The sequence below is a fragment of the Protopterus annectens genome, chromosome 2.part1 (genome assembly GCF_019279795.1).
Source record: "Protopterus annectens isolate FY-2018-M chromosome 2.part1, PAN1.0, whole genome shotgun sequence".
Lineage (NCBI taxonomy): Eukaryota > Metazoa > Chordata > Ceratodontiformes > Protopteridae > Protopterus > Protopterus annectens.
This window is the reverse complement of record NC_056729.1, coordinates 607,731,775-607,875,809: the sequence shown is the minus strand read 5'-3', so window position 1 is coordinate 607,875,809 and position 144,035 is coordinate 607,731,775. Positions and strand designations below refer to the sequence as shown.

Here is a 144,035-nt window from a genome sequence, read left to right as displayed (position 1 = left end):
CCTTAAGTTAAATGAAAAAGATGTATTATCATACAATTTGACAAAAACATGGTCCCTACTGATTACCACATCAAAAGCAATCCCATAAGCACACAACCTGTGGTGAGAGACCTGGGTACTTAAGTTGACAACAATCTCACAATCGACCATCATGTAGCAGCAGTGGTCAGCCTTTTACTTGGTTCATCTCATAAGTAAAAGGATTGCATCCATAAAAAAAGGAGATCATTACCTGTCTGTACTCCTCCCTCACTAGGCCAAGGTGATCTGTGTCTTGCCTACAAGGAAATATCGGTCCCTACCCTACTAGAGATGCTCCATATCTGTAAGTCTAACTCCTTATGCAGTACCCACTTGAAAGGCCTAAATCTAAATGCAACATCAACAAAACCTGCTGGAAAGACAGGTTTGTCTCCCAGAGGTTTTCCATCTCTGGAATAGACTTCCCATACATGTCAAACAAAGTACCTTAATGACCCACTTCAAGCGCAACCTCAAGTGTATGGGAAACCATAACAAATTTGTTCAAGGGGTTCCACATGTGTCCCTGATTGACAGGGACGACAAGTGCTGACTGAGGTTTCACTTTTGTGGATAAACTCTTGGCTAGGCTTGTAAAGGGCCCCAGGGCCATTATCCTAGTAACCTCCTATTATCCTATAATCCTAGAAGTTTTATTAAAGTTGTGTAAGCCTTTCCACACATATGTTCATTACACTGAAATGAATGCATTCCTGAAATCCCCCAAAAATGCATGTATAGGCTCCAGACTGTTTTCTCAAAATTTCGGAAAATTTGGACAGAGTCTTACTATGTGCCCACCCCCCCCCCCCCATTCTGTCTCTTATAAACCTTTGCTAATATTTATTAAGTATCATATCATATCTTCTATCCACAGCAGGGCTAGCCACCTAGCGGTATAAACCTTGGCCTGAGATGACTGTCATTTTTGAAGTAACATGCTGACCCCATGTGCAAAATGGGAAAAAGGGGTTGAGGATGAATGGATGTATGGATATCATATCTTCTATAAAAGAGAGGTGGTTGGTTAGAAACTAGAGGGTTCTGATGGGCCCTTACCTGGTTTTGGTATAATACAATGCTAAGTAGGTACACAGACATCAAGAATTGATTGCTTCACTAAGCATAATTGAGTGATTTTAACTGCATTAGGGTAAGTTCCATTTTAAGCAAATTAAAAAAAAAATCCATCATCAAACCATCTTGGTCTGAGGCTTTTCCAGATATAAGTGAAACAATTGCATTAAGAATTCCAAATAATGCAATAGGTGTATCTAGTTTTGCTCTGTCACTATTGTTAACCTGAGGCAGTATACCTGTTTGACAAATATGCTTCTGCTTTCATTCTATGGCATTCTTCTTAGTTGCTCCAAGTTCAGCTGCTCATAATTTATTTGATCATAGGTGAATTCTTGTCTGTACATTCATGTGCAAGATACTTGAATGCAAAGATTGTGACTGTACATTTAATTTCTCTGAGTCTGTGTGAAATCTGAGGCAATATATTTATAGTCTGAGGATATGGGGAGTAGTATCCTAACATCTGGGGATGGGGGGAGACTTGCCTCTGCAAAGAACATAATTTTTAAAGCTTGCTGCTGATCTTGATCTTACTTTCACTTGCATGATCAGCAGTGTGTTTTTAAACTTGAGCAGTCTGTGTTTGAGTTAACATAGTAGATCTGTGGTATGACATGTCAGTGGCTGCATTAAGCTTATGTGTAAATACATGTTTGTGTGTTATTGTATTCACATTAGCCTGTTTTACTGCCTTGAATTATTGAAAAGTTAGTTGTTGGAAATTGACAATTTGTTTTGCAATACTGTAAGTAAACTTTTTGCTGGCTTAAAAATAAAATAAAATTATAGAATAATTCCTTTGGATATTTGTACCTTTACGACTACCCACTGACCCTATCATTAGGACATCTTGCAAAATGCAGACATACTGATGTATCACTATGATGATACCTCTCCTAAATAATGATGAGCTACTTGCCTGATCCTATGCCTTCTAATATGTTGATATATCTACAATTGTATTATTTTTTACATTGGATCCTGGATAAATTATAATTTAAGAAGTACTGGAATGACAAATGATTAAGATATATGGACCAAATGGAAGAAGACGGGAAGAGAAAACAATATTTATTTTTGTTATAAAGTTATTCCAAGAAGAATAAAAATCATTCAGTTAGCAGTTTCATTTCAAAGACTTCTTCAGACTGAATGTAATACAACAATCCAGCAAATTTTATAACATAAATATCACATGATCTAAACAGAATAATTGATTGATTAATTAACTAACTGATTAATGCCTAACCTTTTTTTTTCTTTTTAAAAAGACTTTGAAATTGTCTTTGTCATTTAAATGTGGAGGGTTACATGCATCGAGTCTTATCTGCCAACAGCATTCCCTTCAGTCTAATTCATCCTCTGTATCAAACCTAATTAAAAAGTTATGAACTTGGCAATAACTATAACATTAAAATCTACTTTACATTTAACTATGAGATAATGTTTACTTAAGGCATTATTTTCATCATCTATTTCTGTGGCATGTTCATGCTCACATATTCTTAGATGTAGCTCCCTAATTATCTTTCCTATATAGTATGCCACACAGGACAAAGAAAATGCTAAATAAACTATAGATTTTGAGTTACAAGAGAAATATCCCAACTCTTCTTTCTTTAATAATCACCACAGTCTTACCTAGGTTGAAATACTATCATTAATCACAGTTCTTCTTTGAATGAACCCAACTTAGCTTGAAACTTATCTTTCAAACTCTGCCCCCTTTTGCTAACAAATACTAGCACATCTCCCACTATTTTTCTGATTTCTGGAAAGCTGCTCAAAATCTTTTCATCTAGGGAAAATTGTACCAGCATCCCTTATCTACGATTTCTTTTAATGGCAGGCTTCTTCTTACAAAAATTACCTTTCCTTCTCTTGATTACTTCATTCATATTTTTATTAATAATCTTTTCTGGCTATCCTCTTGCTACTAATTTCTCAGATACATTTTATGCCTCTTTACAAAATTCATCTTCATTATCAGTTAAATTACCTATTTTCATCAATTGTATTTTTCGTTTATTATTTTAATATTTATAGAATTCATACTATCAAAACTCAAATATGTATTATTCTGCACATTCTTTTTATATATCTTAGTCTCTAACGTGTTCATGTTTTTATTTACTTCAACATCTAGGAAAAACAACTCAATTAAGATCATAAGAAAATGTAAATTTTAAATAATTGCACACATTATTTATAAAATCAGCAAACACTTTTTGACTTTCTAATTTACCTCTCCAAATTATAAAAAATGTCATCAAATAGGTGCTGATTGTGGAAATAAGGGTATAATGTGGCTAGGCTTGTAAGAGTCCTAGGGCCATTAGCCTAGTATCTTCCTATAATCCCTTGATCCTGTGATCCTATAAAATGTTTATAAAAGACAATACTTTCAAAAAATTCAATATTAAAATATATACTTTCTCCTACCCAGTCATGAAAACATTTGCATAACTAGCAGACAAGGTTGTTCCCATGGCTATTCCATTGACTTGTTGCAAAAAAGAAGTATTAGATTAAAAAATATATATAACTCGGAACTACATCAAGCATGTCCATTAATAAACTAATCAAATTCTCTGAAAACAACTTCAAACTCATTAGCTCCATTCTAACACAATCCATTCCAACTTTGTTGGGTATCATAGTATATAATGACCTAATGTCCAGAGTAACTAAATAATCAGAATCAGTCAGAATCAAACTTTGAAGTCCTTGTCTAAAATTAAAATGATCTCTTGTACAGGAGTGTCCCAGCTTTACTATTTTTTGCAGATGATCATCCAAAAAAAAATAGTGTTTCAGTCTTACTTCCACTACTTGTAACAGTTGGTCTTAATGGCTGATTGTCCAAACTCTTATGAACTTTGGGCAAGCCAAAAATTTGACTAATTTTTGCATTCGTAACCCGTAAAAAGCTAGCTGTCTCAGAATCTACCATTCCATCACACAACCAACCTTCTATAGGAGAATCAATTCCACTGTATATTTTCTTGATATCTGAGAAAAATACTTTCTTGTAAAAACTTTCATCTGACAGCATTGTTTCAATTTTATTGTTATAAGCATTTCTCTCTAGAACAACTAAAACATTGCCCTTATCTGCCTTCATAATCAAAATATTCAGATTCTCTAGCAATTCCTTTAGAGCTTCTCTCTCCACAGCCATTAGATTATAATACTTATGTCCATTTTTTTTCTTTAAACAAGTCTCTCAACTGTTTTTCATTAGTCACCAAAAATAGCTCTACCTCAGGTTTCACTGAAGGACTATTAAGACTAGGTTTGAAAAACTTGTTCTGAGCTCTAAATTCATCATTAAATAGACATTTGAAATTTAATTTTCTCACATAGTCTCCCAGATTATTGATCACATTGCATACATCTGCCCTTGCAGCCAGCATGAAAGTCCAACCTTTCTTTAAAATCTGAATAGAAACAGAATCTAACAGTATATTGGATAAATTCATAATTTTAAAACAACAATCAGAAGGCATACCTTTCATCTCTTCCAGTGGTTTATTTTCCCTTTCTACCTGGTATTTTGGTTTCACTGTGGATTTGTTTGTCATTCTCCCCTCCCTGGAGAAGTTACTACTTGTGCCCAGGTTCTGGTACCAGTGCTTGTATCTTGGTAAACATTCACTGATTGAAAAACCCATTCATTATACTCATTACTTGCTTCTTGCAAAAAGCTAATATTGTCATTATTGCAATGGATATTAGTGTTCTTATTCACCAACCTCTCAGACCTGCAAATGCCTCCTTCACTATGGAAGTTAAACAATTTGGAATTCTTATTTCCTCTATCCACTTCTGCTTGCTTGAGAGCTTCCACATCACTGGACTGTTGAATACGCCACTCCCTCTTCATATTCTCACCAATCTCTCTCAAATTTTTTCAGCATTCTTTTTCTCAGGGTGTCATTCTCTTTCACTAATTTCTGTTGTATAAGGCTGAATTTGGTATTGAAATCATCAATCATAATTTCTTTTAGTTTGGTTTAACTTTCAATTATACTCAAATTCAGCCCTTGTATACACACTTTGTAATGACCAATCAAGAGCTCCATATACTGTAAGACCAATTTTTCATTGAGCTCAACCCACCTGTCAATCAAGGATTTTAGCAAATCCTTTTCTATGGGCATCTTTGTCACTCAGACCCTTCAGAACTCTTATGACCAATATTTTTTTTTTAAAAAAAATAGAGAATGTCCCACTGCAACCTCTTAAATGTAACTAAATTTTTTGCAAGTTGGAAAAACATTTCATATCTGTTCATGCCAGTTTCATCATTGAACAAAGCCCCCATAATGTCAAAAGGGTTGCTTGGAACAGCTAAACATTCTGCTAAAACATCATCTCACTGCAAATGTGAGTTAAGCCCAGTAGTGGATAGAAAACTATTATGTCCAATATTTGATCTGCCTTCAGTTCTATTGATGGCCCCTTCCTGATTCAAATTAACAGATCCACTCAAGGTATCATGCAACATAAAGCCAGATGGTAAAACCATAAAACTTCACTCAGGCTGTATTCCCATTATATATGTAAAAAAAAACAAATGCTCCGAACACTCAAGGAATATCTATAAAATGGAATCTTAGTCATATAAAAAGAAAATTAACACAAACAAATGACTAAATACAAAATAAAACTAACACATTTAATCCAACTAAAGTAAAAATCATTTAGCTAGTGCTTTCATCTCAAAAGATTTCTTCAGACTAAATGTAATACAACAATCCACCCCATTTTATAATATAAACATCACATGATCTAAACAGAATTATTGATTGATTCATTAATTAATTAATTAATGCATAACCTTGTTTCTTTTTAAAAAGGTTTTGAAATTTTCTTTGTCATTTAAACCTGGAGGAAAAATCTGGAGGGTTGCAGGCATCTAGCCTTATCTGCCAGCAGTATTCCCTCCAGTCCAATTCATCCTCTGCATCAAACCTAGTTAAAAATAATATGAACTTGGTCAATAACTATAAAATTAAAATCTATTTACTGGTTAAAATAGGCTGCATTGAAATGTTTTCATTAAATCCTGGGTACTGTGAGGCATGCAACTTTAGTTGCCATTTAACTTCCCTTTCTTTAAGCTTCCCTTTAATATCACCTCCTTTTGGATTACTTTTTATCTGTTCCAAAATATCAAACCCAAACATGCAAGCTAGTAATTGGTAATTTTATAAAATTTTATATTGAGTCATGTGTTATATTTACATTTATTTGTTCTATTACTTCCATATTTATACTTTTGGAAGTGAAGACTACATATTTGAATTAGTATTAAGTGGTACTTCCCCTTTAAGCCTGGATTCTTTTATTCTAATTGATGGCTTTTATTGAGTATATAAATAAGAGGAATGGATAACTGGGAGTGATTCTGATGAAGTCCTGTATTAATGGATGAAAGCACTTAATCTTTTAACTAAATTTACATTTACAACTTAAACGTTCTTATTTTTAATAAAATGTTTTAGGAACCATTGGTTTTGACTGGAAGAGTTACTTTTAGATTTTAATTATGATTTTATAACTCTTTACTTGGAATGTTCTTTTTTTTTGTCTTTTGAATTAGTTGTATACTCAAGTTCAGAGCTGGCTTTGCATTTTTTAAATGTAAGTTTGAGGGACTTACCACTTTTAACATAATTTTATTATTATGAAATGAATGCAGACTATAAATGGCCAGGATTTTTATTTCTATTTCTTATAAAATTTGTTGCTATGGGAGATCCACCATGTTGGTTTAGATTTAAACATGACATTACTTTATGCTGAATGGTTACAGATTCCTCAATATATTAATCCAAGAATTAATATAATTCAGTAGAGGAAATAGTTGAAAAAAGCACAAAGAGCTATACCAGTTGTAATTATTAATGAGATTTATAAACAGTAAGTTATTTGTTTTGGAGTAATTACTAAATGTGAAGGAGTTGTTAAGAAACATGAAGCACATTTTCAGCGAGAAAAGGTCATTGTTGGATAGTCTGACTTGACAAGGAGGAGGATAACAAGCAGGGTGGTCTAATTGAAGAATTTGTTTGTTTGTTTCTTTTGGCTTTTCCCGGTTAGGGGTTGCCACAGCGGAACTCCGGTCCGCTAATGATTGGCAGTAGATTTTTACGTGCTGGCTTGCCGGGCCTAATGCACAACCTTCAATGAAAGAATGCCCATTCACGCATGTCGCCACACATAAGATGCTCTATCGAATGGGCAATGTCTAACTGTGAGGCGACAACGCTACCGCAGCACCACCACCGCAGTTGTCTAATTGAAGAATGATTTATTAAAAAAGCTCTAGAAGATTAACACCTCTGGTGCATAGAGGGACAATTTGCTAAAGTACTTTGTTATTTACAAAACCCAAAAATTCTCTGGGCATATTTGTCATTAGTAGTATACATTCATCAGTTTATATGTCAGTATTAGAAGTCCCCCATTAAAAAGGCATTTGGTTTGATAGTTAACTATTTTAACTGGTTAAATTTCTTTGCATGCTCTGGAGTCCTAGATGAGATTCTATAATTGAATAAAATGTAATAACCAATGTTAATACATTAAGAGTTCTTAAAAATGATCAAACGTACATCGTGTTGTCAAATTATTATGCCTGTTTATTTAATTTGATTTATGTATCTGACCCACAGCTTACCAATTCACATACCTTTTAATCTTCTTCTTTTTCTTTCAGCTGTTCCCGTTAGGGGTCGCCACAGTGGATCATCTTTTTCCATTTCTTCCTGTCCTCTGCATCTTGCCCTATCACACCAACCACCTGCATGTACTCTCACCACATCCATAAACCTTAGCTTAGGCCTTCCTCTTTTCCTCTTACCTGGCAGCTTCATCCTTAGCATCCTTTTCCCAATATACCCAGCATCCTTCCTCAGCACATGTCTAAACCAATGCAAATCTCGCCTCTCTGTCTTTGTCTCCAAACCGTCCAACCTGGGCTGACCCTCTAATATACTTATTCCTAATCCTGTCTACCCTCGTCACACCCAGTGCAAATCTTAACATCTTTAACTCTGCCACATCCAGCTCTGACTCCTGCCTTTTTGTCAGTGCCACTGTCTCCAACCCATAAAACATAGCTGGTCTCATTAGCCTCTTGTAGACCTTCCCTTTCACTCTTACTGTTACTCGTCTGTCACAAATCACTCCTGATACTCTTCTCCACCCACTCCATCCTGCCTGTACTCTCTTCTTCACCTCTCTTCCACACTCGCCATTACTCTGAACTGTTGATCCCAAGTATTTAAACTCATCCACCTTGAAATAAGCAAATAAAACAATAAATTAAATTTGATCATGAAAATATTTTAAAGAATAATATGTAATAAAGGAAAGGTTTGTTAACTATATGGCGATGTAAAGTTACATTAACATTTCTTTCTATAAGAAATTTAACAACACAAAATAAAAAGAACACCCAAGGTTTTAATGGGTCTTTATCACGTTGTTGAACTCTTAAAAGTTCAAACGTCATATGGTCGACACCATATGATCGAACTTTTAAAAGTTCGAACCTTTCAACGGGGATTTCCGTACAGTGTGGAATGTGAAGATTTCCCTTTTCTGCATAATAGTGCGAGCTTGGATTTGGTATATTTAAAGAGCAGGGTTGTGGGGGTGCAGGGGGGATTGCCCCCCTGCTTAAACCATTCAGGTAGGTTATTTATTTGGTTTACTTTTTTTATTACATTTTCAAACTTTTAAAAGTTCGATTATATGGTGTCGACCATATGACGTTCGGACTTTTAAAAGTTTGATTATGTAATATAGATACAGGTTTTAATGGCCTAAAAAATCAAGACTGCCTAAACCAATATAAAATATGAGTCAGAAAGTCTTTCCAGCAAAACAAACATATTCCCACAATCCATAAGACAATGACCTTACTGCTTTGGCTTCGAGTTCAGTGTTGTATCTTTCGGCTTTTCCCGGTTAGGGGTCGCCACAGCGGTACTCCAGTCCGCTAATGATTGGCAGTAGATTTTTATATACTGAGTTGCCAGCCCTGACGCACAACCTTCAATGAAGGTACGCCCATTCATGCAAGTCTCTACATGAGACACTTTAGCTGAGAATTGAACAGGACAACATCTTACTGTGAGGCAACAACGCTACCGCAGCACTACCACCGCAGATTTGGCTTTGAGTTCAGTAATATGGCAAATCAAGCAATTGCTTCTGGATCTGACTTTATGTCACTGCCAGCTGGATGTGTTTTAAATGACACTCTGAATGGTTCCTTCATTTTAAATCAAGAAGGGACAGCAACTACATCTACTGTAAGACAAAGTACTATGAGTGCTGGGAGCAACAGGAGCACTGAAGTACTTTTAATTTGTCTGGCACCACCCTTGAATTAATTTTAGAATAAAGAAAACAGCAGAAATTAAATTCATAACTTTAACTTGACTGATGCTTTTTTGCAATTAGAAAGAGACAAGTAAACACAAATGGCTCCAATGGGACAATATTTATTTTGAAAACAGTCTTGGAGAACTCAAATGGTACCAGAGAGTTTGAAGGTGACAAAATTACCTGCTGGAAATGATTATACCAAAGAATTTATAGACAAATGGCTAGAAATTAATGAGAAAGCTGGTTTGCAATATATGGAGCTTCTTGTCTCGTTAAACAGAAACAATATGGTTATTTTAAATGAAAAAATCTGCTCTGATTTTAATAAACTTAAGCAGACTTCTTCATTTGACAATTTTGAAACAAAGATGTGTGCCTTACAGGATCATTTAATTAAACTTAATGAAGCTTTGTGCAAAAGGAAAACTAAAAAGTATAAGAGAGACTGTGCTGACTATGAAGGAGGCATGGCTTCTGCATAGAGCCTTTTCCTTCAGAATAAGGTTGAAGGTAGGCAGGAGCAACTAGATATGTAAAATGGCAGCAGTGAAGCAAATGAAGTTAGGAGATCAGAGCATTTGTTGTATAAACAACGGAACCAAGAGGAGACGCTATCATGTGCCTATGATGCTCATAAACATCAAAATAAAAAGAAAAATACTGCTATGACAAATATAAGTGGAGAAAGTAGCAGTAATTCACAAGAAACAGTAGTTAGACCGGTTTCCCCCAGCCTGTGTATGTTTATCAGCAAAATAAAGGTGGAAACAAGACATGGGCTCAAGTAACTGATTCTTCATCAAATAAGGGATATATAAACAATGGAAGACAGACAAAAAACTGGAAGAAGAACAACAAAGGATGGAAAACATAGGTACTGTTTCTTTTAAAATAGTGAATTTATCTAGTTATGATCTTTCTCAAGAAGAATGCTGTATTTTAAGTAAAGGGTGGAAATTTGTGCCCGCCAGAAGGGCAGACAGAATGGAAGTGCTTAACAGTATTAGAGATTATGTTAAACAGTTCTTTTTTAAAGCTACTGAAACACAGAGAGACATTTTCTGTAAACCTAGCACATTTAATCCACCCTTAAGAAAAGAGTTGAAAATGTTCCTGAATAGTTGTGAATTGCAAATTATTGAAGCTCTTGAAATAGCATCTAGTTATAATTATAACATATCCAGTAGAGAAAAAATTTTTTTTTTTGATTTTATTAAAAATGAGTTATTAGTGTTTAAAGCTGATAAAGGGGGAGCAATAGTTGTTCTAGATAGAACAATGTATGAAAACAAAATGTATGACCTATTGTCTGATGCAATTTTTTTTATAAGAAAGTGTCATTTAAAGAAATTAAGAAAGCTTATTCATTTATTGATTCCTTAGTAGAAGAATGGTTTTATACAGCCAGAATTACTTAGGGTTCTAAAAAATACTTTACTATTGAGAATCCAAAAATAAGTAGGATCTTTGGAATTCCAAAGATCCATAAAGAGGTAAATGATCCCCCCCCAAGACCTATTGTGTCTAGTCTACATAGTAAAATGGAAAGTATAGCCATCTATGTAGACAAACACTTAACACAACAGTAAATATATCAGAGACGCTTTTGATTTCTTTAAAAAAAATCAAAGAAATATATGTGGAAGCACATGACACTGGTAACTATGGATATAAAATCATTGTATACAGTAATACCTAATGATGAAGGCATGGAGACAGTGAGGCTTGAATTAATTAAATCTAAGTTATATTCTGGCAGTACTGTAGGAATATTTATGGAATTGCTTGATGTTATTCTTAATTATAATTTCTTCTAATTTAATAGTGATTTTTTTCATCAAACAAATGGAGTGGCAATGGCCTCCAGTTATGCCAATCTGTATATGTATGGGTGTGAAAACACTCGTATATTACATAGTAATATTGTGGCATTGTATCATTTTATTGATGATCTTTTCTTAATTTGGAGAGGAATGGAAGAGGTCTTATGTGAATTTAAGTCATACATCAACAGTGTGTGCACTTTTTTGGAATTTACCTGCCAATTTAATTTAACAACAATAAATTTATTGGATGTAACTGTCGTTAAGGATAAGAGCAAATTAGGAACAACATTTTTTAAAAAACAGATTCAAAATAATACGTACTTACATTATAGTAGCATGTACCCCAAAAAGACCAAAGAAAATATTGTAGAAGGACAGTTGTTAAGGATCAGCAACCTGACAGGAAGGGAAGAAGATTTTGGTATAGAAAGTGGCAATTTTTGTGAAAAACTTTATCAAAGAGGTTATCTAAAAACATTAGTCACAGATATTAGAACTAAAGTTACAAGTCAGAGAGGTACAAGAAACATAAAAGAAGGCAGAGTAAATAAAAATAAAAAACAAAGTAAGAATGCCTACTGTGAATAGTTTGGACTTGGAGAATAAAAGAAATAATAACAAATAATTGGAAATTGTTTGGGGGACAAACTGAGTTACTGGAAACTATAGGGCATAAGCCTCTCTTTACCCAAAAAGAGGGAAAATATTCAAAAACTTCTTTAAAATTAAGTTGACTATGCCAAAAGTCAGGTCAGACAGAAATGGAATGGTTAAGTTTTACAACTGCAATATGTGTAACTATTTGTTCACAGAAAAAACAGAATGCACTTTGAATAATTTTATTTTATTTATTTATTTTATATTTGTTGACCAGGCTGGTCCAACTGGATATATGTCCATTTTCAGTGTAGGCCCGGGGAGAAAAGCTCCGCACATAAGAAAAAATATTTAAGAACACAGGTACATTCCCAAGTTTTAGCAAAATTATAACAGTTCATTACATTTTAGCTTATGAGTAAGAAAAGGCATTCTTAGTTACATAACAGGTGTGGATATACATAGAAAAATATAAAACATAAGTAAAAATAGTGCACTGTTAAACTAAAAGTTAAACACACATTATTGTTAGTGAAAAGATGAATTTAGTTAGTGCAAGTAAGAAGATTAATGACCGAAAACAAGGGAGGTAGTTAGTCTGGGTTTGCACAGGGGCATAGCCAGTGTGATTTAAGGTATGGTTTGAGTTTAGCTTTAAATAGTGTAATTGAGGCTAAGGAGGTTAAGTCATTAGGGAGGGTGTTCCAGGTTTTACCCACCATGTTAGCGAACAGAGAGTCTTCGGCCAGATTATTGGTTTTACCTATATGTACCAGTAGTTTATTTGATGAGCGTAGGGTCTTGAGGTTATTGTAGGGGGTGATAAGGCAAGTCAGTATTGGAGTATTTGTAGGTTGGTATAGAATATTATGGGCAATAGTTATTTGGTTCAATAGAATAAGATTTGGCAACTCTAACCATCCTAGTTGATTAAGATTGTTGCAATGATGGGTTCTATAGGTAGACCCGGTTGCAAATCTAGCAATATTATTGTACGAGATAGCCAGTTTGTTCAGATTACTTTTACATAATTTAGTATAGATAAGGGATGTATATAGTAGGGTTGAGGTTTAGTGGGTACGGGCAATAGTGGTCCGGGCTAGTGGAGTCAGAAAGGGTTTGATCCTGTCGAGGGAATCTAGTTTCTTGTTTACTGTTTTTATGGTGTTGTTAATATGGGGCTCAAAGGTAAGGTTATTATCGATTAGTACTCCAAGTAGTTTTGTGGTAGAATCAGGAGCTATGATAGTACCATTGCAAGATGTAACAGTGAAGTTCAGTGGGGAGGCTCTGTGGGTGGGAGTGAATAGTAGCATTTTTGTTTTGTTTGGGTTCAGGATGAGACATCGTTGAAGGAGCCACTTATCTACTGTGCTGAACACTTCTTGGGTTAGGGACTGAAGTTGTGATGGTGAAGAGGCTGAACATATTAAAGTAGAAGCATCTGCATATTGGATACAAGTGGCTTGAGGTAATTGAGAGTGTAGGTCATTTGTAAAAATAGAAAATAGGAGAGGACCCAATATAGAGCCTTGAGGGACACCAAGGGCAATTGGGAGGTGGGCAGACAGGTTATTCTCCCATAATACAGCCTGCTGCTTGTTATTTAAACAGGATTGGAACCACTGTATAGCAAGTGGATCCAGTGAGAAATTTTTAAGTGTGTTTATGAGTAGCTGGTGATTGACCATGTCAAAGGCTTTTGACAGATCAATGAAGAAGGCTGAGGCTAGAGTATCATTATTATGATTTTTATTAATGCAGTCGGTGAAGGATAAGAGAGCAGAGGTTGTGCTATGAAATAGTCTGAAGCCATGTTGGCAGGTGGCTAGTAGATTGTTTTCTAGTAGGTGGTTTAATAGTTGCTTATGAATGCACTTCTCCATGATTTGTGCCAATGGCGATAATATGGCCATAGGCCTATAGTTAGAAAAATCTTTGGAATTACCACCTTTATGCATGGGGATGATATGTGAGATTTTCCAGATTGACGGAATGGTTTCTTCAGTAATAGTTCTGTTAATGAGGATGGATATGGGGTAGGGTATAGCTTTATCAGTTTTTTGGAGGTATTCTGCAGGTAGTAAGTCTGCAGAGAGGGTGGTGGGTTTAAGTTTCTGAATAAGGGTGCAGACAAGGGATGTAGGAACAGGTTGGAGTTGAAATAGAGGGGGGCTGTTGGGGATATCAGTAGAAGAAGATGTAGTGTCGGGGGATAGCTGATTGACCTGAGATTGAATGGTGTCTGTGAAGAAAGAGTTAAAAGCATTGGCAATTTGGTTAGGGCTGTTCAGATTATAGCCTGAGGGGGTGGGTGTAGTTGAGTGACCTGGGTGTAAAAGTTTAGTGATACCAGATAGAATTTTTGAGGTTTATTTTTGTGGGTTTGTTGGAGGTGATAGTAATAATTTCTTTTATCTGACAATATGGCTTGTTTAGTTTCATTTCTTAATTGCCTAAACTTTAGGTGATCTGTTGGGCATTTGGTTGTCCGCCAGCTAGCCCAGAGTTTGTTTCTTTGGAGGATTTTTTTGTTTGGTAGTTTTGGAGAGCCATGGGGCTGGTTTAGACCTGCTTCTAATTATCTGTGTTTGGGCATGATAGTCAAGAATAGTTAAAAATTTAGAATTAAAGTATTTAACGGCATCTTCTAAAGGTAGGTGTTTCAGGGGTGACCAGTCACAAGCTTTGAGTTCTTTTTGAAGGTATCGAGGTTAAAATTTTTGTTAGACCTTATTTTCCTATAAATGGTTGAGTTTGGGATGTCACTCTTATACCTAATTAAGAAGATGAGTGAGTGATCACTTATATCTTCAGAGAGGGTGCCTACTTTGTAGGATTGGTGATGACTATTTGTGTGAATCCAATCTAGGGAAATGTCATTGTTGTTATATTTATTGGTTCTAGTGAGGGATGTAATGGTTTGGGTAAAACTATGTAGGTTGATGTAGGTAGAAGGCTGTTCAGGTTCATAGGTTCATAGGTTTATACTAGGCTATCTGCCCTAAGGCATTTATAAGCCTAGCCCAAATTTTTGTGGCTTACGCCACCCCTTATATGAAAAAATACTGTGCCCATTAGTTTGTTGTGCCTCTGTCCAGCAGTGACACAGAGATGATTCCCGGGGTAAACCTACGATCTCCCATCCACAGGTCTAGATTTCTCTTGAACAGAGTCAGCGAGGTGCTCTGCCTCACATGGACCGGGATTTTATTCCACAGCATAGGGAGTCTCTGAGTGATAAATCTATCCCTCCAGCATGTCCTATTTATATCCGTGCTAAGGTTTAAGTCACTTGCTCTAGTGGTTTTGGTGGATTTGGATTTTTTGACTGGAGCATGTCCATTAATTCCGGGTTGGACATGGCCTTGTATGTCAGGCACATGTCACCTCTGAGCAGACGGTATGCGACTGAATAGAGCTGGAGTTTCTTCAATCTGGCAGCATATGACAGATTTTGGAGTCCCTTTATTCTTTTGGTGAGGAACTTTTGGGGTCTCTCCAATTGCTGCAGATGTCGGGTGAGATACATCCCGAATGGGGCATTGTACTCGATCATTGGTCTGATAAGTGAAGAGTACAGGGGAACAATGACCTCACTAGATCTGGATGTGAATCCCTTCATGATCAGGTGGGCAATATAGAAGGTCTTTCTAACCACTTTAGCAACGTGAGTGTCAAAAGAAAGGCCACTGTCAATCTGGGTCCCCAGGTCCCTGATAACCTCTTCTGTGCTTAGTGGATTGCCACCTATATGGTAGCTTGGGGTTATCTTGTTTTTCCCAAAGGGTATGACTATACATTTTTTGGCGTTTAACTTCAGGCCATGGTTCTGGCACCAGCTATCTGTTTCTGTGAGTCCCTTCTGAAGGATATCCGTGTCCGATGCACTTTCCACTATGGCGCCCAGTTTGCAGTCGTCTGCAAACTTTGTCAGCCAAAGTCCTCCCATGTTGGCCTGTACTTCCGAGAAGTAGATGCCAAACAATAGGGGGCCAAGGACCGAGCCCTGTGGGACACCACTTGTGACCGGCTTGGAGTCTGACACAGCGCCAGCAACTCTAACCCTGTGGGTTCTGTCCTTAAGCCAGTTTGCAACCCATCTTGTGACATATGGGTTTACATTTAAGCTGGTAAGTTTTTCTACAATACCCAAGTGGGGTATTGTGTCGAAAGCCTTTGCAAGGTCAAGGTAGGCTGTATGGACTGCCTTTCCCTCATCAATGGCCTTGGTGACTGTTTCGAAGAAGTCGACCAAGTTCAAAAGGCATGATCTTCCCTTGACAAAGCCAAACTGGGTCGGGTCCAATGTCTGCAAGTCCCCTATATCTTTGTTTATGAGCTCCATTATGATCCTCTCCATAGCTTTGCAGACTAGACTTGTTAAGCTTATGGGGCGGTAATTACCAGGGTCCGTAGAGGCGCTGCCTTTGTGGAGTGGGACCACAGTTGCCGTCGCCACTCCTTGGGCACGTATCCTGTGGTAAGGCTGAGATTAAACAGCTGCCTTATGTGCGGGTTTAATTCCTCATTTAGCTCGTGTAGCACACAGCCTGGGACACCATCCAGTCCCATTGATGCTGTGTTTTTAGCTTTAGAGAGAGCAGCTTTCACCTGCGCATTTGAGATGTCCGGGAGGCTACACTCGGCTGGGATAGTTATCTCTCCTTTAGGGGAGTGGGGGGTGAAGTTTGCACTGAACCTGTCTGCCAGTATGTTGGCAATGTCTGTGGGTTCAGTGATTTTTGTATCATTTTGGACTAATTCTGAGCATATCTGGGAGTTTCCACCTAGGTTCCTAACATAGCTGAAAAAGGGGTTATGATTGTCCTTTGAATCCATGGCAATTTTTCTCTCAAAATTGGCCTTAGTTGATTTTATGAGTGCTCGTATTTTTTTACTAATAATGATCAGGGGTGACTTCCCTTTTATGGATTTTGTTCTATCATGTAATAGCTTTCTCCTCTTATTGTAAAGTTTGTTAATGGCTGGGGTCCACCAGACTGGACGTTTGCCCTTTGTGGAAAGAGTCTTGGTTTTATTTGGGATTGCCTGATCCATGCAGTCCTGGAGGTGTTCATAGAAGGCATTTGTAAGGGCTTCCGCAGCTTGGGTTGTGGTTTCCAGTGGCTCAGGGGCCTTGAAGGATACCACACCAGTCTTGAGTAGTGTGAAGTTTGCTTTAGAGAAGTTCTTCACTATGGTCTTTTTTGTTTGGGGTGGGGGCGGGATGTGGATTTCCAGTGAGATTAGTTTATGATCAGATCTCACCAATGAGGGATATACTTCCATGTGGAGCATTTTGTCCCCATGTTTGTGACAATGAGATCTAGTATATTTTCTCCTCTCATGGGAACAGTGACTAGCTGTTCCATGGCATTTGAATTTATGAACTCCAGGAACCGTTGGGCTAGAAAGTTAGGGCTTGAGTAATGTTCCCAGTCTATATTCGGGTAGTTGAAGTCACCCAATATGATGGTGTTTGGAGATACATTTATACCCTCCAGTGTCTTCAGGAAGGCTGTGTGGGGTTCCTGAGTTTGAGAGGGTGGCCTGTAGCATGCTACAATTTGTAGAGCAGTTTTGCCTATGGTTAGTTGCACCTGGATGGTTTCCGAAGCTTCGTGCGTTGCCACCAACCTGGAGGTGTGGGTATCCTTTATGAATATGGATACACCCCCTCCTTTTGTGGTGTGGTCCGGGTTTTGGGGCCGGAACGTACGATATGAGGTAAAACCTAATAGTGCCGGGGTGCTCTCAGGTGCCTTGAACCAGGTTTCAGTTACAGCACAGACATCGATGTTCTCCATACTGAGAAGGGCCTTGAGTGCGTGCATTTTGAGATTTAGACTTCTGGCATTGAGCAGCATTACCCTCAGTTTCTTCCCATTTTTGTTTTCTAGGGTGGTAGGTTTAGAATTTGAGCCTTGCCTAAAAAGGCACTATGGGGTGGCAAGAGCCTTAGCCAATATCCGGAATCCCAGGGGTGACAGGTGCAAGCCGTCCCTTGCGAAGCAGCGTGGCTTGTCAAGCATGTCATCCCAGGCAGACAGACACTGGATCCCCTTTGAATGACACCAGACATTAAGCCAATTGTTAAAGCTGATCATCTTGTCTCTATATTGTGGCATCATTCTTGGTGAAGGAAGGATACTGCTCAGGGTTAGGGTCATACCTGCCTGGGCTACATAATCAGAGAGCTCCTCTATGTCTCTTTTCATGTAGTCCAGGGAGGTGCGTCTCAGGTCGTTCACACCAGCATGGACAATGACTGTGTCATATTTGTACTTGCCGTGGAGTGACCCGAGTGCTTGTGTTATGTGGCGGATTCTAGCGCCCGATAGGCAGCTTACTGTGACCCTCTCCTTGTTCAGCCTGGTGAGTGGGACGTCAGTGTGTCTGACTATGGAGTCACCTATGACAAGTATGTTTGGTGTTGTATTTGGCCTTAAGGGCTGTGACTGCTTTGCACACTGCTTTTGTGGTTTATGTGTTGCTTGTGGGGTGTCTTGAGGTAGCAGTTGTTTGGGTGTCTGCTTTGGAGGCCTCTGCTGTTTAGGTAAATTTTTACTCAGAGCCTCCGAGTATGTCTTTGTGTGTTTATGTGTTTGATTCAGTGGAGTGGTAGCATTATGTGAGGCTGGTTTTGTGGTGTGTGTAGTTGCCTTCTCCTCCTGTCTGGTCTTGCCAGTCCTGAGTTGAGAGAGCTCAGCCTCCAGTTTGGCTAAATAGCTGCATCTCGCAAGTATTTGTGTTATGTGGGAGGAGGAGAGGGTTGTCTGTGTACATGAGGCAGTTATAACATTGCCTCAAGATTCCCAGATTCACCAGCTGGACCGGAGAGGAGATTGACAACTGACCTTTGGACATGCTAGAATAATATTGGGAAATCCTTAATTGAAAACAAGGGCCAGTGGGGAGTGAGGGTGTAGTGCTTTTAATTTTTAGTGCTGACTTATACAATTGCTTTAGTGAGCAAGTGCCAGGTAACTTGAGTGCAATGTGTTACAAGTAACTAAATGCAAAATGACAAACAGTAACTTTCTTTCAAGTGAAACAAGGAAATAAGTACAGTAAGCAATGCAGATATCACTAGTGATCCACAGAAGCGCTGAGAAGTTGCGTATTAGGTGGAATTAGCTTCCAGGAAATAACAAGCAAACAAACAACAAGCATATAAACAAAGCTAGATTCAGCAGGCCTGGATCTAGTCTATGCTAGAGCAAACAAGGTGTACCAATTTCAGTAAGATGCAGTTCAAATATTCAGGCACTATAAACCTTTAACCAGAAATTCCCAGCTCAGAAGGGCAGAGTCCAGCCTCTTCTCCCACAAGAGTGCAGACCACGAACCTTCTTAATGTAAAATAACTGGCCTGAAGCCCAAGTGCCTAAACCAGAACTAATACACTTGGACACTGGGCTCTCAATCAGCAGTTCCCAGCTTAGAAGGATGAAAGCTACCTGTCCTGCCACCACAGTGCTTGCCACAAACCTTCCTAATGTAAAACAACTGGTCTGAAGCCAAGTGCTTAATCCAAAAGACTTGAATGATAGCTACACTTTAATCAAGTTACAACCAAGCAGTAATAAATACCATTGAATACTTTAGAGAATGTCTGGATTAGTGCTCAAGTTACACAAACAAAGCTAGATCCAGCAGGCCCGAATCCAGTCTATGCCACAGCAAACAAGGCGCACCAACTTCAGTAAGAAACAGTTCAGATATGCATGCACTATAAGCCTTTAACCAGAAATTCCCAGCTCAGAAGGGCAGAGTCCAGCCTCTCCTCCCACAAGAGTGCAGACCACGAACCCTCTTAATGTAAAATAACTGGCTTGAAAGCCCAAGTGCTTAAACCAGAATTAATACACATTTGGAATAACAGACACTGAGCCCTCAATCAGCAGTTCTCAACCTAGAAGGATGTAAGCTACCTGTTCTGCCACAACAGTGCAGACCACAAACCCTCTCAGTGCAAAACAACTAACTGGTCAGAAGCCCAAGTGTTTAAACCAAAAGGCTTAGAATGAGTTACACCAAGCAGTAATAAATACAATTGAGTATTTTTAAGATGATGCAAAAGTAAAAAGAAGTAGGTAGAAACACAAGTACAGTAAAAGCAGATGAAATTTTTTTTTTTCTCTGAACAAGTGCTGAGATCAAAGAAACAGATTTGAGTGCTGAAACTAGAAAACTGGCAAGTTATAAGAAAAAAAAAACAAGCTAGAAGGCTTCCCTCAAACACAGAAGGGCTTGGGGGCTCAAAAGCCTACAAATAGTCTGTACCACTTAACAAGAAAGGCAGGAAATAAGCTTATTTTTTTTTTTTTTTCTATTTCCCAGATGCTCTCTTTGTACACAGTAGGAGTGCCTGAAATCAGAATATGATCTCACTGCACTCAGTTGAGTGAGCAAATGAGATGGGCCCAGAGGCAGGCTGAGGGGCGGGCAGTTTCTCCTTCATACACAGTTTAAATCAAATTAAATACTGTATTTTTTTTAAAAAAAGTGCAGATAAAGGTACTTAAATTCTCTTATACGTCCAGTTGAATATAACCAAGTTCTTAGCTGGCCAAGCTGAGGTTTTAAAGCAGGAATTATTTATTTTTTAGATGTACAACACTTCCAGTTTATATTAAAGTCGCCAAGAATTATGGTTTATTGTGGGTAGGTGGTGGACAGCCAATTTAGGATAGCCTCTAAGGTGTTGATATTGTTGCCTGGGGGAAGGTAGATACAGATTATATAAATGGATTTACATTTGTTGAGTTGAATTTTGGAGATAAGAATTTCTGCATTGCTAGTTAGAGTAGGTTTAGATTCTATGGAGGTCACTTGTAATTCAGATTTATATAAAATAGCTACTCCTCCACCTTTTTTAGTGTTACAGTCAAGTCTCAGGAGATTGTAACCTGGGGGAATAACAGCAGTATCATGTGTAGTTGGCTTGAGCCAAGTTTCAGTGAGACAGAGGATGACAAATAAATGTATATCTATGAGGGCGTGATGGTGGGCAACTTTGTTATTTATACTTTGAATATTGAGATGGGCTATCAGGAGAGAGTTAGAGGGTGTGTTAAGCAGGTGTGTATTAATAGTAATTGGGGTATTAGGCTCTGTGGTAGTGGTGGAATTTGGGCAAGGGTTTGGGTGTATGTCACCATCAATTAGGGAGTGGACTTGTACTGCCAGAGTGAGAGTTAAACCTTTACTTATTAGGTTCTGGGGCTTTCTAGCTCTACAGCTGTAGTATGTGATATGGGTGAGTCTATGAAATTTGGCTGATAGATACTTAGGTGGATAGGATGTGAGATTATGGCTATGAGAGATAATAAGTGTTGATGTGGAGGTTTGCTTCATAGGGTTATAAAAGTTTAGGCAGTTAAGGTGTTCATAGAAAGTAAGTAGGTAAGGTATGGCTAAAAAGGGTAGGAGTACAAGTAGAAGTAAGGGTTTCAAGTTTGTAAGGGTAGTATTGGGTGGCATTATAAAAGTATTATCTGTAGGTTAGTATACAGGGATGAGTAAAGTTAGTCTAGTTAGGTGATGACTAGTGGGAGGTGGGTGTAGTACTTTAAGGGGTTGGAGGATGTGACTGGTTGAATGGATAGGGTGTGTGGTTTAGTGTGTATAAATGTAGATGCACTGGGGGTGGGTAGAATTTGGGGGCAGGGTAGGGGAGCGGAGTGAGCCCGCAGGACGAATGGAGTGGGTAGAGCCAAAGGAAGGTGTTTTGCAGGAGAGGTTATGTTGGAAACAATCAGCTATGTAGATAGCAGGGCAAGTGGCCAGAGTGCACAGAGGGAGAGAATAGGCTGAAAGGGCAAGAGGTGGGTAGGCAGATATGGTAGTGGGGAGAGGGGTAGAAAGTAGAAGTAAAGTGTAAATAACACTAGATGGTTGATCAGGAGCGACTCAGAAAGCAGGGGAATATAGAGAGGAGTCACACCGCCATCTACTGGCCAAGTCTTGTAGGTACAGCAGATGTCCTAGTGGAGCCCGAGCAGGGAAGCCTATGAAAAGCGGCTTTGTTGTGGCTTAGAGAAAGGACAAAGAAGGCTGGATAAGTGGCTACAAAGAAAGGGAAGGGTGGCTGCTTCAGTGTCACAGTTAGAGCAAGTTCTAACCACCTAGCAGGGTTATGGGTCTAGCATCTAAGGTTAACAAAACTCAATAGTATATAGACATACTTTAGTGTAAAACCCCTTAGACAGCAGTGGTAATTCTTTCGGGGGGGGTTGGTGTATCAGGACCTTGGCAGCGTACACCTGGCTTCTTTACCACATCCAGTAGGTTGTAAGTTTACCTTCTGTGTAGGGCAGGGAGGCTAGAGAGAGTGGGAAGAGGAGAGGAAATGTGAAGGGGACAGTCATAGATACCAGTTTCTTATCATAGACACATAAAAAATGCTATACAATATTGCACTGTTAAACAGGAATGTGTAACAAACAAACAGCTTAGAACATGCTTCACAATTATGAGCCCAGTATATTTACTTTGTTTTAGTCTTAAACCCTTTTTTGTAGGCTAACATTAATTAAACTTTAATTTCATTAATTAAGAATCTGTAACCACCATATTCTAGGACAATAGCAATAATAAAGGGGTAACAATGCAGTAACTCTGGTAGCAGCTAAACAGTTAAAATAAATTGTATTAACTCAGGTAGCAAAAGAACAGTTGTAAAACAACTTGGTATTCTCAATCGCCAGGGTGGTTCAACAGTTAAAAAATATAATGGACGCTAGGTCAGCGACTGGTAACACTGCCTGTGTGTTTAAAAGCTTTTTCTGTTTTCAACTCAATGGTAGCTAGTGCTCCATACAACCAATAAATAGGTATATAAGTAATCCTTTCATCGGGACCATACACTGTTCTGAAAGATGGTGGACTCACATTTAGCGGTTATTCACTTCATACTACAGGAATCACTTTCAAATACACTGTATCTGGTGATATTAGGCAGCGCTAGTTTAGCAGTTAATTGCTATACGGTTTTAGGGTGCTATTGATTAAAACCGTGGGTGTTGGGTCTAAATTGTACTGCTGAGCCCTCATGGGTATGAGCAGATACTGCAGGGGCAATATTGAGTGTGCGCAGCCTGTTAGAAGGCAGGGATACCACCTATATAGGCAATATCTTGGAACATGCTCTTAAGCATTTGTTCCTTTAGCTTCCAAAGACAACAGTTGCGGCTAGCAGACTCCAAAGTCACAGCAAACACATACCGCTGTTAAAAACACAGAAATACATTCAATTCAGTCAAGATACAACAAATATAGGGTGCAACCTAGCAGTGCATAACTGTAATTGGGCTAATAACAGTCTCTTTGTGTTAGGCTACCTCATCCAGGATGTAACTCTGTTACACAGTGGTGTAGGGGTCTACGAGTGGCGCCAAAGTCGCACATGTCTGTGCGAGTACTACAGAGTTGGCGTTTTCTGTAAGGAGCCTTTACAAGGCAAGGGATAAGATTTAAACAGGTAAGTGCCTGAAATTAGCCCTCAGTCCCCTGGTATAACTTCGTTAAGGACAAGGACCTAGTTCAACAACCTTATCAAGTGTTAGCAGCAGGTAACTCCATAGGCGAACACAACAAACACCTCTAATTCAGTAGCACACATAGGAGGGAAAAATCCCACTGTACAGCACTGTGTTAAATATACAAGGTCGTAATATTGTGCTATGTTTCAATGTCCTACCTAGGCAGGTAGGTAGGCAGTGCACAATTATAAATCACCAGGTAAACGTACATGCAGAAATACCGCAGGCAACCAACAACAATGTATAATAGCAGTAGCAAAAATATACACTATGTTATGTGAGTGTAACAGTATAAGATATCCAATTCCTTATAATGGTATTACTCTACAAATGTAATTGCAACCAATCAGTAGATGCACATGCTTTAGATCTCACTAGTCTTTGGCAAAAATAGTATTATCCGTACAACATTCATTCATGAGTACTCACTAAGTGGAAGAGACTCTGAGAGCAGGGACACACAGCTGCCGAGAGGGAAAGCAGGGATTTAAAGATGGTGCTCTAATGCTCAAGGTATATTTATTACCTCAGGGGCAGATGTAGGACTGGGGGGAGGAGCTTTCTACAGGTAGAGTGGGGAGATAGTCCGGATGTTTAGTTTGAGTCCACAGAAAAAGAGGGGGCAGGTCAGTGTTTACTAGGCACAAGCAGGGCAACAGCTAAGCCGTCGGGTCCAGAAGGGGGCAGTAAAGGAGTAATGAGAGTGGAGATAGGGAGGTACAGTAGTGTGTAGTTACATAGTGGTGAGTGTGATGGTGGTAGAAAGGAAGTGGTGAGGGAGGAATAGGGAGCAGTTAGAGCCAAAGGAAGGTGTTTTGCATGAGAGGTTATGTTGGAAACAATCAGCTATGTAGATAGCAGGGCAAGTGGCCAAGAGTGCACAGAGGGAGAGAATAGGCTGAAAGGGCAAGAGGTGGGGAGGCAGATATGGTAGTGGGGAGAGGGGTAGAAAGTAGAAGTAAAGTGTAAATAACACTAGATGGTTGATCAGAAGCAACTCAGAAAGAAGGGGAATATAGAGAGAAGTCACACCGCTATCTAGTGGCTGAGTCTTGTAAGTACAGCAGGGGTCCTAGTAGAGTCCGGGGCAGGGAAGCCTATGAAAAGCTGCTTTGTTGTGGCTTAGAGAAAGGACAAAGAAGGCTGGATAAGTGGCTACAAAGAAAGGGAAGGGTGGCTGCTGCAGTGTCACAGTTAGAGCAAGTTCTAACCACCTAGCAGGGTTATGGTTCTAGCATCTAAGGTTAACAAAACTCAATAGTATACAGACATACCTTAGTGTAAAACCCCTTAGACAGCAGTGGTAATTCTTTCGGGGGGTTGGTGTATCAGGACCTTGGCAGCGTACACCTGGCTTCTTTACCACATCCAGTAGGTTGTCAGTTTACCTTCTGTGTAGGGCAGGGAGGTTTAGTGTAAATCCCCTTAGACAGCAGTGGTAATTCATTTGGGGGGGTTGGTGTATCAGGACCTTGCCAGCGTATACCTGGCTTCTTTACCACATCCAGTAGGTTGTAAGTTTACCTTCTGTGTAAAGCAGGGAGGTAGGTGGAAGAGACTGTGAGAGCAGGGACACACGGCAGCCGAGTGGGAGAGCAGGGATTTAAAGATAATGTTAAAATAACTTGCAATGGGTTTTTTTCATTTAAATCTAAGTATGTAATTTGTGTCAATTTTTGCTTAGAATGTAAATCTTCTTATGTAGAGTGAACTATAAGAGAATAGTACAAACGTGTATACGAACATAAATATGCAGCTTCTATTGGGGATGAAAGGAATGCCCTGGGGAAGCATTACAAACATGGTTCATGCAAAGTTAACATTAAATTCCTTGTAGTGGACAGTTTAAAAAATGTAGAAAATTCATTTAATCCAGAAGATTAGTTGGGGTGGCTGGAATATATTTGGCAGGTTAGACTCAATGCTTGCTACACCACTGGTCTGAACAATAGAGAAATTTCATTATGCATCTTAAACATAAAGGGTTAAAACACTAAGTATGTGGTCATGTGATTTTTAAAGTATTTAAATGTGTGTTTTTGAATGTTAACTTCCAGTCTGAAGAAGTCTTATTACAGATGAAAGCACTTACTGGAATTATTTACTGTGGAATTGTCTTTGAATTTTATCAAAGCAGCTTGATTTATTTTGGTTTTGTTTTTTAGTTTTGGAATTTAGTCTTAACCAGCTTTTAGCTTACTGTTTAATTACTGATATTCCCACAATTCATAAGACAATGACCTAACTTGCTGAGAGCACATAACTAGTAGTACATATGGTAGCCAGACCAGATGAGGAGGAGCTGATGCTTTTAACAGGTCCCAGAAATAGAAAATAGAAATCAGTAAGATCTAGCCCACCAATGTTCATAGATGCATTTAATTTCTTTTATCTTTTCTTTTTTTTTGAAAATCCAAGTGCGTAAGTCTCAAAAAAAGTTAAATATTAATATCTGTAACTTGTTTGAACACTTTAAATCATAAAGATATTGTACATGTTTGATAGTTAACTATTTTAACTGTTAAATTCCTTTGCATGCTCTGAAGAGTCCTTGATGAGGTTCTATAATTGAATAAAATGTAATAATTGATGTTAGTACATTAAGAATTCTTTAAAATAATCAAATGTACATTGTGTTGTCAAACTGATATGCCTTTTCATTTCATTTTATTTATATATCTGATTCACAGCTGCCAACATTACTTACCAATTCACTTACCTTTTTAAGAAATAAGCAAATAAAACAATAAATTAAATTTGATCATGAAAATATTTTTTAAGAATACTATATAATAAAGTAAAATTTTGTTAACTATATAGCAATGTAAAGTTACATTAACATTTCTTTCTATAAGAAATCTAACAACACAAAATAAAATGAATTTCCAAGGTTTTAATTGCCCAAAACAAATCAAGACTGCCTAAACCAATATAAAATATGTCAGAAAGTCTTTCCAGCAAAACAAAAATATTCCCACAATCCGTGAAATAATGACCTAAATTGCTGAGAGTACATAACTAGTAGTACATGTAGTAGCCAGATCAGATAGGGAAGAGTTAATGCTTATAACAGGCCCCAGATCAGGTAGTTATTGCATACAAGTGGAAATCTGAATGGTCTAGCCTTCCAATGTTAATAGATGCACTTAATTTCTTTCTTTCTTTTTTTTTTTGGAAAACCTAAGGGTGAAAGTCTCAAAAAAAAGCTAAAAATTAATATCTGTAACTTGTCTGAACACTCTAAATCATAAATACATGGTACATGTTGGAACAGGCAGATAAATTTGGGGCAGACGTATCATTTTCACAACATTCATTTTGGTGAAAAACAAGAGATACAGATCATTGTATGTCTTCAAACTAGAACGATATTCGTTTACTAGAACTTCCATGCTTTTGTCTAAAAGTTTGCTTGCAATTAACTGTATTGTCATGTATGTGTGCTTCACAGTACAGGCTATGCCCTCTTCTTTTAAATTAGGTGTTTGCAATAAGCATGCATAATTTATAATGGGAATAAAACAGATTTCTTACTATTCAAGGTCAACCAAGAGAGTTTACTGAAGTCATTCAGCATTTGTAGGACTTCAGCAATGGATTAATACGTCAAGGTACTCTATCATCACTGAAACACAAAGATGTCAAAAATCGGTGTGAAGTTAACTTTACAACCCAATAAGTTTCTCATGGTTTCATTTCTGCAGATCCTTAGGTTTTTACATACTCTAATGGGAATGGACCCCATTCCTACATAATGGCATAATTAAAGCTCACAAAATCAGTATTGCTGATGCAATGTGCCAAGAAATGCTTCCTTCTGTAGGTCACAGAGGTTTAGATGTATTGCTGCCATATTAAAGTACAGTTTAAGTTCCTTCTTATTAGTCCTGTTACTCTGCCAGCAAGTACTACAATTGTCAGTGTATCTTTTTTCCACATTGCTGTCATTTCTACTTGCAAATCCTAGTAATTTAAGACTTTGTGTCACTCAATACATAAGACACTATAATTATTGGGTATAACAATTTGATTTATTATTGCTAGTTTTGTCTTTTTTGCTGGCATCTGGTTTTTAAATTGTTGATTATTGTTGATCCCGTATAATATAAATTTGTCATTGCTGATAATGCTTTGTGGTTGTATCACCAATGCTCCTAAGCTACTCCTATACTATAGTGTTTACAAAATCTGTAATGTATCAGTCTTGCCACAGTATAGTGCCTTTTCATATGCAAACAATTAGGTATAAGTGTATCACACCCAACAAAGATGTGTAACTGCTTCCAGTTCTGTTTTACCAAACTGCCTTAATCTGTTTCTCTTACCTTTTCAATGGACTTTGTAAACCAAAGTGTATGTAGCCCACTGTCTTGGGCCACCATTACATTTCATCTTTTGGTTTCAGTTCTACTCTCCTTAACTGCTCAAACTTCAAATTGTGCTCATCATGAGGCTGTTCCAGTAGATGTCTATACTTGCCAATATATTTCTGGACTTTCTACTTTTCGTTACTTCTCTTCTGCTCATCTTTCTTATATTGTTTTGTTTTTTGGCACCTTCAGTGCTGTCTCATTTTTGACAGCTAATGGTTTGATTTACATTCCATTTAATTTTGAAATCCTTCTACTAAACTAAGCAAAGATGTCACCTTAGACTTCTTCTCAACATGCTTCAAAAATTTCACTTTGATTGGATCTTATGAGGTCAGCAGATATGCATGCAGTCCAAGCAGTGCAACTCTGTACATTTAGTCATTTTCAAAAAGGCCCATTACCTCCTTCAAATTGATGCATATGTAATCATGGTATATACTGGTATGTACCATTTTTATTTATCTCTCTCTCTATAAATATATATATATATATATATATATATATATATATATATATATATATATATATATATAGCTATAGATATACATAAGCTATAGATATACATAAACACACATATATAATAAAAAAATATATATATATATATATATATATATATATATATATATATATATATATATAGATATATAGATATAGATATATACATATATGTATCATTTTATAATCCTGAAGTATTTTTCTTGCTTTTGTATTCAATCGAATCAATACTTTTTGGGCCAGTCATTCACACCAAAACTGTAGGTTAGAATAGCAAAAAGAACAATCGGCGAAGGAGGTAACCATAGTAGATCAACAAGGACATTTAACAATTCTTAGGTGTATTTGCGGTGACTAATGTTTATAATTTTACTTCCATGGTTATTTCACAAGATATGGTTGAATTTTTAACTAAAGGCTTCAATTTTGTACCAAATACGAAGCCTAACCTTGCTCATTTGTTGTGTGATCTTAAAATATTTGTTCGTAAAATGAATTTAAACGTTATGTTTGGTAACTCAAATTTTCTTTTAACAAACGAACATGTGGCAAGCATTTTTAATCCTCCGTTAGATAACAGTCTGGCACTGTTTGAAAGAATGTCAGAAATTCACTTTAGGGCCTTAATAGCTGATTATTATCGCAACTTGGGTATACAAAATAGTAGCATTTCACTAGAAGAAAGGGATTTAATTGAATATGACAAGGTTCATAATATTCGTGTCATGCAACCAGACAAAGGGGGTGGGGCTATTTTCATGGACGAAGTAGACTATGAAAATAGAATGTATAACATGCTTTTGACTACAAATTATGTTAAGGTATCATTGAATGAATTTAACCAAGCGTATCAACGCATTAAAACATTTCTAAGTGATTTGTTTATTGATGCAGTTATTTCTATTGATACTTATCATTATTTAACAATGCAAGCACCTTTAACACCTGTTATTTTTGGGGTTCCTAAACTTCATAAGAATATTTATGACCCTCCCTTGTGGCCTATCATTGATGGTCATAAATCTATTACATATGCTTGCGCTAAATGGGTAGATCTAAGGTTGAAAGAAGCGTTGAAATCAGAAGTTCAAATTTGTCGTGATTCATGGCATGTTTTACAGCACCTCAATAAAATACCCTTTGATGCATCTTATGGGTTTCTTACGGTGGACATAAGGGATCTGTACACTGTGATTCCACAGGATGAGGGTATGGAATGGGTAAGAGATTTTTTGCTTTTAAAACAGTTCCCATCTAAAGATATTGACCTGATTGTTTCACTCTTGGACATAGTTTTAAGTAATAATTTTTTATGTTTAAAGGTGAATTATTTTTACAAAAATCAGGTGTGGCCATGGGCTCCCCATGTGGGGAGAGTTTTGCTAATGCAGTCATGGCCTTCTGGGAATGCACCTACATATTCCCCCACCCTTCTTTTAAGGACATGATCGTCTGGTACACACGTTACCAAGACGACATGTTTTTTATTATGAAGGGTAACCATGAGGATGCTCAAAATCTAGTGGAAACCATGGCTACTTTTACACCTTTTCTGGAATTTACATATCAATTTCATGAGAATAGTATTAATTTTCTTGATATTCTTTTGAGCAAGGATGTGTCTAATAATAGATTTAGGACATCCATTTATCGGAAACCTTTTTATAGGAATTCTTTTTTACACTTTACAAGTAATCATCCATATTTCCAGAAAAGAGGCGTTGTTAAGGGCCAGTTGGTCAGAGCTTCGAGGATGTGTTCTAATGATGAAGATTTTGGTATAGAATGTAATTGTTTATGAAATATGTTCGTTAATCATGGCTATCCTTTAATGTTAGTCAATTCTTTGATTAAAGAAATTATGTCTAAGAGACAACAGCGATCTTTAGGTCCCATTTTGATAACAGGTTATCCGATTGGTAATGAAACTGACTCTGGGGTAATGGCAACAACGGATGAAACAGAGGTAGTCCAAATATATAAATGTAAATATACAACTAGTTTTTTGACACAATTTAATGACATCTCACATGAACTCAGGGAAATTTTATGTTATAATTGGGATCTTATTCTGCAAGACCAGGGCCTTAATAAAATCGTTGGCCCTAAACCTCTAATAACATTTAGAAAAGGGCCTAATTTAAAAAGGTTATTCGAAGTACCGCACAATAAATATAAGCATACGAAGGGTATGTTTAAGTGCGGTAGATGTAAATATTGTAAATACATTCAAACAGGGGCTTTTTTTAACATTAAAGGTATTCAATATTCAATTAATGATAAATACAACTGTGAAAGTCAGGGCATTGTTTATTTGGCTACTTGTAAATTGTGCCCAGTTTTTATCTGGGCAAAACAGAACGCCAATTAAAACAACGCATATACGAACATATATATGCCATCTCTAGAGGCATTCAAACTAATGCTTTGGCAAGGCACATAAGCAAATTTAGCACACATAGTTTTCAGTTTACAGTGGTGAAGAGTGTTTTAAGGAATCCAAGAGGTAGACCTTGGCATCTTAAATTAGACGAGCAGGAATTATTGTGGCAATTACGAACGAATGCACATGTTTATCCTGGAATCAATGATGTTTGTTCTATAAAATGTTTACTCAGGTTAAGGGCATTAGAACGCTAAACAGTGTCTATTAAATTTATACTATTTGTATTTTATTATATTTTTAATATTAAGACAGAAAGTATATTGTTCGTAAGCTGGTTTACTTATTATTTTTTATTTTTTTGTTTGGTTCGTATGAGTATTTTAAGTTGTTCAGGTCTTTTTCAAAAAAAGTAGAGGTAGGTTTAACAGTTTAATTGATTGATTGATTAATTGCAATTTGATGTGTTTATGCATTATATATAAAGTTTGCTATTATGTGTTTATTTGTCTGAAGAAGTGCACCTAATGGTAGTGCACGAAAGCGCTTATAATAAAAATTTGGTGGACTTGTGGAATTGTGAATTTGTGGATTTTACTTCTTCTTTCTTTCTTTGTTTACTTAGAATAGGAAGAGGAAACTGATTTAAAGCTTGTCCTTTAGTACTAGATGACAAAACAGTTTCAATAATAGCATTAGTTTGCTGAAGTATTCCTTACTGAGCTTTATTCTCATTTGTTCATGTTTTATTGTCAGCTCTTCATCTATTCCCATATATTTATACACTCCGTCCTGCTCATGTTCGTTATATTGCATTCCTGTCCTAGGTTGATATTTTATTGGAGCTGCAGCTTTCTTTTTTTAAAATATTGCTTTTGCACATTTATTAAGATCAAATGTCATTCTTATATAATCTGAGAAAGATTTAAATATACATACTTGTGATTTTAGCTGCTCATCCCAACATTACATGTATTAGATTTGCCAGTATTTCCTGCTGCTTCCTATACTGTACAACTTCAACTGGACTTTCATGTGAGTCTTCTGCTGGAGACTCCAAAACACTGCCCTGAGACAAATCCTCTCAAATGCATCCTGCTCCACCCACTGCTACTCTATCTGGGGACTCACTGGTCCACCATGGTGTAATTTTGCTTGGGTTGGAGTTTCCACATAAACTCTTCCTTTCACAGATGGTCCATCACTTCAATTTTTAATTGTTTAACTATTACCAAATTAGTCCTTTTTTCCACATTCCCCCTTTTAAATCTTATTTTGTATTGTGAAATTTTCCATATCTATGTGTTTTTACCTATATGTTGCTTCCACGTATTTTTACAGCTGTTTTTTTGTATTGCTTAGCTTGACTTTTTCCTTTGCATTGCTGTTCTATGTTGCTCAAATTATAAACAAAGATATGGCATCTAGATCCAAAGAGGTCATTGTTCCACTCAGTTCAGAGCTCATCCAGACTTATCATAGAGTGAAATGCCCCCTTTGGCTAACCTGGCATGTTCAACAATCAGAACATATCCTTGCAGACTGCCTCAAAGCCCTATCCCTTTATTCTGTCTCTTACAGGTTGTTAAGGGGAGATCTATGTTTGACATACAAGCATCTTTGGACCACTGTCTTATGAATCTCTTGCATGAAGACAGAACACACACCACCAGAATTACCCATTCTAAAGACTTAAATATTTCCTGTGATATACATAGGACCTGCTGGAAAGATAGGTATGTATCCCAGAGAATACCCCATCTCTGGAACAGGCTCGTAACTCAATTAAAGTGTAACTTGGACAACTGTCTCAGGAACCACATCTTCACCTCTGGTTTGACACCTATGTCTCTAATAGAAACAGACAGCCTCTAAATGTCTTGTCTTCCAAATCCTTGATTTCACTACCACTGGTACTAGAACTTATCAGAAACTTGGGTAACATGTCTAAGCTTAAAATGGCCCTAATGGTCATTGGACTAGTACACACCTAAGAACCATGAACCTATTGCACCATATCATATAACCTTTTCTTTCCCATGTCCATGTTTCTTTTTTATACCTTTCAAAAACCCCTGTTTTTTTGTTTGCTATTTTTCTCACTTCCTCTGTTGCTTCTTTTTTCTTGGTAGCTCAATATTTCTTCATTCCTGATAATATTTTTTTCCTTCATCTGTTTCATTGAGTGATATATTTTTATTTCCAGCTTTTGACAGATATTTCTTCTGCAAGTATTTTTTTTCAGCTAATTTCTGTTTCAATATTTTTACATATGCTCTGTCTGGAAATTCTGGCCTTTATTTTGTAATAATAACAATACATTTCTTTCTTATCCACAAAAGTCTACTTTATCATCTCTATGCCTCTTTTTTGGCCTAACAGCTTTTGTGATTTTTGTGGACCTCTTCTTTCTACCACAGGGAGCCACCCTGAGCCTGGCCTAGCATGGTGGTAGGAATGTTTTGATGTCCTGAAGATTCTACACTGCCTTTTTCCAGTCCTGGCATTAGTGCACACCCCAGAATTGGGCATTTTTTTATCTTATGACTTATGATCCCATCATTCTTTTTTTGGACATAACTTTCTCCATTAGATATAAAATATAGCCTGCATATCAGTGCTGTCTTGGTGGTGAGGCTTTGTAAAAACATGCTCTGCCAAGTGGTAAGGTACTCAATAAAACATGAGGATAAACTCAGTTCCAGTAATTTTACTGTCCTTTTTTCTGATTTCATATTTCCATTCAGACTATAATATGCAGTGTTTCAGAAGTGCAGCTAAGGTTTCCATTTCCAGAGAAAAGTAATGGCTGAAGCAGGCATCCTTGGCTTATTCCTCTTTCAAGGAGATAAGGTGTAGAGCTAAACCTATTAGCAATCTTATGTGATAATGATTTTTTTTAGAAGAGTTGTCATTCTGGTCAGGAAGGAGCCATTAAAGTCATATGGCTGTAATGATTTCCAGTAAAAAGGCCACTGAAGTGAATTGAATGCTTCCTGCAAATCAAGGAAGATGGCTGCTGTCTGAGTATCTTTTTTGCATTAAAATAAGCTAGAGTTTAAGGATTCAGGTATTACTTGTGCAACCTTAATTCTAAACACTGTTTGGAAATGATGGATTAATTCAAGCATAAGTGGGCCTAATCATGTGGCAAGAATTTTCTAGCTGAATTAATGAGACTGGCCTATAATTGAATCAAGAGAGAGACTCTGCCTCAGTCCTCTTTCAGAAACAACACTGTAGGGGCTAATCACAATGAATGAGGACCATACCTCCCAACCATCCCAGATTACTCGATTTTTACTGAGTTTTTGGGGTCCATATAATGGGGTGCCATGATTCCTGAGTGGCACCACTTAATTTCCAAATTTTCCAACACTTTATTTTAAAAGTTTACTTCCTGGCTTTTTGAGCTGACATCAGCTCCGTGAAACAGCCTGTAAGCCTGCAGGAGGTGTGTGTGTGTGTGTGTGTGTGTGTGTGTGTGTGTGTGTGTGTGTGTGTGTGTGTGTGTGTGTGTGTGTGTGAAATGCCCTAGGTGACTATACTTGGTGGTTAGAGGAAGTACTCAGGCTCAAACCTTACACCTTGGGTACAGGAAACATGAGCCTAAAGTCCTACCCACACCCCTTGTGCAAACTGTCCAGATTTATGCCTCATATTTGTGTTCTGTTCCTCATAAAATCTGTGGCAAGTTAGTGAAGGATTGAATTCACTAAATAATGACAGGCATTTGAATTTCAGACTTCATTTTCTTCAGAAAATAATGTTAACACAAAACATTTTATTCTAGTAATTTTTTTAAGTTTATAAGATTAGTATTTGAAATGTGTCCCTATGTTTGGGACTGTATTCCCCCATTATTGGCTTTGTCCAGTTTTTTTTTGTGCTAAGAGGTTGACAGCTATGGTGAGAAGTGAGATCTGAATTCTATATTCCCCCATTATTGACTTTGTCCAGGTTTTTTGTGCTAAGAGGTTGAAAGCTATGGTGAGAAGTGAGAATTGAATTCACTAAATGATAGCCATTTAAGCTAAGAAAACTGCTAATTTGGCATAGTGGTATGCTTCTCTGATTGTAGTGCACAGGGTCCTGGGTTCAAGTTTGGCAGTGAAACAATGGTGGTGACACATTTTATTCTAGCAACTTTCCAAAATTATACAAGCAATGTTTAAAATGTGACCCTGGTTTTTGGGCTTTTGCCCCCGCCCCAATACATTTTGGATTGTTCCAGATTTCTTGTGCTGCAAAGTTGAGAGATACAGTTGAGTGTCTAGAGGGATTTACAAGGAGCTGAGAGCTTCAGAGGAAGAGAAGTTTATTGTTGCTTATGCTGTCTGCTTGCATTGTTAGCATAACAGGGTAAATACTTGCTTTTGATGCAGAAGGCTGTGGGTTCTATTCCCAGAGTATGTCGATACATTGCTAAATGCTAATACTGTACTATGTTGTACTTTTAAAGGTAGTGGGTGTAACAAGTCAAAGGTGTAGCTACAGATACAGAAGTGAAAGAATGTCATCCACAAGGACATTTGTGCCTCAGTGGAAAGATCAAAAAATATCATTAACCCAAATTCAGGAACAGAAAATCATAATTATGCCCCGTGCTGCATTATAAGAAAAATATTTTTAAACAAGTACAGTACATTTTCCAACATTCAAGATAAAACTATTTTTTCCACCGCAGACAGTGGAGAAGCAAGAGTGGCCAATTAACAACACCTGGATTACAATGATAGTTTTGATGCATCAGGATAAATATAGGAGAGGGTCTGTCAGTACAGTAAAAATTGGAAGTCTTAAAACATGCAGTTCATCTAGTTTATTTTGTTGTGCATTTACAGCTATTGCGTTAGTCTGATAACACAAATCAGAGTAAGTCAAGCAAAAAACTGAAAATGAAAATAAGTTTGAGAAGCTGTGCAAGACGCCCATGGCTTACACTACTGTCATTCTATTTATATAAAATGCAGACGATGAGAACATCGACACCGGAAGATCGACAATGGAGATGATCGTCAGTTGAAAATCCCGACTCTGAAAATACCGACATGTTAAGGTAAGTGTGGGGTTAGGGATGGATTAAGTGGGTTAAGGTTAGGGCACGGGTCAGGTGAGTGTGCGATAATGACAAATTGTAGGGTTAGGGGTAGGTTAAGTGAGTTAGGGTTAGGGCGTGGGTTAGGTCAGTGTGCGATAGTGGTGGACCCTAGGGTTAGGTTTTGGGTTAATGTTAGTGCATAGATAGTTGTGTATGTAAGTTTTAGTGTAGGTTTGTAAGGTTTTTGGTGTGCTTGTGTTGTGTGTGTGCTTTTTGGAGAGGGGATTTGTTTTGTTTGTTGATTGTCGGGATTGTGGTTTGTTGGGCATGTGAAGTTTCAAGTGTTTGAACTTTCGGTTTTGTGGTGTCGGTGATTTCGTTGTCGGTGTTTTCGCGTGTCGGTGTTATCAGGTAGACCCATATATATATATATATATATATATATATATATATATATATATATATATATATTTTTATGATTGAAATGTTCTGAATTAGGCAGTTGTATATTTCTTGTTTTCTGTGCAAGGGGAATATGATTTGAAAACAGCCCAAAAGTAATCTTTATCCACCACTGGCCAGATGCATTTTCTTTGGATGTGGTGTGGGTGTCAGTGATGTTTCCATGAATGTGAGTTTCAAAGGTAGAGACATTTTAATGCTAAGTCTGTTTTCATTGTGAGACCGTATTGCTTTGTTTAGCAGATGCCTATTACTGTTTGTGCATTGCGCTATAAAATGTAAAAATAAAATCCAAATAATCATTGTAGAAGTAAAGCAGTATGCACATTACTGTTTATGGTATATGGGACAAAATAGCCAGGTAATCAAACATTGGAATGGCTGCAGGGGGACTCTGGTGCCATATTTTGGTTGTCTGTTCTTCAGTTTGTGTTTGAAAGTTGGTATCCCACAATTCCATAGGAGTGGATGGGGTTACATAATTATGTATGCAAATATTATGTTAATCAGCGTACAGATTTGTACCTATTTTTCATGGGCCTTGTCCAGATTTATGATGTTTCCAGCTTGAGAGGTATGATGTGGACACTGCCCTAGATCTTTTGCCCATCTAAAATGTGTAAAAATGAAGATACCTGATATGTAAGTTTTATACCAGACGAACCATCAGGACCTACTACTTTACATTAGAAAAATTAATTGATAACTTTGTTTACTTCTTCAAGCATAATAGCTTGTTTATCTCCAACTGTATTGTATCAGGTTTTTAAAGGCCCAGTGCCTTAAATGAAAGATCTTGACAGGCACTCTGATCTCAAGATTGACACTGAGCTTTAAAGGTCTTACTTATTACTCTGTCAGTCTCCAAGAAGTCCTTCTGAGGTAATCCATGCTCATATCTGCTAATAGCGATTTTCATTTCCCTTCATCTGTATTTTAACCTATTTCAAGTTTGGGTGGGGATGCTTCACTTCACACGCTAAAATAGTTTCAGCCTCTACCAATTAGTCAAGAAGCTAGTGTACTTTCAGGCTGTACTGGCTTTTTCAGTTATTGTGCTTGCCACCAAAGTGGCTTATTACAATAATTGATTTCTTTGTATTGCTTTTCAATTTATAGAATTTTCCTCTATGGTTCTAAACCATTTGTGTCTCATGGATGCACCTGATGACCTTTTGAATAGGGATTAAAATCCCTTTCAGTTATCTTCCATTGGCTTAGGATTTCTCTTAAGATAGCTCCAATAATTGTTTATGATTTCCTTTAAATATTCTTTGCCACAGTATTTGGCCAGGAGTTGATCAACTATCTGTGGTGAACTTGGTGATGGAGTGCTTAAATTCAGAATTTCTGCAGTTAAAATGTTATGATCTGGAAGAGATGTTTGTGGTGTTGTGTGGTAATGGCTTCTTGTTTCATTGAATTCATAACCCCCAAATTAAGTCTGTTACCTATACATGGGGTTGGTTCATTTTCTGTAAGATAAGTGTCCCTCTAATTGCCACATAACTTGTGATAAGTAATAAAAAATATCTTTGCAGTGAGTCAATTACTGTGCAGGCAGTGTGTATTAGGCCTGTCTATGCTGCAAATGTATGAATAAACTGTTATGAATTTTATAGCATTATCCAAAAGCACTATTATTCTTGCAGTAAAATATTATTTCTAAGATTTATTCCCCTCTCATCTCTGAAATGACTTTCTATGGTCCTTAATTTCACAACAAAGCATCCCCAGAATGCAGAAACACAAACAGCACTGCACAGACTTACCTCACACAGGTATCTTCAGGGTGATCTGGGTTTCTGATTCAGAATTTGTGGTATGACCACAATGGTAGGATGGCACCAGCAGGCAGTGCTATCCTGGTCTTGCTGGCAAAGGACACATGCAAATGCAGCAGTCTAGGATTATGGCTGATATAATTTAGCCACATGATTTTCTCCAGAACTTTTCTCCAGGATCAGAATACTGAGTCAGAATGATTCTAAGAATCACTCTAAATCCTCTATTAGGGAAGTGAAGTGAAAAGTGTACACCACATACCTATTAATTTCTATGGTAGGAGTATGGTTGTTAGCATGACAGTGGGTAAGTGGTACAAAGCCATCTTTGTAACTGTATGTGTCACTGTATGTGTATTTGCATGTGTGTGTATGTTTGTGTGCATGTTTATTTTTGTGTGTGTCTGCCTCTATGTCTTTCTAACAGCTTAAATGATAGTCACCGTTTGCCTGTCTTAAGGATGTGCAGTCAGCATCATGTAAGAGTTGCTTATCTTTATAAGTAATATTATTTCCAATACTGTTTGCAGACTTAAAAGTCAAAGATCAATCAGCTCTTGTAGTGTGTGTCGCTGTGAGGGGCGTGGATACGTATTTGTGTGTGCGTGTGTGTGTGCGTGTGTGCGTGTGTGTGTGTGTGTGTGTGTGTGTGTGTGTGTGTGTGTGTGTGTGTGTGCATGTGTGCGTGTGCATGTGTGCGTATGTGCGTGTGTGTGTGTGTGTGTGCTTGTGTAGCAGTGTGTGTATGTGTGTGTGTGTGCATGTGTGTGTGTGCTTGTGTAGCAGTGTGTGTATGTGTGTGAGTGCATGTGTATATGTGTGGGATACTTTGCATGCACACAACTTTATGTAACTTTGTCAAAACTTAATTCCACGAATGCCTATTCAATGCACCCTAATCGTCGAACATCCTTTCATCTAACATTTACATCATCAAAACATTTTCCTAGGGAATGAAACTACTTGGCCACCACAGCAATCATAATAACATATTATTTTAAACTCACCAAGGTGGGGGCTTTGCCCCTCACAAGCCACACCCTTTCTTACACACACACACACACACACACACACACACACACACACACACACACACACACACACACACACACACAGATAATCATGGTCACCAGTTCACCTGCAGCATGTCTTTGGCTTTTGGAAGGAAACTGAATGCCAACTTTGAACAGAAGAATGAGAAAATTTGAGGACCTCATCCTGTGAGGTGACAATGCTACTCACTGTGCCATTGTGCTACATGTGTATTATGCTGTTTAAGAAATGTTAAGGAACAATAAAATAAAATAAAATATCACTTCTTCGAAAACAATATAACTTGAATCATTTACATTTGCTTTTAAAAATGCTCTCAAGATTTTTTTACCTTATCCTTAATCCATGTGAGCTTCTGTCTGGCAACATCCTGTATCATAAGATATTTCTCTTCTTTTCTTTTCTCATTTTACAAGTAAAAGCCTTTGTTTGTATTCCATACCTGCTCTTAGAACCAGTCACCTTAGCCATCACATTGCTATTCATAAATATCTGCCACAAGAGATGGCTTCCCAGTTCTATCTAATTTTCAGCTCTTTGAGAAATGTGGCTATAAAGTGGTGCCTGTGTAAGAGTGCATGTTTCTGTACAGAAACAAGAGTGCCTAGTCTTCTTCTTGTGACATAGAATGTACTGTTAGAACTTCAGAGGCCATCTTCATTGTTTCTCCCCAATTTGTGTTTTAGTTTAGATTTTAGCACAATTATAAAATGAGTTTTATCAATAACAACTGCTAGGACTGCTGCATCTGTATACGTGTGGGTGGGTGTGCATGCACGTTCATGTATGTGTGTATGCTAGTTTGTGTTGTAGCATGCATGCTCATGCATGTGAGTGTTTGAAGGTGTGTACATATATATGTTGAAGTCTGCAAATGTGTATTTGTTCAAGTCTATGCATGAAATTATGACTGAATCATATAAATCAGTTTTGAAAAGGATAATGATATATGCCCGAAGAAAAATTTGTTTAAAATCAATATTTGAGGAAATTTTGTGAATGATGCACACATTTGTTATCCAGGTTTTCCAGACGGTGAAAAATGTACACTTTTATACTAAGACTGGAGAGGAAATATATTTTGATGAAAATGGAGATGCAGTGATTCCATATGAAATTGTAAATATACAGATATTACCAGATGATACTTTCCGCCTAGTAAAAGTAGGCAGAATGGTACCTGGAGCTCCTCTTGGCAAAGAAGTCAGCATCAGTGTGAGTTCCATCTCATGGAATGAAAAATACACTAAGGTAAGATGCTATGTTACAAATATAACATTATAAAAGCATGCAAAGTACAATTAGGAATGTATTTCATTTGGAGTGCAAGGTCTTAAAATTGAAATTATATAAAATGTGAGAAAAATGAGAATAGAAGAGCAACATGGGTTGCAGTGGTATGAAGATATTTGAAACAGACTGTTGGAAACATTATTTCACAGAGAAAGGGTGGAACCATAGCATGCAATGCTGGCAGCAGTAGCAGAGTGTAAGTCAGCAGAACGGTTCAGAAATGCTAAGGGGGCAGTGCAGAAATGGGCTAAGAAAATAGAAGGGCAGGCATTCAAAGCAGACCATAAGAAAAATTACCTTAGAGCATACCTCTCAACTGTCCAGATTTTTGCCTTATGTTTTAGGGCTGTTACTCATAAAATGTGTGGTTTTCTGGTAAATCACAGAAGACTCAATTTATTAAATAATGGCAGACATTTGAGTTTTAGACTTCATATCCATGAAAGATGCATAGTAACACAAAACCCTTTATTCTAGCAACCTTCTAAGTTTCTAAAAGCTGTTCCTATTTGTGCACTTCCCCCCCACCAATGTTTGGTTTGATCCAGATTTCTTGTGCTAAGAGTTTGAGAAGTATGCCTCACAGAGAAAGAGTATAACCATAGATTTCATCGGTAGAGGCATTAGTAGAAGATGAAGAACATGGCTAAAGTGGGGAACATTTCTCTATAGTGGCAAACTGTAATCCATTTTCCACTAGTATTTTCATATATTGAAATGGATGCAGTTAAAAACTCAAAGTGCAGAACAAGAGACATTAAAAACATCATATTCTGCATATTGACACCTACCTGGATTGCCCCACAACAAACCAATTAAAAAAGGGAGAGTAAACATTCCTTTAGCAATTTGTAAATTGTACAAAATAAAAAGAAATACCTATAACCCTCCAACAATACCATCAGACAAACTGTCTGAACACTGATACTGTTAGGGTAAAGTTTTTTATAAGGTAATGTGTAGGGTTGGGGTTAGTTGTAGGATTAAAGTTAGTGTTCGCACATACAGGTAAAGATGGGCAGGGGGCTTCATCCCTATCCACTTTATTGATGCACTAATGTTAATTCTAACCCTGCTTCTATCCTTAAACCCAGTCCTAAACATTATCTTACAAAAAAAAAAAAATTCCCTAAAAGTACAACTATATGACACTCAGACACTCATCCCAGCAACTATCCATTAAATAGTTCTTACACTAACCCTAACTGGCAAACACTTACACGCACACACACACAAGCACGCACGCACACGCACAGATGCACACGCACACACACACACACACACACACACACACACACACACACACACACACACACACACACACCCATGTCACTGTCACTAAATGCACATACCATACGACCTTTGAATTTCTGATGATTGATGACTTCAGAAGGAAATTTCTCAGACCAGTTTTTTCCTACACATATCAAAACAGTTGATGAAAGAACCACTCAACAAGTTCACCTGCTATTATTCAAATTATGTGTGCAGCCTTAGAAGAAATGAGTTCTGTGCTTTTTGCTTATTTTGCAATCTCTGGTTCTTTTGAAAAGTTATGTTTGACACAAATATGATGTTGTTTTCATCCTTGTGCATGACAACATCCATGTGTATAGTTACCTTTTTACAGAAACTGTACAGAGAATCAGGCAATACATTAGGCTGCCACATTACCTACAGATAAGATGTATAATTTTCATTTGCTGTGTGGTGGTTATGACTAGATGTAAGAATTTGCTTAAAAAGCAGATTTGGGATAAATTATTAATCTTCTTTCCTGAATTGTTATTTGATTCTTGGTAAAGAGTCACTCACATTTCATAATGTTTACAACACAGAATTTTACGGTTTCTATCTAGGGACAAAAGTATACTGTGGAATTTATAAAAACATGAATTTATAAACACAGCAATGCACATAGAAAGTGTGTACATAAGGCTCATGAAATGCGGTACAGTGTAGAAATAGTACCCACAAGAGTACACATGAAACACATCCCTGAAGTATTGGGTGAAGCAGTATAAAAATGTGTGACATCACAGAGCAGGGGGCACTGACCTAGGAAGCCAAGCAGGTGAGGATGGTAACACAGTTGTACCTAATGCAGTGCAATACATACACATGGATCAATTGGGAAAGGGTGTGAGCAGTAAGGATGTTGTGCAATCAGTCCATAGTTAAAGGAAGTCCATATATCGGTACACTACATGCATCTATGTGCTGATATGAATAGGTGCCACACTAAGCATTCCAGAATAAAGTAGAAACAAGGCACTACTTTGATTCCCACGTAAATAAACCACAAGATGTTATACAAACAAATATATAATAATATAATGAAAAAATGTGGCCTGGTTGGTCTTTCAATTCCCAGTGGTTACATTATATTCTGGGAATGTATAAGAAGCATTATTCTCTGTCTTCCAAAGTAGTGTAGGAAAAAACTGGTCTGAGAAATTTCCTTCTTTGGAATGCACTGCTGTAGGCTCAAGGTTATGTTTTATAGAGATCAGAAGATGTTTATGGGTGCTTGCCAGTACCTATTGAAATTGTGAGCACCATAGCAGTGATTTCTGGGATAGCAGATAGTAAGTGTGAATACATACTAATACATACTAAATCCAGTTCTGTGATACCTAACAGTATTCCTGTTACTCTGAGATACAGTGATTTCATGGTTAGTATATGTGATCAGCTGGGGTGTGAAGGGTAAATCTTCCACATTAGGGGTGCCAAAATGGTTATAAAATGTAAAAATGGTCAGAATTCACTGTTCATAGGTTCATACTAGGCTATCTGCCCTGGGGCATTTATAAGCCTAGCCCAATTCTGTTTGGCTTACGCCACCCCTTGATTTGAGTATACTGTGCCCTTTTTAAAGTTTAGTTTACTGTGCCTCTGTCTAATAGTGACACGGAAGTAATCCCCGGGACAAACCTACGATCCCCCATCCACTCATCAAGATCCTTCTTGAAGAGAGTCAGTGAGGTGCTCTGCCTAACATGAATTGGAATTCTATTCCAGAGCGAAGGGAGCCTCTGGGTTATGAATCTGTCCCTCCAGCATGTTCTATTTATTTTTGTGCTGAGGTTCAAGTCCCTCAAGCACGTGGCTCTAAGAGATTTAGATTTACTGAGGTGGAGCATGTCCATTAATTCTGGGTTGGACATAGCTTTATATGTCAGGCATAGATCACCTCAAAGTAGGCGGTATGTAACTGAGTAGAGCTGGAGATTTTTTAACCGAGCAGCATATGGCATCTGTTTGAGTCCCTTGATCCTCCTGGTGAGGTACTTTTGGGGTCTTTCTAACTGCTGCAGGTGTCCAGTAAGGTACATCCCAAAGGGGGCATTGTATTCTATGATGGGCCTGATGAGGGATGAATAAAGGGGCACGATTACCTCTCTTGATCTAGATGTGAATCCTTTCATGATGAGGTGGGCTATGTAGAAGGTCTTTCTAATCACTTTGGCATTGTGGTTGTCAAAGGGGAGATTGCTATCAACTTCAGCCCCAGATCCCTAATTACTTTCTTTGTACTTAATGGGTTACCACCTATGTGGTAATTTGTGGGCACATTGTTTTTGCCAAAGGGTATGACTATACACTTTTTGGCATTTAGCTTTTGACCATGGCTCTGGCACCAGTTATCTGTCTCTGTGAGACCTTTTTGAAGGATGTTTGTGTCAGCTGGGGAGTCGATTATGGCGCCCAGTTTGCAGTCATCTGCGAACTTGGTGAGCCATAGTCCTCCCACATTGGGCTGTACCTCAGAAAAGTATTTGATTGAATTACTTTGCCACTTTTCAAAGTGTCAGCCAGGATTCAGTATATGTTCCCACAATTCTGCTAGAGAGGCATTTTTTCCGATAGCCTAAGCAAAGTCATACAGAAAATATGCATACAGATTTTCTTTAAAATATGGTTATTCGTCTAAGAAAACATGCTTCTCTTGTTCTAAGGTACTACAGCTGAAAAAGATGCATACAATTATCAAGTGTGTTGAACACAAATCTTGGAAAGATATATATGTTTTAAAATACAAGGTGGCAACAATATCAGGTTGTGTATACAAAATGGAAGTTTCTGGCTACATGTGACAATGCATACATAGAAATTGCACACTGACAACAAATGAAACTGCAACATTCTTAACACTATATTTGAACTGCGTTTTTGTTCTGAAATTGTTGCACTTTGTTTGCTGTAGCATAGAATAGATTCAGACCTGCTACATCTAGTTCTGTTTGTATAATTTGAGCACTAAACCAGGCCATCTTTTGTTGGAGAGGGTTCCCTTGCACCTTAGTGGAAGGACAGTGCAGTTAGAACTCATCTGATTGAATGCTGCTGGAACAAGGCTCAGTTTTGATTTTTTATTGGTTAATTTGTTTAGATCAGTTTGTGCTTGCCTGCTACATAACACCGCATTTGTGCATCGCACAGTGCAGTGCAGCAGTGGGCACCATTGGTGGTTATAGACACAAACACTTTTGTCTGCAAAATTTCCCTTCGTACTTTGCTGGTGCTCCATTAGTGAGTTCTCATGATTGTCCCTCACTGACAGGTGATAAATTCAGTGAAGCTTCTGAGGTATCAACACAGATCCTACCACTAGTTCTTCATATTTTTTGTTCACTTCTCCTGTCCTGTACTTTACCTGTTCCTGCCTGTCTTCTCCCTGTTTTTTGACCACATCAACTTACCTCGCATTATGGATGGACAACTTCACACAGTTTCTCCATCCAGCCTGGTCAATATGGGCATCCTGAAGCAATATAGCAATTGCCTCATATACACTGACAACCCACTTATTCCAGTCTACACAAATTCATTATGTGAGAGATACATTTATATCAAGAACCTAGAATACAGGCTCTCTCGCTCACCAGTCAGTCCATCTGATAAAAAGCAGGTTGCCAGCATGCACACTTCATCTCCTGCACCTATCAAACCAACAACACATAAATTAACATATGCAGAGGTCCTTACAAAAAGCTTAACTAAACATCAGAGACCTCTCAACATGAACACAAGCATGCTTCTCATAACACATCCTTTCCAGAACATAGTACACATAATATATCAAACACTAGTGTCTCACACGTCAAGCCCCTAAGGCATAACACAAAAACAAATATTTTAGGCATGGGCAACTCAATTGTGAGACACACAGATGTCCCTCTCACCAGGTTGGATAAGGAAAAGGTCATGGTCAGCTGTCACATTCCAGGATCTGCCACATCACACATACACTCAAGTCTGTCAATAACAGGCACTGTTATAACTCTGTTATAGTCCATGTTGGTGTGAATGACTTGAGATGTACCTCACTGGACTATATAAAGAGAGACATGACTGAGCTCTTGGATTATGTGTCTCAGGCAGGTATGTCTCTAGCCTTAAGTAGCATTTTATCTTCGGCTAGGATGATACCTCAACACTAACAAAAGAATGATTGATTTACACAATTGGTTTAGTTTCTGGTATCATTTAAAGGGGATCCAGTATCTGTCAGCCTGGGATGATATGGTCGACAGACCTCGATGCTTTGACAGAGATGGTCTTCATCTGTCTCCCCTGGGATTTCAATTACTGGCTAAAGTTCTTGCCATCTCCATAGTGACTTTTTTTAGGCAATGTCACAAGAGGAAAATTCCAGGTGTAAAAATACCCTCTAAAAACAACCGCAAGGTTATGCTGCTAAATGCTAGGAGTCTAAACCACAAGCTGCACTCACTGGAAGCAGTCCTCACCCTGGAAAGTGCTGACATTTGTGCAGTCACTGAGACCTGGTTTAAGGCTGAGGAGAGGACCCCAGCTATACCAAGTTACATTTCCTTCCATGCATTCAGACTGCAAGCTGAAGGCGTGAGAACTAAAGGAGGTGGTGTATCAATATTTATTAAAGATAAATACACCTTTAGATTGGTTAAACAGCACAATTCCCCTGAATTACTTCCAATGCAATTGACTGTAAGTAAGACCCCTCTTTCAGGTCCATGCCAGCTATAGGGCATCCTCCATGAGTCACGGCATCCAGTCAGCCTACTTGTATCTACTTAAGTCAATCAAGATACAGCCAAATATCCTGGTTTTGGATTACTTTAATTACCTGTCCATAGACTGGGTAACTTATACATGCTCTAACTCACTTGCCCAAAGGTTCCTGGACTTTGGTAACTCCAATACCCTGGACTAGCTGGTTGACACATCCACAACGGGCTCAAACATCCTGGACCTGATGCTTACCAACATGGGAGGCCACTGCACCACCCCCAGTGTGTAGCCATCCCTGGTGAGATCTGACCAGAAATCAGTATCACTAGAGGTAACTATAACACAAGATCCCCCTTAGCAACAACTAGACTAAAAAACTTCTCCAAGGTCAATGACAACCTCTTAAGTGATGGCATAAATAGCTTCATAGCCCCCCCACACACACACTGATGGAACAGATACCTATGCAAAGTTATATACCAATGCTTTATACAAGCACCTGCACACTTGCATTGACTCTACCATACTTGATAGAACCAAAGCAAGATCTTCAAGGAAAGACAAACCTACCTGGTGGACAACTGCCATTAATAGGTTACACAATAGGAGAAAGACATTGCAGTCGAAGAACAGGAATGAATGGTCTCAAAACTGGAAACACTCCCTACTCAACTTAAACAAGTAAATAAGAGCACTAGTGAAGTCCTCCAAAGCTAACTATGAATCCAACTAAGGTTCCCTAACTAAGGATAGCCACAAGACGTTCTTTAGTTGCATCCATAACCTCAAAGGTAAGGCCCAAATTTGTGCTGAACTCGTAGTTAATAGTACAATGCATATAGCACCTGTGGATATAACAAACCTGCTGGATGACAGGTTCAGTGAAAACTTCACTCCCCTGTCCTCACCCACATATACCCCAAAGCATCCCAAGCACCTGTCCCCTGCCTAGTATCTCTGAGAAGCAGGTCTTAAATGCCCTCTCTAAGGCCAAAAACACAGCCTCTATTGGACCAGACAACATCTTGGGCTATGTTCTACATGGGTTAAATTGGAATTAACATCACCATTGAGCATGGTTTTCAATCACAGCCTAAGCATTGGCTTTGTCCCAGTGGAATGGAAAACAGCTGCCCTTATCCCTTTGCACAAAGGGGGTGCATCCACGGACCCTGGGAACTATAGATCTATTAGCCTGACCAGCCTTATCTGCAAGGCAATGGAACAAATCATCATTGACCTAATTAACAAAGCTATATGAAATCTCCAAACACTTGATCCCACCCAATTTGGCTTGATCAAGGGGAGATAATGCCTGTTAAACTTGGTGGACTTCTTAGAGACAGTCACCAAAGCCCTAGATGAGGGCAAATCTGTGCATACGGCCTACCTAGACTTAGCCAAGGCCTTTGACACAATCCCCCACTCAGGCATCATTGATTAACTCACCCAGCTGGATATCAAACCATATATTGCTATGTGGGTTGCAAAGTGACTCACTGATAGAAGTCATATGGTCAAAATAGGGGACTCCACCTCCTCCAGCATACCTGTAACCAGTGGTGTTCCACAAGGATTGGTTCTGGGACCCCTACTGTGCAGAATCTACTTTTCTAATGTGCATGCTATAACTAAAGGACTTTGGCTGACAAAGTTTGTGGATGACTGCAAACTGGGAGTGATCATTGATACCCCTAGAGATGTCAGCATCCTGCAAGAAGGTCTTACACAGACTAATGACTGGTGCCAAAGTCATGGTCTTAAACGTAATGCAAAAAATACATTATCTATCCCTTCAGCAAGGGTGATATTCCTGCAAACCACCACCTAAATAGCAATAGCCTAAGCCCACAGTCAGTGGTGAAAGATCCGGGCACACAGATTGACAGCAACCTTGACTTTGATCACCATGTCTCTACAGTGGTAAGAAGGGCATTTTATATTGCTCACCTCATAAGTAAGGGCATTGCCACCAGAAGAAAAAGAGGCTATAACCCCTCTGTACTCTTTCCTCAGCAGGCCAATAATAGAGTACAATGTTCTCTTTGGTATGTTCCTTTCCGAACACCTGCATCAACTGGAGAGACCACAAAGATTTCTTACAAAGGAAATTCAGGGTCTTCATGATCTGTTTTATGCAGACAGACTGAAATCATTGTCATTATATTCTGTGTCATGCAAACTGCTCAGAGGTGACCTGTGCCTTGCATATAGTTCAATCTCTGACCCAGCTTTGATGGAAATGCTGCACATTCACAAGTCAAATGGCACATGGGTCACTCGCTCAGAAGACCTTAACCTGGTATGTGACTTCAACAGAACTTGCTGGAGTGACAGATTTGTCTCACAGAAGTTGCCCCACTTTAGGAACAAGCTTCCTGTTCATGTTAACAAAGGCTCTCATTGGCCCTATTTAAGTGCAATTTGGACAACTGGATGGGTAACCGGAAATTCACCCCGGGGTTTCACCTGTATCCCTTTTGAACAGGGGCAATAGGTGCTGATTTTAGTGTTTGCTTGAACCAGACACACTTGGGAACACAGGCTGAACATGACTAGGCTTGTAAGGACCCTGGGGCCATTAGCCTAGTAACCTCCTATGATCCTATAAATGACCTCTAATTTCAGAATAATGCAGAAAAGGATATGCATCAGTAACACGTCCATTCAACAAGTGAGGAGAAATCTAAAAAGCCAATGGCTTTTTGCACTTAGAAAAGATCTATAATGCCTGACTCTTGAACATTTGTACTGCATATTATAATAACAATTCTGTGACATGTAATCTAGTGTTCAAGTACAAGATATCTTGAACCAACATTAAAAAGAAATAATTTAGTAACATAAACTAGCCATGCATCATGCTGTGTATAATATGAGCAAAAGAAATTAGTGTAGTTGTTCACCATTCAACATCACAGAGTCATGAAAGAATAGTGGAGGGCATCTCTTTTATAAATAATAAAATAAATATTTAAAGGGAGAGACAATAGGTCAGGAGGAAAGCAGAAGGACATGTCATCACACTAATGATATAAATGTCGCAGAGGATAAGTAAGCCGCAATGCACAGGTAGCAAAGTTTAACTCATAGCTAACAAATTAACAAAAATAACAGTGTGGATAATTGACAAACTAATCATTTACATCAGCACCAGATCAAGCAACCTGACATCATAATACTGACATCAAAGAGCAGTACTGTCACTTGTGGTTAAAAGCTGACTCCAACCTAAGAAAAGCTGGCTACATTAATCATGTATGTGCTGGTGTGTGTATGGAGCATATGGAAATCAGCAATTGATCCTGTTCCTTCTTTCCTGAAGCACAGTAATAAATACTGACTGCACGTTACACCACTGCATTTGTCCTGTCAGCAGCTAAACTGATAAATATGAGAAGGCATGTGTCAAACTGTGAACCATGAGGTCCTGTGCTACTGCTCTGTTCACTGTTTGCACTTTGTGGCAAGAGCATGCATAATGAATATCCGTGTAAGATAAGCAGGCAACAGTAAAATCAATGACACAACTACATACATGATACGCAGTTTACTTGACTAAAATATCACTCACCCATCAAGTTTTACATGACATAACTCCCAGTAAGAAACTGTCATCAAAATGGCCAAAACAGGCTTCCTCCAGCATGAAAAACACAACCAAAATGTACACATATGCACAAGGAGTATATGGAATGCATGTGTCCATAGAAGAATTTGTTATACATGTGAGCCCCCCTTGTATACTTACTTGTGATGGCTTGACACTTTGCCTGGACTACAGAGGATGCTTACTCAAAGCACTGCAACTGCAGTGTGGCTATTTCTTGCAGTTATTTATTGTGTTACGTTAACTTAATTACTGTGGTTGACCAGGTTAGACCCTCTAGGCTGTGGCCTATTTTCATGGGGAATGTTGAGGTATTATTTATATTTATTTATTGCATTTGCTTACTGGGAAAGTCCACTGGGGCTGAAATTAGCCCATTTTCGGTATAGGCCTGGGGAGAAAAACTTCACATTTAATTACGTACAGGAGAGGTCACACAATAATACAGAGCATATAAAACAGTAATAATAAAATAATTAACACATAGTATAATTTTGATGATGATATGGATACATTTGATAGCTACAGTATCAAATAGTGTTACAGTCATTATTTGAGTATATGAATAGAAAAGTATAGATATGTAAGTAATAGTATTAGCAGTGTGAAGAAGATAACTTAACAGGGAAAGTGAAGGAGGCAGAGGCCTAAGGCAGGGATACAGCATGCTACAGAGACAACAGAAGGAGTTAGTCTGGTAGAGAAAAGGGGAGGATAGACTAGTGATAGAGTGGAGAAGAGTAGGATTTAGATGGAAGATCAGGTTTTGTGGTTAACTGTCAGGGTGTAGGTGCAAATCCAGTGTGAGGGGAAATGAAGTCTGAAGGATTTTTTAAAGGAAGCAGGATTAGTGATGGTCCTGACTGAAGTAGGCAGGTTATTTTATAGCTTGCAGACAGAAAAAGAATACAGCATTTAGCCAGCTAGGATCTTGGGTTTTTATTTTACATAGGAGGTGTATGGCGCCCTGCACCATCTTACTCATGTGCTACTATAACCCTACCCCTGCCCCTAAACCTACTCATTATGTTACTAAAACCCCTCTTCTTAACAGGTGTTGTTGTCTTTCAGCTTTTCCTGGTTAGGGGTCACCACAGCGGAACTCTGGTCCGCTAATGATTGGCAGTAGATTTTGACGAATCCCGAGGTTCCAGCTCGATGTTCAACCTTCAACAAAGGCACGCCCATTTACGCATGTCTTTCGAAAGCCCATGCAACCGCGGGGAGGACATGCAGCCTCCACATAGAAGACACTCCCCGCACTCCAGCCGAGAATCCAACGGGAGAATCTCTTGCTGTGAGGTAACAATGCTACCACTGCACCAATGTGGATATACCACTTCAAAAGGACACAGAACATGCACTGCACAAAATATGCAAAACAATGAATCTATCCCCTTACTTTACCCTTAATCTAACTCTGTACCATGAACACATGCATATTCACAGCTGCTATGACACAGTCTTGCACATCCTCACAACCACAACTTTTTCATTCAAACATTACTTTTCCTGTAGAGTTCTCCTTACCCACACTATATAAAACTAAATTCAACCATATGTGATTCACACAAATGTGATTCACACAAATGAGCATTCATTTGTTGGTGCATTCTCTCTTTTTACACTTACAAAATCCTTGCTACCAAATCCCCCCTTCTCTCTCTCTCTCTCACTCTCTCTCTCTATAGATATATATATATATATATATATACATAAATATATATATATATATATATATATATATATATATATATATATATATATACACATATACATATAAATATATGTATGTGTTATAGGTTCATAGGTTCATAGGTTCATACTAGGCTATCTGCCCTAGGGCATTTATAAGCCTAGCCAGAATGTGTTTGGCTTTCGCCACCCATTTTAAATTTATTTTGCTATGCCCTTTTTCGAGGTTAGTATACTGTGCCTGTGTCTAACAGTGACACAGAAGTGATACCCAGGGTAAACCTACGATTTCCCATCCACTCATCAAGATTCCTCTTGAAGAGAGTCAATGAGGGACTCTGCCTAACCTGGACTGGGATTTTATTCCAGAGTGAAGGGAGCCTCTGGGTTATGAATCTGTCCCTCCAGCATGTCCTATTTATTTCAGTGCTGAGGTTCAAGTCTCTCGAGCGCGTAGCTCGATGGGATTTGGATTTTCTGAGGTGCAGCATGTCCATTAATTCCGGGTTGGACACGGCTTTATACGTCAGGCACAGATCGCCTCTGAACAGGCGGTATGCCACTGAGTAGAGATGGAATTTCTTTAACCGGGCAGCATATGGCATCTGTTTGAGCCCTTTGATCCTATTGGTGAGGTACTTTTGGAGTCTTTCCAGTTGCTGCAGGTGTCTGGTAAGGTACATCCCAAAAGGGGCATTGTACTCAATTATGGGCCTGATGAGGGATGAGTAAAGAGGCACGATGACCTCCCCTGATCTAGATGTGAATCCCTTCATGATTAGGTGGGCTATATAAAATGTTTTTCTAACCACTTTGGCCACGTGGTTGTCAAATGAGAGATTGCTATCAACTTGGGTCCCCAGGTCCCTAATTACTTCTTCTGTACTTAATGGATTACCACCTATGTGGTAATTTGTGGGCACTTTGTTTTTGCCAAAGGGGATGACTACACACTTTTTGGCATTTAGCTTGAGGCCATGGCTCTGGCACCAGTTGTCTGTTTCTATGAGGCCCTTTTGGAGGATGCTTGTGCCGGCTGGAGAGTTGATTATGGCGCCCAGTTTGCAGTCGTCTGCGAACTTGGTCAGCCACAGTCCTTCCATGTTGGCCTGTACCTCCGAGAAATATATACTGAACAAGAGAGGTCCCAGGACTGAGCCTTGTGGGACATCACTTGTAACTGGTTTGGAGTCTGACATGGCTCCAGCAATTCTAACCATGTGGGTTCTGTCCTTGAGCCAGTTTGCAATCCATCTAGTGACATAGGGGTTTATATTTAAGCTGGTGAGCTTATCTATAATGCCCGAGTGGGGTATTGTATCGAAGGCTTTTGCGAGGTCCAGGTAGGCTGTGTGGACCACCTTCCCCTCGTCAATGGCCTTGGTGACTGTTTCAAAGAAATCAACCAGGTTTAAGAGGCAGGATCTGCCCTTAACAAAGCCGAACTGGGTAGGATCCAGTGTCTGTATGTCCCCAATATCTTTATTTATGAGGTCCATGATGATCCTTTCCATAGCTTTGCAGACCAAGCTAGTCAGGCTTATGGGGCGATAGTTTCCAGGATCTGTTGAGATACCACCTTTATGGAGAGGGACCACTGTTGCTGTACACCACTCTTTGGGCACATATCCTGTAGTAAGGCTGAGATTGAACAGTAGTTTTATGTTTGGGTTTAGCTCTTCTTGGAGTTCATGTAGGGCAGCCGGGACACCGTCTGGTCCCATTGATGCTGTGTTTTTTGCTTTGGAGAGGGCGGCTCTTACCTGAACATCTGAGATGTCAGGGGGGCAGCACTCTGCTGGGATAGATGTTTAGGTAGGTATATCCATTTCATATACATACATATATATATATATATATATATATAGATATATATATATATATATATATATAGAGAGAGAGAGAGAGAAAGAGAGAGAGAGGAGAGAGATAATAAGGTTGTTGAGGATGTGCATGCACTATTTTCTTAACTGAGAGCTATTAAAGATATACAAGCACATTATGGATGCATCTTATTTATGTGAAAATGTTACATGACTCCTAACCCACTTAATAGACATCTTTGAAGGGAAAATCAACAGAGTATTCATTTTTAATTAAGGAATGTGGGTGAAGGCTACAATATAGTATAATGAAATAATGAGGGAGACACAAAGAATTGGGAATAGAAAGATTTATTGTTATTGGAAGAAAAGCATGACATTTATATGAATTTAATTACGGTGATTAATATGTTAAGAAAACAGAGCTGTTTGTATATAAAGAAATTGGTATGGGCAGATCAGCTGTTACTAAAAGAAAACTTGTACTTTATAAGCATTTAATTAGTATGAATAATATGGTAAGAAAACTGAGGTTTTCATTAATGGAAAGAAAAGAGGTGATATCATTATTAAGAAGATAATAGGAGATTTAAATGACTATGTAAACTTTTAATCAGAGATCAGACACATAGCATATAATCAAATTTAATAGGAGAGGAAACATCACAGTATTTAGAAAAGCTTTCTTCAAGAGATTACGGAGTATAAAGATATTTTTGGAAAGTTAAACATATTCTAGAAGACATTGTTTTGGAATAAGAAAAGGAAATATCAGCACAGGAATTTAGAAATGTGTTAAATGTTTTAATGTTAGATATGCCACATAGATTTGATCTGTAATTATATAATTTATAAAGTTAATTAAATATATGAATTTGTTATTGAATTGAGGCCTGCCAAAATTTCTTACATAGATACTATATTATTATCTAAAATTTTGCAGTTAAATTGGCAATTCTCCCCCATGGACATATCTCATAGCACTTTCCATTACCTCTGTTTACCAACTAATCCAAATAGCTAGTGTAATGATAAGATTTTGGTCCAGAACGAATGGTCGAATATAACTAGCAATGCATTTTTATTAAGAGTAGTAGTAGTAGATGTAATTACTACATGTTTCCTTGAGAATATAACAGAATGTACTATAGGTAAGGGGTTTGACAAAATGTTGTTTTTTTTCTAAATTCTGTTTATGTGTAGAGAAAGTCTGGGATTCAATAAAGCCAAATCACCATGTCAGAATAGTGTAGCAGCCTCTGCAAAGAATATAGCCACTGAGTGATCCAGTAAACAAGGCTGGGGGTGTGCATGAGCCTGCCAGCACTATTCTGACACGGACCCCACTGAATAATGCTAATTATCTCATTTGCTGGTGAAACCATGCAAATGAGGTGAATTAATGACTCAGTTAGCAGGCAGGCATCCTTGTCACAACAGTGTCCATTGCAGAAATGTATTTGGTTACTAACTGTGTACATTTCTGCAAAATGGGGGCATGACAGCTCAAAGTGAGGTTACATACCAAAAGGGGTGTTGTACTCTATAATGGGTTTAATTAGTGATGAGTAGAGGGGAACAATTACCTCTTTTTTCCTGGATGAGAAACCTTTTGTGATGAGGTGTGCCATGTAGAAGGATTTCCTGACTACTGTGGCAATGTGATTATCAAAGGAGAGACTACTGTCCACCTGTGTCCCAAGGCCTCTTATCACACTTTCAGTGTTAAGTAGACTATCGCATATGTGGTAGTTCATGGGTACAGAGTTTTTACCGAAAGGGATGACAATGCACTTTTTGGCATTGAGCTTGAGGCTATGGCTTTGACACCAGCCATCTGTCTGAGTGAGGCCCTTTTGTAGGATGTCCACATCATTAGGAGTTTTGATTATGGCTTCAAGTTTGCAGTCATCTGTGAACTTTGTTAGCCAAAGACCTTCTGTGTTAGCCTGTACTTCAGAGAAGTAGATACCAAACAGGAGAGGACCCAGGACTGAACCCTGTGGTACTCTACTTGTCACTGGTCTGAAGTTGGATTTAGAGTCTGATACTTTCACAGTGTGGGTTCTGTCAGTGAGCCAGTTGGCAACCCATCTTATGACATAGGGATTTATACCTAGTTTAGTGAGTTTATCTATAATTCCAGAGTGGGGGATGATGTCAAAATCCTTGGTGAGATCTAGATAGGCTGTGTGAACCACCTTACCCTCATCTACGGCTTTGGTGACTGCTTCAAAGAAGTCTGTCAGGTTTAGGAGTCATGATCTGCCTTTTACAAACCTGAACTGGGTAGGGTCCAGTATTTGGAGATTACCAATGTCATTGTTTATAAGTTCCATGATGATACGTTCCATAGCCTTGCAGACTAGGCTCGTCAGGCTGATGGGGCAGTAGTTCCCAGGGTCCATGGTAGCTCCCCTTTGTGGAATGGGATAACCGTTGCTGTGCACCATTCAGTGGGCACAAAGCCTGAGGTGAGGCTATGACTGAACATGATACTTAGGTGAGGTGCCAGCTCATTCTGTAGTTTGTGTAGAATGCAGCCTGGTATTCCAAAAGCTGTAGAATGGAAAACTAAATACATATAAATTATTGCAAATATAACTTCATATCAGATGGTGTGAGGTCAGAGACACAGCTGCATGTTAAAAGACTGACAAAGCTGCTGAACAGCTTCAGATAGCATTATACCAACTTAAGTCAGAGAAAAAAAAACAAAAAAACAAAATTGAAATATATGAACAAAATGCTAGTTCTAGTTTCAGAGGGGCAGATACTTGGTACAATAAAAAGTCAAAGCAATAGTTTAAATGTCAATGTCAGAACATATGTATGCATTACATAAGTTCCTAGTAATGATGCAACAGCTTGCAAAGTTTGTATCTAATAGGCTTAAAGTAACTATGCCTCTGAGAAAGCTGTTAGAACAAGATAAAGCCGTGGAATTGTGCTGTGAGCAGGAAAAAGAGTTTTGAAAAAAGGTCCCAGAAGTTCTTGTATATGGACCATTATTGAAGTAATATGATGTGACTAAGCCAGTTGTATGGCAAGCAGATATCTGTCAAAATGGTATTGGAGTTGTGATATTACAAGTGAATGGCCAAGGTGCAGGTGGATCAAATCATTTACATGTGTGCAGGAGATATGTTAAGACAGAAAATTAAATGCTAGCAGCAGACCGTGTGCAGGTATTAGAAATTGTATGGATGTGCATGTAGTAAAGAAGTTCTGTTAGAAGCAGACAACAGACTCTTGCAAAACATATTCAGAAACATTTTACACAAGACAGCTCTGTGGCTGTAGAGGATATAATATAATCTACAAAAGTAGGAGGTGAACTGAAGCACAGTCCAGAGATGAAACTCCACACAGTACATTTGTTGAGTGTACAGTAGATGAATGAAAAAGTATTAGAAGAGAATGGAGATTTTTTGGGTAATCTTGCAGTTATCAATAAAAAAATGCAATTAATAGACATTTTTACAGTAGAGGGAGGATTTAACCAAAATCAAAAACAGAATGGAAAGAAAAAGAAATCTAGCTTTATTTTTCTTTAATGGAAGCCATAAGTTGCATCATGGACTTAAATTTGAAGGCTGATAAAATGATATTTCCTAACCAAATGAAGAAACACAATTCAGAAGGTACATTAGCTATATAGGATCACTTTTATTTGTTGAACCTGATTTAATTATTCTTTACTACACCACACTAGAATATCACTCAGCATGCTTTATTAGCAGTGTAACATGTGAAAGTCTATGACAATATATACTCTAGGCATTTTACTAGAGCCCCCCCCCCCTGCTTTCACATGTGGGAGGCTTTTCACTCAATGCACCCAGCTTAATATATAGCATTTGCAAGATACTACCAACTCGGGTAAATTGAGTATTCTTCCATTATTCTCCATTCCCTTGAAAGTAGCAACTACCAAAAATACAATTGATACAAAAAGGCAAAAATTCCTTTTACTTCTTGCAACAAAAACATAAGCAATTTGTATTACTGTTGAGATAACAGAAGGTTCAAGGCTCCAGAGAGTACCCCTGCATTACCAGGCTATAATTCATACCACACCTTTCGGCCACCTAACCTGGACTGAAACACTAAAGGCGGAGGCGTATCCATATTCATTAAGGATATTCACACCTCCAGACTAGTTGCTCAGCATAATGCAACCGAGATTATCCAAGTGCAACTAACTCTGGGCAAGACTGCAATCCAAATTGTTGCTTGCTACAGATCCCCCACCATGCCCCAGGATTCCCACTCCTCATTTCTTTATACACTGGAAAATAATAGGGTACAACCTAACACCCTAATAATGAGTGATTTTAACTACCCCACCATTAACTGGGAAAACTACTCATGTACCAACTCTTGCACTCAAAGTTTTCTGGAATTCATAAATTCCAATGCCTTGGATCAACTTATCCACATCCTCACCAGGGGCAGCAATATCCTAGACCTGGTTATTACCAACACGGTCAACTGGTGCTCCACACCAGAGGTCAGTTCCTCGTTGGTCAGATCCGACCACAAGTTAATCACCCTAGACATCCACATGCCTCCCCACCCCCAATCAGGGAAACCACAGTAAAAAATTTCTCCAAAGCCAACTTCACACTTCTTAAGACAGAAGTGGCAAACTTCACGACACCCATGCTGACGGACAATAGAGGTATGACTGCTGAATCCTACATAAATGCACTTTATAAGCACTCACAACAGTGCATGGATCATGCAATCCCTAACAGAACCAAGATGCTATCCTCCAAAAAAGGAAGCCAATCTGGTGGTCCCCTGCCATAAACAAACTCTACAACAGAAGAAAGAAACTTTTGCAAAAAAGAGTAAAATCCCATGATTGGAGAAGCTCCATGATCAGCCTCAGTAAGAAGCTGAGATCCCTCATAAAATCTTCCAAAGCTACTTACAAAAACAAAATCGCCACTGACTCTAAAGACAAGCACAAAGTATTCTATAGCTATGTCAAGAATCTCAATGGCAACACTCAGATCTGCTCTGAGTTACAGCACAATGGCACTAAAAATACAGAACCAACTGATATTGCCAACATCCTGGCAGATAGGGTCAGTGCTACCTTTACCCCTCTCTCATCCCCTAAAGGGCCCATCTCTATACCAGAAGACTGCAAAGTTCCTGCAATCATGGCTGCACAGGTAAAAAACACACTATCCAAAGCCAAGAACACAGCATCCATGGGATCTGACAACATCCCACGCTGTGTTCTACATGAACTTCAGAATGAACTGGCACACCATCTAAGTACCATACCATGTTCAATCATAGCCTCACCTCAGGCTATGTGCCCACTGAATGGTGCACAGCAATGGTTATCCAACTCCACAAAGGGGGAGCCATCACAGACCCCAGAAACTACCGCCCCATTAATCTAACGAGCCTGGACTCAATGCTATGGAACATATCATCATAGAACATATAAACAATGACATTGGTAATCTCCAAACTTCGGACCCCACCCAGTTCGGGTTTGTAAAAGGCAGATCATGTCTCCTAAACCTGACAGACTTCTTTGAAGCAGTCACCAAAGGTAAGGTGGTTCACACAAGCTATCTTGATCTCACCAAGGCTTTCAACACCATCCCCCACTCTGGAATTATAGATAAACTCACTAAACTAGGTATAAATCCCTATGTCACAAGATGGGTTGCCAACTGGCTCACTGACAGAACCCACACTGTGAAAGTAGCAGACTCCAAATCCAACTTCAGACGAGTGACAAGTGGAGTACCACAGGGTTCAGTCCTGGGTCCTCTCCTGTTTGGTATCTACTTCTCTGAAGTACAAGCTAACACAGAAGGTCTTTGGCTAATGAAATTTGCAGATGACTGCAAACTAGGAGCCATAATCAAAACTCCAAAAGATGTGGACATCCTACAAATGGGCCTTGCTGAGACAGATGCCTGGTGTCAAAGCCATGGCCTCAAGCTCAATGCCAAAAAGTGCATTGTCATCCCTTTTGGTAAAAACTCTGTACCCATGAACTACCACATAGGTGGTAGTCTACTTAGCACCGAAAGTGTGATAAGAGACCTTGGGACACAGGTGGACAGTAGTCTCTCCTTTGATAATCACATCACCACAGTAGTCAGGAAATCTTCTACGTGGCACACCTCATCACAAAAGGTTTCTCATCCAGGAAAAAAGAGGTCATTTTTCCCCTCTACTCATCACTCATTAGACCCATTATAGAGTACAATGCCCCTTTTGGTATGTACCTCACAAGACATCTACAGCAACTGGAAAGGCCGCAGAAATACCTCACAAAGAGGATTACCAGCCTCAAACAGATGCCCTACGCAGACCGTCTCAAAAAACTGCAGCTTTACTCCATCACATATTGCCTACTCAGAGGTGATCTCTGCCTAACACACAAAGCTATGTCAAACCCAGAGCTTTTAGACATGCTCCACTTAAAGAAATCCCAATTCCTATGAGCTACACGCTCTAGGGACCTAAACCTTGTCACCACAATAAACAGAGCATGCTGGAGGGATAGATTCCTGTCCCAGGGACTTCCCATACTCTGGAAAAGACTACCTATCTATGTCAAGCAGAGCTCCTCATTAGCACTCTTCAAGAAAAATCTTGATGATTGGATGGGAGATAACAAATTCACCCCAGGAATCACTTATGTGGCTCTGCTCGACAGTGGCACAGGAAAATCATTTTCTTGAGTGGCGAAAGCCAGGGTACCTTTTGGCTAGGCTTATATTGGCTCTAGGGCCAATAGCCTAGTACCTACCTATGAACCTATGTATACATAGCACTAGAAGTTAAACAATCTTTATATATTGCATCAGATAATCAGACATTCCTGATTTATTCAGATGCAATGAAACAAGTCAAAAATATTTGAGCAATCCCAGTTTATTTCTACAAATGGTGAAGTACAAAGGAAGAAAATTAAATATAATTTATTTATCTGGAATGTCCATTAAAAACAAGTAGGATAGAGTTATGCCATCTTCTCTACCTAACATAACAACAATGCAAAGGAGGAGATATTGCATGTCTAGTTCTAGGTCATCCATCTGAACAGATTTTCTCAAATTTCAAGAAACTGCCTTATATACAGGAATTATTATTCCAAGTTTTGAAGTAATCAAACTAATAAACAACAAGACTTCTGATATGACACCTTAGTGTGTAATGACTCTGTCCAATCTCTCCACAGTCTTTTGAAAAATATATTTAGAAAAATGATAATTGTGTTTGCACACCTGTGAAAGAGAGGATGAGAGGTATTACTTCATATTTCCTGCAAGATGCCAAACAGCCTGAAAAGAAGCACATAAAAAAAGGGGGGGGGGGTTAACAAACTTAAAATGGTTTGATGTGTCAGACTTGGGTAAGACTAAATCCAAGCAGTATTTCAAGAGTCTAAGAATACAAAGGAATATAAGGTGATCCAAAGCACTTAAAGTATCATGAGCTTCTTTGCAGCTAATTATTTCTGAAATGTGGAGAGACAACGCAAAGATTAGCAACCTAATTACCAGATCTCTGACTGGGAGTAAATAGCAGTGAGAATATATTGATAGCATTCTCATTCCATATTATGTCTATGGCAAGAGAAAGAGCTACTAAAATAGCAGTTTCTGGACCTCAAAGCAAACTTAAAGCTAATGGATGAGTATGCTGAAGATCAAGCAAGTTTAGGACTGCCACTTATACATCTGACTACTGGATATTCTGGACTGCCTACAATTTATAATGGAGCAGCTTTATCAGTGGTCAGAACTTCCAGACTCCCAGATGAAAATAAAGAAAAGCCTGAGTGTTTGCCCTGGGACTTGTCACATTGTGGTAACCTCGGCATATAATAGAGCAGTTTAAATCATATATAACTAAGATGCATGATTTGACCGAAATTCAGAAGTTGTGTGAAAGAATTAGGGTGGCAAATATGTGAGTATTCCCTGAGCAGGGCTACTCTACAGTCATATAGAGTCACATCAGTCATACAGAGATTATGTTTATGGTTCTTTCGTATGGGAATGAGTATATGGCTAAAAACTAAAGTTAAAACTGCTCTACCTGGTGAGTTTCATTGTATTTTTCCCGCAGGGCAGAAAACCTTTACTGCACATTCAGCAAGTGCTTCACTGCATAAAACCTACATAATACTGGGGAACACACTCCTAATAACACAGAGTTAGCTTTGGCTATGTGGAGTACACATTACAAAGCAGACAGAGGTTATTTTCAAATGCAGACCATAAAAGTGGAGGAAATTATCTCCTGCAACTGGTAAATGGATGGAATGCATCAATCCACCCATTTCCACTAACCTTGTCAAGTGGGTAAATGTCAGTTCATCGCTGCATGCAAGTTAATATAAATTTTTAAGCCTTCTACATAGTGGATGGATTGATTCAGTTTAGTGAAAAAAACTATTTTCATGCAGTGAAGAAAAAGTCTGCTTATCAGGCAAGTCAGTTACAGGAAGAGTTTACTTTGCCTGGACTTTCGTTTTACTACATGTCCTTCTTGTATTCCATTGTAAGGGTTGATTGTATATCATGAGGGTAGTGACTTATAAGCAGGAGATAGTACAATTATTGATGGATCCGCCCACATACCAACATACTAAAGTAAATGGATCATGTGGCAGATCTGCTCAGTCAGAAAACCCCACAGACATACAATGCAAGTGGCATTAGTTGAGAGAGGAGCTTTCATCACATTTATGGAATCTGAAAATTGAGTACAGACTCAAGCAAAAAAAAATGGAGTAGTCAGCATTTTGTCACGATGAGTTTTAGGCTTCTGTATCAGAAAATAAATGGCAAGGTCACTCAGTTTTTTTGTGTTCTCTAGAAAATCAGTCTTTTATGAAGCACAGAAGTTCCTGAGGACACTAATATTGACTCCTTGCCCATTTCTTAAATCTCAACCTCCTTTCCTCCACTCAACATGAGCCAAAACATAGTACCAGTACTGTCCTACTGTCTTTTACTAACACCATCCAAAGTCTCTTAAATGAAGGACAGCTTGTCTCATCCGTTTTCCTTGATATGTCAAAAGCCTTTGACACTGGTCCCCACCAAATCCTACTCAACAAACTGTCATCACATGGCCTCCGTTCAACTTCCCTGACCTGGTGCCATAGTTATCTCTCTAACTCTTAGCAAGCCACCAAATGGGAAAACACCCTTTGCCCCCTCCTCCTAATTTCTATTGTAGTTCCCCAAGGTTCCATACTTGGCCCCTTTCTCTTTACAATGTTTACAAATAACCTCAGCTCTGCACCCCAACTAGCCTCCATAGCCCAGTACGCTGATAATTCTACAGTTATCAGCACAGCCCCTACTTCTCAAGAACTACAAACAAAAATGCAAACATCTTTTCAGGATATAGAAAAATACCTCAATAACCATCAGGTCATACTAAACCCTAACAAAACCAAATTAATAGTTTTTAGTAATAACAAACCCTAAACATGCCAGTCCCCTTTAAAAATACTTTCCTCAAATGGAACCAAAATAGAACTCACAAGACAAACCAAACTTCTAAGTGTCACAATAGATGGTAACCTAAGATTTGATAGCCACATCTCCCTAACCATCAAAAAAGTCCACACCAATCTAGGCACCCTATACAGAGCTAAAAAAAATACCTTTTCTGAAAGGGCCAGACTAGCCACTGCCCACTCGCAACTACTTCCCCCCTCGTCTACAGATCCCAGATGTTTACTATACTGTGTAAAACAGTCCTAAATAATCTAGAATCCTGCCACAACAGAATTGCCAAGTTCTCTATAGGCCACCCATACAGAACCTACCACTGCTCAGTCCTCTCCCAACTAGAACTCCTAAACCTTTTAACACTCAATCAACTGCGTATAGCCTGCAAAATAATTCACCAACCCAATGACTGCTCCTGACTTAATAACCTAATCTAACCTAATATAAATCTCAAATCACTTAGGTCCTCAAACAAACTAACGTTAGAGGTTACCCAACCCCACAACACTCAAGGCACCTCCCTCTTTTCTTATAAAATTGTCAAGCTCTGGAACACTCTTCCTGAACACATTGAAAAAAACCCTAACTATCACAAGTTCATAGGTTCATAGGTAGGTACTAGGCTATCAGCCCTAGGGCATTTATAAGCCTAGCCAGAATTTGTTGGCTTTTGCCTCCCTTTTAGATTAGATTCCCAAGCCTCTGTGCAGCAGGGCCATAGAAGAGATCCCAGGAGCAAATTTACAATTACCCATCCATTCGTGAAGATTTCTCTTGAAGAGGGTCAGCGAGGGACTCTGCCTAACATGGACTGGGATTCTATTCCAGAGCGTAGGAAGCCTTTGGGATATGAATTTATCCCTCCAGCATGTCCTATTTATTTTTGTGTTAAGGTTTAAATCCCTGGAGTGCATAGCTCTAGTGGATTTGGTTTTCTTGAGGTGGAGCATGTCGAACAATTCCAGGTTGGACATGACCTTGGATGTCAGGCAGAGATCACCTCTGAGTAGGTGGTAAGCAACTGAGTAGAGCTGGAGTTTCTTTAGTCAAGCTGCATAGGGCAACTGTTTGAGGCCCACAATCCTCTTGGTGAGGTATTTTCGAGGTCTCTCCAGCTGTTGCAGTTGTCTGGTAAGGTACATCCCAAATGGGGTGTTGTACTCAATTATGGGCCTGATAAGTGATGAGTAAAAGGGCACGATGACCTCTCTTGATCTAGATGTGAACCTTTTTGTGATTAGGTGGGCTATATAGAAGGTCTTTCTAACCACTTTGGCAATGTGATTGTCAAAGGAGAGGTTAGTATCTACTTGGGTCCCCAGATCCCTGATTACTTCTTCCATATTTAGTGGATTTCCTCCTATATGGTAGTTTGTGGGCTCTTTGTTTTTCCCAAAGGGGATGACTATACATTTTTTTGCATTTAGCTTGAGGCCATGGTTCTGACACCAGGTATCAGTCTCCATAAGGCCTTTCTGGAGGATGCTTGTGACAGCTGGAGAGTCGATTATGGCTCCCAGTTTGCAGTCATCTGCAAACGTGGTCAGCCACAGTCCTCCCGTGTTTGCCTGTACCTCAGAGAAGCATATACCGAACAAGAGTGGTCCCAGGACTGATCCCTGTGGGACGCCACTTGTGACTGGTTTAGAGTTGGACATGGCGCCCGCAACTCTGACCATGTAAGTTCTATCCCTGAGCAAATTTGCAACCCATCTTGTGACGTATTGGTTGATCTCTAAGCTGGTGAGCTTATTTATGATACCTGAGTGGGGTATTGCGTCGAAGGCCTTAGCGAGGTCTAGGTAGGCTGTGTGGACTACCATTCCCTCATCTAAGGCTTTGGTAACTGTTTTGAAGAAATCAACTAGGTTTAAGAGGCAAGATCTGCTCTTGACAAAGCCGAATTGGGTGGGGTCTAATGTTTGGAGGTTCCCAATGTCTTTGTTAATGAGATTCATGATGATGCGCTCCATAACCTTGCAGACGAGGCTAGTCAGGCTTATAGGGCGATAGTTCCTGGGATCCATTGTGGCGCCACCTTTGTGGAGCGGGATCACTGTTGCTGTACACCATTCTTTGGGTACATAACCTGTGGTAAGGTTGAGTTGGGACAGTGAATTCATGTGAGGGTTTAGTTAGTTTTGGAGCTTGTGTAAGATGCAGCCCGGGATACCATCTAGTCCCAATGATGCTGTGTTTTTTACTTTGGAGAGGGCTGCTTTCACCTGTGAGTCTGTGATGTCTGGGGGACTGCATTCTTCTGGGATAGACACAGGCCCTTTTGGGGGGAAGGGGGGGGGTGAAGTTTGCACTGAACCTGTCTGCCAGGATGTTGGCAATGTCTGTGGGTTCAGTGTATTTTGTGCAATTATGCACCAGCTCAGAGCAGATCTGTGAGCTGCCACCCAGATTTTTGATGTAGCTAAAGAATGCCTTGTAATTCTCTTTTGAGTCCTTGGCAATTTTTCTTTCGAAGCTGGCCTTTGATGATTTTATAAGGGATCGAAGTTTCTTACTGGTACTGATCAAGGATTCCTTCCCTTTATGGGATTTTGCCTTGTCATGTAATAGCTTCCTCCTTCTGTTGTATAGCTTGTTTATGGCCGGGCTCCACCAGACTGGCCTCCTGTTCTTGGAGGAGTGAGTCTTTGTTTTACCTGGGATGGCACGATCCATGCATTCCTGTAGGTGCTCATAGAGTGCCTTTGTAAAGGATTCTGCAGTTTGGGTACCATTTTCCATTTGCCCGGGGGCTTTAAAACTTTCCACCTCAGTCTTGAGAAGTGTGAAGTTTGCTTTGGAGAAATTTTTCACAGTGGTTTCCTTTGCTGGTGGTGGTGTCAGGATGTGGATGTCCATTGTGATAAGTTTATGGTCTGATCTTACCAACGAGGGATTTACCTCTGGTGTAGAACACTGAGCCCTCATGTTGGTGATGACCAAGTCCAATATGTTGTCCCTTCTTGTGGGAGTGGTGACCATTAAAAGGTTGCTCCTCTCCAAGGAGAGACACACACACACACACACATACACACGCTCATACAGTTGGCAAGTGCAGGATTCAAACCCCTACCTAACTACTTTATGATACTTGAGCAGTACGCATTTACACAACGCACTATACACATTACTAACACCTCCTAAAGGAACATCTAGCAAAACATTGGCTCTGCTCCTGCCATACTCCTGGCTAAGTCTACCTGCTCCCAGACTACATCTCCCATCACTGCCCTTTCTCCTGTCAAGCTCGTACAGACAGCTACTGTTTTCTGTTCCCACATGGCCAACTTTTTACTTACACTTTCTTCAACTAGCAGCTAGACTGGTCATAGATTAGGCAAACAAACTGATCTTACATTGTAAGCATTGCTGTCCCATTTTACTTAAACTATGTCTGCTTTTAAATACTACATGATCATACACACTTTTTTATAACTGTATTTTTGTCTTTATGATTGACTAATTGTTTTACTATTAATTTACACTAATACATGTCAAACATTATTAATATTGTTAATACTGTTAGTATTATTTGTTTTCTCTACTGTATGTCAGGAGCTTTTCTTCCTGGGTCTCAACTGAAAATGGGCTTCTGGCCCAGTTGGACATTACCCGGTAAACAAATGTAATAAAAATTGAGTTTAGCATAGCATGTAATGTACTATTGCATATTTGGACAATCACTGTGTAAAATATTTTCTTACTGCTAAAGCCACATGGTTATTTGGTACTGAGCTGTTGAATCTGCAACAAAGGAAGGATAACTGCTTCTGGTAGCTGTGAATTGCTTGGTATGTCAGAGGTCAGAGTTTAGAGTGAACACCCATATCTTGGTAAGTTGAGTAGGAGATACAAATATGATGAAAGAATGCTTCCTTATTCTGTATATGGTTATGGTTGAAGTTCTTTCTGGATATGGTTATATATTGCTAAAATGTTAATATTTCAGTCTTTATCTTGTTTCAGTTTGTTTAAGAATTTCAGTGCATTAAATGGACATAGAAATAAGTGGGGCTTCAGGATGAACTGAGGCTGGAAAGCAGCTCATATGAGACAGTGTACATACTATGGATGTTCTGTCATTGTTTCATGCTGCTGTTGAGAACTGTGATCTACTACCCCACATTGGACTTGAAGACTTTTGTCGTTATTTCACTGAACATTTTGATGTCACAGAATTTGAACAGATAATTAAACCTGTAAAAAGAAACAGGGTCTTACATCTTAAACAGCTGAGATTGTTTTGTGGCCCTGCAAGAAATACTTTGAAATGACTTAGGACATAGAAGGTTGTTGAGAAGAGGTTTTCTTATGAGTTTGCACCAGTTTATTCAATAACAAAGAGGGGAGGGGTTATTCTGTTGCTTTTGAAGCCTTGCCTGTTAGTGAGTGAAGATTGTATCTCTGATCACCCCACATTCTGATTTCCTACAGGCCCGGTATCAATATTAAAGTATGGACATAAATTATTCTTGCCTGTAATAGTGGCTCAGTTGGTAAAGTGGTTGTTCGAGCTGACAGGTTGATCAGTACAAGGTTATGAAGTAGGGCAGAAGGCTTGTGGACAATTATAGTTATGAGACATATGCAGAAAACAGGGCAGAAATGAGAATTAACTAAATTAGATACTGGTATAGATTTTGAGAAAGAGGAGTGATGCCATGCTTTTGGGTGCGCTACAGGTTTTTGTTTTTTTCAGAAGATTTAATTGGCATATTAAACATAATGTATGAGTTCATAGGTAGTTACTAGGCATACAATCCAGGAATTCATTGAGAAGCCCAGCAAACTTTTCCAGTTGCCCCAGGTCACTATTTGGTTAAGTGACTTGCTGAAGGTCAAACAGTAGGCAAATGAATGTTGAGTGAATTAAACCCTCTACCACAGTAAGTAATTTGTTTACAGCTCATAGTCTTAATCTTCTGTGCTAACTGTCAAAATGGGCTCAAATGTTAGGGCTGAGGTGTAGATAGGGTTGTCACAAATTTATAACAAGGCCAAGAAGAAACAAAGGTTTTCCTCAGTCTATCATCATTTTTGTCTTATGCTTGGAGCACCTGCAAGCCACTGTAAGAAACTCAGGTATAAAAGGCAATCTAATTGGATCCGAAGCGATCAGCTCTCTCTTTTGCAAAGGATGTCTTTGAAGTATCAGATGCAAATGCTATTGCTGTCTTTTTTTTTTTTTTTTTGAATCCCTCATCAACTTGGATGATGTCACATTTATGACATATATTGATTAAAGGTTAGGGCATTTTCATCTAATTATATATCTTTTGAATAGGTATATCAGACATTCATTTACATGTATGAGACAGTTTGTTTCAAATATCTATGTATATGGTTGGGAAATTTCCTACACAATTTATTTTTAAAAATATATGATGAGTTAATAATTAGGTTGGGGGAATGCAGGAAGTGGGAGATACCTCCATTATATTTAGACCAGAAATTTAAAGACTTACATTTCTTTGTAATACCATTTTCACAGTATGTCTTTCAGTCATTACCTGTAGAACTATCAGTAACTTTCTCAAAAACTCTTCAGAGCAGAATCTTGGGGTTCATGTGGAAGATAGTCTAGGCCAGGGTAGATTGACAAAAGATAAAAATATTTTGGCTACTAAGGTAGCAGGGGGCCATCATTCCTAAATATTCTTCAGAGATGCAAAGGTTAAAGTTGCATTATCTTATCCACTTAAGTTTCTATGTGTCTGTGTGGAAAGCTCTCAATCCCTTTCTGGTTCATTGGCAGAGGGTAACCTTCTAGATGCATTTTTGGGTGGAAAGGACACATCACTAATCTTAAAAATATTATGTAATGCAATTAAGGAATTGTTAAGAAATAGACTAGTCAAAGACTGGAAGTTCTTGTTTGTAGAATATTAGAAAAAAACAGAGGAATCAAGACTAGTATAATATACCTGGAGAAACTGAAATGACGGGCTGCTTCCCATGCGACAAGGTAAGAGAAAACTTGGACAAAATAAAGCCTGGAAGTTTGATCATTCTGGTATTGTCTGAATTTTACAGCAGAGCAGTGTTTGTGTAGAAACAGAGGTAATACAGGCCAAACATGAACATCCCTTTCCGGAAAAAAAAAACAATAGCTGTGCATCCTGGATATTGTTTTGACTTGAGTTGGACATTGTAAGACAAATAAGAGAATCACTTATGAGAGAGTTGGGTGTTACCCAGAAGAAGGCAGCATAGGACCATTTGTGTGAACTACAGAGGTACAGAATCCTGGAGATTTTGATATTTTTCTGGAACTACCTGCACATATTTTCCTGCATTCCAATAAAGACACAATATGAAAAAAAAAAAAAAAACTTCTCCAGAGCTTATTACAGCCTCCTGAGGGATGGGATAAAAACTTTCACAGCCCCCTTCCCCTCTCTAGGAACTGACACCAGTATCCAAAACTATACCAAATTACTATATGAACATTTACATAGATGCATGGTGTCAGGAATACCTGACAGGACTAAATCAGCCTCCGCAAGGAAGAGTAAACCTGTATGGTGGACATCTGCAATAAATAAACTTGATGACAAAAGAAAAATAAGTGCTGTCCAGGACCAAGAAGAGCAGGTGCCCAAATGGAAGCAATCTCTCCTTAGCCTAAACAAGCAAATAAGAGCACTAGTTAAATCCTACAAAGCAAACTTTGAGTCCAAATTGGCCACATCTACTAGAGACAATCAAAAGGCCTTCTTCACATATGTTTGTAATCTCAAAGGTAGCATTTAGCTCTGTTCAGAACTGGTGGTCAAGAATACCACATATACAAATGCCGTAGATATAGCAAACTTGCTGGCTGACATATTCAGTGCAAATTCCACCCCTCTATCCCTCCCATCAATAAATCAGGACATTCCCAGTATCTGCTCCCTTCTCCTTATGTCAAGGGATCAGTTCATCTCTCAAAGGCAAAAAAATACAGCCTCTATGGGACCCGATAACATCACAGGCTGCATCCTACATGAACTCAGGCAGGAACTTGCAGCACCATTTGGAGCCCTATTCAACCAAAGCCTGAGTACCAGCTTTATCCCAGCTGAGTGGAGGACAGCCATTGTCATCCCCTTACACAAAGGTGGAGAGTCCACCGGTCTGAGAAATTATAGACCCATCAGCCTAACTAGCGTTATCTGCAAGGCCATGGAATGGATTTTTCATGGACCTCATTAACAAAGACATTGGCAAACTCCAAACACTCGATCCCACACAGATTGGCTTTGTCAAGGGGAGGTCATGTCTGTTAAATTTGGTCGACTTTTTGAGACAGTCACCAAAGCCATGGGTGAGGGGAAGACGATGCACACTGGCTACCTTGACCTGGCCAAAGCTTTTGACACTATTCTCCACTTGGGCATGATAGATAAACTCCCTCAACTAGGCATCGATCCATATGTTACTAGTTGGGTAACTAACTGTCTCACTGATAGAGCCCACCTAGTCAAAATAGGGGAAGCCACCTCAAGCAGTAGACCCATACCGAGCGGCGTACCCCAGGGTTCAGTCTTGGGGCCTCCGTTATTTGGGATATACTTTTCTGAGGTGCAGGCCAAAACCAGTGGGCTATGGCAGACCATGTTTGCAGATGACTGCAAGCTGGGCGCTGTCATCAATTCCACTATTGATGTGGGCATCCTCCAAGAGGGTCTCACCCAAACAAAGGACTGGTGCCAGAAACATGGCTTCAAGCTGAATATAAAAAAATTCATCTCTCATTTGAGGAGATTGGTGTCCCCACAGATTATCACATTAATAACAATGTCCTAAGCATGCAATCAGTCATGAGGGATTTGGGCACTCAGATTGATAGCAACCTGACTTTTGACCACCATGCTGCTTCCATTGTATGGATTACGTTCTACATGGCCTACCTAATAAGTAAGGGCATCTCATCCAGGGGCAAATAGGTCATAAAATTCCTGTATTCTTCCTTTATAAGGCTCATTATTGAGTACAATGCATCATTCGGCATGTACCTCGCAAAGCACATGCAGCAGCTGGAGAAACCACAGAGGTTCCTCAGCAGGAGAATCCAGGACCTCAAAAATCTACCATACACAAATAGGCTAAAAGCCCTATCTATCTACTCAATTTCGTACAGACTCCTCAGAGGTGACCTCTGTCTGGCATACAAGGTGATCTTGGACCCTGCCTTGATGGGACAGTGGCATATCCACAAGTCAAGCTCCACTTGAGTAACTCACCTGTATGGCCTCAACCTGGTCTGTGACATCAGGCAGGACAGATTTGTGTCCCAGAGACTCACCCATCTGTGGAATAGACTCTCTCTCCATGTCAAGCAAAGTACCTCTTTACCCCTTTTTTAAGCACAACCTGGAAATAGAAAATACATCCCTGGGATTCCACCCATGTCCCTGCTGGACAGAGGCATTGGGTGATGATTTGTCTAAATATTGGCTAAATTCGTGGCTAATGATTTGTCTAAATATTGGCTAAATTCTTGGCTAGGCTTATAAGGACCTCAAGGCCAATAGCTTAGTGACTTCCTATGATCCTATGATCCTATACTATGCTCCTACATTCCAATGGAATGTCTTAGAGATGTGCAGTGGGTGAAAGGGCATCATGACATCATGTTTTTTACTCCTTTTAAACAGGAGATTCAGGGACACTAAACAGATTGGTTAGAAAAGTGATACTAACCAAAGTTCTCTTGTTCCTGTTCTGAAATATACTGGTCAAAAGACACAGACTAAGAATGAAAAGAGGTGAATTTATGTGTTAATGGTAGCAATGAAAGTATTCAACAAAATTGGGAAGAAAATGGACACATCAGAGTTTAAAGAATTTAAGGAAGTAGTAAGAGACTTGGTAACAGAGAAGCTAGGAGAATGATGAAGGACTCTAGTCTAGACAAAAGTATATATATAAATATATAAATGGCTTCTTACAACTCATGTTTCCTGAAACACAAAATTGTGAATATTGAGACTCTGGAAAGGTTCATAGGTTCATAGGTTCATACTAGGCTATCTGCCCAAGGGCATTTATAAGCCTAGCCCATAGTTATGTGGCTTTCGCCACCCCTTTAGTTTGAATAAAAACTATGCCTATCATTTTTCTGTGCCTCTGTCAAGCAGTGACACTGAAGTAATCCCTGGGGTATATCTGCGATCTCCCATCCATTGGTCAAGATTCCTCTTGAACAAGGCCAGCGAGGTGCTCTGCCTCACATGTACCGGGATTTTGTTCCACAGCATAGGGAGTCTCTGGGTGATGAATCTGTCCCTCCAGCACGTTCTATTTATAACCGTTTCAAGGTTTAAGTCTCCGCCCTTGTGGTTCTGAGGGATCTAGATTTTTGAGGTGAAGCATATTCATCAAATCTGGGTTTGACATGGCCTTATATGTCAGGCACAGGTCACCTCTGAGCAAGCGGTATGAGACTGAATAGAGCTGGAGTTCTTTCAGTCGGGCAGCATAAGACATATTTTGAGACCCTTTATCCTTTTGGTGAGGAACTTTTGGGGCCTTTCAAGCTGCATCAGGTGTCTGGTCAGATACATTCGAGCAGGGCATTGTACTCAATCATAGGTCTAATGAGTGATGAGTACAGGGGGATGATGACCTCCCTTGATCTAGATGTGAATCCCTTCATGATCAGGTGGGTGATATAGAAGGTTTTCCTAACTACTTTAGCAACATGAGTGTCAAGCGAAGGCTACTGTCAACTTGGGTCCCCAGATCCCTGATGACTTTTTCTGTGCTCAGTGGATTGCCATCTATATGGTAGCTAGGGGTAACCTTGTTTTTCCCGAAGGGTATAACTATGCATTTTTTGGCGTTTAACTTCAGGCCATGGCTCTGGCACCAGTTATCCGTTTCTGTGAGGCCCTTCTGGAGGATATCTGTGTCAGATGTGTTTTCGACTATGGCCCAGTTTGCAGTCATCTGCAAACTTTGTCAGCCATAACCCTCCTGTGTTTGCTTGTACTTCAGAAAAGTAGATGCCGAACAAGAGTGGACCCAGGACTGAGCCCTGTGGGACACCACTTGTGACAGGCTTTGAGTCTGACATGGCTCCAGCAACTCTGACCCTGTGGGTTCTGTCGCTTAGCCAGTTTGCAACCCATCTTGTGATGTATGGGTTTACATTCAAGCTGATGAGTTTTTCGATGATACCTGAGTGGGGTATTGTGTTGAAGGCCTTTGCCAGGTCGAGGTAGGCTGTATGGACTGCCTTTCCCTCATCAATGGCCTTGGTGACTGTCTCGAAAAAGTCAACCAAGTTTAAGAGGCAGGATCTGCCTTTGACAAAGCCAAACTGGGTTGGATCCAAAGTCTGCAAGTTCCCTATGTCTTTATTTATGAGTTCCATTATGATCCTCTCCATGGCTTTGCAGATAAGGCTTGTCAAGCTAATGGGGCGGTAATTTCCAGGGTCTGTGGAGGCACCGCCCTTATGAAGTGGGACCACAGTCGCGTCGCCACTCCTTGGGTGCGTATCCTGAGGTGAGGCTAAGATTAAACAGCTGTCCTAACTGTGGGTTTAATTCCTTGTTGAGTTCATGAAGCACACAGCCGGGGACACCATCCGGTCCCATGGATGCTGTGTTTTTGCCTTAGTGAGGGCAGTTCTCACCTGGGCGTTGGAGATGTTTGGGGGCTACAATCCTCTGGAATATATATCTCTCCTTTTGGGGAGGGGGAGAAGTTGGCACTGAACCTGTCAGCCAGTATGTTAGCAATGTGTGTAGGTTCAGTAATTTTCACATCATTTTGAACTAATTCTGAGCATATCTGGGAGTTTCCTCCTAGGTTTCTAACATAGCTAAAGAAGGCCTTATGATTGTCTTTAGAGTCCTTGGCGATTTTTCTCTCAAAATTTGCCTTGGATGATTTTATGAGAGCTCTTAGTTTTTTACTTATAATGATCAAAGGTGTCTTACCTTTCAAGGATTTTGCTCTATCTTGTAGTAGCTTCCTCCTTTTGTTGTAGAGCTTGTTTATGGCTGGGGTCCACCAGACTGGACGCTTGTTTTTGGTACAGAGAGTCTTAGTTTTGTTTGGGATTGCCTGATCCATGCAGTCCTGTAGGTGCTGGTAGAAGGCATTTGTAAGTGATTCAGCGGTTTGAGTAATGTTTACCACTGGCTCAGGGGCCTTAAAGGAGACCACACTAGTTTTTAGAAGTGTGAAATCGGCTTTTGAGAAGTTTTTCACTGTGGTCTTTTTTGTTTCAGGTGGGGGCAGGATGAGGACCTCCAGCGAGATTAGTTTATGATCTGATCTCTAGTTGAGAGACTAGGGAGCGATATAGTTAAGGGGATTCACATTTAACATCTCTGGTGAAAGGAAAAGGGCACCTCATTTTAACCTTACCTTTGTTATTTTCCATTGTTGTTATAATTTTATCCATGGATGGTTGGACAAAAAAAAGTAATAATAATAAACATTCTTGGCAAAAGCTTATTTTAAGAATAACTTAAACTTTCATATTCATATAAAGGTTATGTGAAGTTATACATGATAATATTTGCTAGATTTATTAAGCTGAATTTTTAGCATTGTTGGATTCATTTAACTGGACTGTTTGCATGCATTTGAAAAAAAAAAATATGAGACCAAAACTTGTTTAAAAGTGACAAAAAAGCAAGTATGAATAATACATTAAAGTTTATATTCATGAAGTGGGCTACTTGATGTCATTATATCTCACAATACTCTAGAATGCAAAAGACAAGAATCAAAATTCAGAAGACTTATATATGACTGTGAATTCAGGAATGTAATGTCTAGTCTTCAGTAATAACAGTATAATTATCAGGTGGAGAAAATCATCCAAACAGTGAACATCTCATGAACCAGAGCTATTGCAAAATCACTGAGGATTGTCATCTTATATTCCTGAGTATTAAGATACCACATTCCAAGGACTCCATCTACCTGGATCCTTGTTGGCTTCCAAATGGAAATTGAATCAAGTGGAAATACTATAATCTCTGAAAGCCAAGTTCAGGGAACCACAAAGCATATTTATGTTGCACTATATCCACCAGATCAGAAGCTACCACTCAGATCTCTTGAATTTATTACATACATACACACACACACATACACATACACACATGCACACACACACACGCACACACACACACACACACACACACACATATATATATATATATATATATATATATATATATGTGTGTGTGTGTGTGTGTGTGTGTATAGGTTTACCATCCGAAGGTCGAATCACACCCCATCGAATTATGGGATCATTGACCCACTTCCACGAAAGTGACAATGTCAAATTCCGACATTGTCAAAATATGATGACGTAAACCACGGAACGGGCTTTAACATGGGTCGAGATGGGGGCGAGATTCGTACTTTGACAATGTCGGGTTCGACATTGTCACCATTCGGCCTCCGGACTTTGAAACCCACTTCAAACTTCTGATAGTAAACTACACATATATATATATATATATATATATATATATATATATATATATATATATATATATATATATCAACCCCACATCAGTGGGGGAAGTAAGTATATAAGCTGCATTACTGCTGAAAATGGCTTTTAGCAAAATTACTTCACTGTATTCTAACTTGTTGAAAGTGCCTTTGTTCACCTGTTTGGCTATGATCTCTCCCATCGGATTGATTATCAAGGAGAAAGATGAAAAGCAAATTACCCATTTCAACTGCATTACTGATGCCTAAATCAGTACAAAATACAGAAAATGCTGGACAGAAATCAGCCGGGATAGTAGTTCTCTTATGACAGGGAACTACCTAAGGCTGCAGGTTTGACAAAGTGTATGAATACAAATACGATGAAGATGTTCAGAGTTTGAAGCTCAAGAATTTGTAAAGCAGTGAAAACAAGATCCTGTGTTGTCTGTGGGAAAAATGGAAATCTATATACAAGAGTGCAGATATATGTATAAGAAGAATCCACCAAAATTCCAAGACGAGGATTCACAAATATCACAGAATGTCCTGCTGCAAGAAAACAGATTATGATAACTGTAATAGTATGAAGCTAGAGAGAGAGAGAGAGAAAGAGCAAGAGAAAGACAGAAACTCTTTAAGCTACACAGCTGCAGGAAATGAAAGAGTCCTGTTAAATTATTTATGTAGCCCTTTTAGGACGAGAGACAGATGTATAGACAGAAGTTTCACATTTTTAAATGTTTTTGAATTTGTGTAGAAATATTATTTTGATGAAAAAGGAAACACGTGAAATGCTATATATTTAAGGTTCAATTTACTTTATTATTTTAAAATAATGGGTGCAGTACATGTATGTAAGAAAGTGAATAGCAGGTTCTGTTTTGCAAATGTTTGTGCTATCTAATGTTTATTTTATCAAGTGCCCATTTTGCCAAAGAGAAAAGTGAGATTGTATTAAGGGTGTGTGTGTGTGTGTGTGTGTGTGTGTGTGTGTGTGTGTGTGTGTGTGTGTGTGTGTGTGTGTGTGTGTGTGTGTGTGTGAGTGTTTATTGGTTAACGTTAAAGTAAGGGCTATGTGAGGGGATAGATTTACCAAAAAAAAAATCATAAAGAATGCTAGTAATCGTGATACTGGTGGTGATAAAAAGGCCCTGTTTTTGTGATGTGGAAATGTCTGATTCAGAGACATATTAGTTGTAATAAGCAAAGACTTAATTATTGACTAATTTGCATGTCTCTGAATCACCATTAACTACCATTAGTGTTGTTAACTCTGGTGGCTGCATCATATTAGCACAGGAACCCCCGTCACATTGTTAGAATATTCACAATGTCTCCTTTTTCCTTCTTCTTGTAATTCACAAATGGTTACAGTCAACCCTTAATGCCATACATTCAAGGTTCACATTTTGTATCCTTCACTAAATGCATGATAGTACAAAATCTGTTATCTTAGTGACTTTCTACAGTTGTAGGAGGAATACTTACAATCCTTCTATGATTTTGTCCCAGTGTTGTAGGGTACAAGGTTGAGAGGTATGCTTAATATTCCCTGTCTTCCTCATCCCATGTCATAAACGGTAGTAGACATTGCAAATGCCCATGGTTCTCATGTTTCTCAATATGCATTAAGAAAAGTCTTGTGGCCTAACTTGTCAGTTAGCACAGCGGGTTATTGGTGAGGTTTTGTGTATTAAGGGTGCAGGGTTAAAATTCCTTTGTATATGTTTTTTTTTTTGAGTTATTTATTTTTAAGATGTTAACCCTGGTGAGTACGGATGGCACAGAGGGCTAACGAGCTCTGTAGGAAGTTGGAGGGTATAGGGTTGGCATCCATTTTAGTGTCTTTTAAAACATACTGTTTGTCCCTGGTGACTAGTGGTTCTCCAAAACACTTTTTTAAAATACATGTATTTAAGGCACAGTATATAAAATATCCCTGGTATGTAGTGCTGCCCTGACCATGTATGACTTTAAGACACATAGTGTAAGACTCATTCCTTCTAGCTAGTGGTTCTCCTTACTCCCAATTCATGTTTTGTTAAAGTACAACTTAGGCATGAATTCTGAGTGGTATCCCTGGTGGCTAGTTGTCTGCCCCCACCGTTGCACCCTTGAAACCAGTTCTATTTAAGTGCCAGTCAGATATGAGTATCAAGATGTATCCTTGAGGTTAGGAATTCACCCGACCTAATGGTGCAGACTGTTGATTAGTGTAGGGATGTGTGGAAATATGACAAACAACCCAAGCCTCCACACACCTTACTTACCCCCTCACCATTCCCCTCACCACTAACCCCCCCCCAGGCTGACACATACTCATACACACACTCATACATGCAGCCCATAGCATACATCCAGACGAATACATTCTAACACCACCTTACCAATGAACTCCCCAGCACTTACCAGTACTACAATGGATGTACATTGCCTTTTGTCCATGTTCACTACCACAACAGGCCAGGAGCGGCTATGCTAATCAGTCATTCAGCTGCATAAGTGACATACCACTGGCAGTTTTACAGGGACAGCGCATGGCTCCTTGGTATATGTCTTTGCCCTGGAGTGTCTAATTAGCATGTAGCATGGCCATGGAGACAGCCCACCACAGTGTTGCTATTCCTTGTGCAAAAGCACCATGGTAGGGCTGTCTCTGAATTCCAAAAGGTTACTGTGAAGTTTGCATATTGTGTAAACCTAATGATAATATTTATGAATTCATCCCTTAATGTGTGTGTTTCTGAGCTGGCAAAGCCCCTCTGCACCACCTTAGTAATGTGCACTAACCTCAACTTCTCAACCTTAAATCTGCCTTTCCACTAATCCTACAGTTCATATTAGAAAAAAAAAAAACATTTCCTTAATACCACCTATATTCCCACAAATTAGGTCTGAATGTTGTGGTAGGATTTTGGTTTACAAATCACAAAAGGAAATTGTTTTCTGTTTGTGATCTTTTGTACATTCAGTGCTTTGGTTGTCTGATAATTTGATTGATCAAAATGATTTTATCAATCTCTTGTGTCTCAACATTTTTAAATTTTGTACAGTTCTTATACACACACACATACATATCTCTCTCTCTCTTTCTATATATATATATATATGGGTCCCTATCAGATCGTCGAAATTTCAATTCACCTAACTGTCATTTCGTCGAAACTTCATTACATCGACAAGCATTTTAGGTGGGGGGCTTCGCCCCCTACACCCCCCAATGTGGGGGGCTGTGCCCCCCACACCCCCCCTAACTATATATATCAACTCTAGGGTCGCACAACATTGGGGACGGGGGCAAATGCTTGTCGATGTAATAAAGTTTCGACGAAATGACAGTTAGGTGAATTGAAATTTCGACGATCTGATATATATATATATATATATATATATATATATATACACTGAAATTTCCAAAATGGAGGGTATCGAGCGACACCTGGTCGAATCACTGTTTTCAAAAAGGCCGTGAATCGAACCAAAAGTGCTTGATTTTGAATAATAGAGTGAAATGTTACACTCAATCTTTCCTGATTCGATGTGCTGGGAGATTGCATTTCAGTGGGGAACAGGGAATTAGCAGATTTCCTCACTGTAATGTGATCTTGGAGTTGGTAGATTTAATGTGTGGGGGGTGCAGAGGGGCATATCCCCCCTGGAAAATAGCATTAACATACCGCTGACTGTGAAGTGTAATGGCACGTTAATGTGCATAGCATGGGTGACTGACGTCACCTCCTGCTATGTCAAATACATCGAACCATGGCTGTTGATTTATTCATTTTCACCTTGGTTTACTTTTTGGAATTCTGTATTCAGCATGTTGGGTCAACATTCTAAACAGTCGAACAAAGTGGATTCAAAATGACGATAGTAAACCTATATAGAGATATGTACATACTTGGGTCTATGTCATAAGACTGAAAGCTCAAAAGACTGAAAATCATAGTATCTATAACTCAGAATATTGAAAACATTTTAATGCAGGGGAACAAGCCCCCCATGACTCCCATGTCTCTTGCTAATTATATATACCAACTCTGAGATTGCACAGCAGTGGAGAAGGGGCAAATTTCCATTTCTAATATTTTGAGTTTTAGATATTTTGGTTTTTAGTCTTTTGAACTGTTGATCTTATGATGTCGAGCTATATATATATATATATATATATATATATATATATATATATATATATATATATATGTATATAGATACACACACACAAGCGAAAGACTGCATGGAAAAAGCAGGTGCACAGTTACTACAAACAAGCTCAAAACACAGAAAAAAATATTTAAGTAACTGCTTTTTTTTTTTTTTTTCCAAATTGGATCCATAGACCATGGTTTTATCCAAAGGGCTAATCTAAAAATAGAAAACAAAAAGTTAAAGCTGGAAATAAATAGCTTATACTAATATATATTAGAGAGAGAGAGAGAGAGAGAGAGAGATGTGTATAAACCTATATATGTCTATAAATATATATACATGCATACATACATATGTATGTATATATATATATATATATATATATATATATGGATTCACTTCAGAAGACTGAAACTTTACAATTTCAAAATTCATAAGACTGAAGCCCAAAATCCTGAAAACTCAAAATCTTGAATCCCAAAAGACTGAAAACACACATGATACAAATAATGACAATATTCCAGTACAAGGACACACAGAAACACATACAAGACAAAGCATCACCAATTATGAGCCCCCCAAACCTCTCAACTAATCGGGGACAAATTTCAACAGAATCATTGACAAGTCAAGAAAAAATCAGGGACAATCAGGGACACTTTTAAAATAATAGTGCTATTAACTTGAAACATTGACAAAATCAGAGTATATGAATTAATACACGTTTTCTGAAGTAAAAGAAGTCTATAACTCTTAATTATTGTCGTTATTCATTAAATGTAATTCACCACCTTTCCTCCAAAAGTCACTAGTTTTTGGAGGGATTAAGAGGGACAGAGCTAAAATTTGAGTCAAAATCAGGAACATCCCTGAAAATCAGGGGCAGTTGAGAGGTATGGAGCCCCCCTGCACCCCCTACACACCCTGCTAATTAAATATATCAACTCTGAGATCGCACTCCACAGACAAAAATAGCAAACATAACATCACGTTTCATGACTGTCTGTTGCAACCTTAGTAATGTTCCCTTCATACTTGCTATACTACAACATAACTCATGATAGTGCAATGTAATGCAGTCTCTTCATATATTTTAGTTCATATGTTATTTGACTGAAAATGATAAACATTGCTGCAAAAAATTAAAAATATGGTTAAGCAGTTTGCTGTAAATGAAAATATTTAAATGAGTTTTAAAACCTAATGATGCTGTTTTAGTAGTGAGATATTAGAGATGCTGCAGGTAGAATGGGAGTAAATGCTTGGGTGATGGTATTTGAATGGTACTGCCTTTTATGTCCTCCCTGTGCACAATGAGTTTTTGCCATGGTGTCAGTTTTACTGCTACATCCCAACATGCGGACATGTGAGCTGGTGCTGCTCCCAATTGTTTTTAAATTGAAAATCTTAGTGTTGGCTGTCTTTTGGGGTAATTCTATATTAATGGAGATTTTTTGAAATAAAAAATCAGAAGACTATGGTGATAACAGATAACAACACAAGTTTTATGAACAAGCCCTAAATTTGTCTATAAGAGAGGCATGCATTTGAAAGGGATTTTTGAAAAAAGAAAGAACAGATTTTAACAGATTCTAATAAGAGAAAACATGTCAAAGTGTGGTGCATGTATTCATGAAAGCCCATATGCTATTGTAGCCAAGCACCATATACTATATCCTGCCCCAAAGGATGTAATTGTAAAAGTAAAGCCATAGTTTACTTAATAAGCTGCCTTTCCATAGATGCATTCCATGTGGGTAAAACAGGCAACTACACCAAAGGACATATGAGCATCAGAATGATATAAAAAATAAAAGCTGTTAGTAATGTACTTTATAAACCTTCCACTCAATGTGAAAACTTCAAAAGATTTTTGTTTTAGAGGAAAGGGTGTGGGAAAGTGCAGTAAAATATAAGGAAGCAAGGTAGCAGCTACTACTGAATGCAACTTAACCTCCTGGCATTATTGATGGATTCTCTGTTACCAGCATTTTGAGGTTGTATGTAGGCAGCGTGTGACAGAGATTGACTTTAAAAGCTAATCAGGTTCAATATTGATTAGTGTTTACATGGGTAACCATTCTGGAATTTCAGTTTGCCATTATTGCAAGAATTTTTTTATATTCAAACCTTATCAGTCATTAAATAATAGGTTATCATTACAAGTTATTTTAATTTAATACAAAGGGCTAGTTTTATATATATACTTGTGTGTTTTTATTATTTACACTCATGAGTAACTGAATATGTTTACATACTTTGTTAAAGTTTTTAGGCATCCATTTATCTTTAAGAAAGAGTAATCAGCTGTCATGTGATCATTTGAATTGCTTTAAATAGAACACTTAATACTGTTTTAATAGATTCTGATGATGTATGATTGAACTTGCATATAGACAAAAGTGCTTAATCTTAAAAAAAATCATTAAAACATATTTTTCTTGCATTATCCTAGGGTACCTCATTTTCTCAGCATTGTTATTCTAAGTCCTCATTATATACTCATGTATGTATGTATGTACATACACACACACACACACACACACATATATATGTATATATATATATATATATATATATATATATATATATATATATCTATCTATATATATATCTATCTATATATATATATATATATATATATATATATATATATATATATATATTTATATATGGATCTATGTCAGTTGATCGAGTTTTCAGCAACTCGTATTTCATATCAGCAGGAAGACATGATCAAATTCCCAAAAAATCACACATTAAAAAAACACACAAAAATTTTTTTTTTTTTACACCTAGTAAATTATATACACCAACTCGGAGATTGCACTACATTGATGAAAATGGCAAATTTCCTGATCCTGACTGTACTACAATCTCCATTCAAAAGCTTTGAGTTTTTTGAAACTCAATCAAATCGTCTCAGCAATATGAATTTCAAGTTTCTGAAAACTTGATCAAATGATAGGGATCCATGTGTGTATATATATATATATATATATATATATATATATATATATATATATATATATATATATATATATATATATATATATATATATATATATATCTAGTCTATATTATATGAATGAAAGTTCATATAATCGAATGCTCTAATGAGCAAAAATCCTGGAAATCAAAAACGATATTGTGGGGGCCTGTGCCCCCCACAGCTGCCCCTAAATATATATTCCAACTCTGAGATCGCACTACAGTGAAGAATGGGCAAATACTCCAGTCTTCTCTGTACTGTGATCCCACAGCATACATCTTGATTTCCAGGATTTTCGCTCATTAGAGCATTCGATTATATGTACTTTTGTTCATATAAAATAGACCCTATATATATATATATATATATATATATATATATATATATATATATATATATATATATATATATATATATATATATATATATATATATATATATATATACATATATAAAAACATATATGATATATGATATATGATATATATGACATACCTGTGGAAGCATGGAGGTGTTTAGGTGAAATGGCAGTGGAGTTTTTAACTAGATTGTTGAATGAAATCTTGGAAAGTAAGAGGATGCCTGAGGAATGGAGAAAAAGTGTTTTGGTACCGATTTTTAAGAATAAGGGTGATGTGCAGAGCTGTAGTAACTACAGAGGGATTAAATTGATCAGTCACAGCATGACATTATGGGAAAGAGTAGTGGAAGCTAGGTTAAGAAGGGAGGTGATGATTAGTGATCAGCAGTATGGTTTCATTCCAGGAAAGAGCACTATAGATGCGATGTTTGCTTTGAGAGTGTTGATGGAGAATTACAGAGAATGTCAGAAGGAGTTGCATTGTGTCTTTGTGGATTTAGAGAAAGCATATGACAGGGTGCCTAGAGAGGAGTTGTGGTATCGTATGAGGAAGTCGGGAGTGTCAAAGAAGTATGTAAGAGTGGTACAGGATATGTATGAGGGTAGTGTGGCAGCAGTGAGGTCTGTGGAAGAAGTGATGGATGCGTTTAAGGTGGAGGTGGGATTACAACAAGGTTCAGCTCTGAGCCCTTTCTTATTTGTAATGGTGATGGACAGGTTGACAGACAAGATCAGACAGGAGTCCCCGTGGATTATGATGTTTGCAGATGACATTGTGATCTGTAGTGAGAGTAGGGAACAGGTGGAGGAGACCCTGGAGAGGTGGAGATATGCTCTAGAGAGAAGAGGAATGAAGGTCAACAAGAATAAGACAGAATATATGTGCGTGAATGAGAGAGAGGATAGAGGAATGGTGAGGATGCAGGGAGTAGAGGTGATGAAGGTGGATGAGTTTAAATACTTGGGATCAACAGTTCAAAGTAATGGTGAGTGTGGAAGAGAGGTGAAAAAGAGAGTACAGGCAGGATGGAGTGGGTGGGGAAGAGTGTCAGGAGTGATTTGTGACAGACGAGTATCAGTAAGAGTGAAAGGGAAGGTCTACAAGAGGGTAGTGAGACCAGCTATGTTATATGGGTTAGAGACAGTATCATTGACAAAAAGGCAGGAGTCAGAGCTTGAAGTGGCAGAGTTGAAGATGTTAAGATTTGCACTGGGTGTGACAAGGATGGACAGGATTAGGAGTAAGTATATTAGAGGGTTAGCCCAGGTTGGAAGATTTGGAGACAAAGCCAGAGAGGCAAGATTACTTTGGTTTAGACATGTGCTGAGGAGGGATGCGGAGTATATTGGGAAAAAGATGCTAAGGATGAAGCTGACAGGTAACAGGAAAAGAGGAAGGCCTAAGATAAGGCTTATGGCTGTGGTGAGAGAGGACATGCAGGTGGTTGGTGTGACAGAGCAAGATGCAGAGGACAGGAAGAAATGGAATCAGTTGATCTGCTGTGGCGACCCCTGATGGGAGCAGCCGAAAGAAGAAGAAGATATATATATATATATATATATATATATATATATATATATATATATATATATATATATATATATCATCATCTTTCGGCTTTTAAATCAAAAATAAACAATTTTTTTTTTTTGCATGGGGTAAACTCCACTGCACCCCCACACCCCCTGCTATTTATAAATAAAAACTCTGAGATGTCATTACCGTGGGAAAGGGGGCAAATTTCACTAACACTCTGTTATGCTATCCAACTCATAAAAGTGAGTATGACTTGATCAGCTGATTTTTGATCAGCTTCATCAGCTTTTTCACTCTTCAATGTAAAAACAAATTAACAAAATGTGGGTGTTCCATATATAGAGATATAGTTAGACAAATAAATAAATACAAGTATAAGTATAGTTAGAAGTATAGATATAGATATGCAGACACACATATGCACACACACTGTTGGACATCAGAGACATTAAAACAACACACTTTAGCATCAAATATAATTATTGCTAAAAGATTTGGAGTCACCAACTTTTAGTCAGACAGAAAGAAAAGCATTATGATGCACAAAAATGCTGATTCTTACATCTTTCAGTCCAGAAAGCAAACAATCACAGCAGATACATTCTGTATCAGAATTTCTCATTTGCAGCTTTAAATATTAAAGTTTCTAATAACATCATCATTAATAATTGTCTAATGTTATGATTAAATAAAAGGATTCAAATGGTGTATAAAGTATGGCTTTCCTCATAGAAAATGTCACTATTAAAAATTTATCATAAATAGTCTTCAAATTAAAAAATCTATTTATCATCACTTATATTCAGCTGTTGTTACTGTTATGTTGTTCAAATTGCAGGTTCCAAGATCAGTTTGCAGTGAAAGCTGCCTTCCGGGATACAGGAAGATCCTCAGAAAGAGCCAGCCAGTTTGTTGCTTTGACTGTATTCCATGCTCGTCAGGAGAAATAACAAACCTTACAGGTATAGAATTGATTAAAATTTATGACAAATTGGAAACTGGCTGGAACACAATAAAAAAAAATGTTCCTGTACTCTCATAAAGTTTTGCAGCCAAAAGGGGCAGGTTACACGAACATGGGAGATGCAATTCAGAGATATTACTAGCCCCATTGAGGAAGTACCTCATTATCAGCTAATTTGAGTACTTAGTACTGTGTGTAGTCTTGCTGCAAGTGGTAATCAGTACTTTCCTGTGGCAATCACCACCGTTGGCCTGTGTATTATGCAGGCACAGGTATCCCCCTTCATTCACTCAAACAGACACATACACACACACACACACACGCACACACGCACACACGCGCACACGCACACGCACACACACACACACACACACACACACACACACACACACACACACACACACACACACACACACACACACACACACACGCATATGCAGACACATTCACCTGATACCATTTAGAACTCTGCAAACATACACACACAGATCCAGGGACAAACGCGCATGCACACACACACACACACACACACACACACACACACACACACACACACACACACACACACACACACACACACACTCCCACTCTCTCACACATGCACTTCCGCACACATATGTTGCCACACACGTGCACACACTCTCATATTCCCCAACACTACTTCTGTGGTAAATGCCATGATACTTCCCTCCACTGCAGTCTCTTCTATTAGAAGAAATGAGTGAAGGTGGAATTCTATTACTGAGCTGGTCTGTGACATTAACAGAACTTACTGACGGGATAGAGTTGTGTCCCAAAGACTCCCCCATCTGTGGAATAGGCTCCCTCTCCATGTGAAGCAGAATACTTCACTAACCCTCTTTAAGAGGAACCTAGACAACTGGAAGGGAAACAGAAAATACACCCCAGGGATCCCACCTGTGTCCCTGGTGGACAGGGGAAACATTCTGACTTTGTGGAAACATGGGCAAAATTCTTGGCTAGGCTTGTAAGGGCCTCCGGGCAAATAGCCTAATATCGTACTATGAACCTATGAACCTATAATGCTGTTCAGTAATCAATTTTGTAAAGAGATATTTGAGACAAATATTTTTGAGAAAATAATTGACGTCTATTTTGCTTTCATTTGATGATGTATAGCCCTTTCAGGGACTAGATTTTTGGTAGTAGCAGCTAGGCAAGACTGAGATAACAAGTATCATTTTGCAGCACATATTTTTATTTGAAATCATTTAAATGTCATTTACTTAAAGGATAGCTATACTCTTATAGGTTTATAGATTAGTAGTAGGCTAACTACCTCTGGGGGCCATTTTAAGCCTAGCCAATTACCCCATTTAAAATCATACCTTTATACTTTGTGTTTGTAAGGTATACACCTTAACCATTATGCCAACCTCCCACTCACATAATGTTTTATCTCAGACAAAGGTATTTCTTATTATGAATGAGAGGGTTACATGCATGTTAATGAGTAATGCCATTTCCATGTTAATAACAGACAACTGTAATGGTACAAAAATGTAAAAAAAAAAAATAAAATGGTACAATAATGTAAAAAATAATGTAAAAATAAAATGGTACAATAATGTAAAAAAATAGTATAAAAATTGTATGCCATTCTGGTATAATGGTATAATGGATACTTCCACCAGTGTAAAAATGGTGCATAAGCGTTCAGTGTGACATTCATATGTCAATGTAGTGTAATGGATACTTCTAATAGTGTAATAAATTGGTGAAAGAGCAGTCAGTGTGAAACCTGTACATTAAAGTTGTGTGATGGGCACTTCCAGTAGTGTAATAATTTCATTCAGCAGCATTCTTTGTCAAACTGGCATCTCATGGCAGTGTAATGATTACCTCCTATGGTATATTTCAGTAGTGTAGAAGTATTCTATGTCAAGCTGGTATCTCATGGGAATGCAATGGATTCCATACAGGGTGCAATACAAAAGTGAAGAAGCATTCTGTGTCAGACTGGTATCTCAACATAGCATGATGCATAGTTATAACAAGTACACACTTACAATTATTAATTTAAGTTAAACACGCTGCCTCTTGAGCTATCAGACAGAAAAAAAAAATATATATATATATATATATATATATATATATATATATATATATATATATATTTTTTTTTTTTTTAATGGAAAAGATTTTAAGACTTATATGTCAAAACACACACATAGGTTACATGGATAAACTACCCCTTTTTATGTGGGCAGTACTACTTCAGCATTTGTCCATTGCCTTGGAGAACAGCACCATCTGATATACCTATTCTAGTAATATTCCAAACCTTTATTCTTATTTCATATAGTTAATAAGATAGTGTTAATTCATGGACCACAATAACCTTGCCATTTCCCACCCTCAGAAAGTATCTTATCCCCTTAGTAGGAACAAAGTGTCAGGCCCAAGATGAATTCAAGGGTACCTATTCAATTACAGGGGTTTGCTTTGAAGGAAGTGATGGTATCAACATTTTTATGTGCAACAGAATATTATTGCACAGATGGGACAAAGTCAAGTTGCCAAATGAACGATTAAGTTCATTATATGAAGCTGATAAAGTCTGTATAGATGACAGATCCATAACCTCTGTCCCTTCCATTCATGCAAACTGGGAACAAAGATAAAACACACAAAAACAGTAAAAATCACAAAATGAAGGCACCCAAGGTGTAGATCCACTCCAAACAATGTTTATTTAGCACTTTTGTCTCACCAAATGGAGACTTCCTCAGAATACAAATTCTCCATACCCAAATGGCTTAAATACACAACATAATTGTCAAACAATTAAAAATGTCCACCTCTTTAAAGGCACAAACCTATTTTCTAAAAAAATGCATACCTGAAACTATATATACATGGCTCAACATTTCTTAAAAGGGAATCACTTATATACATACTAAGTTGATGTTTCACCAATGTTCCTTACAATTATCTAATAAGAAAAAAAAAAAAATATATATATATATATATATATATATATATATATATATACATATATATATATATATATATAGGTTTACTATCAAAAGCTCGAAACTTAAAACAACAAACGGTGGTTTCTGCGATGCATATCTTCAACTCATAAATATTAAGTAGGTCTGTCTTGTGTACGTCTTTCTTAATGGATGGACACATGAACATCGACATCCTGACTGTCGCTCCTACCATGTTCGAGGAGGAGCCTGTCGTGCAACTGAATTTCAACATTTTGATTGTAAACCTATATATATATATATATATACATATATTACAAGAAAAATCTTATAGAACTGTTTGGAGTGGATCCAAGCCTTGGGTTACTTCATTATGTGATTTTTACAATTTTTATTTGTTTTATTTTGTTTCCCAGTTTGTGTGAATGGTGACTTTGTCAGTTAAAAAACTAACCCAACAAATATCTCAGCCTAGAGATACAGCTAGAATGGAGCTGGTTTTCAATTGACAGAAACCAGCGGTGAGGATAGTACATTCAACAGGATAACACCTGCCCAAAGACAACCGTCTCCTCTTTCCAGCCAATCAACATTGGCAAATTTGCATACTATTTCAAATGATGTCAACACAATGAGCAGAGCCCTTTACAATGACAATGTTACCTTCTAGCAATGGCTGGAAGGTATGAATGGATGGAGGCCAGACTCGAACAAGTCCAGAAATAATTTTGGTACAGTGGATAAACAATTGAGGCAACTTGAAGATATGACCTTGAAATACTGTAAGCTTAGAATGCATCAAAAATGAGCGAATCCCTAAGGGACTCAGAATGTGGGAATATCCTACTGGCCTGGTAAGAGGCTCTGTTTTACATGTCGAACTGTTACAATTATTTAACAGAGAGTGTTTCATTAAGTATAATGGTAGGAAGATCACGAACTGTTAGACAAAATACATGAGATTGACCATAGCATTCATTCAGACCTATTGTTTGAAAGTAAAAAATATGACTATTTTCTCATTTTTCCTAAGACTTACAAAATTATATTGGAACTTAAAAATAAAAAAAAAATAAGAAATTAGTAAGAGACCAAAGGGAATATGATTCAGGTACAGTGTAACCCCCCCCCCCCGACAGCAAAGTTTTACTTTACTGGTAGATAACCAGCTGCAAACGGTTAGCTGTGATAATGACAATGGAGTCAGGATGTCTCCAGCCCTTTAGAATATCCTCCTCTGAGGAGGTTTGAGAGACTGTGGAACCAGAGAGGGTAAACGTATTACAACAACTACAAATATGCACCAACAGAGGGGGCAGAGGGAGGGGGAGAGGAAGGAATGCTACAACAATTTGATGAACTAAAAGAGAGCAATAACACTTCCTATGTCATTTTAAAAAATAATAGTGGTGATTTCAAGGTTAACTACAGTAATGTTGTAATACACAGCTCAGTGGCAGATTTATTTGAAAAGGGTTTATCCTTTGTGCCTGTACACAACACATGGATTGATGAAGTGTTAATTAATTTTAAGTTGTTCATTAGAAAATTAAATTTTGGTTTTTATTTTAATGACTCCACAAGAGGTATGATAAGTGGTAAAATATGCAGGAAGCTAAGCGTTTTTAACCCTGTGCTGCACCCAATACTGCAGATTTTTGAGAAATTATATGAAAACGATATTAGAGAAATGTTTTCAAAAAAAACTACAATTCAAAGGTGGTGTATTTAACCTGACCAAGGACGAATGCACTGTGTTAAAAAATATCTGTGATAATGGGGATCTGAGGGTTATGAAGCCTGATAAGGGTGGAGGTCTTGTGATTATGAATCAGAATGAGTATAGTAATAATATATTCACCATGTTATTCACGGACACCTATAGGGAAATAAGCATTAATGGAATGAATGTTGCTTTTAACAAAGTGAATTTGACACTAGAAGAACTAGCGTTTAATGACCAGTTAACCTTGGAAGAATATAACTTTTTGTTAGTAAAAAACCCTAGAATTCCAACCATTTTTGGGGTGCCAAAAATACACAAAGACATGTGCGACCCCCCCCCCCCACTTAGACCCATAGTCGATGCTAAGGCATCAAAAACATTTCCAATAGCCAAATTTATAGACCAACAGCTTGAACATATTTTGAATGACCACTTTTGGGTACTAAAAGACTCATGGGACTTCCTGGGTAAGATCTGTTATGACAATTATTCAGATGATCTTTTATTTGTTACAATAGACATCAGGGCTCTATTCTCAATTATACCACATAGTGTTGGTATTGAATGGTTTTACACTTACTTATGTCAACCTTCATGACTTAGACATGACCGGATCCTTACTGTTAGAACCCTGATGGATCTTGTCTTAGACAACAACTTTATCACATTTGACCAGCAATTGTTCAAACAATGTAAAGGAGTGGCAATGGGGGCAGCTTGCACCCCTATATTTTCCAACATTGTTTTGGCATACTGGGAAAATGAATTTTTGTCAGTTGCCCTTTTTCTCAGCATTGGTCCTTATGCAGATGATATTTGGATGACATCATTATGTTTTGGATAGGAACTAGAGAAGATTTGGGGGGGGGATGATTACATTAACAACAGCACTGATTTACTTGAATTCACTATTAATATAGGAGTAGATTTTGTTAATTTTTTGGATATCAAGGATAGAACAGTGGGTACATTTAATTCTACGATTTCTGGAAAGCCCACCTACTCCAATAATTTATTACACTTTAATAGTTGGCGCCCCATGTACCAAAAGAAGTTCCTAGTTAAAGGCCAGTGTGTTCGTCTTGTTAGAATGGTGATGAACATGGATGAATTTTTTACTCAAATTGATATTCTCAAAAATCTGTTAGTGAGAAGAGACTATACAGAGGTACTTTGAATAACATTATTGGTGAAGTAATACAGAAAAGAATCAGTGGGCATTTCTACCAACTACTAGGGTCCAGATATGGCTCCCTGGATAGAAGTAAGAATGCTAATGATGGAGCCGAATTTAGAAAAGCTATGGCCTTGACGTATAATAAACAATTTGTGGACATTGGGGACATAATCAAGAAACATTGGAACATCTTCAGAATTGATCCCAAATATCAAAGTATAGTAGGTGGCAGCTTAGGACCCATGCTAAAATGTATATTGGGCTAAATGACACCGTATCTCTCAGCCCAATACTTAGATTAAAAGCCAGTTTTGTTCTATAAGATTTTTCTTTTACTATATATATATATATATATATATATATATATATATATATATATATATATACATTTTTTTCTTATTAGATAATTTTAAGGAACATTGGTGAAACATCAGTTTAGTATGTATGTATATAAGCAATTCCCTTTTAAGAAATGCCGACCCATGTATATATAGTTTCAGGTATGCATTTTTAGAAAATAGGTTTGTGCCTTTAAAGAGGTGGACCTTTTTAATTGTTTGGACAATTATGCTGTGTATTTAAGTAATTTAGGTATGGAGAATTTGAATTCTGTGGAAATCTCCATTTGCTGAGATGAAAGTGCTAAATAAACATTGTTTGGAGTGGATCTAAACCTTGGGTTCTTTCATTTTGAGATTTCATAAATGTTGATAATGTGAATGGTATAACCTAACCAAGCCCTACAAGTGGTGCTAGGAGACAAACCCTGAATTTTGGCAGATGGTGTTAGTGAGTCTTTAAAATTAGGTAAAAAGTCTTGTTCTTTGGGTTCTGATGCCATTTCTGGTAGTTAATCAGCACAATATTAACAAAAGGACTCTCATGAGGAGTCCACTAAGTTCTTTGTTGTACTAACCTATAAAAATTGTGATAGACAAAACATTTAGTTTTCATCTTCAGTTGGTAAAGTGTTTTGAATGCTGTCTTTTACAATAGTTAATTAGGAACAATATACATGGGCCTCGCATGTATGAAACCCAACATGACAGACAATCAACGTTGACATGTCCAGCTAGGATTTGTGAACAACCCGCGGGATTAATGGGCCAAGAAATAGCTTGTACTATCGTGTGTCAAAGTCCTTTGAAGTAATGATTCATTGGTAGATACTAGATAAGTTAAAGAATCTCACTGTTAACAGTTATATTATATGATGGACTGTGAGATGGTTAACAACTTACGAGCAGTCAGTTACACTAAATAGTGTTAGGTTAACCTGGAAGAGAATTCAGCAGGGGTACCTCAGGGCATAAAACTGGACCAAATACTTTTCAGTCTGCTATTCTCTGATTTCTCTTTGACCTATATGGGCAAATATGCTGATGATTGCAAAACTGGACCTAAATCAATTAACTCTTAGTGAAAACAAAGTAAAATGTGTTTACAAGGGAAGGGACTGAAATTGAATGCAAACAAATGGAAAACTGTTTCTTATTGAACAACTATTGATTTACCTGTCAGTTTAGGAAGTGAAACATTATCTATTTGTGGCCATATATGGGATTTAATCACTGCCATCAGTAAAGTGTTGAATTCTGAGAAATAAAACGAAAAAGAAAACACAAGGCACCAAACCTTCAGATATGATATAATAAATATACACATTTGAGGAATGATGTCTATACTCTTCCTAAAGAGGGACTTTCATTCTCCTGAGTCAAAAGCCTTTTGAGTGTTAAAAAAAACCACACCTGCTGTTTATCTCCCATTTGATGTGCTTTTAAAAATTCCCACACACCCATCAGTTGGCTGTACCGTTACCTTTTTATGAATCCACACTGTCTTGTTTGAATGAGTTTTGGAAGAATTCTGTTGAATCTTTTAGCTACCACTAAATTAAATTACTTAGTAAATTACTTAAATTAATTACCACTAAATAGAATATTTGCTAACACCCTTCCATCAATATTTAACAAACAAATACATCTAAAATCTGTTGGACTGTCTAAGCCCTTTCCTTTCTGGCAAGACTATTATCTTATCTTGTTTCTTAAATGACAATTATTCTCCCATAATGAGCTAAATGTAAGCATAAAAGCCTCAATAAACTCCATTCTACCTCACTTGTAAAATTAATTGGAAATCCATCTCAACCTGGATGTTACCCTCTTATATATTTTAAAATAGCCAGCTTTACTTTTTACTTTCTTCATCAACTGAGATCTATTTATCTATATAGCTGTGTGTGCATGTGTGTGTGTGTGTGTGTGTGTGTGTGTGTGTGTGTGTGTGTGTGTGTGTGTGTGTGTGTGTGTGTGTGCATATATAATACAGATATATATATATATATATATATATATATATATATATATATATATATATGTATACATACATATTTCCATATATATAGTATATGCATATGTAAATATGTATATACATTTCCTTGATTAACTAATATTGCACAAATTACAAGTCATCTTTACTGAGACATTCTGCCTGTGCTTGCATAATAGGGGTAACTGACTGATGGACAAAGATTGAACTCAAAAGTTTCAACTGCCTGTGCTTCAACTGGCCAATGATTGGAGATCCTCCGTAGGGAATCATGAGTCGTACTGGTAGTGATTCCCTTTTTGGTGAATTCCCTCCTTCTTGGAGTTGGTGTGACCAAGGAGTTGGTATATATATATAAGTTTCGGGTGTGTGGGAGCTTGCTCTCCTGCCAAATCACTCAAAAAAGTGTTTTCAACATGATATTTTCGGCAAATGCAGTTCGGTGGTTCTGATCCTGGATGCATTCACTTTATTCTACTCATAGTGGAAGTACATAACAGTTAACCCCCTCCAATTTGCAGGTTAGTACATTTGTCTCTGATTACTTCAAAACTATTTGGAAGAGTTTTTGGTCTTCTCTTCTTTTATGCATTTCTGGTGGTTTCTTCCCTTTTTCCTCAGTCAAGGTTTGTCTTGTGGTTCACTGTCACTGCTACTTCACAATATATACAGTTAATGGAGTTCAGTTTAGATAGTAGCTTTAGTGACAGTCACTTTCTAATATAATCAAGAGAAGAAAGGAAGAGTCAGTAAATACATAACAGTGCATAAAACAATTTAGTAGATAACATATACAAAAACAGAAATAAAATCCATATCCACATGGCTATGCAGTTCAGTATTAGAGGCATTAATACAACTGAAAGGTGTTGGAAGGCATGACTGAACTTGCAGTAAGCGCCACAGACACTGCTGAAGTATGTGAAGCTATCTAGCACCCCCGAAACTGGTACATTTGTACTACTGAATTAAGTGAAGTTCTAATGTTTTCCTTCAAAAGTGTTATGTTGTCAAAATCAGTAATCTTATTAAGGAGACTATTCCAAGTGGCAGGGGCAAGCTTGGTGAAAGATTTTTCATATGTGACTAGAAGAAATTAAGGTCTATGTAATTTCAATGAAAAGACACTGCTAATTCAGTAGCTTGTTTTGTGTATGGTTTGTTTCAGTGCTAGAGGTGGGCAGTATCTATCTTTAAGAAGCATAAACATCAGTGTATTAAGTAGGCAGTTAGACTTAGCTGTGATTGGAAGTTATTTTTTTTATTTTACAATGGTACAGTAGTGTTCAGCACTGCTGGATAGATGTCCAAAGTACAGCATTTTGTTTTCGATGGTTTGTAGTACAATAGTATAGTGGTTTGCAATGAGAAAGGATCTGTTATTGGAAAAGCATGGCATGTTCAAGCCTTGCAGTTAAGGCATTCACAGTGATAGAGCACTAGCCTTCCACAGCAAGTAGGTTTGAGTTCTTGTAAGCTACTTAATGATGGTGCATGAAATTAGAGGCCATCTTATGAACATATTTTTGGGTTCACATTGGGTTCTAGGGTAATGCTGAAGTCCCCCTTCTCCCAATTATCTGTTTGTGATTATCTCTGTGTATCATTTTCAACTGATTGAAAAAAATCACTAAAGAAATCAGGTTGTCCTCATTATGTGCATAAATATTACCAATTATTATAACTCCATATACATACACCTTCTGTTTCATTCATCTGCCATGGTTACTGTTTGACTTTTTTGTGTGCACTTTGAGGTTCCAAAGGAAGAGATTTACCACTTACCTTTTATCCTCCTCTGTGTCCTGAGCCAGTGAATTATCTAGTAATTATTTTTGTTTTAACTCATGTGCCTACTTAATTTTTAGCATAGCATCTGTAGTTTATTTTTATTTATTTTATTGCATTTGTTTACCGGGAAAGTCCACTGGGTCTAAAATAGCCCATTTTCAGTGGCAGCCTTGGGAGAAAAGCCAGGACAAGAACAAAGATACAGAAAAAAAATAAACATTGATTGGTACAGAAGTAGAAACTGTGTTACACATAGCGATTACAATAATATATACAGAATATATACACAAAAGCAGGAATTTAGTTGGTTGTCAGATTAATTCAATCAGAGAGGTATAAACAGAAATAAATTAATCAGCATTATTGTACCAGTATCAGCAAGTGATGAAAAAATAATAATTATGGAGAAAATATCATCAGTCAAAAGTAGCAAAAAGCACAGGAGTTTAGTTATCATATAAGGTGAAGGCAGATGTTAGGCTATAGAGGTTATAGGACAGGTACGTAGCCAGGAAGAGTTGAGATGGTTTTTCAGTATTTGTTTGAAGGTTGTGGTGCTGCCCATGTTTCTTATAGAAGATGGAAGTGAGTTCTATAGTTTAGCGGCGGAGAAGGAGTAGAGGAGTTGAACAGCAGATAAGGTGGGCTTTTCTAATTTTAGAAGTAGATGATTTTAAGATCTTAGAAAACCAACTCAGCCAGTAAATCCAAAAGCAGAATTTATTGCTGAAATGACTGTAGACAAGCAAACTCTTTCTCTCTCCCTAGCACCTCGGCCAATGCCTTTAACAGCATACAATTACATCCATTCACAACCTCACATATATATATATATATATATATATATATATATATAGATAGATATATATTAAAACTAAACCAGTTAAACAATTAAAGAAATACTTTACAAGAGCCATTTCCAATTAAGCGCTCTATTTAACCCATAAGGGTACAAAGTATTGAATTTCAAAATAAAAAGTGCTTCTTTATGTTGTAATTTACTTTTTAAACATGCATCTCTTTCACAATAAACTTTTTCTGAAACACTTCCTTTCAACTTGCTCCCATCGCTATTATGGTACATTTTAAAAATGTAACCCTAATGGGCTTTCCGCTTTTTCATTTTTTATATTCCTTAAATGTTCTAAAAATCTAACACGAAAACTTTGTTTAGTTTCTCCTACATAAAATAAATGACATTCACATTTAAGCACATAAATAATTCCCTCTGTCATACAGCTATAACTGTCACACACATCATATTTCTGTCCATTTATTTTATTAAAAGTAGATACTGTATAATTACATATACTACAATGACCACATGCCCGAAGACCAAAATTACTAATAGATCTATTCAGCTTTTCCACAGGAAATTTAAACTGAGCATGTATTAACATATCCTTAATACTCTTCCCCTGCCTGTATGACACCATCGGTCTTTGAGTCAACAATTCACCCAAAAAGGGATCCCGTGTTAGAAAATTCCAGTGGGTCATAATTATCTTAACCAATTGTTCAGTGTAAATACCATATGTGGTCACAAAGAATATTTGGACTTCCCTTCACTTCCTCCAGCCCAGAAGAGTGACTATATGCAGGAACATTTTCATAATAGACCCAATACAAGTGGAGGAAGTCAGAAAAGGGGACAAACAGATATGACATGGGGAGACAGCAGCAAAACCAACGGGGAAAGAGAACACGATGGTACTAATTTTTTAGAGACTGCTAATATTATAAATTCTGTGGATACCCATTATGTGTTTAATTTAACTGGGTATAATTGTACTGATATTGAACTTGCTGTACTTAATTGTGGTGTCAAGTTTATTCCGACGGTTATATTTAAGTTGCATTCTTTTAAAACTGATGTATTTAAACTAGTCAGAAAATTGCATTTATTGTGTTTTTTTTTTTCTAAAAATGATAAAAATGCAAATATGATTAGTTCTGTTGAAGATAATGTTTCTTTGAATGAATCTGCATCTATGGAATTTTTTTCATGGGATTCTTCTTTTGAACTAAATGAAGACGAAAATGCTTATTGTTTATTACCAACTGAGAATGTTAGGAGTAAGAGCAATTTTATATCTCCTTTTACAAATGAGACAGTAAAACAATTTTCTAATATGGTAAATTATTCCATACAAGGAATTTTTTAGGAAAGGAATAATATAAAGTATAATTTGACAAAAAAATGAGTGGGAGGCATTAAAAGGAATGAGAAAGAGAAATGACATTGTTTTTAAACCCTCAGATAAGGGTAATAAACTAGTAGTTATGACTGCTGAACAGTATTACAAAATGTGTAAGGATAATTTAAGTAATAGTGAGGTATATAGGGCAGCAGAATGGAAAGAATATGAATCGGCATTGACAGCCTATAACGAACTAATACATAGAGGCTATAGGTTGGGATATTTTATAAAGAAAGATGCAAAGAGAAAATTTTCTACAGATGGATGCTCCATGGCTAAATTTTATTGCCTTCCTAAGTTACATAAAAATAGGATTAATCCCCCAGGTCGCCCTACAGTGTCTGCATGTAATTACTTCCTTCACAATATCGGTAATGTCTTACATGCACAGTTACTGACAAAAGTAGAGAAGTTGTCTTCTTAGATTAAAGATACTTTTGATTTTTTAAGTAAGGTGAATAAAATCTAGTGGAATGGAAGTAAATATTGGATAGTGATAGATGTTAAAAATATATATATGAATATTTCACATGAGTTGGGTATCGAAGCTTTAAAGTTTTTCTTGGAGATACCCCTTTAACTCACTACATAATGAATTTGGTACATTTTTGTCTCAAAAATATTTTTTTTGAGTTTAATGGTACTTTGTACCAACAAGTTAAGAAAACAGCAATGGAGGCAGTATTTGCCCCAATGTATGCAAATTTGTTTATGGGCCATTTTGAGGCACAATTTCTATACAGAATGGAGTTCTTTAGAAGTTATGTAGTGGAGTATTTTAGATATATAGATGATTTAAATTACTGTGTGAAGGTGGTAGAGCAGAGGTAGGTGAGTTTATACATAATTTTGGGATTAAATTTGATGGGGCACAATGTGGGGAAAGAGTGACATTTTTAGATGTTAATTTGGAGGTAGAAGGAAGTAAGATAGTTACATCTGTTCATCACAAGTTTGAGGGAGTAAACAATTTCTTATATGGCTCCAGCTGTCATCCTCCCCATTTAATAGCTGCTCTTCCTTATAATGAGTTGTTATGCATTTCAAGGTTGACCAGTGATAATGGTAAAATGGAGGAAGAAATAACAATATGTGAGAAATTTAAAAATAGTGGCTATAGTGCCAAATATGTAGAACAAGCCAGAAATAGACTTATGTCAGGTAATCAAGACAGGGCAGTTGCAGAATATAAGGGTAGAACGGATAGAAATAAAAATAATATTTTAGTGGATAAAATATTTTTTGTGACCACATATGGTATTTACACTGAACAATTGGTTAAGATCATTATGACCCATTGGAATTTTCTAACACAGGATCCCTTTTTGGGTGAATTGTTGCCTCAAAGACTGATGGTGTCATACAGGCAGGGGAAGAGTATTAAGGATATGTTAATAGATGCTCAGTTTAAATTTCCCGTGGAAAAGTTGAATAGATCTATTCGAAATTTTGGTCTTCGGGCATGTGGTCATTGTAGTATATGTAATTATACAGTATCTACTTTTAATAAAATAAATGGAAAGAAATATGATGTCTATGACAGTTATAGCTGTATGACAGAGAGAATTATTTATGTGCTTAAATGTGAATGTAATTTATTTTATGTAGGAGAAACTAAACAAAGTTTTCGTGTTAGATTTTTAGAACATTTAAGGAATATAAAAAATGAAAAAGCGGAAAGCCCATTAGGGCTACATTTTTAAAATGTACCATAATAGTGAAGGGAGTAAGAATTACAACACAAAGAAGCACTTCTTATTTTGAAATGTAATACTTTGTACCGTTATGGGTTAAATAGAGAGCTTAATTACAAATGGCTCTTGTAAAGTGTTTCGTTAATTGGCTTAGTTTTAATATATATATATATATATATATATATATATATATATATATATATATATATATGGGTCTACTTCATTTCACCTAACTTCCAATTCACTGACTTTCATTTCACTGACCCCATTTCACTGAAATTTCATTTGACTGACACTTCATTTCACTGACAGTTCATTTGACTGACAAGTATTATTAGCAAGAAAATGGAATATGCCCCTTCCCCACTGTAGTGCGACCCTGGAGTTAGAATATATAGTTGGGGGGTGTGGGGGGTGCAGCCCCCCACTTCATTTCATATGATATTGTTAAGTTTTGATATTATATTGCTTAGTAAAAGAAAAGTAAGTGGGGGGCTTTGCCCCCCATACCCCCCGTTGTGGGGGGCTGTGCCCCCCACACCCCCCCAACTATATATTCTAATTCCAGGGTCGCACTACAGTGGGGAAGGGGGCATATTCCATTTTCTTGCTAATAATACTTGTCAGTCAAATGAACTCTCAGTGAAATGAAGTGTCAGTGAAATGAAATTTCAGTCATTTGGTCTCAGTCAAATGGGAGTCAGTGAATTGGAAGTTAGGTGAAATGAAGTAGACCCATATATATATAAGGTTGTGAATGGATGTAATTGTACTCTGTTAAAGGCATTGGCCGAGGCGCTAGAGAGAGAGAAAGAGTTTGCTTGTCTACAGTAATTTCAGCAATAAATTCTGCTTTTGGATTTACTGGCTGAGTCGTTTTTCTGCATTGGATTTTCAGACCATAGTTGCCTACTGGGTTGGTATTTGGCAAGTAGTGTTGAGAGAGCAGGACAGTGTGTGGGTCTGTAGATTATTTTGTGTGCTGTAGTTAGATGGTGGAGGAGTTCCAGCCAGCCTAATTGTTTCATTGAGTTACAGTGGTGGAATGAGAATTTGGCCTTGGTGGCAAATTTGGCTATTCTACTGTAATACATATCAAGTTTGGATTTTGTAGAATTTTGGAAGTGAGTGAGGAGAGGGACACCATAAAGGAGAGAGGGTAATAAAATGGGGGTTGAAAGGGTTTGTCTGGTAGAGAGGCTAAGAAAGTGTTGGTGCCTGTAGAGCATACCGAGCCTTTGGTGTGTTTTTTTGATGCTATTGTTTATGTGTAGGTCAAAGTTAAGGTTTTCATCTATAATAATGCCTAGTAGTTTAGCATGTGGGACAGCTTCTATAGTGCTACTGTCTTGGACTTGCATAGTGAATTGTTCTTTATCTAGTGGAGTGTTTATTTTAGGGGTAAAAAGTACTAGTTTACTTTTTTTTTTATTCATGGCAAGATTATTGTTATGCATCCAAGATTCAGTAGAGGTGAGGGCATTCTGGGTGATTTGCTGGAGTTCAGAGCTGTAATTTGCAGTGCATATTATTGTAGAGTCAGCATGATACTGGATTACTGAGCATTGTGGGGCAATGGAGTGAAAGTTGCTAATAATGATGCTAAATAACAGAGGACAGAGTATGGAGTCTTGGGGTACCTCTGTGGAAGTATTGAGGAAGGGAGAGTAAGATTGTTGTCATTTGGTGGACTGCTGCCTATTGAAGAAATAGCTATTGAACCATTGTGGGTAGGTGAGGAAATATGGAGGCTAGACAGCTTAGAGAGGAGGATGGTGTGGGAAATTGTATCAAAAGCTTTAGAGAAGTTGAGGAAAAGAGAAGGAGTTATTTTGCCAGAATCTCATGTCCAGTTAATTGTATTAAGGAAGGAGAGGAGGGCAGTAGTGGTGCTGTGTCCTGGTCTGAAATCATGCTGAGTGGGTGATAGAATTTGGTTTTCAAGCAGGTGGATGATGATTTGGGCATAGATGCATTTTTCCTGTATTTTACAGATGGGTGAGAGAATTGCTATGGGCCGGAAGTTTGTGGTGTCTGCGTTGGTACCTCCTTTGTTTACGGGGAAAATGCTTTTTTCCAGATGTTTTGGACAATGGATTCTTTAATCAATCTGTTAATGAGTATGCTGATGGGATAAGCTATAGAGTTTGCAGCTAGGTGCAGGAAGTGTGGGGGTAGATTGTCAGAGGCCAGAGTACAGGGTCTTAGCTTAAGTAACATTTTTTTTATTGTGGTGGGGGATATGAGGGAGAATTTTAGGTTTTAGCTGAGGATAGGATTGTTTTCTTTGATGGACTCTTTGTCAGCTGTCTTGGTGGTGCTGGTGTTAACTGTAGGAAAGGTGGTGGTTAGGTTAGCTATTGTGTCAATGAAGTAGCAATTGAAGAAGGTGCCAAGTTTGGTGGGGGGGTTGTGTGGGTCAGGGGATGGGTTGCTTTGAGAGCCGGGATGTAATAATTGGTTAATGGAGGTCCAGAATTTTTTGGAATTATCTTTATGTTGGCTTTGTAGGTGGATGTAGTGGGCTTTTTTTATCTCTTCTTATTAGACATTTGCCTGGTTATGGAGTTGCTTGTAATGTAGTAGAGTTGAAGGGTCTTTGTTTTTCTGCCATGATTTCTAGATTTTATCCCTTGTGGACATGACTTCTTTGGTGGATTTTGAGAGCCAGCTTTCAAGGTTATGCTTTACTTGTTTTTGGCGGCTGGGGTCTTGCCTATTTATGATGTCTAGGAATGTTGAGTTAAAGAATTCAACAGCCTCATTAAATGGTAGGGATTTGATGGATTCCCAATTTCCTTTAGCTAAGGTTTCATTAAATATGGATGGTTGGAACTTAGTCAAAATTTTGGTTGATTGGTATTGTTGTTGGCCTGGGGTTGGGGTAGATTCACATAGGATATATGCTGGGTGGTGGTCTCTAATGGTATAAGGTAGTATGCCTGCAATGGTGATATTGTTAGGGTGAGACACTAATATCTAGTCTATTGTGGAGCCCCAGTTCTTATTTTTACATTCTTAGTTTAAATCTGTGATTGACGTCACCACGCATCAGTAGCCTACAGGGGGCGTGCGTGAATGACATCTCAACTCCGTTGGAACGGACGTTATTTTTTACTGTTTTGGAGGGAACTCAGGAAATATAGCAGCAGTACTTCTAGTGTAACAATTTAAATGTTTTCTACATGCTGCAGGTAAGGACGAGAAATGGGCTCAGCATCAGCAGGTAAGAAAAAAAAATCGTATGTAATGTATGCTTATGCTATCTGATTCACTTGCTCAGCTAAAAATAGAACTGTGTATTCCGCTAATGGCAGAAATTAAACAGAGAGAGAGAGAGAGAAAGAGAGAGACCAGTGAGTCTTCTCAGTAGAGTAGTTTTTACAGAAATCTATTGTAAACAGAAACGCTGTCACCACTCCTTTTACAGAAATGTGTATGCCTGCCTGTAGAAGTACTGCATTTACAGAAATGCGTGTGTACTGTGTAGATGTCCTGCCAGTCAGAGCTCTGAAGTGATGTTCACAGAACTGTAAAGTTCAGAGCTGCCTTTATAGATTACAGGAGTGTGTGTAGAGCTTTGTTTACAGATTAGAAAAGTGTGTGTAGAGCTCCGTTCACAGAATTGTAATCAGAGCTCCAGTTACAGATGTTAAAAGTTCCGTTGCCGTTTGTTGTATTAGAGAAGTAAAGTAGGCATGAAGCAAAAGTGTGTGTGTTCTGTTGCCATTTGTTTTATTACAGAAGTAAAGCAAGTTCTGCTTAGTGCTTAAAGCGTGTGTTCTGTTGCTATTTGTTCTATTATAGAACCGGATGTAAGAAGTTCTGTTCCCGTTTTCTGTATTAAAGAAACATTACTTGGCAGAAGTGTGTGTGAACCTCCGTTTAAAAAGTGTTGCCCCTCAGTCAGAGCTCTGTTCAGCAGAATTGCAAGTAGGATGTGTGTGAAGTTCCATAAGTTTAAGAAATGTTGCTAGTCAGAACTGCAGGCGGGAGTGTGTGTGAGCTCTGTTCAGCAGAATTGCAAGGGGGAAGTGTGTACTTTGAGCTCCGTTCAGCAGAATTGCAAGGGGGAGTGTGTGCTGTCACCAGAATTCTCTTTAGACAATAATTTAAATAGCAAGAAAGTCAACTTACTTGCCAAGGTATATATCGGTTTATACAAATCTCAGTGTTTGCGGCTAATGCCTTGTCCAGTATAGTAGCATAGATAGGGTGTACCGAAGGTGGCCGTTGCCCTGGGTACAATCTGCTGATGCCATTCAGTTGGTAGTGCATTAGTTTCTACACCTACATTTCTCAATGCCAGTACAGAAATAGTTTTCAATCAGGACTGAAGCAAATCAGTTGCTTCTATACTTCATGTACACACTCTTTAGGACCTTGACGATGCCTGGTCAGAGAAGAGACTTTTTTTTTGCACTCGGCATAGAGTTGAGGGGTACTAGTTTGCTAGTTCAGGGATTGGCATTTGGCACTAGATGAAACAGCTATGGCTCTGGTCCATTGTATTAAACTGAACTGGCATTTCTACACTTTGATTACTTTGATCTTGATTCTTGTGTTCAAAATATTTGTGTTTGTCACTAGGGATGATTCTTAAATACTTCTCAAGTATGTTGCTTAGTGTGTTTCTGTAATATATATGAAGTTAACTCACAGTTTTTACTGGTTTGTTGCAGAAATTTAAATATATACACAAAATGTTTAGTTAAGGAGGTGTAATTATCTTGCTTTGATAAGACTACATTACAACATTTAAATGCTAGCAAATGATATTTTCTTAACCCATTTCAATTGTCTTATAACACTAATTTGCATACATACCTTTAAAAATAACCTGTGGGTCTCAGTTAATCTGCTTTCATTATTGAAAGTCATAAACTTTACTGATCCAAGTATTTTAACTGTTTAATGTTTTTTGCAGTATATTATACAGTAATGTTTGTCATTAGAATAAGCATAACTAAAGAAAGCATATATTTATAATTTTTCCTCCTTTTCTGTAGCTGGCATTTTCTTTTTAGGACCCGTGTGTGTGTGTGTGTGTGTGTGTGTGTGTGTGTGTGTGTGTGTGTGTGTGTGTGTGTGTGTGTGTGTGTGTGTATTCATTCTACAATAGACCGTCTGTCTGTCATCCAAATCCAATCCAGAATTTTGCTGTGCCTTGTTCCTGTAACTCTTCATGAAACTTTCTTTCTAAGTCATGTGTCTACTGAGCATTAGAGGCTTAGATTAGGCTAACACCAAGATGGTATAGGAGTGTTTTAAATATGCATCTATACTTTTAGATGCATGTTTCTGCTGACAGTGTGAATGGGGGCATGGCAAAGTTCTTGATGTAGGGTGATAATCATTGTCTATATATGTCCTAGATCCAGCACAGTTATGTTGCCCTGGTAGGAGCCCATCATGTTTTTGTAGCAGAGGCATCTGTCTGATCTGTTTCAGACTTAATAACAAAATTGTATGAGCCAGGACTCTTATTAGCATTCTCAAGTAATGTTCCTTAAATAACAAATTTCCTTAAATAACATTAATAATAATGTTCCTTAAATAACAATTTGTGTATTCCAGTGTTTTCCATAAATACAAAATTGCATTATATCAGTCTCTCCAGATTTTTCTGCTATTTAGAGGTAGGAATAAAGGCTCCTTGTTTTGGTTCTGTATGAGTCCTCTCTTTTGCTTTCTATTGCAGTAGAGGGTTTAAAGGTATTTAGTTCTTAGAGATATTGCTCTGTTAGAGAGTAGTTCAACTTTCAGGATTGTTCAGAAAGAGATTCATTATTAAAGATAACATTATCGGAAATTTAAATGTTGTTCTTGACTAATTTTTAAGAGTTTTTTGCAAAGTGTCCTGCAGATTAAAACACAAGACATTTCATTCCTACCTGAAACTGAAAATAAGTGTGAGAAGCTGTGCAAGATGCCTATGGCTTACTCTACTGTCATTCTATTTATAGTGTGGGTGTGAACACTGCGGAAGTAGACTTTTATGATGGAAATGTTCTGAATTGGGCAGTTTTCTCATTATTGGTTCATTCATGTATTTTGTTTCATTGCCTACAGCTTACTGGAAAAATGTTCAAACAAATGTAAAATGCGTTCTAACAAGTGTGCTGCATTATACAAGGAATATAATTTAATAAAGTCAGGAAGGTGCATCAATGAAGACATGTATGTTTTTTCTTTTGTGTGCAAGGGGCCAATGATTTGAAAACAGCCCACAGGTAATCTTTATCCACCTCTGGCCTGATGCATTTTCTTTGAATGTGGTGTGGCTTTCAATGCTGTTTCAATGTATGTGAGTTTCAAAGGGCAGAGAAGTTTTAATGCCAAGTCTGTTCTCATTGTGGGACAGTGTTGCTTTGTTTAGCAGATGTCTGTTGGTGTTTGTGCATTGGGCTGTAAAATGTAAAAAATAAAATCCAGATAATCATTGTATTAGTAGAGCAGTATGCACACATTAGTGTTTATGGTAAATGGGGCGAAATAGCCAGGTAATGGGACATTGGAATGGCTGCAGTGGGACGCTGGTGCCATATTTTGGTTGTCTGTTCTTCAGTTTGCATTTGAAAGTTGGTATCTCACAATTCCACTGGAATGGGTGGGGTTACATAATTATGAATGCAAATTTTATGTTAATCAGCATACAGATTTGTACCTACTTTTCATGGGCCTTGTCCAGATTTGTGATGTTTCCAGGTTGAGAGGTATGCACACACCAAGTTGAAATTCACCTATTACAACAGAAAAGCTGTAGGTGTCAGATTCTTGCTTCCCAGAGGTTTTATTTAGTTAAGATAGCCAGCTTCAATGGGCAAAGTAGATTTTGTTTTATGCAGTTAATCCCAGCTGGGGGGGGGGGTCCCCGCAGGTAAGAAACCTGTGCAAACTGAAAAATAAAGTTAGTGCAAATGTTACAGGAATGTGAAGTAGACAGCATGCATGGGATACAGATAAAGAGGAAAACTAGTTATATTGCATATATCATTTATCAGATCTGTAAAATCACTGATTAACTTCATTAACATGCAGCCTCTAAGTCAACTGATAACTGTATGATTCAACAGTGCATACACGCAGGACATATTGCACAAAGTAAGGAAGTATGGCTGTTCTAAGAAGATAATTCTACATCTTTGTTATTCAATATGAACTAACAGCACATTTAACTGCATTCACTTAGCCTTCAATAAAAGCAATTGAAAATTTCAGTCTCTAAGTCTTCTAAGAGCAGTACCATGCAACAGGAATACTTACAGATGCAGTCAGAACATGAATAAGCTTTGCAAGCAGTTAACATGATGCCTGGCAAATATACAATGATTAAACTCTACATTCATAAAACAAGATAGAAATAACAGGCAGTCTGTATAAGCTAGCTCTCATACCATATAGGATTTCTGAACAGCAGTTTCAGCTCAGCACTATAAAATAACTCATCATTTAAGAGTAATAACCAAATAAACCAGCAGTTATCAATAATAATATGAAGACAGTAATGGATATCAGCTCTAGTATACATGTGGCACTGCTCTACTTACTTGCTGTGCATGCACAACGAATGGAGGGGTAGGACAGTTAAAGCAGCTGCAGGATGGAAACTGAATGCGATTTAGGTAGTTTAAAGAGAGTTTAAAGATGGCACCCTAGGAGTAGACTGACTAATGAAGATAATCAGGGAGTGGGGGTGGGAGTAGCAGACAGGGTGAATGGAGTAGAGAGCAGCCACAACAAGATTAACCAGGAACTTCTAGGTCCCTCCCATAAGTTCTTTTTTTTACCCTTTGATAAATTGCACAGTGGCACAGTGGACAAGAATTTCTCCTCCTAGCAAGAGGCTCTCTGGTTCAATTCTTGGCTGAGGTACTTTCTGTGCAGAGTCTGCATGTCCTCCTTCTGTTTGTGTGGGTTTCCTCCAGGTGGTCCAGTTTTCTCACACATTCCAAAGACATGTAGTAGGTGAATTGGGCACTCTAAACTGGCCATATGTGTGAGTGTGTGTGCGAGTGCAGTGTGTAAGAACTATCACAGCAGGACTAGCCACCTGCTGGTGTAAACCTTGGCTCCAGATGATTGTCACTGTTGAAGTGACACCCTGACTCTATGTGCAAAAATGGGAAAAAGGGGTTGTGGATGAATGGATGGACATTCTTGTATGCTTTATCTGATGTGAACAGCCCCCAAATTCTTAGTAATCATGCAAAGAATTTTCCTTCTTACTCCACTTCTACATTACTGGCAAGAACAGACTCCATGACCCCTAGGTTACCCCTGCAAACCTTCCATCATCTTCAGGACTTCCTCCTTAAGGCTGAATTAAAGCCTCCTTTGCCATTGTAATTAACTAGTTTATCAGTATACCTATGCCAGATAAATTCATGCAGCACACTTCCATCTGGAATACAGGTTACTATATTACGCCTAGGAAAAACAAATACAGAGACAGAGATAGCTTGCTGAATCAGTGTATGCAAAATAAATGATAGTAACCATGCATTTTTTCATTTTATACATGTTGAACACATGCAGGGGTGGCCACGATAGTGCAGCAGTTAGCATTGTCGCCTCACAGCAAGAGGTTCTATGGTTCGATCCTCAGCTGGGGTGCCTTCTGTGTGTAGTCTGTATGTCCTCCCTGTGGTTGCATGGGTTTCCTCGGGTACTCCGGTTTCCTCCCACATCCCAAAGACATGCTGTAGGTGGATTGGACACTCTACATTGGCTCTAGGTGTGAGTGTGTGCCTTCTGTGGAAGGTTGGGCGCCGGGCTGGCAACTTGACACCGTAAAACTCCACTGCCAATTATGAGTGGACAGGTGATCCACTGTGGCGACCCATAACCAGGAAAAGCCAGAAGAAGAAGACTTGTTGAACACATGCAGAATACATGCATCCTAAGAAAGACAAAAAAATAAATAGAAAATGAAGAGAAACAATGACCAACAAGATTCAGACAAAAGTAGATTGGTCATACTTGCATTCATGTAATGGTGATCATGTGCTGCCAATCCTAGGAATTCATTCAGAGCCACTGTAGAACTATATTTAAGTGGTACTGGTGGATGGAATTCTTTTGTTATGGTACACATGCTCATAGTCTAAAAATTAGTATGAAATAGTAACTGTGACTATGCTGCGGTGGTGGTGCTGCGGTAGCATTGTTGCCTCATAGTAAGATGTTATCCTGTCCGATTCTCAGCTAGAGCATCTTCTGTGTGGAGACATGCGTGAATGGGCATACCTTCGTTGAAGGTTGTGCGTCAGGGCTGGCAACTCGGCACATAAAAATCTACTGCCAATCATTAGCAGACCGGAGTTCTGCTGTGGCGACCCCTAACCGGGAAAAGTTGAAAGACGTAACTGTGACTGTGTACTATGTTGAAAAAAATTATTATCCTGACACAAAATAAGGTGTTAAGAGCTATACTGTAATTTTTAAGCAGTATTTTTGTTATATCTACTGCAACACAGTTCCCCATGAAAATAACCTACCCCTTAATTTCTAAGTTCTATTACTAGACCAACCCCCGGATTCTCTATAGCTTGCACTGTGAGCAAGATCAGTGCAGGAGCTCAAGCAGGCAATATGTATGCCGTGCAATTTAGGAACAGCTTGCAGGGGTATGCACAAGCACTCCTGTACTAATCCTGCATGGACTTAGCCCTTGTATCCATTCCAAATCACCCCATTTGCAGGAGAAATCCATGCAAATGAGGTGATTTTTGCAATCCAGGGAGCTTACAACCATCTGTGCAGGACTAGTGCTATCTGCAGAAATGTACTCAGTTAGTAACCGAGTACATTTCTGAAAAATCCAAAATGGAGCTGTGACTGCTCCAAGTAAAGGCTGCACATCATGTAGTAAGCATGCCAATGGCCAAGTATAAGGCCATTGGCATTGCAAACAGTCAAAAAAATGCAATAATCAACTTTTATTTTTTTTAGCCAATCTCGGCTGTTTAACCATAGGGCAGCGGCTCACAAACTGGATAGGGGGAAAATAACAAAATGAACCTAAATTAAGCATTCCAACTAAAATCAGTATTCTGCCATGCAAGTCAGTAGCAGGCAGAAGACAACATGGGCAATGATTAGTGGTTGCTAAGGGGGAGGCTCAGTGTGAGACATATAACTATGCATTAGCAGGCAATCCTATGCAAATGAGGGAAAGGATAGTGAATCCCAGTTTTCCGCAGCATGTGAGTGAGGTCCCAACAGTGTAACAGTAGGAATAGCTTGGTGAAAGCCTAGGAGTTAGGTGACATCATGGATGGGTGTGTCAGGCATACTGTAAGCGGATTGGAGCCCTGTGGCTCGGGTTTGCTCCTAGCTTAGCACAGCTAAGCTAGGGGGTGTGTCTAAACCTGCCTAGCACTCTTTAGAAAGTCTAATCAGGGTGCGTGCCGTACACCGGGTTTTATAGGAAGAAAAAAGAAGTTACACCAGAAAATAGCAGCACTATGCACATTTGTGCACTCTGTTTGTGCAGCGCGCACCCGGGCTTAAACAGGAAGGCAATGGGAAGGGAAAACAGCAGTAGGAAGGTAATCAAGGAGAACTAGCTTAGCTGGGAGGTGAAATGTATCAGAATCAGCCAATTACACAGGCAGCAGACCAGATCAGCCCAGAACTCTACTATAAACTATGCAAACACCTTCCCCTCTGTTTTTCCCATGCTCTACACCACATGTGTAAACAAGTGGGGAACTTTCAACACTCACAACAGCAAAATGATAGGGGCTGCAATAGCTATCATACAACAACTTGTGGAAGAGGCTGAGGGTGGTGAGGATGTGAATGCTGTCGACCAACCCACAGTGAGGAGACGGAGAAGAGTGTACAGACCCAGGGTAACCTACCAGGGGCTACATGAGCTGGAGATAGTGGAGCGCTATAGGGTGGACAGGGACCTCCTACAGCAAATTGTTGAGCTGTGCTGGCCACAGCTCACATACAGAACTAACAGAGGGGAACCCATCCCAGTGGATACTAAGGTATGTGTAGGCCTATGAACACTAGCTACAGGTACATTCCAAAGGCTAACTAGGGATATGATGGGGATTTCACAGGCATCAACATCCAGGGTACTCCACCAGTCCCTGGATGCTATATCAGCACATGTCGCTAAGCATGTATATTTCCCCAACACCCATGAGGCATTGGCCAGAAATATGCAACTATTCTAACAAATAGCAGAATACCCTGAGGTAGTGGGTGCTATAGACTGCACGCACATGCACATCAAAGCACCACCCAGTGAGCGGGGTAGGGTCTACATCAACCACAAGGGCTTCCCCTCCATCAACTGCTAGGTCATGTGTGATGCCCAGGGCATAATATTGAATGTGTGTGCTGGCTGCCCTGGTAGCTATCACAATTCCCACATCTGGCATCTGATGCAGCTGTTCCAGAGATTTGCCAGTGGGGACATCCCTGATGGCCACCTTGTGGGGATGCAGGATATGCACTGGAGCCATGGCTGATGACACCCATCAGAAATACACACACACCTGAACAAGAACTCCATAAGGAGGCACATGCACAGACCAGAATTATAGTAGAGCATGTGCTTGGGATGCTGAAGTCACAGTTCCGGTGCCTGGACACATCCGGTGGAGCCTTGCAGTACTCACCAGCTACATGTACCCAAATTGTCCTCGTATGTGCCATGCTACACAATATGATCCTGCAAACACAGCTGAAGCAGGAACAGCACGGGGCAGGGCCACACAGTGCCCCACCATTGTCAAGGCCTACACAGGCACAGGGTGACTCAGAGGAGGAACAATCTGAGCCTGCCGCAGTAGGCAGAAGGAGGCATGCCCAGTATGCTCTAGCCCTTGGTAAAGAGGCAACGCATAGCACATACACTGACACAGGAGAGACCCAGAGAATAACACCTCTCTCTGACTCTCACATACAGTAAAAGGGATGCGAAACATTACACTACCTGTGCTTAACCATGTGCAGGGAGTGTACTATGTGCATCCAACATAGGCAGCTCTGCAGCACCACCCTCAATACTGGGACACCCACAAGGTAAGTGACTCACACATGCCAGTCAGGGGGGTTCACATACCCAGCAACAGTCACAGCCAGCAGGACAGGTGTAGATAAACACAAACAAAGGCTGTGCTATGGCCTCTGAATGAGGCCTATGGGTAACCTCCCCCCAAGGCTTACACAGACAGACTACAGCAGGTCAGGTAGTGGGATGTCAGTTCTGAAGGGTAGGAAGTCAGAAACTAATATGTAGGTATGCCTCTAGTCAGCATGATAGCTAAGACTACAGAATGAAATGGAGTACCCGACATACCAGTACAGTCCTAGCAAATGTGTGCAAGTGTCAGATGTGTCGCCCCCCATCCTACGTATAAATGTAGTCACAATCAGGTTTGCCCCCCCAATCCTGTGTAGAAATGTATAAATAGTCAGGTGTGTCCCCTATCCTACGTAGAAATTTAGTAAAAGTCAGGTGTGGCCCCCCCAATCCTGTGTAGAAATGTATAAATAGTCAGGTATGCCCCCCATCCCACATAGAAATTTAGTAGAAGTCAGGTGTGCCTCCCCAATCCTGTGTAGAAATGTATAAATAGTCAGGTGTGCCCCCCCATCCTACATAGAAATATAGTAACAGTCAGATGTGCCCCCCAATCCTGTGTAGAAATATAGAAATAGTAAGGTGTGCCCCCCCTATCCTATGCAGAAATGTAGTAACAGCCAATGCTAAATGATCAACAGATACCCTGCAGAGACAGCATGCTACCTGTAGGTGTACAACATAAAGGTCAGCACTACAGTACAAACTACCTGGACTCAATCCAAACATTCAGTACAGACGGGCATACTGGGCATGCCCACACAGAGAAATGAAGGCAATGTCAGTCATCAACATACTGAAAGGTCATACTGGGCATGCTCACACACTTAAACACATGAAGGCCATGTCTGCAAACACCAGTGGACCAGACATATCTGGTAGCTGCAAATGTTAGTGCAGACACTCCTCAGTATGCACCACTCATGCTTTGCACACACAGTGGATAGGAATACAGACATATATGTAAGGACAACACACTATAATAAGCCAAAGGTAGACGTACATAGATGTGTGGAAGAGGGTGACTGTGACAAGGAGCCATCAATGCCTGTCCCACCCAGCACACAGCCAAAGGGCCACAACCACATGAGGGTCAGATGTCACTCACTGCAGATACTAGCCACCGGTATCTGTCAGCATTACAGAGTAAGTGGTGCACGTGCCAGCTGTGCAACATATTGCCAACATGGCTGTACAAGGAAGTAATCATCTAGCAGCTGTATACACGTACCTGTGAAATATGAACCAGGTTGTGCCCGCATGTGGCTTGTCAACCCCTAGATGAATGGGTTATGGCCCATGCACAAACACTGCCCTCCCCATAGCCCCACTATGACAAGGATGGTGAGTTCATCCACTGTGAAATACACCTTTGGGAGAATTTTTGTCTAGTAATCCCATAACTGCGCACTGCTGTAGTGTGATAAAGTAGTTATGTAGGAGTTCTAATGCCAGCCTTGGCAAGTGTGTGTGCATTTGCATGTGTGTCTGTCTGTGTAGAGAGCAATGCTTTTCAGGGTGGTCATACTCCCTACAATTGAAAAGCTCTACTTTGGTAAGGCTGCTGATGTCATCCACCTAGAAATACACCTCTGGGAAGGTTGTAGCCTAATAATCTCTATGGCACGTCCCGTAACTGCATACTGCTGTAATGTGATAGACTAGTTAGATAAGAATTCAAACCCTAGCCTTGGCAACTGTGTTTGTGTGTGTGTCTGTCTGTCTGTTTAGAGACCAATGCTTTTTAGGGTGGTCACACTCCCTACAATTGAAATGCTCTACTTTGGTAAGGCTGCTGATGTCATCCACCTAGAAATACACCTCTGGGAAGGATGTAGCCCAGTAATCTCCATAGCATATGTCATAACTGTGTACTACTCTAGTGTAATACAATAGTTAGGTAGCAGTCCTAACCATAGCCTTGGCAACTGTGTGTGTGTGTGTCAGTCTGTCCCTGTCTGTATAGAAAGCAATGCTTTTTAGGGTAGTCACACCTCCTATAATTTAAATGCCCTTCTTTAGGAAGGCTACTGATGTCATCCACCTAGAAATGTATCTCTGGGAAGGTTGTAGCCCAATTATTCCCATAGCATGTCCTATAACTGTTTACTGCTGTAGTATGATAACTTAGTTAGGTAGGTGTTCTAATCCCAGACTTGGCAAGTGTGTGTGTGCTTGTGTGTGTGTCTGTCTGACCCTGTCTGGGAAGAGAGCAATGCTTTTTAGGGTAGTCACACTCCATTCAATTCGTATGCTCTACTTTGTCAAGACTGCTGATGTCATCCACCTAGAAATACACCTCTGGGAAGGATGTAGCCTAGTAATCTCCATAGCATGTGCCATAACTGCGTACTGCTGTAATGCGATATAGGCCTATGTTAGGGGTTCTATACACACACATGTCAGTTGTGGATGGTTTGTGTGTGTGTCACTGTCTGTGTAGGGAGCAATGCATTTTAGCCTAGCCACACTCGCTATAATTCGAATGTCCTACTTTGGCAATCCTGCTGATGTCATCCAATGTGATATACACCTTTGGGGAAAGAGTACTCCAGTAATCTCCGTGGCATGTACTATAACTGTGTAGTGCTGTAGTATAATAAACTAGTTAGGTAGGGGTTCTACTACCAGACATGACAGGTGTGTGTGTTTATAACTTGTATCCTGTGTGAGTGTGTGACACCTGGGCCCAATGTGTAGTGGATTTTGCAAATTTCTTATATGGTGGCCCTAGTATATATCACAATGTCCACCTTACAGGGATAACAGATGTGAATTAGCCGAAAGGCTGGAGTGCAAATCCATACCCATACATGTGACATCAAGGCCAGGCAATCACAGTTAGCAACCCAAGTATTACCCAGAGCACACATGTCTCATACACACACACACACACACACACACATGCTGAGGCAACAGCCAGTATGTTTGTAGTGCACTGCATATTGACCACTGATAGTAACTATAGAGTGATTGCAGTGGCTTAGAGGGGGCATGGCACTCTGTTCATCTGTCCAGTAGGCACATACATGCAGAGAGTGCGCCTCCTTTATGTTCCACACTGGACACCTGCAACACCTGTGGTGCCATCACCTGTGACCCACAAAAGGCATACCATGCCTGAAAACACACCCTGCATGGACAGATGCCTCTGACACCAGGGAATGCCATTAGCACGCTATCAATGTAGGTGCAAGGTTAACCTGCTCTCCATTACCAGTTCCTGCCACAGGTGGTCAAGACTGGCACATCTGATGATAATCCGTGTACACAACATGGTCCCGACACACCAGGTACAGTTCCACATGTCACTGTACATGCATGTGGGAGGTGTGCACATCCCAGACCATGTCCATGTCATGGACTAAGGAACGCATACATGGCAAGTGATGCACAGCATTGGCCACACGCAATAGTCACTCAGGTGACTGGATGGTAGATACAATACCTGTCATGTCAGTTCTATGTTTATGAGCACTACCCATCTGTAGGGTCATCTGCAGACTGGGCAGTGTATGTTGCCTTTGGTTTCATGTGTTACCCACAGAGCATGTATCTGTGAACTGCAGAAGGTACTGTGAGGAATGCAGTCTGTAGATGGTGAAAGCCGTGAAAGTTACTGACTTCATTTCCCTCATAGGACATATGTTGCGACAAACCCTGTTACAACAGTAAACGTAAGATGTTATCACAGCAACATGTCAATATTGGCCCTGGGCATGCGCTTGCAGCCACAACTCTGTCAACCTTTGTACATATGTCATGCATTAAGAGGTGCATATGTGCTGTACACCATAATTAGTGTCATTATATCTGATAATAAGCCAGTGAGATATCAGACTGCTACACATGTTATGTACAGTAGGGGTTATATTTGATGACATAACCGGGACATTCTGTGGTTGTTTGTACAGTACTGAGGTCTGTGTACTTATGGTGAATGTCGACAGTGTGTGTATTGTCAATATGTACCTTGGCCTGTGTATAGACTGTGGTAGATGTCATTGTTCTAGGTCCCGTCCTATCTGATGTTACATGCTGCTCCACTATGTTACCGTACTGGCTTACATGTTCGTAGGGCCATACACACACATGTCCCATACCACAGATAGACATCAGACCACACGGTGTAGCGGCCCAGTATATGTAGGGTTAGTGTGTGAGTGGCATGTATGAGGATAGTGTTGAACAGATAGTCCACATACTGTAATATTATGCTAGCTTACCATATGTGGCTGTGGCTGTGTTCACATTGGTTGTGGTTATGCACTTCCACACAGATGCATCTTACCCTGTGAAGTGACATGCCTGTAGAGCCTGCTATATAACCAGGTACATGTGCATTCACTCATTGGAGATGTAGGCCAGCATTGAGCCAGTCTGCCTGTAGCCTGCACAGTGTTTTGTTACATGCCTAGCAGCTTAGTTTACTTACCCAGTGAGATGTCATGTGCTGATACTTGCCAGATGTACTGCTGCCGGGCCTCCCTTAACAGTCATGTATGTCAGACGGAGCGGTGGGATGCTGTACAGATATATGTCATTATCTAGTGGATAGTATGTGGCCATGGAACCTCTGTGCCAGCAGTTATTATGTGTCAGGACAGACAGTGGTGTGTGAATGCATAACCTATGGGGGTGAATGTATACCAGTCATTATGTGTTATACCCATCTACATGGCTGCTAACATCCGTATTGTCAGACTTGGTCCACATGTTCTGCACTAAGGGGTTCTGTGTATACCTCTGGGACTGTACAGAGTGTGTCAGAATGTCCACATCTATTGGCCAATATCTCTGCTGTAGTCCACAGGAGCATTACGTGCTTGCAGCGGTACTGTACAATGATGTCCTTATGGTGTCTGTCAGTAGCCAATGGCGCACATGTGAAAAGCAGATGTGACCTCCCACACACACCATGTCTGTGAAGACAATCCCTATTACAGTAGCAAAGTCTACTAATATACCTGCTATACATACCTGACATCCCCTTGCACTATGGAGTTGGGACTATAGGAGCTGAGGTAGGGCTACATCCCTTGTTCAGGACATATGGTGAATATATATATATATATATATATATATATATATATATATATATATATATATATATATATGACTATCCAGGTATCTATATAGATAATTACACATGTACATATCGGCATATATATAGATGGGTGTGTATATGTACATAGATATGCATATACACACCCAGATATATACATATACAGAGCATTATATGTCTACACATATACAGATAGTGATACATATGCACATATACGTATACCATGCTGCCATTTCTGCAAGCAGTCCACTGCTTTGGTATCCCCCACACATACGGTGGGGCTAGGGCCATATATGTGTGGGCTTCACCTACACAATACATGTGTGCCCATAAGCACTCCACAGGCCAGTGTATGTAACAGTGGTATATGGCCCTGTAATATTGAATCTAGTGGGGGATGCACCATACATAACCTAGGCTGTTACAAAATATGGGTGTATCAGGGGTGAGCTGCCTTAAGGTATCTGGATGTGCAGTACCATACATTTCACCTATCTTGAGATTACTTACATAAAGTGGGTTACTGCAGGCCTACCGCCTCTTGCCATACAGACTGCTCTGTTTGCCAGTGTGCCTGTGATGGTGTCAGTTATGCCTTGTTATGTAACAGTTACATCCCATTTGGCCAACTGAAGTCTGTACCACCTAGTGATTGTGTACAGAGTGCAGATAGAGGCTGCTGGACTATACACCTGTATCACTTACTGCTGATTGTGTGGTATCCTGTGGCCCAGTCTGTCTTTACTATTGTATGATTTGAAGGGCTTGGCCCGGACAGCAACAGTTGTGGACCTTTCCAGACTACTGTATTAGTATAACTGTTTCACAGTTGCATTACTCTGTTTATATGGATGTCAGTGTCTGAACAGCTATATGACATGGCATATACATCAGTAATAGTACACAAATAAAAGTATTCCATTTCTGCAAACCTGTGTGTGGTGTTTTATCTTATGACCTCTCTATGGGTATATGTTGCAGACAACAAAATTCACTTGTATAGGTGGCTCATCCAGTGTCCAGTTGTTAGGGTTTTAACTGTAGGCATAGTGGCTGTTCCATATTGTGTGTGCCTACTACATGAGTATCTTACTGTACATACCTCTGCGTGTGTATGTGTAGTCACATGTATATCTATATATATATATATTATCTGTATCTGCATATATGTGTCTGTGTATATGTATCCTGAGGATGTTGATAGCTTCCACATTTTACATTTCCTATGGAAGCCAGTTTGTACAGCATGATATGTTACCAATATCAGCCTGACATCATACAGGTGGGATGTAGTACTGTTAACATCTTGTGCCCATGTCGTGCCAGGTCCTGGTTATGGCATCTGCAACAACTGGTAGTGTATTGCAGAGTGGACATTTTTGGCTATGGGGTGGGGGAATGCCTATTCTTACAAGATGTATATTGTTTGGGGCCTCTCGACCCCATTAACGGTGCATGTGGACATATATGTTTTAGGTAATCTAGCATTGCTTTCTACGGATGTATGGTTACATATATATATATATATATATATATATATATATATATATATATATATATATTTATTTTATTTATTTTACATTTGTTGACCGGGCTAGTCTAGCTGGATATATGTCCATTTTCAGTAGAGGCCAGGGGAGAAAAGCTCCAATGGTTATAACAAGTTAAACAGAGATTGGCAATACAATACTAATATGTGAAGACAGAGCTAGTTAATACACGATATACAAAATATAGTCAGAGCAAAAACCAAAAGTATAATAGACAAATGTCTTATAAATTTTTTTTTTTTTTGTTTTGTTACAATAGTCATACAGTATGTAAGAGATAACATATATCTATATAGATGTTATATAAAGGTAGACCTATCAAGGGTATAGGGAGCAGAGACTGTAAGAATTATGGAAGAAGAAAAGATAGAGAGGAAGAAGCAGAGTTAATCCGGGTTGTTGCAGGAGCATAGCCAGTGTTTATTGAGATGAATTTTCAGTTGTCTTTTAAATAGTTGGAGAAAGGACAAAGATAAGATATCAGAGGGTAGTTTGTTCCACATTTTTCCAACAGAGTTGGAAAAGAGACAGTCACCTGCAGAGTTATTGGGTTTGGTTATATTAATCAGTAGTTTGTTAGAAGAGCGTAAATGTTTCAGGTTATTGTATGGTGTGATGAGGTTAGAGAGTATAGGTATTTTAGTTGGTTGGTATAAGATCTTGTGAGCTATTAAGAACTGTTGAAGTATGAGTTGGTTTGGAAGTTCAAGCCAACCTAGTTGTCTTAGGTTCAGGCAGTGGTGAGTTCTAAATGGGGATCCTGAAGCAAATTTAAGATGTTGATAGTTTTTTGAGGTTGTTTTTGGAGAGATTTGTGCATATGGGGGAAGCATATAGAAGAGTAGAGATGAGGTGAGATCTGGCTAAGGTGGTCCTTGCTTCAGGTGTAAGGAAGGGTTTGATTCTGTAAAGGGATTCGATTTTTTTATTCACAAATTTTATTGTGTTGTTGATGTGAGAGTCAAAGCTGAGATTATTATCAATAGTTATTCCTAAAAGTTTAGTAGTTGAATCTGGAGAAATAAGAGTGCTATCAGTGGAAGTAAGAGTGAAGTTGAGTGGGGCAGATTTACGGGAAGGTAAGAACAATAGCAATTTGGTTTTCTTGAGGTTAAGGAGTAGGCAACGGTCACAGAAACATTGTTCGACAGTGGTAAAAGCTTTTTGTGTGAGTGACTGGAGTTCAGTTTGTGAATTAGCAGTGCAGATTATAGTAGAATCATCTGCATATTGTATGCAGGTAGTGTTTGGGATAGCTGACTGGAGGTCATTAATAAAGATAGAAAATAGAAGGGGGCTTAGGATAGAGCCTTGAGGTACACCTAAAGAAACAGGAAGGAGATTAGATAGTGCATTTTTCCAGAGAACTGCTTGCTGACGGTTTTCTAGGTAAGATGTAAACCAAGTTAAGGAAGGAGGATCAAGTGAGAGAGATTTTAGTATGTGTAGAAGATGTTTATGGTTAACCATGTCAAAAGCTTTAGATAAGTCAATGAAGACTGAAGACGATAGGTTATTATTGTTGCGGTTATAGTTGATGGAGTTGGTAAAGGAGAGTAATGCTGTGGTAGTACTGTGGGAGGGTCTGAATCCATGCTGACAGTTAGCAAGTAGGTTGTTTTGCAGAAGGTGGTTAAGAAGTTGCTTATGGATACATTTTTCCATGATTTTAGCTATAGGTGATAGAAGTGCTATGGGACGGAAGTTAGAGAAGTCATTAGACTTACCCCCTTTTTGTAGTGGGATGATGTGAGATATCTTCCAGATAGAGGGGGAAATTCCTTCATTTATGGATCTATTTATCAGAACAGAAATGGGATAGGCAATTGCTTTGGCTCCTATTTGCAAGAATTCTGCAGGGAGTTTGTCTGCAGAGGGAATGGTAGTTCTTAGTTTTTGGAGCAGTGATAAGATGAAGGAGGTAGATACAGGTTGTAAGTGAAAGGAAGGAGGTGGATTTAAAGTAGGTAAGAGTAGCTTAGAGGTGTCGGGAGATATATATATATATATCTGCTTACATATATATAACTATGTCCGTATATACCTACATAAATATATATCTGCGTCCATATATGTAACCTACTGTGTATATGTAGACATATAGGTGTAGACATATATATGTGTCGATGTAGGCATTTGCATGTATATATGTTCATATATATTTATATATATATATATATATATATATATATATATATATATATATATGTGTATATATTTCTAAATATATATATATATATATATATATATATATATATATATACACACACACACACACACACACACACACACACACACACACACACACACACACACACACACACATATACATATACATATATAGATACGTTGTATCTGTTTAGATATTAATATATTTACTCACACACATACATCTAATTGTTGGTATACATTCTCTGTACTGTTGCATGTCTGGGCAGAATGATATGATTCTGAGAACATCAGATCTGTGTATATCTGGCATGGCTTAGTGGGAAATCACCTTGGGTATTGTGTGCAGGGTCCTGGGTTTGAGCCTTGCAGAGTCTGTTTATTTTGTTGCTGGGCAGAACACGGGCCGTTGGATACAGAGTGATTAAGGCACTTTAAAGCAGTTCTAAGCATGTTTGTGCATGTTTGCACGGAGGTAAGCACTACTAACTTCCAGTTACAGTTTCTTATACTCAGCTTCTAAATTGCTTAACCTATATAGGCATTGCTTACCCCCACGCAAACAGGCTTAAACCCCTGTATTGCTGCTTAAAAGTGCTTACTCCCGCTTACCCCGTGCTAATTTCTTTAAAAGAAAAGAAAAAAGGGTTGATAGGAAAGTGGTGCAAAAGGGGCACAAAGAGGGAAAGACAGTAGGGAAAATAGCTAGGGATGTGCAGGAAGGGTGTTGGGAATGTCCATAGCTTCCCATTTCTTCTACAGAAACAGCTGTACATATACACTGAATTTGGAGGTAGATTTGGACACTCAAACCCCTGGGAGAGGGGTGAGGGCAACAATAATAAGTTGTGATGCCAATTAGACTAGATTATATGTGTCCAGTGGACAGGTGTGTGAAATGGATGGCTATGTATGGAGCAAGATTTTTTTGTAGGGACAGATTGCCCTTTTTTTTCAGGCGAGAGTGGGATGTTGGGGAGAGGTAGTAGGGATATTTGGGGAGGTAGGTTGGGTAGGTTAACAGACAAGACACACAAGATGCATACAGGGGCAGTATATGAAGCATGTGGGGGTAAACATCTTGATGGGGAGGAATGTTGGGATATTGGAAGCCCACAAGCCCCCTACTGGTAACAGTGGGACTGAGGTCTCCACCCATGGGCAGTCACCACTGCACCTTCACATCCCTAAAGGTGGCTATGCTAGGGGCTGAGCCGCAGAGCCAGGCTGACTCTGTAATCGTGACACGCAGCCTTCGATCTGGCATTGAAAATCACCAAACTGCTTGTTGATCGCTCTACGCACCATGACCCCGACCTGGTGACAGGTGCCTGTCTGCACCCACTCCCAGGGTGTTGAGCCCCATCCCCTGAGGCAGTTCCACCCGAAGGTAGTGCAGGACCAATGAATTGGGAGGTCCGGGGTTGGGCCCCAGACATGCTGGTGCCTGGTGCCTCGGTCAGCTGAGGTGGGACAGGTGGGTCGAGTTTCATCATATATGGGTTAGTAATAGTCAACACATTCCAGGGTTAGGTATAACAGCATGCATAGATATTCCCATTAAATCAGACACCAGATACGGAACAGTTGCATAGCAAACAAAACACATGCATATATGGAACCACAATGTTAATAAGAACAGCATGCAGGTAAGCTGATGGCACCATGCCAATAATGTTGGAATAATTCAATATGGCACATACATAGGGAACCATTAAAATATTTACCAAACAATTGGGCATTATCGGGGTCATTACATACCAGTTGGGGTGGGTATGTTGATTATTGCTGGAGATAAGGTGTGGGGGGGGTGAAAGATGTCAATTAACAAGTATATTCCTGTAGTCCACATTACTTTCCTAGTTAGTGCTGTTATCTGTACCTTACAAGTCTTCTAACACTACCCTATAGCCTTATTTTGGGCAGTGATATGGCTGTCAGCGTTACACATGAACAGGTTTTACCTTCAGTATATACGTCTTACCTAGTATACCTGTGGAGGATATGTTTAACACTGACTGTTTGTACACATATGCCCGGATTCTGGGTTGATGTTTTGCACTATGCTATCTGACTTTTTCTGCACAGACTCTAGCCATGTGTTGACCACATGCTGGTGTGCCTGGACATATCTAGAATATTGCCCTCTTCCACCTTTAGTGACCTGACACACACATATACATGATTTCCTGCACAGTTATATTATGTAGCACAGTGTGGGTGACAGTGACCAGTGATACTTTATTATTCAGAGAAACTGCAACACTCACAATCCCCTACCATACCCGGGTGGACAGTACCAGTACAGGTTATATCGGTCTGTATTTCTCAGCACAGCATTCGCATCCAACGTACCTGTGGGAGCAATGTTTGTTAGCACTACCTGACTGCTGCCATACAAAGTTCCAGATTACATAGTAGTACTCTGCACATACATCTCACTCTGTTACTGTACACACTCGAGTCACAGCTTGACAACATGGGAGTGTAGATAGGACATACTTGCAATATTACTCTCCTAACAGTTTCAGGGGTTGCTACAGTGACAGATGTGTTCTGACAATCACTTGTATTCCCTGTTTGCTGGCTACACATCTGGGATCATCCCACAGACTTAACAGGGGGATAGGCAGCAGATATGGGCACATATACTGGACATTCTGGCCTCATGTGTACAGTTGAGGAGTCTGAATCTGTATGCAGTCTAATTCCACTCCCAGGATTCATATCATGGCTGTGTCTGCTACAACGTAAACACTGTCCATCACAGCTGTGTCTGCTATATTAATATTGCTGTATATCTCCAATCTTCTTTCTGTCTTATTAATCCCCTGTGCTTATGCATTTCGGCCTTGTATAACAAAATTCTTATACAGATATCCGAGACAGTTACATGTTGTAGGACTGTGTGGGCGACAGTGATGTGCAATACCTCATTATTCAGAGCAACTGCATATCATTCTTGCATTTCTGGGCACAGTGTTGGTATCTGACAGACCTGTGGGAGGAATGTTTATTAGCACTGCCTGAATATTCACACACACAGTACCAGGTTCCACATTACTGTTATGCACATACATCTCACTCTGTTACTGTACACACTCTGACCACAGCTTAACAGGTTGGGGTGTAAATAGGACATACATGGCTTCTTAGTCATATAAGATATTGGGGAGTTGCTAGTGTACCAGGTTTGTTGTGTTGTCATAGATGTGTGTCAAGCCATTGTATTTCCTGTTTGCTGCCTATATGTTTGGGATCATCGCACTTTTTCCCAGGGGGACGGGTTGATAGGCAATAGATATGGACCACTTTAATAGACATTCTGGACATATCTGCACAGTTGTGAGGTATGATTCTGTATGCAGACTACTACAGGATTCAAACCGTGGCTGTGTGTGCTAAAAAAGCAACATTTCACATCTCAGTTGCATGTGATATTCGTTTTTTGTTGTCTGTACTTTCCGTTTACTGTCTATGTGCCTCTCAGTTGTACTAAATGGCTTCTGGGGATTACACCTGTCATATACAGGCATTCCTACACATTCAATATATGATGCATGGTGTGGGTAACAGTGCTTAATACAATAGCATTATTACATGATTGCAAATCTACATTACCATATGATACCACAATATACACATGCAGTCCAGCAGCTAGACCTGTTTTGCCAGGATATTACACTTTTATTGTCATGTAAACAATATGTGACTCATCCTGCCATATTCTCTACTGCATGCAGTATTTGCCTTGAACAATACAGATTTTATGCTAGCAATTAATTTACTACTACTTCTATTTTTATTTCCTATGACAGTAAAAGCATGAGTATAACTGACCTGCCTCACATTGCAACCGCTCCTGACGGCTGATGTGGGCCTCCTGGTTCACAGACCACTCCGTTGCAGCTGTGGGGGACATAAGAGGAATATTTAGCCATACCTATCCATGATATACCTGAGCTGGCACTTATTACACACAAACTGGGGTGATACTTACACATGGCTGGAACATCCCCTGATGCTCTAGCCTCTTGGAGCCACTCCTCTAAGATGTCTCCCTTCCGCTGCTTCAGGTCGGCATAGTGGTGCCTGACCTGTTCACCAGTTCTGGGTATGCCAGTGGCACTGGTGGGCTCACGGGCGAGATGGTCCCAGGCCTCCGCCTTATATTGGGAGCCCTGGTACTGGCCCTGCAGCAGTCTCTATGCATGGTCTTTAACTAGGAGTCCTGCCATGTCCTTGGACTCCCAGATGCACCAGCGCTGCACTCAGAAGCACACTCCTTCTCCCCTTACTGCCATAGTGCCTGCAAGGGGAAGCTACAACCAGTTATGAGATGTATTCCTGCCTCCTGGGTTTAAGTAGCGATGATTACCCGCACGTTTCCGTCATTGGCCGGTTTTGAAAAGGCTGAGCTATGGGTAAACCTGCTTACCTAGGTTTGGCATTGTTTAAAGGAGTATACCACTGGGCACAAAGAGTTAGCTGGCCTACACATTGCTCACACCTCCTAAGCTGGCCTGTGCAATGCTTAGCGTTGCTGACATTAGACCTTCATTATAATGCTGTTTTGGCATTGTGTTATTATTCATTACACATTATATGTATGCCTGGTATCCCTGATTGATGTGTACATACACTCTGTAGGGTCTTGTGTTTTATTGGGGACTTCGACACTCTATTACAATTATACCTCACTTCTGGGCTTACTGCTGTACTCCAGTTCACATATGTATGTTATGTGGTGGGTTATGGCACATATGACTGTATACTGATGCCTTTCACAGGTTCAGTTTGGTTATACTATGGTGAGAACATGTTTACTACTACCTCATCCTTCTATACTTCTGAGATGGCTTGGTGGATAATTACTGGGACTATACTAAATAGGATCCTGGGTTCGAGACCTGTATGGTTGTTTAGTTTGTTGATGAGCAGAACAAGGGCTGTTGGTTACTGAGTGATTAAGGCACTTTTGAGCAGTTGTAGGTGGATTTGTGTGACAGTAAGCACTGCTAACCTGCCGTTACATCTGCTTACAGAGGGTTAGCTTTAGACTTGCTTAGCCAGTGTATGCATTGATTACCCCCACACAAACTGACTTAAACCCGCTTACTAGTGCTTAAATATGCTTACTACTGCTTATTTGTGCGTAAACCTGCTTACTAGTGCCTTATTCATTATGACCCTGACACTTCACATGTGCATTTATGTCCTCCCCGCGGTTGGGTGGGCATTTGAAAGACTTGCGTAAATGGGCGTGCCTTCATTGAAGGTTGAATGTTGAGCTGGCACCTCAGCGTTCGTGAAATTCTACTGCCAATCATTAGCAGACCAGAGTTCCGCTGTGGCGACCCCTAACCGGGAAAAAGCCGAAAGACAAACAAACATTTAGTGGGTTTTGCAACAGAAATATTGATCATAATGTGCTTTGCCTAGTAAAACGGAATGTGCTGCAGTGGGACTTGAACCAGGAATGTCTGCTCATAAGATGAATGCTCTGCCCACTACGATATTGCTAATATGCGTTGTATGTATATATCTTCCTTGTTGTCCTCTTCAGCCTTTTAAGCTGCTTTAACTGTAGCTAAGCAATGGGCACACCCGTGCACCTATGGTTAGCTGTAATCAGATTTAAAAAAAAAAAAAAAATAAGGGTTTTTTTCATTTTATTTCTACATTCTGTTGCTGTTATATACAATGGGGACTGTTGTCGTCAATATGCAGTCATCTGTGAGCGGTCTCGGTCATTGCATACCACTTTCTACTGTATGTATGTATGTATGTATGCAGAGCTCTCAGCATAAACACGCCCCTTGCACTCTTACATGCTCCGTGTAAGCCTAGGAGCTCGAGCAGTGCACCTTATTAATATGCATGGTGCGCTGCCATCCTGCCCCTACATGGTCGCTTTCGTGCAGGACTAAGCTAGTCCTGCATGGGAGATTAATAAATCCGGGGGCATGTTTCAGTTAGAATCACTGGTATTAAGTATAAGGAAAAATAACATTATATATGGGCTATCAGTTAAAAGTCACAAGATATCTCACACAATCTGGTATGTTCATGACATCTCCTTAATTCCTGCTTCCTTTATTTTTCTTTTTCACCTATCTACCTTTCATTAATGTTTCTTTTCTAAGCAGACTCCATTTTTACTAAAGCATTTATTTAAAGAGGAAGATCCTGGTGAAGGCAAACAATGACCTCATCTGTGAGGCCCTCATCTCTGATCAACAGTATGGTTCCCCGTTGTCAGAATATATGACTCATTCCTCTTTCTGCTCCCAAGGCTCTCTTCTTCATGGCTGTGTTTTTGCTGTTAGGTTTATTACATCATTAGATGTACTACTCTGATTAGAATTCAAGAGAAATTCTCAGTGCTGAGACTTTCTGCCCTGTATGTTTTAGCTAGCACCTTCACTGTTACTGTCTTCTTCTTCTTGGACCTCTGTTTCTTCTTCTTTTCAGTCTTCAGTCACCTTAACTTCTCTACTGTCAACACTTACCCTTTTACATTCTACCAACAACTCTATTACCCTGGTCTGAAGACCTTTACTTATTTTAGTAAACAAAAGCGATTATCATATTATTATTTTTTGCCTCCAGAGTGGTTTTTCTCCTTTTGGTTTTATTAACTCTATTACCCTTCTTGGCTCCCTGCTTCATTTATTTATACAATATAATATTCTCTAGACCCCCTAATATACTGCATGCCTTTTTATTCTTGTTTGAAGAACTTGCAGATATTTGTGAGTTCTTTTTTTTTTTTTTTGAATCTAATAATCTTCTCTGAAGATATCACCGATAATGTGGCTGCTATGAGATTGTTGCTGCAAACCCTTCAGCTATTGGCTGCCACCTGAGAAATTCTGCCCTTTTCCTTTTCCGATACATCCGAGTGATGCAGTCTTCACATAAAGTATGCTGCTGCTAAGGAATATCTGTATGCTTTCTACTTTTTAAAGTCAGACATTCTTTTGTTTGGAAAGTGGTGAAAGACATGAATACATGTCACTGCATTTGAGCTGTACTGTACAACTCAGTGAACCAATATTATTTCTAGGTTAAATTCAGTTGAAAAACGTAGCTGTCCATACATGATACTACAGATGCTGTTCTTTAGTTGGTCATGTGGGAGAAATTCTGAGGGGTTCACTATCTTGATGTTACTATGCCTCAGATTATTTTCTAGGTCATCCGCTTTCATTGTTAATGTTGTGCCTTTTGCCTGTCCACTTCTCTGACTTCAGTGATGTGTTATGTTGGTCAGTGACTACTGAAAGCTTGGTTAGCTGATTTCATACTGACTGTAATATTTCTTGATTACTAGCTGTGATATGGTAAAACTCCATGGTTTGTAGTAAGGGGGCAGCTTCTTGATCAGTAGTACTATTTTATTTCTTCTGAGGTGGCTTCTTTAAATCATTGTCACAGTGATTTATCTATATCTGTCATATCTATGCATTTATTCTTTGACGTGCTGCCACTATAAAACACATTTCTTAACTAAATGTAGTCAGTGAGGAGAGAGAAATATCTCTAAGCATCCATATTTCATAGGGGCAGTGACATCCCCATCAACTGTGGTGTTTCTTTTGATTCTTTTGGAAAGAATGCTATATCAAATATCAGTGCGAATGAGGTAGCATTTTTTCTTGAGCTGTGATACCATGTTTCTTTAAGAAGTAAACAAGCAAAGGAGAAAATTAGCAGCATGTTCATGTAAGTTTAAATACTGTTATTATCTCAGTTGTGCTAAGCATTATCCTGAAGTCATAACACCATGTGCAATATCATCAAATGTATTTATTATGGTTCATAAAGTATTTTTTTCACATTGTTAAACTACAGGCATAATTATTTCCTGCAAATGTCTACAATATACCAGTCATGAATTTCATTTACCCCCCCCCCCCCAAAAAAAAAGAAGGACTTGCAAGATATAATGGCAAGTCTGAGATATTTCACAAAGTTAGTGTGCCACACAGTCACAGCCCTTAAGGCTAAACAACACAACTAATACACTAGTAATAGGTGACTCTATTATCAGACACACTGACGTCCCACTCACCAGACTGAACAAGGCGAAGGTCACTGTAAGCTGCCTGTTGGGTGCCAGGATCTGCCACATAACACAAGAACTCAGGTCATTCCAAAGCAAGTACAAATATGACTCCGTCATTGTCCATGCTGGTGTGAATGACCTGAGATGTACCTCCCTGGACTATATGAAAAGAGACATAGAGGAGCTCTCTGATCATGTAGCCCAGGCTGGTATGACCCTGACCTTGAGTAGCATCTTGCCCTCACCAAGAATGATGCCACAGTATAAAGACAAAATGATCAATTTTAACAATTGGCTAAAGTATTGGTGTCATTCAAAGGGGATCCAGTGTCTGTCAGCCTGGCACGACATGCTCGACAAGCGACGTTGTTTGCTAGGGATGGCTTGCACCTGTCACCTCTGGGCTTTCAAATACTGGCTAAGGCTCTTGACACCCCCATAGTGCCTTTTTTAGGCAAGGCTCAAAAAACAAACCCACCTCCATAGACAACACAAGGGAAAAAAAAACTAAGGGTAATGCTGCTCAACGCCAGAAGTCTAAACCTTAAGATGCATGCACTCGAGGCTCTCCTCACTATGGAGAATATTGATATCTGTGCAGTAACAGAATCCTGGTTCAAGGCTCCCGAGAGCACCCCAGCACTACCAGGTTATACCTCATACCATGCTTTTCGGCCCCAAAACTCGGACCGAATCACAAAAGGAGGGGGTGTATCCATATTCATCAAAGATACCCACACCTCCAGGTTAGTGGCACTGCACGAAGCATCAGAGACTATCCATGTGCAACTAACAGTGGGCAAAACTGCCTTTCAGTTTGTAGCCTGCTACAGACCACCCTCCCAAACTCAGGAACCCCACTCGGCATTCCTGAGAACACTGGAGAATATGAAGGTCTCTCCAAACACCATAATATTGGGTGACTTGAACTACCCAAACATTGACTGGGAAAACTACTCAAGCCCCAACACCCTAGCCCAACGGTTCCTAGAATTTATAAACTCAAATGTTATGGAACAACTGGTCAACACTCCCACAAGAGGGGACAACATATTGGACTTGGTCATCACCAACATGGGGACTCTATGTTCCACACCAGAGGTAAACCCCTCATTGGTAAGGTCAGACCGTAAATTAATCTCACTGGACATCCATATCCCGTCCCCATCCCCAGCCAAGGAAACCACAGTGAAAGATTTCTCAAAAGGAAACTTCACACTTCTCAAAACCGAGGAGGAATCCTTCAAAGCCCCCGGACCAGTGGAAAATACTGCCCAAACTGCAGAATCCTTTACAAACGCATTCTATGGACACCTACAGGAATGCATGGATTGTGCTATCCCAGATAAAACCAAGACTCACTCCTCCAAAGGCAGGAGACCTGTCTGGAGGACTCCGTCCATAAATAAGCTATACAACAGAAGGAGGAAGCTACTACATGATAGAGCAAACTTCCAAAAAGGGAAGGCATCTCTGATCAGTACTAGCAAGCAACTACAATCCCGCATAAAATCATCCAAGGCCAGCATCAAAAGAAAAATTGCACAAGACGCTAAGAATAATCACAAGGCTTTCTTTAGTTATGTCAGGAATCTGGGTGGCAACTCCCAGATATGCTCTGAGTTAGTGCAAAATGACAAAAAATACACTGAACCCACAGACATTACCAACATCCTGGCAGACAGGTTCAGTGCAAACTCCCCTCCCCCTTCCCCCCCAAAAGAGCAAATGTCCATCCCAACAGAATGTAGCCTCCCTGACATCACAGATGCACAGATGAAAGCTGCCCTCTCAAAAGCAAAAAACACAGCATCAATGGGACCAGACGATGTCCCGGGCTGCATCTTACATGAGCTCCAAGAAGAACTGAACCCACACATAAAGTCACTGTTCAATCTCAGCCTTACTACAGGATATGTACCCAAAGAATGGTGTACAGAAACAGTGGTCCTGCTCCACAAAGGTGGTGCCACAACGGACCCCGATAACTATCGCCCCATAAGCCTGACTAGTCTGGTCTGCAAAGCTATGGAGCGTATCATCATGGCATCATGGAACTCATAAACAAAGACATTGGGAACCTCCAGACACTGGATCCTACCCAATTCGGCTTTGATAAGGGCAGATCTTGCCTATTAAACCTAGTTGACTTCTTTGAAGCAGTTACTAAGGCCATAGATGAAGGGAAGGTAGTCCACACAGCCTACCTGGACCTTGCAAAAGCATTCGACACAATACCCCACTCAGGCATCATAAATAAGCTCACCAGCTTAAATATCAACCCCTATGTCACAGGATGGGTTGCAAACTGGCTCAGGGATAGTACCCACATGGTCAGAATTGCAGGTGCCATGTCAGACTCAAAACCAGTTACAAGCGGCATCCAACAAGGCTCAGTCTTGGGACCTCTCTTGTTCACTATATACTTCTCTGAGGTACAGGCTAACATGGGAGGACTATGGCTGACCAAGTTCGCAGACGACTGCAAACTGGGAGCCATAATCTACTCTCCGGCTGACACAAGCATCCTCCAAAAAGGTCCCACAGAGACGGATACCTGGGTGCCAGAGCCATGGCCTCAAGCTAAATGCCAAAAAGTGCATAGTCATCCCCTTTGGGAAAAACAAAGTGCCCACAAATTACCACATAGGTGGTAATCCATTAAGTACGGAAGAAGTAATTAGGGATTTGGGGACCCAAGTAGATAGTAATCTCTCCTTTGACAATCACATTGCCAAAGTGGTTAGAAAGACCTTCTATATAGCCCACCTTATCACGAAAAGGTTCACATCTAGATCAAGAGAGGTAATTGTGCCTCTCTACTCATCACTCATCAGGCCCATAATTGAATACAATGCCCCCTTTGGGATGTACCTTACCCGATACCTGCAGCAACTGGAAAGACCAGAAAAGTACCTCACCAAGAGGATCAAGGGCCTCAAACAGATGCCCTATGCAGTTCAGCTAAAGAAATTCCAGCTCTACTCAGTTGCTTACCGCCTACTCAGAGGCGACCTATGCCTGATGTATAAAGCCATGTTCAACCCAGAATTAATGGACATGCTCCACCTCAGGAAATCCAAATCCCTTAGAGCTACACGCTGCAGGGACTTAAACCTCAGCACAGCAATAAATAGGACATGCTGGAGGGACAAATTCATATCCCAAAGGCTCCCCTCACTCTCGAACAGGATCCCAGTCCATGTTAGGCAGAACCTCTCACTGACCCTTTTCAAGAGAAATCTTGACGAGTGGATTGGGGATCGTAAGTTTACCCCTGGGATCTCTTCTATGTCCTTGCTAGACAGGCACAGTGAACTAACTTTAAAAGGGCTATCTTCTGTGACCTTAACTAATCTAAAAGGGAGGCGAAAGCCAAACACACTCTGGCTAGGCTTATAAATGCCCTAGGGCAGATAACCTAGTATGAACCTATGAACCTATGAACCTATATCTGCTATCAAAGTCATGGTCTCAAGCTAAATGCAAAAAAATGTGTAGTAATCCCCTTTGAAAAAAACAAAGTACCCTCAAACTACAACATACGAGGTAATCCCCTGAAATCTGAAGAAGAAATAAGGGATTTAGGGACCCAATAGATAGCCAGCTTTCATTTGATAACCATGTTGCCAAAGTGGTTAGAAAATCCTTCTATGTGACCCATCTGATCACGAAAGGGTTCGCATCAAGATCTAAGGATGTAATGGTGCCCCTCTACTCTTCCCTCATCAGACCCATTATTGAGTACAATGCCCCAATTGGAATGTACCTGACTAGACATCTCCAGCAGCTGGAGAGACCACAGAGGTACCTAAACAAGAGGATTACTGGCCTCAAACAGTTGCCCTATGCAGCACGATTGAAAAAGCTAAGACTGTTCTCTGTTGCATACCGCTTTCTCAGAGGCGATCTCTGTCTAACGTACAGAGCCATGTCCAACCCCGAATTGTTGAACATGCTCCCTCTTAACAAAACCAAATCTACTCGAGCTACACGCTCTAGAGATATAAACCTCAACACAATAATGAATAGAACATGCTGGAGTGATAGATTCCCTTCGCAGAGACTTCCCTTACTATGGAACAGGGTCCCGATCTACATAAGACAGAGCCTCTCACTATCACTCTTCAAGAGGAACCTTGATGAGTGGATGGGTAACAGAAAGTTCACACCAGGGATCACACCACAGCACTGCTAGATAGGGGCCAAGGGTACTAGCTGCTAGTACAAGGGTCTAGGGAACTACTAAAGGGGCGGTGAATATCGCACAACGTGGCTGGGCTAATATACACCTTCAGGCAGATAGCCCAGTACCAACCTATAAACCTATGAACATATAAATGGCAAGGAATGGCAATTGTATAGGTTATTAAAAATCAATATAAACATTTCTTGTTAGCTGAAAGCAAGATGGCTTCATACATTTGTTGAATACTTAAAAAACACTCCATAGCAATCACCTGGGTTATCACCTGTGCAACAGTTGATAAGAAGGAAAATAAAGAGAATGTTATTTACCTCATCAGGATTCACATACTAAGGATCAGTACAAGGCCCCATACTTTCCAACACATTCATCAATGACTTCTACACTGCTACAAAACATGCTACTCTGAGTCTCTATTACAATAAACTAATGACTTGCCAAGTAAAGTAGTTGCAGCTTGCAACCTTCTGCATTGGATTTGTCTTGGTTTTTGAATTGATGACTCATCCCTACTCTCCTCTGCCAAACCTCTGTCTAAACTCCAACACCTTACACAACAATCCTTATTCATTGAAACATGGCTAAATAATTCACAACAACTTTTAAACCGATAAATTACTGCTCTTTATCTCAAACCACATCTCTACTAAAGCAACAATATTCACTATCATTTCTGCCCTCAACACATGATACAATAAGTAAGCTGTACAAAATTACTGGGTATCATTGTAGATAACCATTTGAAATTTGACCACAATCTATCACACGTGTTTAAACAAACTCACCAAACACTAGGTGCATTATTAAAAAGTAAAAACCTATATCACTGACATAGCCAGAAGGCATATGGTCTCTAATTTCTTACTCCCATCTCTCCTCTATGCTGCCCCATTATTGACTAAACTTGTGTTCTAATGTTTGCTAATGTCTGTCAGTTGGCTTCAGGAATTAAGGAACTGTTAACTGTCTGTTTCCTGTGGTGCAAGGTTTGATTCCCTCAGTCTCCATTTTGTGTCAAGTCACTTAACCATGCACTGCTCCCAAGCTGAGCCTGAAAAAGGTCCATGGAGATCAGTGCTCTACCCAGGAAAAGAAAATACAAAAAAAAAAAAACTTTACGTCTCCTTACTGTCCAGACTTGAGAAATGTTATAATAAAATAGCCAAACTTATAGTAAACTATAATAATTGAACATACCACTGCCAAGCACTAAAATAATTAAACTGGTTAGAACTACCACAACACCTAGTTCTTTCTCAGATAACAACAATGCACAGGCTTCTCTATAAGCCAGAAAATTGTGCAGCCCTTAACAACTTAATATAATACTACTTCCTCAGTAGAATTGTATACTACAGAAAAATCATTAATTAATATAACCAAATCATCTAATACTGCAGGTGACTCTCTATGTTCAAATAGTGAAGCTAAACTATAGAACCAAATCCCACTACTACTGAAACCTATTCAGAATGCAGAACCATTTAGAGCACAGCTAAAACTTCAGCTACCAAATCAAGGATCTGCTCCTGTACATCTCCAGGATAAATGCTGCTGTTATCTTCAGCTTGCCATACTATCAAAGCATTTTTCTTCATTCACAATCCTATGCCCCACAACCAGTCTCCACCATTACCTAAATAGTTTTACTAGTATATTCCAGTTATACACAAAGTTTTGTGACACTGCACAGCCCCCAGTCTCAGTACTTCTAATAGAAACCTTATGATAGTCATGTATGGATAATATATATATATATATATATATATATATATATATATATATGTATATATATATATATATATATTTTGTCTCTGAACCTACTTTGCAATCCACCTTATAAGTACAATATTAACATTTACATTTTCTGCCCTATCTATTTCCTTCCATCACCTCAATTTCTTTGAAGTTCTAAACAATAATCACATGAGCTATTACATATTATGTACCTGACGAACCCAGCAATATAACTCTTGAAATGCTCAATGTTCAGCATCTACTAATGAGTAAGTATATTTTATACTGTAATAGTTTCCTCTGCTTTCATATGAATGTTATGTAATTAGCAAACTTCTTTGTAATGTTGACGCCTGAAAGTGTATATTACTGAATATCTATTCTCCATGGGCCTTCACTGAAACAAAAGGTTTTTAACTAAACTCAGTTAGACAAACCCGGCAAACAAAAGCAAAATAAATAATACAAATAAATTAAAATATACATACAAAATATTAAATTGCTTTGACAAAGACTTCAGCTAATGCAGAAATACTACCGTGACATAACAGCCAGTTTATTGTCTACAGTCCATCCAGAGGAATTTCTTAGAATCTAAAACCTGCCCAATAAGCAATTAGTGGAGCAAGACACTATTGTTATTACACAGGCTGATACTCAAAGCTTTGAGATAACTGGGAATAAAGATGGGCATGTATTTTAAGATATCTGCACAAAACTGTTTTCAGTTCAGGAATATGAATTGACAGTGAAATTCCCTCACATGCCAAATCTGCTCCAGGAACTGACACAGTCATCTACTGTAGAAACTGCTCCTGCTTTATAGTTATATGATTGTTCTCGGTGTGACTTTTTTTAGTATATGACTATACTGATCTCTTTAATGTTTCCAATCTATTTGATTGTTTGATTGTACTATGTGATACATCTATATCACTGGTTATAACTTCTTTTACCAATAGTGATTTTAAAGTTTCAAAATTGAGAAAGACTAAAAGATGCATTTTGCTATATGATAGTGTGCTAATAACTATAGCTACTACAGATAACTGCATATATAGGCATTATCCAAATGTTACGCATTCTGATCTAATCGGCTGCATGTTGAATAATGTGAACTGTGTCTCAAGTGACAGCCCTAATATTAGTTTAGAGTACTATAGTTAATGCTGTCTATACTTGTATGCAGCTTATGTAGCCAAAGGGGAGGGATGTAATGCATAAAGAGATCTGCTGCATTGCCAGCTTGGAAGCCATGTTTGTATATAAGACAATGTTTTGCTCTTTGGGGTAAGAAAATCACTTGTATTTTACTTTCTCTAGAATTGCAATGACTGGGCTGTTAGAGAGGATAGCCAACTGTTTTCCTTTCTCCTTTTTATCTGCTTTTATGTTTTCAGGGACCTGCAGAGCTTTTTCCACATTATACCCTTGAAGCCCTATGTAATACTCTCATGACATGTTATATTAAGACATTAGCAGCCAGCTGTGTGCAAGAGTCAAGTGGGAATAGAACATGCAAAATTTTGATGTCACACAAAAGCCAACACGTACCTTTTCCGAGAAAAAAACTATTTATTATGCTTACATTTTATTTTTTTATTTTTTTAATTCAGCTCTGGCTGGATGTGTTTTGATGGAAGACAGTTTGCCAGTCAGGTTCCAGTGTATTTAAAGTTTTTTTTTTTTTTTTTTTTGGGGGGGGGGGGGGTTGCTCTCCAGATTACAGCGATCCATGAAAACACAGCAGTAATGCAGTACAGAGTTGGAAATTCCTGGGTTAGGAGACATTTGTGAGATGCAGCAGAGGCTGTTGAAATTGTGTGGTTCTTTCACAATCACTGTATATCTGTTTAAATGATAAGGTAGCTGTTCTATTGTTTTTTTGTATCAGATATCTGATCAGTCAAGAACTTTGTCATTGATTTTTCCACTGAAGACTGCGTCCTTAAATAAAACTGTAAGAATCACTGTATCAGATGACTTGCACTTTCTCAGAGATGTAATGTCTTTCGAAATGTTAATTATTAAGTGGGTGAGAAGGTATTTTCTCACACATAATGGTATGTGGAGTTTGCTCTACAAGTATAACAGATGAGTAACTGGATTTGTTTTGTGTTTTTCATGAAATACAGCTTCATTCCATTTTGTTTGAGCAAATGACATTCAGTGAAAAAAGCTCATTAATCATGTCAACTGGACTGTCTGCAACCATAAATATATATCTATATAAAATTGTGTGTGGCTGTATGTGCTTCTGTTTACTTTATATGAATATAATTTGAAGATCTTTAAGAAAATGGCATTTATGTTTACATTTGTATGACTGCCTTGTCTGAGTCAATTCATACTGTCAAAGGCAGAAATAGTACTTTTTGTATTTCTGATTTGCTGTCTGAACATTTGGCAAAAGTTCATTATATGCAGCATGTAGTCAAATTAAACATGTTTATCTTATCAAGACATATAGCAGTTTACTAATATATTCAAAATGTTTCTGATTTGTGCTGTAGATGTTTTCTGTTCAGTACCTGGAATACACAATACCTGATGCATATATGAATATCTTAACCAAGCAAATAGTGGTGCTGTTCATATTAAATCATACTGATCAGGTTTTCTTATCTGTAACAGATTCTTTAGACTGCTGGAAATGCCCAGAAGATCAGTGGCCTAATGAAAACTGCGATGCCTGTATCCACAAAGTGATTGAGTTTCTATCCTATGCAGAGCCCTTGGGTACAACTCTAGCTGTCATTGCTTTGTTCATGACTCTCCTCAATGTCTCAGTCCTGGGGATTTTCATTAAACACAGAGACACACCAATAGTCAAGGCCAACAACAGACAGCTTAGCTATATTCTTCTTTTGGGGCTAATGCTGTGTTTTCTTTGTTCATTAATATTTATTGGAAATCCAACATCAGTAACATGCCTGCTTCGGCAAATGATATTTGGCATAACTTTTTCTCTTAGTGTCTCTTTAGTTTTGGCAAAAACCATCATTGTGGTTATTGTTTTCAATGCCACCAGACCTGACAGCAAACTCCAAAGACTGCTGGGACCAACTGTTCCTAAGTTAGCAGTTTGCTTTTGTTTCATAGGGCAAGTTATTATATGTGTTGCTTGGATGATATATAGCCCTCCTTTTGTAGAATTCAATTTGAAGTATGTAAATGGAAAAATAATAACTGAGTGTAATGAAAATAATGTAACATTCTTCTATTGCATGCTGGGATATCTAGGGTGTTTATCTTTTGTGTGTTTTGTTGTTGCTTTCTTGGCAAGAAATTTGCCTGATGCATTTAATGAAGCAAAATTCATTACCTTTAGCATGCTCGTCTTTGTCAGTGTGTGGCTGTCATTTTTACCTGCATACCTGAGTACACAAGGTAAATACATGGTTGCAGTAGAGATATTTGCCATCTTAGCTTCAAGTGCTGGATTACTCAGCTGTATATTTTTACCCAAATGTTATATTATTTTATTTCAGCCTCAGAAAAATACAAGGAAGCATTTAATAGGCAATGTTCCGTAAAAACGTATAACACTATAGAACTAAATAGATCACTATATACTTAAAAATCCAGCTATGGTTTTGTAACTATTTATTTGAATTTGTTAAGTTTCATGTTCTGTATGTGGAGGCTAGAGATTTTCATGTAGAACCCAGAAAATTCTCCAAAACAGAAAATTCTCCAAAACAGAAAGTAAGAGGTAAAAAATTATTTATAAATACAGAGACTTGAGTAAAATGATATGAATTAACATGGATTTTTATGAAGTAAAAGAAATGTGTATCTGCAATGAGTGTCATTATTTACTGAATGTGACCCACCTCCTTTTCTCAAAATGCTGGTTGTGGATCCTTGGTATAATATTGGTATAGTGGCATGCATGCAAATATGTTTATGAATGTGTGTGTCGTTGTGTATGTATGTTTTTAGAGAGTTCAGCGCAAATTATGAAATCCACTAAAAGTGCAGATTATTGCTACCAGCAACCTGCAAAGAGTAGTATAATGAATAGCATGGAACTTTGTAATTAGTAATCAGCAACTAAAATAGTGATATGAATAATGTGAAACTTTGTAATTAGTAATCAGCAACTAATATAGTGATATGAATATTGTGAAACATCCTAATAAATAATCAGCAACAGGTAGCAATGATATGAATGGTGTGAAATATTCTAATAAGTAATCTGCATCTAGCAATAGTGATATAAATATTGTGAAACATTGTAATTAGTTATCAGCAACTAAAATAGTGATATGAATATTATGAAACATTCTAATAAATAATCAGCAACAGGTAGCAATGATATGAATGGTGTGAAATGTTATAATAAGTAATGTGCATCTAGCAATAGTGATATGAATAATGTGCAACTTTGTTATAAGTAATCAGCAATTATAACTAGTGATGAAATTCCATTGTCTGTAACTTATTTAAAGTGTGAAAACAGTTAATAAAGACTGATGTTTAGCATGGTCATTCTATGTATACTTTATCTGCAAAATTGTATGCACCTTTTAAATACTTACACTCTGAATAATTTCTTCTAAAATGTTTTTATGTAACTTAAACCTATATTAGTCACTGCCAAATGGCCTGGGGGCAAAACTGTAAAAGTTATTAGGTTAGCTCACCCATCTGGTTAAAAATTTAAATAAATAAATTTGTGGATGCAAACTTAGATGCACACATTAAATACTTGATATATGATGAAATGGAATAAATAAAATGGCATTCAGTGATTCAGTCTTTTACCAAATAACATCTTTCTCCCCAGGAAAGATGTAATCATAACCATGTTAATTATATGCATGGGACTTGCATTTGAACTGGTCTCAGTTTGGCTGATGAGATAAACTCCTATGATTTCCCCCCAAAGATTTGCCCTGATAACAGAACACACTGACATGTTTCTTTATTTGCTGTGTACACTACGAAAAGTATGCTTTCCTGTAGCAATTCACTGATATCCTTGTAACACGGATCATATATTAGCTTAATGAGTTATAGCTACGTGATTTCCATATTGTGGATTTAGGATGAATCACTCATCTGTCACCAAATTCCTCCAGCTTATGAGAGGTATGAAAGTTACTTCAGCTTGTGACTCTGTAACTTAATTCATGGTGTTACTTTGCACCTTCCCCAGGATTTATGAAGCTTGCACCAGGCGCCGGAGTAGCGTCGGCGATCTAGTGCCAAATATGGCCGCCAAGCGATTCAGGTATGAGCTGTTTCCACGTGCACTACCAGCGTACGCCAGAGCTGCACAGCTCCTTGCGCATGTATGCTAATTACCTCCATGCACAGAAGTGTAGCATGCAAATGAAGGTATATAGCGATTCATAAAGTGGTGCAGGCGTAGCGTAAGCATGAAGAAATGTTAACAAAAAAAAAAAATGGTTTACATTTTGTCAAACATAAAATCAGAGCCATGAAAGCAGACCAAACTTACGTATTATAATGTTAATATATGCCAATGGCTAAATATATAGCCAATGGCATAACAAAACATGCAAAAAAAAAACATAAAAAATAACATTTAATGTCATGGCCTCTATTATTGCTTCTTTCCGGATGAATGTCCAAAACACCCTGGTTGTTGCTCTGCAAAATGTTAGGTGTGTTTTCAGGATGAAAAGTCTCTCCGGGGTCGCCGACGCCACCTACATCGCCTATAAGCTCCCCTTGGTTGCGATAGTTATTCCTTGTGTTGTTACCATTATTTAGAGCATTCCCAGGGCTTGGAGGTCTGTTATTGTCTCCCAAAATAGTAATGCTGAGGGGTGTAAGAATGTTTATGAGCTCCGTAAGCTGCCCAATGAGCTTACGGGACTGTCCTACATCATCCGGGTACCTTGCTTCCTTTGGAGGCGTGTCCTCCATCTCGCTGTAACAAATAAATCACCTCCACTGAACTCCACAAGCCACAGTAACTCAGTAAACCAAAAACGAAAAGCAAGTTCGCAGGACTCAGCTCCTCGGAAGATTAGTTTATTCAAACCACAGATGAAACGACAGATGTTAAAACATAAAATAAACCACCATAAACATAGTAAAACCTGTATGGAATACAAATACAAATTCATAATAATCGAACAAATTAATAAAGACGTTAGGGGGGGTCCCTGGGAAGACAGGGTTGAATATAGGGAGCTTTGGTGGCAGTTGTCCTTGAATTCTGACAAATTCCCTGGACTAAATGATAAAATATCCATTTTGCCATTATTAAGGTTAAGGGCAGCTAAATTATAAGTCTAGGTGTAATATTGTTTTTTACCACTAGAGGTCCCAAGTTAGGAAAGGTTGCTTGTTCATATTCCCTCTCAATATATTTTGTAAATATGTCTTTGTACCTATATCATTCTTTTACACAAATCAATTCTTTATATTTGACAAGGTTTTATGTATTTAATTATTTAAAAGCTCACTAAGAAAGGTTTTTTATATAAAGTTTCTATAAAAAGTTTTTAACACTAATTTTTAACTTAAAAATGGTAAATCAATTAAACAATACACTGTATAAATATAAATAAATAGAATACATGATGAAACATTATGTATCAACATACAAGGAATTTTTAAAGCTATACAATATGTAATTTTTAAAGTTGTAAGTGTTCCATGAATATGTCAACATTTAGCTTTTAGAATAATGTTTTTTTTAGAAGAAGGTTTTACAAAACAATGAATTGATGGCTTATTACTTTAAGTAATTAATTAATTAAGTTAATGGATGGTATTATATAAGGGAAGTCAAGAAATGTATCTGGTCATCTGATGAAGTCAACTTAATTCGACGAAAACGCTGTGTGTTCAATTGTTTTTGGTAAAGGCGTTCATGGAGTTTATGGTGGTTTATTTTATGTTTTAACATCTGTCGTTTCATCTGTGGTTTGAATAAACTAATCTTCCGAGGAGCTGAGTCCTGCGAACTTGCTTTTCGTTTTTGGTTTACTGAGTTACATAACAGATTTCCCAACACAATCCTGGGTTGTGAAAGTACAAAACAAGAAAGCAAGCAGCTGGATGCATGCCTGGCAATGGGAGGGGAATCGGGTTGAAAAGTGGAGTAAATGGCAATAGATGAATCATGGCAGCCAAGCATAAGTCAACACCAAAGGCCCCACACTAGCAGTACCTGCTGTAAAACCAATAATTAAGATGCCCCACAGCTGGAATTGCACATACACACCCAATTACACCAGCATCATCCATTGCACAATAGTATAAGGTGTGTGAAAGCCCCACACACACACTTGTGTATTCCCAGATACTCTGCACCATTGGTGTATACAGACGGGGAACTTTTAATATGTACATGTTAGGGGCTGCCATAGCTTTGATTCACTAGCATGTGTTGGAGACTGATGGTGGTGTGGAGGATGATGCTGACAACCATCTCAGGCACCGGAGGAGAAGAGTGTTCAGACCCAGGGTAACCTACCAGGGGCTACATGATCTGGAGATGGTAGAGCATTACAGGGTGGACAGGGACATCATACAGCAACTTGTTGAGCTGTGCCGGCCACGCCTCAGAGCCAGAAGTAACAGAAGGGAACCCACACCAGTGGACACGAAGGTATGTGTAAGCTTGAGAATACTAGCCACAGGTACCTTCCAAAGGCCAACTGGGGATATCATGGGGATCTCATAGGCATCAGCATCCAGGGTACTCCACCAGTTCCTGGATGCCATGTTACCACATGCCAATGAGCACATATACTTCCCCTGAATGCAGAAGGAGTTGGCCAGCAATATGCGTCTCTTCCAAAATGTGGCGGACTACCTGGAGGTACTGGGTGCAATAGACTGCACACACATACACATCAAGTCACCATCCAGTGAGCAGGGTAGGCACTATGTAAACCGCAAGGGATACCCCTCCATCAACTGCCAGGTCATGTGAAATGCCCAGGGCATTATCATGGATGTGTGTGCTGGCAGCCCTGGAAGCTATCACGACTCCCACATCTGGCATGCCTCACAGCTATATCAGGTATTTGCCAGGGGGGGACATCCCATAAGGCCACCTGGTGGGGGATGCTGGCTATGCACGGGAACCATGGATGATGACTCCCATCAGAAATGCACACACAGCCACGCAAGAATGCCATAATGAGGCACACGCAGAAACCAGAATCATCATAGAGAGCGTGTTTGGGATGCTGAAATCACTGTTCTGTTGCTTGGACATATCTGGTGGAGATTTGCAGTACACTCCAGGCACGTGTGCCCACATCTTCATAGTATGTGCCATGCTACACAATATGATCCTGCGGAAACAGCTGCAGCAGGGATAGAATGGTGAAGGCTCTCACAGCCCATCACCATTGCCAAGGGACACACAGGCACAGAGGGACTCAGACCACAAACACACTGTGCTAGCCCCAGTAGGCAGACGGAGGCGTGCCCAGTATGCCCATGCCTTGGCAAAGAGGGAACGTATAGCACACACACTGACAGTCTAGGCACTCATGGACTGACACCCTTCTCCACCTGCACACACAGCAAACATGGATGGCACACACACACCAACCTGTAAATTATCATGTATAGGTGGTCTACTGTGTGCATCCTACATAGGTAGCCCTCAACTATTGTACACACAACCGCCATTGGCACAAGGTAAGTCAATACCTGAAAAGTAAATTAAGCTATCAGCATGTGTCCATACTGTATGTAGAGGTTCATAGATACTTAGGTAGGTACATGCCCAACTGTCGAGGCCACTCATAAGCATGGGCAAAAAGTGTCTGCTGTTGTCACCCCATTGATTAACTAACTGTCCCTCTGTGGAGTAGAGCCAATTGCGGGATCCCTGGGGTGTATCCACTGTTCCCCACCCACTCTGCAAGGATACCCTGGAGTGTTAGTGAGGGGTTTTGTATAATGTAATCGGGGATGTAGTTCCAAATAATGGGGAGTATCCCTGACAGGAGTCTTCTCAGATGTTTACATGTTACATTGTATACCTTAAACACAGCTTGCATATATAGGTAGTTTTCCACAGAATAATAAACATGTGGAACACAACCGCTGAAATGTGCGTTAATCACCCTTGCACTACCAGTGCCTGCTCTGAGAGGTAAAATAACACTGCCAGGATTAGAACACGCAGTCATGTACACAATCTTCACAATGACATACCACTAAGCTACCTGAGATGTAGCAATGGCAGTTGTGTATACTGACAGGATAAAACACAAAAGGTAGGAATGTGTGGAAATAGGACAAACCGGCATGTACCCAATGAAAGGTGTATGTTTTATATATATATATATATATATATATATATATATATATATATATATATATATATATATATATATATATCTATATATATATATATATATATATATATATATATATATATATATATATATATATAGCGAGAGAGAGAGAGAGAGAGGGAGATAGAGAGCGAGAGATATGTTGATATATGGGGATATACATATATATATGTAGATATATAGATAGGTTAACAACATCTACATAACCATGGAGGTACATATAAATGGAATACCTACCACATACCGACTGCTTTACATACCGACGCGCTTAATCCCAAGGCTTAAGGTCCGAAAGAGTACCGAAACAGTACCGAAACACCAGCTGCGCGAGGTTTAAAATCACGATGTTAAGGGCCAGTTAGTCAGTGCTTCTGGTGTTGCGGTTCAGGTAGGTTACTGTGTGTAAGTGTGTTTCTGAGGGCTGTAGAGTGTGTAAGTGTGTGTTCTGAATGTGGTGTGTGCTCTTGGGGGACT

The 144,035-nt window shown here is 38.9% G+C and overlaps 1 protein-coding gene across 1 annotated transcript; it reads left to right on the top strand.

The window, feature by feature from the left end:
- The first annotated feature begins 28,742 nt into the window (after positions 1-28,742).
- LOC122794870 (vomeronasal type-2 receptor 26-like) lies at positions 28,743-137,789 on the top strand. Its single transcript, XM_044063469.1, has 4 exons — positions 28,743-29,567; positions 40,094-40,321; positions 85,340-85,463; positions 136,888-137,789. The coding sequence occupies exons 1-4, from the start codon at positions 28,743-28,745 to the stop codon at positions 137,787-137,789; spliced, it is 2,079 nt and encodes a 692-aa protein (XP_043919404.1).
- The last annotated feature ends 6,246 nt before the right edge of the window (positions 137,790-144,035 follow it).

What these genes read in the sequence shown, in the direction of transcription:
- LOC122794870 (XM_044063469.1), top strand. Translation starts at nt 28,743, where the DNA reads ATGGTTGAATTTTTAACTAAAGGCTTCAATTTTGTACCAAATACGAAG. An exon ending in AGGATGAGGGTATGGAATGG is followed by an intron (nt 29,568 to 40,093) that starts GTAAGAGATTTT and finishes TTTGTTATCCAG; the next exon opens with GTTTTCCAGACGGTGAAAAA. An exon ending in GGAATGAAAAATACACTAAG is followed by an intron (nt 40,322 to 85,339) that starts GTAAGATGCTAT and finishes TTCAAATTGCAG; the next exon opens with GTTCCAAGATCAGTTTGCAG.